The sequence below is a fragment of the Embiotoca jacksoni genome, unplaced genomic scaffold, assembly GCF_022577435.1.
Source record: "Embiotoca jacksoni isolate LCO1_2020_lvr unplaced genomic scaffold, fEmbJac1.0.p SCAF_1, whole genome shotgun sequence".
In the NCBI taxonomy this organism is placed as follows: domain Eukaryota; kingdom Metazoa; phylum Chordata; class Actinopteri; family Embiotocidae; genus Embiotoca; species Embiotoca jacksoni.
The window spans coordinates 13664519-13801978 of NW_027185229.1; the positions used below are offsets into that span (position 1 = coordinate 13664519).

Consider the following 137460-nt stretch of genomic DNA (forward strand, 5'->3'; position numbering starts at 1 on the left):
GTTGGGATTGTATTGGGCAGGTGATGAGCAGTGCCTGGTTTTCTCCACACATACCGCTTAGAATTAACGCCAAAAAGTTCAATCTTGGTCTCATCAGACCAGAGAATCTTATTTCTCATAGTCTGGGAGTCCTTCATGTGTTTTTTGACAAACTCTATGCGGGCTTTCATATGTCTTGCACTGAGGAGAGGCTTCCGTCGGGCCACTCTGCCATAAAGCCCCGACTGGTGGAGGGCTGCAGTGATAGTTGACTTTGTGGAACTTTCTCCCATCTCCCTACTGCATCTCTGGAGCTCAGCCACAGTGATCTTTGGGTTCTTCTTTACCTCTCTCACCAAGGCTCTTCTCCCACGATTGCTCAGTTTGGCTGGACGGCCAGGTCTAGGAAGAGTTCTGGTCGTCCCAAACTTCTTCCATTTAAGGATTATGGAGGCCACTGTGCTCTTAGGAACCTTGAGTGCTGCAGAAATTATTTTGTAACCTTGGCCAGATCTGTGCCTTGCCACAATTCTGTCTCTGAGCTCCTTGGACAGTTCCTTCGACCTCATGATTCTCATTTGCTCTGACATGCACTGTGAGCTGTAAGGTCTTATATAGATAGGTGTGTGCCTTTCCTATTCAAGTCCAATCAGTTTAATTAAACACAGTTGGACTCCAATGAAGGAGTAGAACCATCTCAAGGAGGATCAGAAGAAATGGACAGCATGTGAGTTAAATATGAGTGTCACAGCAAAGGGTCTGAATACGTATGACCATGTGATATTTCAGTTTTTCTTTTTTAGTAAATTTGCACAAATTTCTACATTTCTGTTTTTTTTCTGTCAAGATGGGGTGCTGAGTGTACATTAATGAGAAATAAAATGAACTTTTTTGATTTTAGCAAATGGCTGCAATGAAACAAAGAGTGAAAAATTTAAAGGGGTCTGAATACTTTCCGTACCCACTGTATGTTCAAATCCAATTTTCAGCATTATCACAATAAACAAGTCAGATGGTTGGTCCCTCTGACTACAATCTGGACAGTGCAGGTATAGCAAGACCAAAAAAGAATAGTCTTTAAAATGTGGTATGAAACTTAGAACATAAACAGAATGAGAAACATTACATACAAGCAAACAATTATCCTGCTCTTGAATTCAGACACAGTGACTTCTCTCTGTCAATGTAAGGATCCAAGGCTGGATAAAAAAAAAAAAGGGCAAAAGGGGTCTCTAAAAGCCTCCAGGTTCACTGTGTGTATGGCAAGCAATAGCTTGCATACATTGCTTCTGTGGGGGGAAAACAAATACATTAGTCAGAGAGGCAGGCAAAGTTTTTCACCTGCCATATAACAAAGGTTTTCAGTAAAATATACTTTTATATGTACACTGACCCTGGCCATTAGGGTCTTAATATGTTTCCCTAGATAAATCAGAGCAGCTCTGTGTCACATGGCCTTACTGGCTGAAATTTGGAGAAAAAAAAGTTTGCAAAGAAATCATGGTAAAGTCTACGACTACATGACTAATGCACACATGGTAGTTACTGATTGGTTGCTGCCCTCTATCAGCATTGGAGGGGAATGACTTCTTTCACATGTTTTTCTTGCTTATTCTGAAGCAAATTTGGGATTATCAACTGATTGATTGGTCATTTAAGTCTATTTGTATAATTTTGCCTCATAGTCAAATTATTCAACATGTATGCAATATGAGTTCTCTGCCTCTCTAACTTTAACGTTTATACATTTTTCGTTATAAATTAATATTCTGGACTGCCACATGGCAAGGAGGAAATCCAGGGGACTGTTGGGGTCAAACAGGTGTTTTACAAGGCTCTGTAAATAATACTAACACCTGTTGCATTAATATGAGACAGTAGACACTTTGTTTCATTATTATTACCAAAATACATGTGTGTGAATATCTGTTGAACCACAGCAACCACACTGCAGTGCAGTTGAAATTGTTGGGGCGCTTACTTCCCAGCCTCGGTGAGCTTTTGAATTAAAATGGTCATTTTTACATCTGTTGTTAGGTGATATTTAAACAGTTTTCCTCCAGCACATGGAAAACTACTAACTCGCTGATTGGTTGCTTTGGACTACAAGTCTGGAGATGAAACCAGAATCCACTTTGAACCCAAAGCAAATCAGGAAGCAAAAGCCTCAAATCCAAAGAGTCACACTAGTCAAGATAATTCAAAGCCTTTGATAGCCAATTCTCTGCACTAGCATATGTTCCTTTTGTTCCTTCCATTGGTATTTCTGAAAAATAACATGTTCTTGGGGTTTACTTTACATATATTTTTAGAGGCCATCCACTACAGAAGTCTCTATTATTAATTGAAACATTTGCAATTTGATCAGAGTTATACAAAAATCACATTGTGAACAAAAACCCCACCAGAGATCCAATAAAAATGTAGGCTACCATTGCAACTTGGTTTTGCCAATATTCATAATATTACCAACACTTCTTTCCAAAGGCATTTGTTAAAAATGTGTAGCCTAGTTGTAATCTCAGCTGTCTAAAAACAGCTTCACTCACTCATTGACTCCCCTCTTGTTCATAAATTATAAATAATGACAATGTTACCACATGAGATATTGAGAGAGGCTCTGTTCCAATTCTGTATTTTCTAGTTTTTCCACTTATTAGAATAGTAACAAAAGGATGATGAATGTACTTTTCTTACTTCTGGAAAAGATACCAGAAGGTTCGGTTTCACTAAGTAGGCCTACATGTAAAACAAATATAGCCACTGAACGGCATATTAAAAGGGATTTTAGCAATGTAATAGGTGTTTTTCCATTATCTTTGGACAAGACATTGCTATGACATCATACATTAAAAGCTATTTTTGGTAAAGAAATACATGACTATAAAGTAGCATGTAAAAATGATGTTTATTTAAAACTTTGGTGTATTTTTATACTGTTCTTTTTAAATGACGCTTCATTTGGTACTTTTTGGTTTGCTTTATGCGGTGTTACTGTCTATTGTCCATGTCTGCGATCCTTGTTAAGTTGTATAAATAAATGCTTCATAATAAAAGTGGGGAAAAAAAATGAAAGTGAAGATTCATGGCAGTTATCTCAAATTATCTGTGGTAAATCCCAGTCCAACATCACATCACGTTACTTCGTTTACAAATTTATATTCACGGACAATAAAGACACCATTTTCTTTTTTTCTGGAGGAACAAATTTATTATCTTTCCAGTGAAAGTTTTTCCTTTCGCTGCGTTAAAATCAGCAAATTCAGAAACAAGCGACAATGCATCCTTTTTGCTTTCCTCGTGCGCTTCTGTAGCTGTACGTGCCTGTGCGTCATGTCGTCACGTGTTCCCCTCTTCCTCCCTCTCACTCCAGTCAGATTCACAACCGCAGACATGGCTCCGTGAACCGACACATGGCAGCCAGAAGCCATGAACCAAAAACAACTCACCAAAAACTGATCATGTCTAAATAGTAGCCTTATTTTTTTTTGTTTCTTTTCAAATTATTCCAACTCCTGCAATATCCACAGTTACCAGCCGGTTGTCAGTCACTGTCAGGGGGAGAGGCTCACTGCAACCCACTCCGGTTTAATTTCCTCTGGTATCGCGCTTTTTTTTTTTCTTCTTTTTTTTTTTAACAAGTCACTTTTAAGTTTCCATTTTTTTTTTCCCCCCCCAAGCGGAACATGGGTATTCATGGTTTGCAGGAATACATTGAAAAGCACTGCCCCAACGCTGTGGTGCCAGTGGAGCTCCAGAGGTTGGCCCGGGGGAGTATGGTCGGAGGTGGCCGGCAAAGACCCCCTCAAAGTCCGCTGAGACTGCTGGTGGACGCCGAGAACTGCCTCCACCGGCTCTACGGAGGATTCTACACCGACTGGGTCAGCGGGGGCCAGTGGAACCACATGCTGGGCTACCTGGCCGCCCTCTCCAAGGCCTGCTTCAACGGCAACATTGAGCTCCTGGTGTGCTTCAATGGCGCCCTGGAGAAAGGCCGTCTTCACGAGTGGGTCAAGCGGCAGGTGAACGAGAGGCAGACCGCTCAGCAGATCATCAGCCACGTCCAGAACAAGGGCACCCCGCCGCCTAAAGTCTGGTTCCTTCCTCCGGTGTGCATGGCCCACTGCATCCGCCTGGCCCTCCTCAGGTTCCACGTCGGGGTGAGTGATAAATTCGGCCTTGAAGTGCCTGTTGAGCAGAGCCACTCTGTGCCGCTGCCGGCAGACATTAGCCGGCTCTGTGTTTAGCCTCCTAGCTGCCCACCATGTCATCACCGCCAACTTGACCCACGATGAAAGCTGTTTCTCCCCCCCACCACCACCTCCACCACCACCTCCACCACAGCCAAGTTAATCAGTGCCTCAGAGAGAGCCAGCGGCCTGCTTCTTAATACTTACCTCATTCTGATTTAGTAGCACCACCTCGAGAGTGTGCATACACGTGATCAACACTGTAATGGAATCTGCTCATTAAGAAAAGGCCAGCTCCTGCTTCTCCTGGTCCCAGCTCAGACAAAACTACTGACTCATTGAAGCGGAGGGTCTCAGAAAGCCAGACAGAAAAACAAAACAATCGCTTTGGGAAATAGAAACTGTACTACTGCAGTCGAATGAATGAATGAATGAATTGCCGTTCTGATTTGTTTAAGCAAAAAAAAAAACAGTCATGCAGGGAGACAGTAAAGTACAGAAGATCATTTGTTTTTTTGTTTTTTTTTAACTGAGTATCTGCAGGGCTGCTAGGATGCCTCAACGGCAATCTTGGTTATATTGCCAGAGCCATTATCAACCGCCCTAGATTTGGTTTACTGAGACAATGATTTGCGTGGTGGAGTGTGAAAAGTAAGGGAGGCTCAGATTTGCTTTATTCGTAAATCGGAAGATATTGATAGGCATGAAGCAAACAAGCTATGGATCGCTCCACGCTGAATGCAATTTATCCATCAAGATTATTATAAAATGCAGTGTTTCTGCTCTCCGGATGGAATATTGATCGAAAAGAATTTGTGCTGTGTGGATTTGAAATTTGGGAATCAGGATGAGCAGATGCCACAGTTGAGGTATAAAAAGACGGGAAGTTGCGTCTCAAATGAAGATATGACTTGTGACCTATACGTTTCAGCTCGGCAGGTGAATTTATTGTAAGACTGCGCGGGTAAGTTTTCGTATAATAACGTAAAGGTTTTTATTTTTTATTTTTTTTGCACACACATCCTGAATAGATTTTAGAATATATATCTTGTGTATTATTTATCTTATTATTCAGTATTTTGAGGGTCCAATCAGCTGAGTAGGGCTTACTCACTAACCTCAGCTCAAAGAAATGTATGCCTCGTTTGTAATCCTGTTTCTGCACCCCCTTCTCGAGTGCCTAAATACACTGCGTCTGTGTAAGAGGTTTATTTTGAAGCTTTACCATCCTAAAGACTAATTCTTGTCTGTGCTGCTCTTCAGGTTGTCCAGAGCATGGAGGACCACCACCTGGAAGTGATAGCCTTATGCAGAGAGAGCGGCCTGCACGGCCTGCTGGCTTACGACTCGGACTACGCTCTGAGCAACATCCCATACTACTTCAGTGCCCACGCCCTCAAACTAAGCCGCAACGGCAAAAGCCTCACCACCAGCCAGTACCTGATGCATGAAGTGGCACGGCAGCTTGATCTCAACCCAAACCGTTTTGTCATCTTTGCATCACTTTTAGGTTGGTGCCATAGTTACCAGACGCAACACAAACGGGAATGAAGTGACAGCTCAGGTGAGGCTGACTGACACATGCTGTGCTGCTGTGTGTTTTACAGGGAATCACATACTGCCTGATGAAGACTTGGCTGCCTTTCACTGGAGCTTACTTGGTCCAGAGCATCCATTAGCATCTTTAAAGGTAAAGATTATGATGGTGATTTTTTTTTTTAATTTATTTATTTTTTATTTAATTACTGGTCTGGTGATACAAAGCAAAAGAGTGTGCTTAAATATGTTTTGGGACAGGTCAGTATTTGCTCCTGCAGTCCTGGACTAATTTCATTTACTTTCTCAATAGAAAGTGTTTTCAGGAAAACTCTTTAGATTTTATACACAAGGGTCAGGTACTGCGCCATCTGTAAAAAAAAAAAAAAAAAAACTGCCTGAGGATCTTCTTTTTTTTTTTTGGCTCTGGAGCATTTAGGACTCTATTGAATAGATCTATAGGGAAAATTGGATCTTTATCTGTTCAAATTAGTTTGACAAAATATGATCTAACTCTCTGAAAAAGCAACTTTAAACTGCTCCAGTAGCCTTCAGTAACAGCAAGAACATGTCCAGTGGAGCTGTTAATTCACTGAGCAGGCTGCTGTTTCATATCTACAAGGGCGGGTGATAAAGTTCCCGGACTGCTGCCATTGCGTGTGCACGCAGCGCTGTGGTGTGCGTAGAGCAGGGGGAAGCTCTAACTTTTGTGAGCAAGTATTCCAAGTTCGGTCGCTTAACCAACAGCAGCACCCGAGTTACATGTGTTTGTGTCCACTGGTCAGGCGAAGCGGTAATTTCGGCGCGCACCTGAAACTCGTATGTACAGTACATAAAATAATCCTAAACCTAAAAAAAAAAGAAAGAAATATAAACCACTTGACTTAAGACATCCGAGTTAACTAGGGGTCTCCAACGGATGATGATGTCATCGACTTTCAGTGGGCAGCTCTTAAGTTTAGTGAAAAGAAAGGTCAACGGTCCTGCACATATTGGTAGCTTTCACGCGCTTGAAAGCAGATACGAGCTCATCTCTGCTTCACGATCGATGGCTAAAAATACTGCTCGTTGAACTGCATTTTAGCAGCGGCGTTTCCGTGGATGTAAACAAGAAAAGAACTTAAACCTGCGGCTCCTTGAGCATAACGGACAATACAGCTTACAGAAATAGCAGGTTGGTGGCTCAGTGAATCGTGAAGCGCGACTGCTGCGTGGCAGCAGTGGCCGGCAGTTTTAGGGCTCAGTGCGTAAACGCTTCAGCTGTTAGTTTTTAAATGACTTGTTGCGATTAAACAGAAAGCCATCTGCTTCACATGTGCCGCTGAAGCTCAGCTAGCCACATATCAACACATTACATTCCACGGCAGAGTGACACTCAACAGGACACAAACCCACGCTGCTCGTACTGTATTTCTTTACTGGTTTCTGTTGGTGTTTACTTTTTTTCTTTACTCTCACCAGCTGCTTCGAGTAGGATACAAAATCGTATATACAGTCATATTGACGTATTGAAAACTGAAATTGAATTTAAAACAAGTAAAAGTAAATTCATATTTAACATACAGTGGCATCCGAATGTCTGAGACCAGGAGTGAAGATGCTTCTTTTTTCTTTTTGGACCTAATACAAAAAGTTTTCATGGTAAATGATAATATCTGTTTTAGAACATTTAGTGAAACGTTGAAAATTTGAAAAATGTACATGAATTTCAACTTTAATGACAGAGCACTTGAGCTGTATGGACTCCCCAAGTTTGTTCAAACCTTATAACCCGTGTTGTTTCTGCTTAATCTGACGATGTTTCAAAGAGCTTCTTGCTTCTCGATGTCAAGAATAGAGCAGTAACTAAAATCATTAGCAATTGATATGTTTCCTCAATTAATCAATCAGTTAGTTGATCCTTATAATGTCAGGTGACATGAAATGGGGAAAAATGTTGACCGGTGTTTTCCAAAGCTGAAGGTGCAGCACATAACGGCTTATTTAGTCCTGATCATCAGTCTATAACCAGTATTCAAATATTTTATGTCACACAGACTCATCAGGCTCTATTCAGTAAACCAGGGGTCCCCGGCCTCTTAGACAATGTACCACTGAGTATCCAACCAAATTCCCCAGGTACAATTATTTTCATGAAACCAAATTCACTGATTTAACTATGCATTAGCCTCCGAAAGGTTAAATGGAAATACCATAATGCTGCTGTTTCAAAATTGAATAAGACATTGACATCTCCTGCTAGAAAAAGTCCGCTTGCTAAAATCAGTGACTGAGGAGTCCAAATCTAACTGTCAAGCTTAGAGCCAGGCGATATATTGGTATTTTATCATATAGTGATATGAGACTAGATATAGTCTTTTTGGATATCGTAATATCGTGATTTAATATTTTTTAATTGTTGTCTTTACCTGGTTTTTAAGGCTGCCTTACACTAAAGTCATGCCATTTTCTGAACTTACTAGACTGTTATTTCCCTTTACCCACTCAGTCCTCATAACAACATTACTGAGTTTAGCATTTTGTGAAAGCACCAATAGTCACCCATTCAATATAGTTGCAATATTGCTATCAAGATATTTGGTTGAAAATATTATATTTGATATTTTCCTTTTCACCCAGCCCTAGTCAAGCTGAGATTAGCATTATGCTATGTTATGCATGACCTGATGTCGCGCTATGTTACTAAGCACAGGCATGTTTAAATTGCATGTAATGTCTTATGTGTATCCTGACTTATCGTAGGCCTTTCAGCAAGGCTCTTGCATAGCACCGTTGGTTCACGTCCCACAGTTTGGGAAACACTGGACTAAACCACACCCACTGTTGAATGGAGAAGGTCCCGCAATTCACATTTGGAGCACTCGGGGGGGGATCAGTACAAAAGTTGAACAACTACATTCGAAATAATCTGGACTTTTAATAAAAATAAGTTTCGTGTGAATCCTCATTTTCCTGTATTTCTACAACAGCGGGTGGAGAGTGCAAAGTTAACGTGACCCATAGAGCCGCAGCAGCCGCATTTAATGCGAAATACGCCAGGCTGAAATAAACCAGAATTATCCTTTAAAGCTTTGATGTCTTTCCGCATCGTTATACCAGCACTGTCGTATTAAAGTCGAGTAAACACAGAGCTGCACTGGGGATTTACTGTTTTTGCACTGTGCGCTTCTTTCTGTGTCAAACTCGAGGCACAATACAGCACGTACCTCAACAGAACCTTCTTGTCAGGACTGGGGTTCTGCAGCATTGTGTCGAATCTGAATCAGACCGTCAATCCGCTTATTAAATCTGAATCTTATTGATTCCCTTATTCTTGCTTCCTAGTTTGTTTGGTGCGCAATGAAAACATCCATTCGGGGGAAAATGTTTTATTTTCCTCAGCGCAGTAAAAATTTCTAGCGTAGTAACCAACCTTAATCACTGGATTTGGCTCCCTGGCGAATTCTTTCTGTTCCCCATTCATTTATCACAAACTTTGATGTGTGCTCTCTGCTCAAGTTTCAGGCGCATAAAGATTCCCACTAGTAGACCACTGCTCACAAAGGCATGCGTAACTCCGGTACTGGTTTTGATTAAGCGACCAGACTTGGAATACTTACTCACAAACGTTCGAGCTTCCCCCCCCGCTCTATGCACACCACAGTGCTGCGTGCACCACCACCACTTCGTTATAACAGCTACAGCGCACCGTTCGCGGAGCAGCAAGAGCAGTCTCTGAACTTTTTGATCCACCTTTGCAGTTCTAGGTTGCGGTGCATGTGTGAAAGCACTTTTAATTACTCCGGCTAGTTTAGCAAATTTGAGCCCCGGCCGAAATGAAACTGGTTATTGAAACGTATTGCAAATTGTTGTTCAAACCGTCCTTTCAAACTCGATTGCCTTGATTTGTTGTGATTGCAGTGTGTTGTTATTCCTCAGGCAAGGTATGGAACGTTATGCTGCAAATTTTATACACGGGGTCATTTTAAAAATGCTTGAAATGATGCCTTAACAAATAGACCAAAAAAAAAACCAAAAAAGCATGAAGCGTGCACATTAAAGGCATAGCAACTGAAAACAGATGAGAAAGTAAAGGATTGCATTTGCACATCTGATCTCTCTCAGGTACGAGCCCACCAGCTTGTGCTCCCGCCCTGTGACGTTGTAATCAAGGCTGTGGCCGACTACGTCCGCACCATCCCAGACATCACCGACCTGGACACCATCGCTAAGGACATCTTCAAGCATTCGCAGGTATGAGAAGTACAGCTGGATGTGTCGAGGGGAAAAGGATAATGTGGCATCATAACACAGATGTGTTTGTCACCAGGTTTTCCACCAGAGCCACCCATTCCTGTTTTCATTTTGTATTTAGTCAACCTAAGCTGTCTACAGTATTTATATTGTATCAGGGAAAGAAACGCATCCTTGTGTTTTGTGCGCTACATTAGAAAGGATCATGAATTTGTTTTGGACTTTGGAAGCGCTGTTTTAAAATAAATCCTAACCATCTCGCCACCGTTGAAAGGAGAACAGAAAAACTCTATCATAAGGAGGCTAAAGTTTAACTTTTGTATCAACCGAAGAAAAGCTAGATGCTAAATTATGTCCATGAGACAGGGCGTGTTGCATTTTCTTTCACTCTGTAAACCAGTCACTGACATGCTCTCTGCCCTCTCACCGTGTACTCGTTTGACATTTTCCTTTCAGTCTTGCACTATTGACAAAGTCATCCGCTTCAAGAAGGCAGTGGAATACTACTCAGCGGCCAGCAAACCCCCTTACTTCCCTCCAACGTTAGGTGGGTTTCCGTCGGATCTTACCGCGTGCCACTGGAGTTCGATCCGCAGCACTGTGTCCTGTGGAGGCAGCCTGGAAGGTCTCAAACTACATCTGCACTAAGCAAATCTGGTTTTAACCTCTGCTAACGTGGTGTTTTTACATGCTAAAAGGCATATGATGAGTCAAATAGGCAGTTAACGCCATTGCTGGCCATTTTCTACTTCAGAACTGCTGTGACAATCTGACATCTCAAAAACAGAGATTTAGACCGCCAGGGTTTTATACATTACATACCAAAGGAACCATGCAATCAACTATGCCCGAGAGCTGGAGGTGGCAGAGGAGTGGGTGGAGATTCATAGATCTGTGTTTACTGAATTAAGGCAAATATGTAAAAAAAAAAAAAAAAGGAGTTACATTTAAACCACTGTAAACCAGGGGGACTATTTTAAAAAAAACTCCAGATGTGTAATTTCGATGAACCGAGATCGATCTTTAGGCTTTTAACCCACCATGACCCAAGGCGCCCTCTAAAAACACGTTTTAAAAACCTACGGTGTAGTTTGAAAACCGTCTCCTAAATCCTTAAGATTTTCCAAAACAAACTGGATAGAATGTCATTGATCACTAAAACTTTTTAATTTCTCAGCCTCAGTAGCAGATGGAAACGTGAAATGAAACCTTTTGAGAGCTTCAACCTTTGGCTTTAAATAGAAATGACTGAATTTGCTCTATACTTAAATAACATTTAAAAAGGTAGACAAAATACTTGTTGCACTTGTGGCACCGAGCATAGTAGGCATTGACTTTAGTGTACAACCGCAGTTTTGAATGTTTAATGTCTCTGTGCCACTGTCATTAAGAGCAGGACTTTATAACCCCGTATACATGACAAAACCACTAACCCTGTTTATGATTATACGGGCTTCCCCTACTCAAGATTGTTCTAGTTGACTAGTAGTTGCACATTTATGATTATTTAATTATTTTTATAATAATGTGGAATTAGAAAAAATGTTATGTTACAGGGTTTACAAAGAATAAAATGGATAACATTTTTAGTAGTGCGCTACAATACGGAGAAATATAAAACCGTAGTAATAAGCTTTAAAGTACAACTTTTTTCAGCGCACACACAAAGCGAAGTGCCTGTTAACAACAAATGCTAACAGTGGTGATGTTTCTAAGTGCAGGGAGACTGGCCAGACACTGTCTTTGTCTAAGATACTAACAGATTATAGACAGCCAGGGGTGTGTGTGGTGTGTGTGTGTGTGTGTGTGTGTGTGTGTGTGTGTGTGTGTGTGGGGTGGGGCGGGGTGGGGGTGGGGGGCTTCACAGGGCTGCAGCATCATCGAGCTCTGTAACTGTGTTGTTACTGTTTTTTTTTCCCAAACCCTAAACTCTGGGCACTATGTGACAAAAGGTCGACATCTCCCACAAATGCCTTTCTCTTTTGTTGTAAACTTGCTCAATTTAAATCTGAGATGTGGCACTTTAAAGTAGCGTCCATGATTGCGATTCAAGAATGTGATGAGTATCCAAATACTTACGGTGCGGACTGTATCGTGAATGTATTTTTTTTTTTTATGTTTGTCTCACAGTTAGACCAAAACACCTGGGAGTGCCTGCTGCAGTGCCATCTCCAAAAATGCTTAACATTCCACAGGTGCCGCTGCCTGTAAAATCTGAGGTAAGCCTGGGAAATACAGGGAATACCACGGCGACCTACTGCAAAGGCTTCAGCTTGCTTGAGAACGACATGCTCGTGTTTGCCTTCAGATCCAGCACTCGTACCCAGAGCCACTGGCGGAGCACGGTCTGTCCCTGGACCCGGTGGAGAAAGGCCTCCAGAAGCAGGACAGCTTCGGCAACATTCCTCACAAGGGGAAGCACACACCGCTGTACGAGAGGTCCTCTCCCATCAACCCAGGCCAGGCTGTCAGCCCGAACCACACAGAGGCTGCTTTCTTCAACACCTCTTCCACTCCCTCCTCCTCGGAGAATGAAGAGAGCTCAGGCACGACTGCCAAGTGAGTTCAGCGCAACACTCTCTCGCTGAGTGTGTGTACATGGATGAGAGTATCCTGGTAAAGACACTCAGCCTGCTTTTGATTATATTTGAGATAAGGCATTTAAATGAAGCTCAACGAATGTGGGTATTCATATCCCCGTATACATGACAAAACCACTAACCCTGTTTCTGATTATACGGGCTTCCCCTACTCAAGATTGTTCTAGTTGACTAGTAGTTGGCACGTTTATGATTATTTAATTATTTTTATACATATATATATTTTGTGGAATTAGAATTTTTTTTTTATGTTACAGGGTTTACAAAGAATAAAATGGGTAACATTCTTAGTAGGACAATACTACAATACGGAGAAATATAAAACCGTAGTAATAAGCTTTAAAGTACAACTTTTTTCAGCGCACACACAAAGCGAAGTGCCTGTTAACAACAAATGCTAACAGTGGTGATGTTTCTAAGTGCAGGGAGACTGGCCAGACACTGTCTTTGTCTAAGATACTAACAGATTATAGACAGCTATGTGTGTGTGTGTGTGTGTGTGTGTGTGTGTGTGTGTGTGTGTGTGTTTGTGGGTATTGTGATCTAGTTTAAATGTGGATATGGGTTTAGGACTACCTATTTGAAATTAAGCCAATTTATTCAAGTCACTTCTCCACAATTAAGTAATTTCCACTTTAAAGTAGGGATTTACTCTCTTGGTCCTTCCCCTTCATTTTTTTCGTTTGCTACAATCAAGAACTTACAAAAAAATGTAATCAAGAATTATGTACTAATTATCAGGATATTTTACTTAATACTGTGACAGTCTTAGCTCAAGTAATTTGATCTAAAAACCTGCTTATTTCCAGACAGGAACCAGCTTATTTTAAAGAAATCCTCTCGCGTAAAATGAACCAGCCGCCTGGACACATAATTTCACTGGTATTAAGTCATTATCTCCTCAAATTCAGTGTTTTTTTTCTTGTGTTTTGGCCAGGCTTTTTGCAGCGTAAGCACACTCCCTACTGTCGTCACAATGTTTATCACTCCGCTCCCGCTCCCGCACCCGGCCTTTTCTATTTTCTCTCGGTGGAGTCGTAGCTCATCTTTTCAAGAAACCTGACCAGTGCTGCTTTGCGGGGAACGTAACGGCATCTTATTTCCCTTTTTCTGCTCTAGTCATGTTAGCGACGATAAGGAGGAATGGCCGAAAAATGGACACTCTGACAACACACCAGAGGTAGACTTGGAGGACCAATCAAAAGTGAGTTCAGCGTGTGGACTACGACGCATCGATGACATGAGGAATCTCACTGCTATCCTGGTAGCCAAAGTGAAAACTATCCCCCCTTCTGTCCTCAGGCGGACCTCTGTGAGACCTCTGCCGCGAGTTCGGGATCACAGGCTGGAGGTCTCCACAGCCTGGATGCACAGATCCCCTCTCTGCTTTCCATGCCCACCAGGAACCACATGGACATCACCATCCCACCTCTCCCTGCCGTGGCCCCTGAAGTCCTGCGGGTGGCCGAGCACAGACACAAGAAGGGCCTTATGTATCCCTATATCTACCATGTTCTCACCAAGGTCAAATACACTCATTGTGCTTATATTTGTGTGGAGGTTGCTTGTAGCTTTGTTTTTTTTTTTTGAGGGGCGGGGGAATAAACATTCACATGAGATACCATATGTGAAGGAGGAATGTAAAGTATCTGTGCAGCAGTCATTGCGCAGCATCGAGGTAACAGTGTGTCTTTGCAGGGAGAGATTAAGCTGTCCGTCACCATTGAAGATGAAGCTAACAAAGACCTGCCTTCAGCAGTGCAGCTGTTTCGACCTATCCGTCAGTATGTTTACGGGGTGCTCTTCAGCCTGGCGGAGGCCAGGAAGAAGGCGGAGAGACTCGCCATGAGGAAGAACTGTCTCCCTGAATGTGAGTCAAAAACATCCATCCTCATCATTATTTTTGCAATAATATTTCACATACAGTGCCTGTAGACACATTTCCTGCCCTGCTTGAAAGACCGGTGGGCGGCGGGGTGCAAAACATTGATATCGTGATGTATTATATGATCAGAAGTCCGGATAGCCTGTTTACTTTGAAAAATGACAAGGTTCTCGAGGCTGTTCTTCTGTCTGACTTCCTGGCTGGCTGATCTGCTCTGTGCAGCTTCCTGCGGCTTCGGTCCAGCTTCCGTTAAAAATAGACTAGAACCGTATTTATAGTAGAGTGGAGAGACGCTTCTGGGACAGTGCTGACACGCGCCGTGGTGCGTCTGGTGGAATTGCAAGCATAGTCTCGAATACCAGCGGTCAGGTGGTTGTGTCGGAGCCAGGACGCGGCACAGCTGGTTCTGGTGGAATCCGACCTTAACAGGGCATCTGGGCTACTTTTAGGACCAGAAGAAGTATTTGCTCAACGATTTAAACCGAGGAAATGACTTCTATTAGGGGTACGTGCCATCTCAACAGAAGCCGCTCTGTAACAACAACCAATAACTTCTGCGGTGGAAATCAAACTTGGCTCATACAGCGCCTCGGATAAATTGTGCATATGGTGCATAAATCAGTGCCCCTCTAAGGATGATTCCAGTTTATTTCAACAAGGCGTATTAAATATAGATATGACTGTTGAGGCTCTGCGGGTAATGCGCACGTCGCACTTACCACCAGGCTCTACGCTTCCATTTATTTGTGGCACTCATGCCACTAAGTGAAAAGAATTTAGAGGCATTACCATTACAAAAAAGTATGCGTGACGCAGAGCAATATAAAAGACAACAAAAATGAATGAAGTTCAATAAATGCATGCTGAAATAAATATTGAAATACATAGATAAAAGAAAAATATATACCTTTTGGTAAGGGAAAAACTACATTATTGTATTCATTTCTTGACTTTATTTCTGTATACATTACATTTTATTTAGGTTATTTTTGTAATTCATCATTTATGTTTTTCTCTATTTCTACATGTATTTATTTCTGGATTCCCGTCTTTATATTAATAACCTAGATGCGCCCGACCTCATTGAAAGCCATTGCTCGTAGGTAACAGAAAGTTAGCACAGCTAGCTTGTGTCGAGTAGATTTAACAGGAATCGTTTGCTTCTGTCTGGTTAATCTAGCGAGCCAATCCTGCTTTATAGACTGAGGTTAGGACCGCCCACCTAATTAGACCCCACAATAAACAAGCAAATAGTCAAAAGAAAAGTTGATGCTTTGAGTGACATCCTAATTCATGTTCACAACCTGAACCTGAAACCTTGTTGACTTTGGCACCTCTTATTCTTCAACAGCTCCAAAATACCGAGGGGCCTAATTCATAACTGGAAGTTAATCTACTTAATTTATTGACCTGAAAATATGTTGATGTTCCCTCTGATCAGACAGACATGTTACAGACTGATGCATCTTTCACCTCATGAACAATCTGTGGCTGACCGCAGACAGTAGTGTGGTGCCGTATTGTGTTTCCCCACCGGCTCGCAGAGACACACAAACCAGACATCAGCGAAATTTCTTTTTGTTCTGTCGTTAGTTCTAATCATGAAATTCAAGTTAGTTGAGCAGCAATGAAAATCCGCACCAGCTAAAAATGGGAAGCTGCTTCGTGACTTGCTTTTTACGCTGATCTTCGCTGAGGTGAGTATTTACAATTCAAAAAAAAAAACTTTGCTCTTGTGCGCACCCGAATAATAACTTGTCACTTTTACACACTATAAACTTCGCCCTTGTATACTTGCATCGCACATGCCTGCCGTCACTTCTGTTTAGGAGATTCAGGGACTAAAAATAGTCACAGAAAGTAGCAAACCTGGAACATCCTGCTCCATATCTGACTCCTTACCAAGACACGCTCTGTTGTAAAAATCAGTGGTGATGAACAAACAAACAATCATGACACGGTTTTCTGAATAAGCTCAGACAGATCTTTGGCTTTCCTGTACAGTAACTTCTGCTCTCTTGTACTAATATCTGCTATAAGCTAATATCCTGCAATATATCAGCGCGACCAGTTAGTCGTCAAGATATTCATCCGAATAATGCGCGTCAGCTCCTACTTGGAGATAGCGATGGTTTTAGTCCCAAATTTAAAGTTGTATTTCAACAGACTTGTTAAATACAATTCCCTTTATTATTTTCTCTTCAAACAGACACTCACGTCATGGTTAAAGAGTGGGCCGCCTACAAAGGCAAGTCTCCCCACACTCCTGAGCTGGTGGAGGCCGTGCCCTTCAGGGAGTGGACCTGTCCCAACCTGAAGAAGCTGTGGCTGGGGAAAGCCGTGGAGGACAAGAACCGCAGGATGAGGGCGTTCCTGGCGTGCATGCGCTCCGACACTCCGGCCATGCTGAACCCCGCCAATGTCCCCACGCCCCTCCTGGTGATGTGCTGCGTGCTCCGGTGAGTAAAAAAATCGGAGACAACGCCGTCCTTGATTATTTGGATTTTCACTGTGTATGTGAGAAGTGAGACCAGTGTGACGTAAAGTGAAAGGGAGTGAGGATTTATGAAGACAGTGTTGATTAGTTCCTGATTTTTGTAACACTGTTAACCTTCTGTGTTTTGCTTTAGGTTTATGTTACATTGGCCAGGAGTAAGAATTTTGCGTCGTAACGAACTTGACGCTTTCCTAGCCCAAGCACTTTCTCCTAAACTTTATGAGCCTGACCAGCTGCAGGAACTGAAGGTGATTTTGTAGTATTTGATATATGAGAGGTGTCTGAGAAACACAAGTCAAAAATAATATCTTGGCAAAAATCTTCTGTTCACTTGTCTTACATCTGTTTAATTCTTCCGAGAGAATTGGCTTAGCTCTCCTCTTAGATTTCAGCTCGTTTTGTTTCTCCGGACACTTCTCGTATTCGACAGACCGAACAACTTGCTCAACAAAACCCTGTTTTGTACCAGCACGTTGTTACTGAAGCTTATAGCTTTGCATTAAGAGATGCATTTGTAGAGCTTTGGGTGGGTTCTTGTGTCACGTGTGGATGGTTTATCAACTCCACACCTCATGCCGAGTCGTAGAGAAGCCGGAGCTCTGTTCTCTTTCGGCCTTGTTAATGTAAACCATCCACACGAGCTGTGCGCTTTGCTCGTTGTGGTCTCTGTGCGTAGCTCTGTCAGCCTGTGTCAGAACCCAGAGAATCGAGATTGTGTCTGCTGGCTTTCTGTTTTGACTGGATTAGATTGTCCACTGCTGTGTTTTGGCAGCCAGGAGTGAATGGGCTGCTTACGCTTGCTCTGTGCTTTTGCTTTAATCGGAATGCCGAGCTGGTCTATTAAGAGGTTCTTTGTTTTCTATTCATTTCAACATTATACAAGTCTGGATATTTCTCTCCTACAGATCGACAACCTGGACCCTCGAGGAGTCCAGCTGGCTGCTCTGTTCATGAGCGGAGTGGACATGGCTCTGTTTGCCAACGATGCGTGCGGACAGCCTATTCCATGGGAGCATTGCTGTCCGTGGATGTACTTTGACGGCAAGCTGCTTCAGAGTAAACTCATCAGGGCCAACAGGGAGAAGGCCCAGCTCATCGACCTCTGTGATGGTCAGGTAGCTTCATCCGCACCAATCGCAAACCAAGAAAACTCACTCCCACTGAGAACTGGGTTATGATCTTCCAGAACAAGATCTAAAAGGATAACTTCGTTCTGTCTCCCATTATTGTGGCAATTAAGGCTCCATGGGTCCTGCTGCCTTTGCTGCACACTCCACTTCCGTTTTAGCGATTCGGAGAGACGAGCACAAAACAGAGCGGCGCACAAACGAGTGTTATGTTGGTGGCAAAAACGACAGGGCCTCTGCAGATTTTTACACGAATCATTTTAAAAGTTATCCTGAAATTATGGTGGCCAAAAACGTTGAGACGCTGTGTAAAATGTAAAATAAAACAAAATTCAATGATTTGCAAATCACATAAACCCATATTTAATAGGAAGAAAAAAAAAAAAACACACCAAAGACGTTCAAATGTTGAAAAAGAGAAATTTAATTGTTTATGAAAAATAGAGGCTCTTTTTTAAATTTGATACCAGCAACACCTCTCAAAAAAGTTGGGACAGGGCAACAAATGAATGGAAAAGTTGGGTAATGCTAAAAAAACCCAAAAAAAACCCACCTGGTGGAACATCTCACAACTAATTAGGGTTACCTGGCAACAGGTCAGTAACAATATTGGGTATAAAAAGAGCATCCCAGAGAGGCTCTCTGCAGTATAGATAGGGAGAGGTTCAACACTGTGAAAAACTGCAAAATTGCAAAGAATTTGGGGATTTCATCATCTTTTGTACATAATATCATTCAATGATTCAGAGAATCCAGATAAATCTCTGTAGGCAAGGGACAAGGGAACACTGGGTTAAAAAAAACAAAATTATCTGCATGGGTTAAGGAACACTAACAAAAAACATTGTCTGTGAACACAGTTCAACACAGTATCCACAAATGCTGGTTAAAACTCTACCATTCAAACATGAACATGATCCAGAAACACCGCCGCCTTCTCTGAGCTCGACCTCATTTAAGATGGACTGAGGCGAAGTGGAAAACTGTCCTGTGGTCTGACAAATGAAAATTTGAGATCCTTTTGGAAATCATGGATGCCGCACCCTCCGGGGCAAAGAAGAGAGGGAGCACCCAGCTCGTTGTCAGCGCTCAGTTGAAAAGCCAGCATCCGTGATGGCTCAGTGAGGCGTTAGTGCACATGGCACGCCGAGGAAGGCACCATTAATGCTGAACGATATATACAGGTTTTGGACTAACATATGCTGCCGTCCGGACAACGTCTCTTTCAGGGAAGGCCTTGCTTAGTTCAGCAAAACAATGCCAAACCACATTCTGCACATATTTTAACTGCATGGCTTCTTAGTAGAAGAGTCCAGGTGCTAAACTGAAAAAATTTGGCGCATCATGAAATAGAAAATACAACAAGGAAGACCCTGAACTGGTGAGCAGCTGAAATCCTATCTCAAGGCAAGAATGGGACAACATTTCACTTTCAAAACTGTCCTCAGTTCCCAAAAGTTTAGTATTGTTAAAAGAAGAAGGGAAGCCAAACAATGGTAGACATGCCCCTGTCCCAACTTTTTTGAGACCTGTTGTGGCATCAAATTCAAAATAAGCATATATTTGACACAAAACAATAAAATTCCTCAGTTTCAACATTTGATATGTTGTCTTTGGTCCATTTGCAATTAAATATGGGTTTACATGATTTTCAAATCGTTGCATTTTGTTTTTCTTTACATTTTGCGGAGCGCCCCAACTTTTTGGGAAACGGGGTTGTAGATAGTCTTTGACTTGTATGAGTGTGGAGCCCTGCTGTATATCTACTTCCCCGTTAGCATACTACTTCCTCCCGGTCCACATAGATATTCAGATCCATGTTAATACAAGCTGGAAATGAGCTATTTAACAGTGCATGTGGTGCAACATACTACTGGAGTTCTCTCCCGCATGTTAAGGCTCTTCCTGCTGTGCTGTTCAATCTTTCGTTAATCTGTTTTCTCAAAGCTCACGAATCAACTTTACAGCAGCAGTTAGCATTCAAACGTCAACATGCATACGTTGACAAGGTAAATAAAGGTTTGCTTCCGCAATGATTTAATCAGGCAACTCTCTTATTGTGCCGGGACATTTTCTTGTCCACCAGTGCCTCAGCCTCAGTGGAAGAATAGCAGCTGAGCTAGTGTTTTAAGCAGACCGATTTTTTTTTTTAGCTGCTAATTTGAGAGGCGGAGACCTCACCGATTTAAACGGAAAAGACCTTTTACGGTGAGACACGTAGAGGTATAGAGGAGTTTAGTCATGCAGCTCACGTATGATTTCTCCTTGTTAAGGCTGAGCTGGCTGCCAAGGTGGAAAAGATGCGCCAAAGTATCTTGGAAGGTCTCAACATGTCTCGCCCACCTCATCCTCCTCCATTCCCCCCACTGCCACCGCCACCTTCTCACGGGATGCCTTTCTACCCCCCCGCCGGTTTCTTCTACCCCCCGCCACCAATGATGCCTCCCTTGGGAAGAGGCAGGGCGATGCCCGGTAAGCGCAGCCGTGGAAAACACGATGCCACCCGGTTTTGGGTTTTGATATTCCATTTGTAACAGTTCCCCCTGTTGAAAATAGTTTCCGACACCCCATCGCAAGCCAAACAATACCTTGTGAAACACTCTCCGCTCACATGGCACGGTCTAACATCTGCTCCCACTTGTTTGTTCTTTCTGCGAGGACTTCAAGGAATCTCGACCCAGGGAGGGAAGCTGGAGATCGCCGGCACTGTGGTGGGTCAGTGGGCCGGTACGCGACGCAGCCGAGAAAGGGGAGGGTTTCCTGTCCAGGTGGTGTCCGTCGGTGGACCCAACAGAGGGTAAGATCAGTCAAATGTGACGTCTCGTGTACTTCAATTGTGTCCCGGTTGCAATCAAAATGTAGTTCGAATTTTAAGTGAATTTTGAGAAAATCTGTAAAAGAAAATGTAAATGAATGCTTCTTCTTTTTTTTTTCTTTTTTTTCTTCCTCATCCATTTGTGTTACTTTTAAGAAAGTTACAGTTCCACACAGATAATTTACTCTCTAAAGCTGCTTCCATTTTTCTTTTATTGATCCAACGTCATTTCCCCCTCAGTGGAAGTGTCAAATTCTTTTATCAATATTTTTAATTTGCTTGGTGACAGGTTTCTGACAGGCATACCGAGAACCGTTATCTTGTGGGCATGTCCGTCCGTCCCATTCTCTGAACGCAATCTCACAACAACGCCTTGAGGGAATTTCTTCAAATCTAGCACACATGTTCACTTGGACTCAAGGATGAACTGATTAGCATTTGCTTGGTCAGAGATCAAAGGTCACTAGGACCTCACAAGTCATGTTTGTGGCCATAACGCAGGGATTCATACGCTATTTGTGACAAATTTTCACGCACCTTTAACAAGATAAAATGGTGAAGTGATGACATTTCTTTATTTGAAAGGTCTAGGGACTACATTTAAAATAAAAGGAGGGAGGGAGGGAGGGAGTTCAGGGAGGCAGCATTGGGGGACAGGCAGTTAAGGGAGACTGTACGAGTGGATGACTGGTGAATGGAGTGTGACAAGCTGAATTTGTGCTTTTAGAGCCTTAATGCATACAGTGAGTATTCCATCACTTACAGATTCCAGAAATTTGGAATCTAAACTGTGTGTGAGGAGGTGCAGGTTTTAACCACCTCATTGTATTACACTTTGAGAGATCCTTGTTGGTAGTAAATCAATTCTAGTCCTTCCCTCAAAACCTTCTAGAAGTGCAGCTTTAAACACTGCTGGGAGATTTTTTTGTAAATGTCACCTTAGTATGTTTTCTGTACAAATTAAAAATGTGCATACAAAGAGGAAGATGGAAACGTGCCTAAAGTGGAATTGTTTCTGTTTTTTGTTTTTTTAGTCGTCCAAGAGGCTTGATTTCCACACCCGTCATCAGAACATTTGGTCGAGGAGGAAGGTATCACACTCGAACCTTTAAGAGTCAGGGACTGTACCTGGTAAGTCGGTAATGAATCATTATTTACACGGTTTGTACGTGCTACAATACACCCCCGTTACAGTTGAAAACTTTCCCTCCACTGGCCACTTGTGTGTCTTTGTATTGAAAAACTACAGAGGCAGAAATCAAACTTTACATTAGCTAGTTGCATTTTCCCCATTTCTTTTTGATACACTTTGAGTGCAGGTGATGGGAGACTGTCTGTATTTTTCCCCATCACAGAAATTGAAAGTTGTTTAGGAAGAGATCTTTCAATGGCCATTATGGACAAGAGAATCGATTCCAGAAAGCGAAAACGGTTGCAGTGTTTTAATGGGAACCTCACAAATGTTTTAACACAGATTTGAAAAACTTGAGCCTGTCCCTTAACTCAAGCAGTGATCTGTGAATGCACCCCTCTTGAAGATTTATATGTGATGACAGTCAGTCGGTTCAAATGTCCAAGCAACAGCACGGACTAAAGATATACACTTCACAACGTGACACTGAAGCCAGATATGTTTTTTTCAATGTTACTAAATTTGTGTCATTATTGAAAATAATGCTTTTGCAAACAATTTCCCAAGGCTCAGCTCAGGTCTTGTCATCTTTACAAGAAATTCTTTGGCGGACAGATTGACTTTCATGTCAGACTAGCATCAGCATTTTCTGTAGGTTTGTAAGTAGGTAATCCCTACGAATTTCACAAATGAATGCCATATGTAATCATAAAGACAACAGCATCAGCACTGTAATGCATTTGTCATCCAATCGCTATCTGTTATACACAAAGAAAATACAGTTTCATTAAACACACAACACTGACACCCCGATGGTAAACTGTTGGCAATTGTTTTCATGTCAGGTCAGACTGTTCAAATTTATTTTAAAAAAATGCTGTGAAAAGGATCCATGAATAGAATGCATGGATGAAATGTAAAAATCCAGGAAAATTGACATTATGAAATAAGCTGGAGAAATGTCACTTAAATGTCACATTCACATTGGAAATTAAGGATTAACAGCAAATTGAATGATTAAATGCACCACTGATGCAACCTTGGAAGATAACTTTGATATTTAGCAGACCCACCACTACCTCTTTTGGACCAGGTACCAAACATCACTCAAGTGTTGTCACTGTTTCTGTAGCAGCAATAAATACATAATACAAATACATAATAAACATGTTAAGTACAAGCACCCATATCGAAATATCAAAAAAATCCATCAATTTATGGGGCGGATTACCAGCAACGATTCCTGAATAAGACAGTTTGAGACATCGCAACTTCTGGTAATAGTCACATCAATATGACATACTTGTGGTGCATACTGCAGATGGATCATCTTCTGGGAGACATAGCTGTACTCAGTAACTGCTTTGACATTACATTTCTGAAATGTTGTCCTCAGGGTGGTGCTAGAGGAAAGGGGCCACTTGGCACACACTATGAACAGTATCACTATGTATGTATGTATTTGTAGAGGAGTCACCGTGTGCTGAGTCATTAGGAATTATCCTCTAAAAATCCTCAATGTCTATTTGAAATCACAATTTGGTTCTACTGAACCAAATTCGTTGGAAGGGGGAGACATGTCCGAGCCCCGATGCCCTCATGCACTCGGAGTCCTTCAACTGTGGCTTATTAAACTCCAATCAAGAGTGTCATGTTCCTTTTACTGAGAGGTTTGTGTCCAGCTGCTCTACCATACAGGCCTAGTTGAAGTTGCTGATAGGGCTAACTCCTGCAAGCGTCCCGGTGGTTCCAAATCTCTCTCATTGAATATTAATTGTGGCCATTGGGAACACTTAAAGCTTTAGAAATGGTTGTATACTCTTTCCCTGATCAATGCCTCGACGCAATCGTATCACAGGGCTCTACAGAGAGTTTCTTGGACTTGGCGGTGTTTGTCCTGACTTGTAAATCACAGCAACTTATACAAACAGGTGTGTGCCTCAAAGATGTTCAGTCGGTGCAGTTTGCCGTAGGTGATTCCAGACACATTTCACAAGTTATTCAAGCAAATATGATGGACTTGACCACAATTTGAAGCCACGGCACAAGCTCACAGTAGTTTTGTAAATATAGGATCTGGTTTATATTTATTCTTAAAATTTCTATAAAAAAAAAACATGTCTTCCCTTTGTTCATTAGAGGTTAGTGATTGTACATTAATTGGAAAATGTAAATTTTAACAATTGAAAATGAAAAGGAAAAACATGATGTTTGCAACAAACTAAATGCATTTCAATACTGTGGGATGTGGGAACATTTCCCAAATTTTGATTTGAAATTGAATGGATCCAGTTAAGAGAACAATGAAATCGTGGGGATATAAAAATTCAACTCCTCAAAACCAACCTCTTGCATCCCCTTTTTAGGATTGTGGGATAATCATCTCAGTTGCTACGCAGAATGGAAATGCTTCACAAAGATCAAAATACAGCTGTTGCTCTTTTGACTGTTTAATTACAGTGTAACAACAAAACACGACCATTGTTTGAGCTTTCAGCATGGGATGAGTGGGAGCTGAACAGCCTCTCGGCAACCCCTTCATTTTACTGCTCATTACCTTCTAAATGACTCCTTTTTGTTTGTTACCGGGACTCCAGCCCACATATGTATTTTCTGTGTCACACATGATTTTAAGAAGCTACAGACGCTATTGGAGTTTCATGTTGTTGTTTTTTTTTTTGGCAACAGCTTTTTTTTTGTCCTTTTGTACCAGAACAAGCCTGTTCATCCATTTGGACACGATGCTGTGAAAGAGAGAAAAAAGCCAGAGGAGGAGAAATCGTCTGCCGCACCATGCGACAGCTCGGCCACGGAGAACGGCGTGGAGGACAAAGAGCCGGAGGAACTAAGCGAAGATAAAGAGGAACGCAGGGCTCTCATCCAAGCTGAAAGTGCCTTTAGCAGTGACTCCAAGATGTGCAATACTAATCCTCACTTAAATGCACTAAATGTAGACTGCGGCTGCCATAGAGATGAAAGTCTGGAGGCTGCCATCTTAAAAAAAGAAGAGTAGGTCTATTTTTCTAGAGAGGGTGAAGGATGAAAGGTGGAACTGTCAAGGAATATCTGGTCATTTGAAAAACCTACACTCAATGTACATTTTTCCTCTCAGACAAAGAAACAAGATGAAATTCAGATCCCTCTCAGTATAAACATATGACACACTGGTAGCTTAAGCAGTTGTTCACGTCATTGTCACCAAGACTTCTACATGTTTATAAAAAAAAAAAAATGCTACTTTTCATTTTTAAATGAAAATATTAAACCTGTAAAGAGGCTTCAATTTGGAAATATTTTAGATCTTATAGTTTGATATTCTGTACTCGCCATAGCGCCGTTATTAATTTTGTGTTGTCACGTTTAACTGCTTAATGAAGAAGCTAAATCTTCTGCTTCCGTCAACCCCATTGAGTTTAGTTCACATTTAAGCAACTTTTTTTCACTAGTTCAGATGAGCTCCACGCAATTTCAGTCTTTCAGCTGCAAGTAACATTTAAAGAAAACAGCTCTGATACTCCATGTGGTTTCTTGAATCAAATGTAGATCTGTAGTTTTACCCGCTTCAACAGAAATCCTCTGCATGGTTCGCAGTTTAACAAGTGTGTACTTTTTATGCATGTTGTCCTTTTTCTTCCATCCTTCCAAACACCATGCTCATTTGCAAATTAAAGAAACGGCTAATATCAGTGAAAACCCATAGAAGGTGTTAACTGTTTGTAACATTAACTGTTCTGACCTTGATTTTTAATTATTATTTTTTTGTGTATGTGATATTGAATTCTTAATTTAAAAAAACAACAACGATGTTTTCTTGCCCCTTTGGGATAGTGTATTCAAACTATATTGTTCTCTGTTGCTGTTTTAGTCGAATATCTGAAAAATCAATAGAAAAAGCTTTGACAAAAATCACCCTTCTGTAGCTAAAAAGCAGTGTGCTCCACTTTCCAATTAAGACTTTCGCCATCAAGCCAGGTAATCAGTTTTGATATTTCCTCAGTGTTGTTTTACACTCATACTACTTCTCCACCATAATCATTTAACATTTCCATTTAATTCTCCTGAAGCTTTTCATCTTTCATTAGTGATCAGAGAAATGGTGTTTCCCCCTCCCAGCCCCCCCCCCCCCACCCACCCACCTCGCCAGAGCTAAATAGTTTACCTTCTATGTAAGTTGATCAGAGTTTCTTCTTAACTCATGGAATGTAAAAGAATGAACTGCTGTTGGGTTTGAGTGTTGATGGATTGTGGCCTGGTGTATTTGATGGCAACTTAGCTACAATGCTTAATAAAACTATATTCTTTTAGTACACGCTGTTGGTTTGTTTATTGAATCTTCAGAATACTGCAGCAGCATGGAACCATTCATGTTTCCTCTTTTATTCTGCTCACTGGTTAACTTGTTGTAACCTGTGGGAGCTTACTGTTGGAAAGGCAGTAGAGAGAGTGCAATGGGGAAATGACCGCTTTAAAAAGATTTGCTTCCTGGAAACGGTATATTTTAAGATGATCCTCTCACAAAACAACAGAAAGAGGAGAGATATAAAACATTGTTTTAAACTGGTAAAGATTTTTGGCAAAACGGTTCCAACTGCCTATCTTTTCCACAGCTTTCACCTGTATCACATGGTCTCCTCAGAGTTTGATCAGTTGTCATGGATCTATTGACAAAAGTGCTACTGAGTTTGCTTGTTAACATATCTCTTTGTGACAATGCAGCACACGTTGAGATGGTATTGTTTTATTACACAATTTTCAAAGGTTAAACAATAATATTTTATGCTTGACAGAAATCTGTATTTCACATTTTATTGATTTGAATGTTGCATTGAACCAAAGACAAATAAAATATCCCTTTAATCAGGAAAAATACATTTTTGAATAATGCTTTTCTTATCTGCTTGGAATACCAAGGAGGTCTGAGTGTGATGGGGTGAAACCATAAATTATAGTGTAACTACGTTTACACAGTTATATCAAAATGATGATACCGAGGCTAAATTCCCCGAGAAGAAACCAAATGCACTGAAGAAAAAGGGGGCCTTCAGCCAAACTAAAAAAATAAATTTAAAAAAAAAGTCACATTTTCTTGGATTATTTAAATTGTATATTTATATAGCACCAGATGTTGCTGGTCAATAATACTGGAAAGCCAGATTAACCAAAACCAGATTCTCCCAGAAGAACTCTGCACACCTAAGAAAAACTCAACACCAACCAAACTCTCTAATTCTCCAAAAAAAATAAACACAAGAAAATCCCTTTTTAGTGTATTATGCATTCATTATTTACATATTCAGTTTAAAATAACGTCACAAATATTATATATACATGTATATATACATATATATATATGTATATATACATATATATATATATATATACATGTATATATACTGCCATGCAGTCACCAGGGGGCATATATATATATATATATATATATATATAGTAAGAAGAGATTATGTAATAGCTAAAGAAACTGATATTAGAATTGAATTTGTCAACTAATTATAAGCAGTGTAATAATATAAAGCTCTCATGTGCTTCCATTCAACGGTTCCGTGATCAAATTTAAAAAAAAATAAATAAAAATAAAAAAATAAAAAAAAAATACGCTATCTGCATTGTTGATCCAGCCGCTCATTCATCCGATTTTGCTCCCTGACGTAACTTTCACATTTATTTATTTATTTTCGCGCCGACATCGAGGCTACATTTTCTCCTGGCTCCTAATATGACCGCCTCGGTGCCGTGCAGTCACCAGGGGGCATGCACATAGTAATAATAACAACAATAATGCATTTGAGGAAAGCCTGCTGCAACGAGCCTCCATCGTTTCCTACCGCTCCGTACGAACGCTAAACACGGCGGCGGCGTGATGGAGCTGTGCGCTTAGGTTCATGTGTCCGGCGGGACTGCCCCTGGCTTTTTTTTTTCTGGGGAAGATCATATTGGATCATATTGTTTGCAGGACGTTGTTCCTCCTGCAGCCCCCCCAGTCTATCCCGACGTAGTTGTGAATTGAACATGGCGACTGTACCAGTGTATTGCATCTGCAGATTACCTTACGACGTGACCCAGTTTATGATCGAGTGCGATGCTTGCAAGGACTGGTTCCACGGCAGGTAAGGGCCACATTGTTCGTCGTGCCGTGTTTTTTTTTTTGTGTGGCGGGTTTTTGCATTTTGTGAGAAACAAACAAAAATGGCGAGGTGTCGGTTTGCGTTTGACAGCTTTGTGGCTCTCGGTCGCCCGTCTACATCTGAAGAGAGGCCGCTCGGAGAAGAAGAAGGCGGAGTTAAATATAGCCGACCGGGGTTGTGACATTTTTTCGCGAAATAATACAAAACAGATTCCGCTTATTAGACATTGTGGCGTTTCGTACGGTGATTTTGTTCTTTTTTTTTTTTTTTGTGATGTAGGCTTCGTGTGTTAATTGCACTTAATGGCCATTTTTAACGTCCCCGCATAGCCCCCAAACTAAAACCCTGCCTTCCCCGTTGCGAGGAGCGGACGGCAGCGGGGCAAGCCTCGGCTGTCTCGCTGCTCATTTGTCTCCATTTCCCTCCCTTCCTCCTCCTCCTCCTCTCTTCCCCGACGCTCACGGGCACTTATTATTCGCCTAAATTGTCCGTAAAGTCAACATTTCAGCCATTTCTTCCGAGTTCCCCCGGTGGCTGATTTACGGAGCGCGGTGAAAAATCACGACCCGAGTCGGGAGCTCAGCCCCGTAAAACCAGCCTTCCTGCCAGGCTTGCAGCCATGGCTGACAATAGCGCCCCGTGTTTGGATGTCCTTAAGCTTCCGCGGCGATCAAATATATATATATATATATATATATAAAAAGATGAACATTCGTGTGGCTGTTTTTTTTTTTTTAAGTCTGTATTCACGGGGGGCGATGGCGAATTGCTGTTTTGTTTTGTCTCGCGATTAAACGGGAGTCGTATCGTCTGCCGCCGCTCATCACTTTCCCCCCCTCGGTCGTACATAAGGTGGAAACGATCTCGGCCAGATCCCTGTTATCAAGCATGTAATATTCGCCTCCTGTTGTTGGAGTTGGCCTTAACACACAAGTCGTGTTTTTTTTTCTTTTTCTTTTATGTAGGGGGGGGGGGGGGGGGTATCGCACTGTTCGGCTGCACTCTGGGTGTCTTTTTTTTGTTTGTTTGTGTGTGTGTGTGTGTGTTAACAGATCATTTGTGAAGCGCGTTTCTTTTAGTGAACAAGCCCTTCAGAGCAATGAAGAAGTATTTACGCGCCTGAACGTTAACCCTTTAATGCTCCTCCTGGTCTGCCTGGTCTGTCGGCTTGTTGCTTTACCACATCGTTGTAGCTGGTTGGTGAATTAAATGCTCAGGGGTGAGCCGTGACCTCACGCCACGATTCAGCATAAGCCTTACAGCCACTAGGTGTTTGTGTGTGCTTATATATATATATGTGTGTATGTATATTTATTTATCGATATGAATATATATGTGTGTGTGCGTTTACATGAGTACTGTTGTCATAGATAAACACGTTTTTGTTTTGTTTTTTTTTGTCCCTGAACAAGTGGATTTACCCATAGTGTACATCCAAGCTTATTTAAAAAAAAAAAAAAATCCTATTATTCAGGCTCTTTGAGCTGAACCTTCATGAAGGGATAAATACAGTTATTCAAATCAAATTACATTTCCCCAAAACTCTGATTTTAACAAATTGCCCTGGCAAGTTGAAAGTGAAATTACACGACAAAACAAACTGTGTACAGAGCTGATAAGTGACAGCGTTATGAAATAGTTTTCTATTTCACTCTTGGAGGACCTGCGGTGCGCAGAGCTCTGTCATGTGGTCACTGTATGTCATGGAGCTATTTCTCTACGTATGGTCACCATACTTATGATACACGAGGACGGTGGAAGATGCAGTGTAACCCTGGAGGTTCTCGCATACGGTGTAATCAACCTTTACATCAGCTACCCTCAGCGGAGCTGATTTGGATGCTGAGAAGAGCTGAGAAGGTCCAGTATATTGACCTTGGAGGTGGGAGGTGTTAGTGCTTTATTGTACCCTGTTATCTGAGATATATCACACATGCATGCGGCAGGAGGAAGCAATTACTGGTAACAATACTGTCGAGCTATAAAAAAATAAATACAATGATAGTTGTAATTGTATGTAATAGCACTAGTAACAGCACAGGTATGAAGAATGGTATGTATTCCACGAAGTCACACAGCAGGGCCAAACAACACTGAAAAAAACAACAACTCCAGCTTCTTCAGCTGTCCTGTTTAGTTCCAAAAGTCATTTTGGTTTCGGACATTTTTGAGTCTCAACAGGGTTCAGGACAAGACTATAGAGAAGCCGCTTGCTTGCAGTCACAGCACACAGTTGTTGATCAAGGAAATAGTTCAAAACTTAACTACTCCTAAAACCACAATTTTTTGTTGTTGTTGTTGAATTGCCAAATTCAATTGCCAAATGAACAAGGCCCAATTGTATGAGTTGTTGGATTTTTTTTTTTTTAAACGGCAATATTTTTATATCAACATTTATTGTAGAAAATGAATGTGTATATTGTGAAAGGGGCGTCCCAAGTCTACCACAGGGTACAGTCTTGATGCTCTTACCGAACCTTTTTACAGTGTTGTTTTCAGCAAGTAAGCTCTGATAAGTTAGCTGGCGAGGGTAGTTAAAAAATGAAAGTCAAATGAATGTTGGACTTTGTGTTAAAGCCCAGCCGATAAACTGACAGATATTTCTGGCTACTATTAGCTTATAACGTCAATGGGCACAACAGTGTGTCGGTTGCGAAGTTAATAAAAGATGACTACACAGAAATGCCGGTAATATATAAATATCACTGTAATATAATTTCAAAAATTGTGTTTCTCTATTAAGCTCAGTTTACTGTAGGCCAGAAAAAAAATATATATATAACGATCGTGTGCTGCTGTTGTTGTAGATGTGCAAAACATTAGCCTAAGCCAAAAATTCATATCGGAGCTACAATTATAAGTTTACCACCTAAGTACCGTCATGTCGAGCATCCAAGTTATAATTAGAACTGGAAAAAGTATATATTTTTTTCTAAAATACCATTTATGCCTTGGGACTAAATGTTACGGACGTTTCAGCAAGCGGACATGGACGTCTTACGTCAGCCAAAGTTCAAATTCGTTTCAACGTCATAAAACGCTGAATTCTGACCGATTTAGTGATAACTTGAACAAAGACGACCTTTTTGACCCCGTGCCCAACTCTGCAGTGAAACAAGCGGCCGTGGTTCAGACAAAAATCAGCCGCCCGGTAAGAGTCTACTCGCGGCTACTGTTTTAGGTGCGATATCAGCAAGGAGCAAGTGTTTGTTCAAAATCAATGCCGATCTGGTCGGTTGAGTTTATACGTCCATGAGTGGGTCGGTTCATCCGGTCACCTGATGGTACCCGCCTTTCTCAAACAGGCTGTATCCACAGGTAGAAAGCAATGACTTTTGTTGTCTTCTCTTGCTTCTTTTTTTTTTTTTTTTGCCGAGAGTTCCAGCCGCAGTGTTTAACTGTTCCGTTCATTTTAACAAGAGGTCAAAACATACTATTTGGTCTTCCTCTCGTGGGACTGTGGGCAGCCTGGGTGCTTCAGTGACTCACTGGCGTCTCTCACGACGCAGGGCGGTATCGTGAGTAGAATTCTCTGCAACACCAAACATAGTTTGACATAACACCGAAATGGTTACGTCTTCACATTCTGTTGATTCAAATCAAATCATCGATGATTTAGTCTGAACGCTTTCTGAAAGCGCTGAATAATATGCAGTTCTATATATATATATATATATATACACGCTGACAGTCTTTTCCCCGCAGGTGAGTGTTTACTTGTTGTGTGCAGCGTGTGACCAACGTGCACGCAAGGACATATCATTTAGTGGGCGAGAGTGTAATCCAAGTATGTTGGATAGCTGCAATTTACAGATGTCCCCTAAACACCTCGCACGCAGACTGTCGGTAGATGCTCGCCGGGTTCTGCGCACAGAGAAGCAACTCGTGTGGTCAAAAGAGTTAATGGAAGTGAAATTAGAGAAACACAAGACAAGGTCAAAACAGGGAATATTGCTGGACCATGTGTAAGACGCTAGAGGGCTTTTAATTTAAAACAAGGTACAGTAAGTCGCGGCATTTGTCGAACTGAATTCGATTCAATTCAAAAGGTTTTATTGGCGTGACAGTTTTGAAAACGGTTGTCGCCAAAGCGTGAAATACTGGAACAGTACACAATACAAACTCATTTTAACGTAACACTTTCATTTAAGGATACTGATTTAATAATTCATTAATATGTCAGATAACATAAGCTGATCACAAAAATGACACTGTCGATCTAATCATATACAGCATTTATTGAATTACATGAGGTTTACATTGTTCCAGTTGTGAGGAATTGCATTTTGTGTTTATTAATGAAAAACATTTATTGTGTTTGTTTTTGTTTTCATTGAATCTATAATGCAGTCACAAACTGTTTTATAAAGCTTCATAAATTGTGTTGTAAATTGGAGTCCATGATTCAGAATTTGTTTTTCTTCGGCTTATAATTGTTGACAGTTCCTGTAATTAAACTGGAAAATCTTCACATAAAGCTCCACAAATTACATCACAATTTTTGAAAGCGAGTGATGCACTCGCTCACTCGGTTAATAACAGACATTTGGGTCTCTAGGGATGGCTCTATCAATACAGCCACACATCACAGTAATACATTTCCAGATCATTTTAAAATAAAGTGAAACTTTAACTTTGAAGATAATTGTTCAATAATAGGAATTTTTAAGATTAAGAAATTGCAACATATAACCCAAAGCTTAGCACTTACTAATACAGTTTGTTAGCTTTGATTGAAACTAAAAGCCACATGGCCTAGATATCACATTTCTAATACTAAGTATTAGTCATTAAGAGTACTTATCATGAGGGACTTGTATAAACATGGCTACTTACAATTTTAATTTAACAGCTGCTTTTGGACAAGGAAGAAACATACTCTGTTGTATAAATAAATGTAGACTGAAAATCTAAACTAATGCGGAAGAGCTTTAAAGTGCAATACCACTGAGGACCATTTGGGGCTGGCTCCAAAAATGATGAATGATGAACAAGAAACCTCTGGCTCCAGTAGACTCTCTCATTCCTTGTGAAAAAAGTTCCATTATTAATTATATATTAGCCCTCAAAGACAGGTACAGTATGTTTGGGGTTATGCCTCATTTAACGGTGTGCAAAGATTCCTCGGGTACTCAGTCAGAGAACTCCACTCTCGTTAGAATATTGTCACTTCTGGCTCCAAAAACTCAAGATGGCAACGTCCAAAATGGCAGACTTGAGGCTTCAAAACGGCAGTTCACAAACTTGGCCAGCAGGTCAGTTTCGCTGGCCCCTTGTATATTTTCACTGGCCCGGCAGCCAAAATAAGGCTCTCTGTAATTTTGGTGATTTATTATAGCCGATACTTCAAACAATGCTGTTACCTTCAAAGTTTGTTGTTTATGATATAAGAACATAACTTATAATCGTAACATTTTAGTGCATATTGGATGACCTTGATAATAAACTCTTGTGTCAAGAACTGAGTGCTGAAACCTGAGAGATCTCAGGGATTCCTACAGGTTGAGAATAAACTTGTCACCACTCATTTGCTGCAGCGTGCGCTACTCAGACACGTGTGCGGCCTTAACTTACACTTACCAGCACAATTTAGTTCACGCTGCCTTACTCCCTCCCCAACAGCTGCCGGCTACCGGCAGTCAACACATCCTGAGTCCCAACCAAGCAGCAACCAATGCGTGAAGTCACCCATTGGTTTGTGAACTGCCACTTTGAAGCCTTGGGTTCGGATTTTGGCCGTCGCCATCATGCTATTTTGGAACTGGAAGTAACCATATTTGGACAAGCTAAGGAGGAGCACCGCAGGCCTGTCAATCAAACAGACATACCGCCACACGTAACACTTTTTAAATCCTAATATCTGTAATCTGGAATTATTTTCAGATGCACTGCCAGAAAACTAAGAAAAAGAAGTGACTTTAGCGTGACGCCATCATGCCCGGTGGAGACAAATTCAATGGGAGTCATTGGAGCCAGAGTCTTTTTTGGAGCCAATCCCCTGTGGCCCCCCGGTGGTACTGCAGTTAAAGGCACTCTGCATTGGCCTCATTTTTCAGACGTATAGACTGTATACATCTATTGTCCCTACCACTCCCCTCTGTGTGTAACCGAGCAGCCGTCCACAGGGGTGCTCTTTGTCTTCCCAGTTGTACATCAGGGAATCATGACGCATTTCAACGACATCATCTTAAACATACTCATGCTGCAGATTCTGATTGGCCGCTACAAGCCTGAATGGGCCAGCGATTGGCCAGCCAACCCGCACTTCGTAAACTTTTACTGACCCCGGGCAATCGGGCCATTGGTTATGTCGAACCCTGACCTGTGTTACCACGTGATTTTACCACTGGTGCATTCAAAGAAAATCTATAGCCAGTCTCTTCTTTTTTCTCTCATATTTCAATTTCTAATTTCAATGCCCAAAGAAAAAACATGATTTCCAGCCTACATTCAGTATATGACTTGATTGTGCTGTGTGTACCTGGCAGAGATAATGTAATTACGGTGTTATATTTTTGCTCAAATTCAGAATTACATTCTCGCATAAGCTAGTCGCAAAGTTTTCGTGAGCTCCAGTTGGATTTCTCTCGTGATCTTTTTTCCACCATGTGCGAATATTCAGAGTCAGTTCATCAATATAGACTGCTGGTGTGTGTAGTTCTCCAGTCAGTCCCATTAAACCGTTCAAAATAAGATGGTGCAGCAAGATGACATTTTTGAAAGCACTCCAGTCAAACGTCAAACATTGAAAAAGAATGTAGAAAATAGGATGGACATAGGCATTTCTGTCAGTTTTTGTGTGCTACTTTGAGGAATGTTACAGTTTCCTCATTGGCCCACACACATCTGGTGATATTTTTCATCTCTTTAGTGGACATTGAAATCACATGCATATGAATGTTAGTATATATTTGCTAAGTATGTTAACACATTTATTTAACCCTCCCGTTGTCCTCGGGTTAAAATGACCCGCTGTGAGGGTTTCTTTAAAGAAACCCTCACAGCCTCCTTGTCACCAATGATCCCCAAAAAAATATAAAAATAAAATAGAAGTTGGTTGAACACGGCTGCGGGTCATTTTGACCCGAGGACAACGGGAGGGTTAAGAAAACAATTCCTGCATTTCCACCCAAGTTATCGTACGGGCAAATTGAAAATGTGCATAAAGACAGGCGGATGGAAATGAAGAAATTGCTCCATGCACACATTCAAATGAACTTCGACAAACTGCATGGTCATTTAATTTGTCTACACTTTGTTTTGAATAAAATAATGGCAGCCGCGCAGTAAACATGGCAACACGCCTGTAGAAACGTAGATTTCCAATAACTCTTTATACTAAGTACATGTGAGGTGTTTAGGTAACGTCAGTAAATTAAAGCATCTATTGATAGCTTGCATGTGAGGCATTTGAGGGACATCATTAGAAACTTGACATGACGAGGTACAGATCAAACCCTGATTTTTGTGCACTGTTGTACCCCTAGTTAAATTTAGATGTGTAACAGTGCATGGTCGTTCTAGTATATTTTATTGCTGCAGTAGTCATCAGTCTTGCACCCCATGCAGGAGGGTAAAAGGTCGAAGACAGTTTTAAAAGCGCCCGAGGACGACGCTGCACTACAGCTCATGAAATGATGATAGAAGTCAGAATTGGTTGTGTCCCGGTTTAGGTTTAAAAATACACCCTTGTGCTCGTAAAATAAAACTGAGACAGCAATGAGTTCACTGAAGGTGATCTGATGCCATGATGGGCATTGAGTCTGTATTTGTGCCACAGCTCTATATACTGTAGTCAAAATTAAATGTTTCCAGTGTTGCTGAAAGGTGAAACTGGCTAACTTGGTAAAAAAATACGTCTCAACCAAGTAAATGTACTGTGACATTTAATGATAGAACAATAATCATCTCAATGTAAAAACTGGACTAAAAGTCCTGCTTCTTGAGAAATAAACTGAGGCTCACTAAATACTTAACAAAACCCTTGCTACGGCAAAAATCTGTCTAATATAAAGTCTTTAGCATTCATTTAAGGCGTTCTTCTCCAAGCCACCGAGTGAAGGATGTCATGAACTGGCATACACGCATACTCTTCTATTTGTCTTCAGTGTAAGCGAGCAGGCTGTGTAGTAAAGCTGTGGAGATCCCAGGGGGGGGGGAGAGAGAGAGAAAAAGAAAACATTGTGGGGAAACTCCCAGTTCATTGAGTTTGAGAGCAGCGGCTCCAAATGGGAGGAATTTGCTTGTGCAAGACACCGTGACAGCTGCAGTTTGAAAAAGGAGGGTAGAGCTGGGCATCACTGTCATCCCGTAGAACCAGCCAAATGCTTTAAATCAATCACGTTCTCTCATCTTTGTCAATTTCTTACATCCTATTACAACTTTACCACCTGGAAAACTAATTTTTTTGTTACATTGCAGTTATAGATAAGTACTCTCTCCTATCTTTAGGGTGTTGAGTCTTGCTTTGTATCTCTCAGATCTTTGTGTGATTACAGTAGAGTTGCAAACATATTATTTTTTTATGCTTCTCATTTCACTTCCAGAGTCTAGACTCGCAACTGTAGAACAGATTAAGGTAAAAGGCAAACAGAAGCGTGCTGCCCCAAGCAAGACTGGCTTTCGTGGCAGCCGTGCTACAAACCGCAGAGCTAAAATATAGACTGCTTATACAGTGTGTAGATGGATATTTATAGGTTACCGACTGACACAGGTACTCTGCTGTCCTCCGCTGTCCTGTCCTCTAGTCCTGTGCTGTACTGTGGTCCGGATGCCCTTCTGTTGTCTTTCATCACGGACCATTAATCACTTTAAAGAACCATTATTCTTTTGCTGTTGTTTTGTCTTTGTGTTTTAGCCCATTTATTACAATTTAAAAGCACTTCTGATGTATATAAGTATATTGCCCCCCCCCAACAGTTTTTTTTAAGAGACTAAAGGGGGGGGGGGGAATCATACTCTTATGTTAATTTAAGACTTTTATTTTCATATTCAATTAATTATTTGTTGTTTTTCAAGCATTTCTTACTATTCTATGACCATTAACTGAATTCTTAAGAACGTAATGAGGTCTGGATGCCGTTTTGTTGTCTTTTAGCATTGGCCATGAACCCCTTTAAAGGATGATTCAGTTATTTTTTTTTTGGATGTTGATTTATTAGTAGTTAAAAACACATTCAGATAACGATGTCACAATATGGATTTGTTTTGGTTATTACGGTTAAAAAGCAACACATTCCAATAATGTAGTGGTTTGAATAGATTTCAAATTTTAGCATCACCCAGACTAAGTTGTATGTCTTCCAATAGGCCATGCTTGAGTGTATATTCCCCTTTACCCAGAGACAGACACCAGTTTTTGTTCATGCCACTACAAAATAAACAGTATTTGGAGACATGTTTTGTATTTATTTAGAAAAAGCCAACAGAATTTGTTTTTTAATTACATGTTTAGGCTTTCTGTTGGTCGTTTTTCTGTGTTTCATATCACAGAAAACTTACAATCATTCGCAGTTTTGGTTTTATGTTCATCTTTCATTCAGTCTTTTGTTCAGTCTGGTTTTTGGGTTTCCATTATCCATGCTCCTACCTCTTCAGACCAGCCACTCCACCTGCCCTGCATCACCTGACCCACCTCTCCTCTCCAAACATCTGTTCCCACTCAGTAGTATTCATACCTCCAGCTCAACTCTACTACCTTGCCAGATTGTTGTTGTGCTTGTGTCTCCGCTTTCTGGCATTCTGTCACTTGTTAGTTTCTTACCTTACCTCACCTCACGTGGACTGTGCACTCTGCCTGGTTTTTGTACTCTTGAACCTTCTTGTTGTGAGTGAAAGCGTGCTTACGCGTTTACAACCTGTATTAGTGCCAAACATTTGCGTCCTCCCTTCTCATTAAATAATTTATTCTACATTTCATAGCCCTAATTTATTTATCCCTTAACATTATTCACTGGGGCTGCCTCCTGAAAGTCCTAAATTAGCTAAGATTCAAGTTGAATGGTCTGGTTTTTTTGGTTTGGGTTTTTTCCGTTTGTTTAGTTTTTTTCCAAATCTAAGCCCATTCATCCTGCACCGGGTATAACCAGCAGGCAGAGGCCGCAATGACGAAAGACTGATGTGAACAAACTGCTCTTCAATAAAGAGCAGTTTCCTCACAATTAGTTTGTTTTTTTGACTCTTGAGTTTATGATAACTGTTTCTGGTAATGTGCACGTGTCCCAAACACATTTTTGAGGTATTTTGTTTGTTGAACTCATAGACTTTATATAAAAGCGGACGCATCTTACAGGTCTGTTTTGGCAGCCGTGTCTGTTTGATTGACAGGCCTTTGGTGTACTCAGATTTCCGCTATCGATGGGCGGAAAATAGTATCTCTAGTTTCCAACCAGTTCGAGTCAGATCCACCATCCGCTCCCTCCCAGCTCATCTAAATGCGGTCACTTCTGGCTCCAAACTGGCAATATGGCAACAGCCATTATTCAAATTGCAGGCTTCATAACGGCCATTCACAAAACAATGGGTGACATCACTTCAGGTTGCCACTCGGTTTAACTCTTACGATGAAAATTGTGTCCAGCTCACAGTGATTCAACAAGTATGAGGCCCTTTAGATTTGTCAATTAATAGATTAATTGTAGGGTTGGGAAATATGGACAATATCAAATAGCACCATATTTTGGATCAAATAAAATTGTAAGGATAACTGTTTTCTGGTTCCCTTTAGACCTCCATCATAAACTATTTTATGCTGCGCCTTCAGCTTGGGGAAACAATGGTTGGCATTTTCAATCACTCTCTGGCATTTTAAAGACCAAACAGTTTATCGATAACAAAATAATCCACAGCTTAATCGGTAATGAAAGTAATAGTTATTTTAACCCCCACTATATATGAGACGTGAATGCACTCTTAATACAGACTAAGGAAATATTTTTGCCGTGGAATTAGTATCTTCACATGGTTCACACTGTTTACATTGTGAGGTCATGTGCTTTCAAAGTATAATTTGTCAAATGTGATTGAGAATGAGCAGACGCCATTCAAAATACTGTGGCAGAGCTTCACTGATCAATCGAGATAATAACTGTCAGATTAACTGATAAATGCTGCAATTCCAGTGATGACTTTGCAAAAAATAAAAGATGACATTAATGTCACTGTGACTGACCATAAAATCTTAAAGTTTCAAGTTTCTTTCAGGCACGTTGACTGTTAGACTGTAGTGAACCTTCCGAAGGCTTCCTGGAAAATGAAAAACATGTTCAAAAGAGCCACATGATTTGACATTAAAAAGTGTTCCTGTTCTCGTTTCAGCTGTGTTGGTGTGGATGAAGATGATGCTCCAGATATTGACATTTATCACTGTCCAAACTGCGAAAAGACCCACGGCAAATCCACGTGTGAGTAGCTGTACTGACTCTTAAATGTTTCTCTGTTCAAGCAAAAAGTGCTGATTCCCCTTCTTTCCAGCTGTCTTTCACCTGATATAAAATTTCCTAAAGAAATTAAAAGGTGTTGGAACATAGTAAAACAGCATTTCAAGTCTGAATAAGAGCTAAAAGTATTTGTCATTTCTTCTTCATTAATGGTAATATAATGTTTTTGTTTTGTCTGTTCTGCAGTGAAAAAGAAAAAGAACTGGAACAAACATGACACGGGGCAAAGCACCGATATCAAAGCTGTTCAGAACGGCAGTCAGGTTTTCATCAAGGAGCTTCGCAGCAGAACGTTTCCAAGGTAAAGACGACTTCAGGCCTCTGGAGTCCAGTCCACTCATCATACAATACACCCAACATGTTTTATTTACAGTGACATTCACCCTATCGATGTATCAAGTAGAAGCAAGGCAGGAAATCAGTTGAAAGCTTTCACATTTTCTGTATGTTTGCAGACCATAAAGCATTTTTAACTGTGAATTATATATATGTTCAACAATTAACAGGCATACATTGACTCATTCAGTGAAAAAGGCACACAAATAAGTTGAGATCAAATCCCTTTACGACTAAATAACTATATTATAGTTATTTTCTTAAATTGACTTGCTGTATTTGTTTGTATTGCTAGAAAAAAAAACCATTTGATACACCCTAGAAGTGTGATATTAAAATAATAAAAATGTTTTTAAAAAACAGGTTACAAAGCACTTCACAAACATTTTAAAAAACAGTAAGCAAGAGTTATTACAATATTATGATAAAATACAACAAAAGATAATGAAACAAACAATAAATCAATAAAACAGTCAAATAAATCAAAAGTAAGTATGTGTTAGTTTACGTGATCCAGGAGGTCACTGAGAAAAGTTAGTCCGAGGAATGGCCAGAAATGAGTTCCCAGAGGATCCCAGATTGCATTTAGGCTCATAGGGAGTCAGGAGATCAGCAATGTATTCTGAAACTAATCCCATTTTAGCCTGAAGCGTAATCATTCAAATTTTTAAATCTATTCTAAAATGGACTGGGAGCCAGGACTTGAAGTGATTATGATTAAAGATTTGCACATTGTTCTTTCTTTTTTCGATGTATTTTGGGTACTGACAGCTTACTGCCACTTAAATTGTCAAAATGATCAGTCAGTATAACTGCTGAGTTCATGCTGGAAAAAATAAAGAATATCATGTCCATGAGCAGTCAAAAGTTCAGAATCATCTGATTCAAGGGTTTTTCTTTATTTTTTTACTCTTTTCTACATTATAGATCAAAACTGAAGACATGAGATATATGAAATACTCCTAAAACATAGAATTATGTAGTTAGAAAAAAGTGTAAACACAGTTTCATATTTCAAGTTCCTCAAAGTTGCCACTGTTTGCCTTGCTGACAGTTTTGCACACTTTTGTCAGTGTCTTAACCAGCTTCATGAGGTCATCACCTGAAATGGCTTTCAGTTCACAGCTGAGCCTTGGTAGAAGTTACGAACTGGTGGAATTTCTCGCATTCTTAATGAGACCATCAGTTGTGTGTGGTGAGGCACTGTAACTATACAGCAAGCAGCCCTCTTCAACTACCTATAGTATTTCATATTATGGCAAGAACCGCTTAACTAAGTAAAGAGAAACGACAGTCTGTCATTATTTTAAGACATGAAAGTCAGTCAGTCCAGAAAATTTCAACACATTTTTCCTAAAACCATCTCTTTGATGAAAGTGTTTCTCATTAGGGCTGTGCCAGGAAAAGTAGAACAAGAGTTCATTAGTTACCAGCCTCAGAAATCAACAATTAATGGTATCTCAGATTCCAGCCCACATCAACACTTCCCGGACTTCTAGTAGCAGACGCATATCAACATCAGCTGTTCGCAAGAGACTGCATGAATCAGACGTTGCAATAAGCCAGAGTATCCCTCCAGACTGTGTAAGAGCCGTTTGATGAAGAGGCAGATGACATTTTGCAATAGATGACCTGGCGTCCACAATCATCACGTATAATCCCAAATGAAATAACTTTGGACTGCAGAGGGAAGGAAAAGCACCCAGCAGAGATTTAGCATGTGGGAACTCCTTTAAAACGGTTTGAGTTTCATTCAATAGTTTTGTGTTAATCCACGTTTGAATAATTCCACAAGGGGGCACTGTCCGCTAAATTTTCAAGATCTGGCTGCATCCATGTTGCTGACATTATAATCAGATCTCGTTTCAACACTTCATGAAACATTAAACATGTCGTTCTCTCCTTCTGTGTGGTTCACAGTGCTGATGACGTAGTGGTGAAGCTCAGCGGCAGTCAGCTGACCATGGACCACCTGGAGGAGAACGGCTTCAATGAGCCGATCCTGGTTCAGAAGAAAGACGGTCTGGGCATGTCCATGCCCGCCCCCACCTTCTATATCAGTGATGTGGAGAATTACGTCGGTAAGGAACTCGGTGAATGTACATCGCTATGTTTACTTCTGGTTCTACTGCTGCTGGTCTTACTTCTGCTGTTTTGTGCAACCACTTCTATAAGTGCTACTACCACAGTTACATACATCTATTACTTCTACTACTTCTCCCACTATTGCAGCTATCACTGCTATGAAGCTGAGGCATTAATACTATTACTAATGCACAAATATTCCTGCTTCTATCCTTGTTTCTAATAGTACTGCATTTAATATTACAACCATGCTGCTACTGCTTCAACTACCCCTATAACTAGTAGTACGGCTCCAACTCCTACTGTGACCACTACTGCTGTTGTTACTATTACTACTACTACTACTGTTGGTAGTTATAGGTTGTTTAATTAATGAATACTGTGTGTAATACTTGTGTTGTAGTTGGTGACCTACAATAAGTTTATGTTCGAGATAGAAAATGTGTTATAGTGTCTGCTTTTCAATAGAGGGCGCATGTGTTCTTTCCTTCGTCTGTGCTCTGCTGCTCAGTGATGAGATCACTTGTTACACATCCAACACTACTGCTACAGACATGTTTTGCTAAACAGTTTGCTGTCTACGAGAAAATGTTTAGCTTTTAGGTGGTTGGTTTTCGCTGAACTTGTTTAATCGCGTCTGTTTCCTCTGGTATTGTCCCAGGTCCTGATGTTGGCGTGGATGTCGTCGACGTCACCAAACAGACTGACAGCAAGATGAAGCTCAAGGAGTTCGTCGATTTTTATTACAGCACCAACAGAAAGAAAGTGTTAAACGTCATCAACCTGGAGTTCTCTGACGCAAGGTACCCGTTCTGTGCCTGATGGCAAAGTTGAATAAAATGCAGAAAATGAGATATGGCTCGTAATGATACCCGTCTCACGGAAAAGTCCTGGTGCTAATTTTCCCTTTCTGTTTGTCTGGGACAGGATGAACAGCATAGTGGAGAGTCCGCAGATTGTGCGGCGGTTGTCCTGGGTAGAGAACTACTGGCCGGATGACGCTCTGCTTGGGAAACCAAAAGTCACCAAATACTGTCTCATCTGTGTTAAAGACAGCTACACAGACTTCCACATTGAGTGCGGCGGCGCCTCCGTCTGGTACCACGTCCTGAAGGTCCGTCCCACTTAGAGATAGAGCTGGAGCTTGAGTCAGCCAGTCGGCATCATCTTCCTCTGATATGATGAGAAATCTTTTTCATATAGTGACTGGGTCTTTAAGAGGAAATTGGAAAACATTACACTCCTACTCTCATCACAGAATAATGACAATGCTTGGAAATCTGATTTTGTTTGCAGGGAGAAAAGATCTTCTTCCTCATCAAGCCCACCTCGGCCAACCTGTCTCTGTACGAGCGCTGGAGATCGTCATCCAACCACAGCGAAATGTTCTTTGCTGACCAGGTGGACAAGTGTTACAAATGCATCCTGAAGCAAAGCCAAACCCTGTTCATCCCATCAGGTCAGAGCTGCACTCATGTCATCAATACAGCTGAACAGCATCGAATAATCTGAATAATGATACTGTTTTTCATTTGTGAGGGAAAATCAGGTGAAATTACATCATCTCTACAGGTGCAGTGGTGTGAAAAACATGACCTGTAGGAGATCCATAGCTTTGTCAAATATAGCAAGCATTTAAACTTGCGAAACCTTATTTGAATTTCTTAAGGAGATCCCAAACAAGAAGTTGATTATTTGATCAATTGTCTGACAAAAAATGAACCCTGATCCATTAATCATAAAAGTTATTTTTCTTCCAGAAATGGAAAACATTTCTGTTTCCAATCTTTTAAATGTCCAGGTTCACTTCTTTTCAATATTTTATATAACTGTTAATTTGATATTGTTGGCTTTTTCGACTGTTAGTTGGGCAAAATGATCTATTTAATGATGTCACCTTTGGCTCTGTCACTGCACAGCAGCACGATAAGTGCATGTGTGCTCTGAGCTCATTTACAAATGCCCCTTGCTTGGGCTTTTGCCCTCTGTGTTAAAGCTTCATGTATCTATAAAGAAAAATTAAAAAAATTTAAAAAAAAATTGCTGCCAGAGATACATCACGAGCTGTTGTTTTGGAAATTTGCGTGTGTAGGTGTCATCTGTGATAAAACTAAAACAGACAGTGGGGGAAAAAAAAAAATCTGATTTTGAGTGAATATTGTGAATACTTTGACTATTGTTTGTAAATAGATAGCTTTTTTGAGATGGGAGTTTTGTTTAGTTATGTTTAATTTTAACAGCTGGCACCTCGGCATTTTCCAAAATACTGCAGACGCTGTGGATTTTTGCTTTAATGTGATCCGTGACATTTTTTCTCTTCCCCCAATTTAAATCAAATGAAGTACTGGATAAACAGTTCATTCATCTAAAAGTAATGGATAGTAGTAGTTGCTAATAGTAAAGAACAGACATTCAAAACAACTAAAAGTAATGAGGTACTGTTGAGATAGTGCTACATAACATCCAGTTTAAAATCAACTCTGTGTGACAGCGCGGTGTTGATGAAAGGCTTCATCTGACAAGACCTGGTAAAAAAAATAAAATTGATTTGGAACCACGGGTCTATGTCATTAACTCAAACACAGTAACCTAAATAGTTTTCACTTCTTTTGGACACTCCCAACTTGTGTGACATCAGAGCATCTGCTTCACATGAGGTGTGTGTATTGAAGATGTAATGAGTTGGAGTTTCCAACTCTGATTTTCTTGGAGTTATGACTTCAAGAGCCCTTCAATCATACTTTTTCAAGTAGGAGTTGACGTAAGCGCAGCATTAGGTCCAGTCCATTGGAATGGATTGAATTATAAAGCCAAACTCTACCATCTCTACACTTTTGTCCGGGCTAATGTGTTTTTGTCATGTTGCCCAACTTTACTGTACATCATGTCATCCTTTGTTATCAACCTGCAAGGACACGGTTCCACACAGTCAGTCAATAAATCAAATATCAATTGGGAAATGTTTAAAAAGACAGTATAGTAAATCATGCTGTGAAATGTAGTTGATGACAGTAGGGGGAAGAAGTAGTTTTTCCTTCATGAGAAATACTGAATTAAGGAATATTTCAATACTGATTGGATTTTTTTTTTTTTTTTTTTTTTGACTGACACGGTCTCTCACCAGGTTGGATCAATGCAATACTGACTCCGGTCGACTGCCTGGCGTTCTCTGGACACTTCGTCCACAATTTGAGTGTGGAGATGCAGATGAGGTTTGGACACCTTTAGTATTACATAAACATTGGTCCTTTGTGAAGGTAATCACTGTGTTTGGTAATTGGGGTTTTGTTTTGTTATGGTTTTATCTGCCATGGCTCTAGCAGACAGAACTTAGGGGGGTGGGGGTTTACTGTGTCCTGAAGGCCTTGGCTGATATCACTCAGTAGTTTCCACTGGGTCCTTATCCACAACTTGTTTTTAGTTCCAAATTCCCTCAAATATGTTTGTGAATTCTCCTCATTTGTTGCAACAAACCCGTTGGTAATGCCTGACAATGTTTAGCTCAAACATCTTGGTTTATTCCCCTCAGAGCGTATGAAATTGAGAAGCGGTTAAAGGTCAAAACTCTCACCCCTTTCCCCAACTTTGAGACGGCGTGCTGGTACGTGGGACGACACTTCCTGGAGCGATTCAAAGGTGAACTCTTACGTCAGTCTGGTGTATTTATAGATTTCATTTTTGCTCAAATATGTTGTGTTTTAACATAAACTTACATCCTCAGTTAACTTTCCACTTCTCCAGGGGAATACACAAATGCAGAGAAAACACAAACACTGTCAGACAGGCCTTTTTCTAGGCCACACATCCAGTGTATGGCTGCATGTCTGCTGCCCAGATGAGGAGCTGGATGCTCTAATATTATTTCAGTCATTAAATCGGTGAATCGCAGAGTTCACAGATGATTAGCTTCAAAAGGTTTGGCTCAGCTAGAATCACTTGCTCCATTACATGCCTGTGTTTAAACTCCCCTCAGCTGGCTTGGGCCAACTGTTTATGTTTCCAGAATGTTCTGTATATGTGTGTGTGTGTGTGTGTGTGTGTGTGTGTGTGTGTGTGTGTGTGTTAAAGCCAGATTGCGATTGTGTGCGGTGCCCGCCACTACTAACCCATACGGCCTTGCCATTAAAATACCATTATTCTTTTCAACTTCAAGGTCAGCTTTTTCACTGCAGGAAAGAGACTCAGTTCACTGCTGCTGCTATTTAGCCTTGATCTTATTAATGATTTCCTGTTTTGATTATATATCCACTTTAGTTGACATTGATACTCAGCTATTCTGACAATTGTTTTCTGCCATTAAACTGAAATTAAATAGACAATCAAAATCCAATCAGAATTGGCATAATTTGACATATACAGTATCAGCAGTGTAGTCGTAGAAACTGAGTATAGACTGCTAACACTTTGCCCAAAGTTAAGAGAATAATAGAATTAAGTAAATGATCACAAGACGCACTTTGGAAAAGTGTAAATCAGTGACTTTGTGTGTAAACTGTGTTTACAATAGTGATGGGCTGATATTGGGGTGTTGCTAATATACTGGCATATATGTCAACTTTTTGGCCAGCAGACAGCGATGACAAAAATGTTTTTAACTGTGCTGCTCAGTACATATTTATAAAAAAAAAAAATCATAACAACAAATAAGGGGGTGGGGGTTACTGCGCCATAACCATTTGACTACCAGAATGTATTTTTAAATTTCGGTTGAGTCAAAACTCATGTTTTACAAAGTTATATTATTGTTTTTTACAGAGTACAGATTTAGAAAAAAAAAAAAAAAAAAGCACTTTTTAGCAAATGGGCTACAATATATAAAACGTCTTATATGGAATTCTATGCATATACTGTATATATACTAATCTGTATGTATATACTAGTACATAGTATACTGTGTAGTTTTAACTTCATAACAGCTCAATCCAAAATCACCATTGGCTACACCATATTTACTGTAGGTACATTTTACATTTTAGTGATTAAGCTGATGCACAGTGATCCGGAGTAAGTGAGCAGAGCGAGGTTGTCTTTGTTACTCAAAAACGTTAACACAACACTTAGCTGTTTTTTTTCCAAGATCAGCTCCCGTGTTTGGACGAACTGTCCTGTCACTTTAATTTACCAGTCACCCAGTTGACGGAGCCCCTCGCCTTGCTGCAGGGGGCAAGGACAGTGTAGTTTGTATTCTTTTTTTTAATGCTAATTGCCCTGACTTTTCAATGTTCAATTCATTCAATGATAAAGTTTGCATTTCTTCCTTTGTAGGTTTACATAAAGCAAATAAGCAACCAGCTCCATACCTGATACACGGTGCCAAAATCATCAATGGAGCCTTCAGAGCTTGGACTAAAAAACAGGTATGCACATAACAGCCTCATATCCAGTGTCAGTTGTCTGTGTACATTATTGTAAACATTTTTTTTTTTTTTTTTATGCTTTCCTTGTAACAGGCCCTCCTGGAACATGAAGATGAGCTTCCAGAGAACATGAAACCATCACAGCTCATTAAGGATCTTGCCAAAGAGATCAGACTGTCAGAGGTATTTTAATTTTGTTTGGCATTAAAGTTCTAAAAGTTCCAGTCGGTAGTTTTACACTCTGATGTCCCCAAGTGCGATAAAGGTTTCAAAAAAAGAAAATCCTTCACACACAGTGGACAGTTTTTATTTCAGTATTTGTTGTTGTAGAAATTTTTACAAGAGTATAAAAGCAAACAGGTTTCCTGTCTCTCCTAACTCTCTCTCTTTGTGCAGGTGAAATCTAGCTACCTACCTCTTACCTAATGCCAACCGCATTAGAGTTGAATTTATTTCGTTTAGTTAACAGTTATTTTTTTTTTTTTAAACCAAAAACACAAAGTTTTAAGTGTTTGTAGTCTTTACGGTAGATGAAATTATGGGAAAGGCTCCAACTAACAACTTTCACCATCATTCAATCTGAACCTATAAAATGTCAAAAGTCATGACAACGTATCAGACTATTGTGAATGATTCCTTCAGTTATTGAATTAGTAAATTTTAGTTTTTTTTTTTTTTTTTTTTTACCTTATAAATAATTATATTATCAAAACGATCTCTTTTCTTTAAATTGATCAGTTAACTAAACATGTAAGCCGGGGTCTTTAATTGTCTCTGGGTTAAATTCACATCACAATTCTGTTTTTTACATCTAGAATGCCACAAAAGCCATTAAGAACGAGCCCAGCATGAAGGTACCAGTAGAGGAACCACCGTCCACCCACTCCGAACCTGAAGAGCCCATGTCCCCTGCACATGTCCCCTCACCCAGCAGAGAGAAAACCAGAAAGAAAGCTTCCAAACCCCCCAAACCTCCCAAGCCTCCCAAACCCCCAAAGATACCCAAGGCCCCCAAGCCTCCGAAGGTCCCGAAGGTCAAGGAGGGAGGAAAGAAGAAAGCGAAGAAGGTGAAAGAGTCATCGCCACCTCCGAAACCCTCCAGCTTCGCAGCTCTTGAGTCCCATGCCAAGGACATCTTGAGTAAAATGGACCAGCCAAAAAAGATGAAGGTGAGCGGACGGTGGCAGGTTGTTAGCATAAAATAAAAAATTATTCAGAATGGCAAAAGCAACCCTTCTTACCTTTCAAAGGCTGAAACACAATAATTACATATTTTTGGTCAAAATTGAGACCAGAGTCTGACTTTGTTATTCTTTATTTGGTCATAGGACTTGTTATACCATACAATGATCAATTTAATTTGAACACAGAAAGTCTAGAGGTCTGTAAAAAACACAGGTAAAAAACAAACTTCAGTGGCTGCACTCTGGCTAAAGTTGGCTGGCTGCTAAATTATCCTTAACAAAACTTAATTGACTCAAGTCTCCTTGTTTGTTTGGATAAAAAAATATATATACATATATTTTTTTTTATTTTATTTATTTTTTTAAACTTAAAAACTAAGATTTTAGAGCAACAAAATATATATATATATATATATATATATATCAGTAACTGCCTTCTCTTCAGCGTCTGACTCAGGTCGAATTCACATGATTTGATGTTGTTAAACCCCTTTAAATCCCAGATTTAAATGTGATGAAATAATAATTCATCAAACTTGGTCATTAGTTCAAATGTACATAAGAACTGAGGATGAAAAAAAGACCATGTTTTATGTGTTGACACTGCGTTCCTTTTATCAGAACCCAAAAATAGAAAATAGCATTTGTACCTAAATGTTAATTATGTAAGGTCTGTGACGATGATTAATGATATCAGTTCAGCTAATTCCATTTTCTCTTCTTTACTGTGTCTGTAGTTATCGCTGTCTGCCTTTGTAAAGCAACATAGTAACTTTTTTGATGAGTTTATTTGTGAATAATTTTGTCTTTTCTCAAATCCAGGCTGTCAAGAATGTCCTGAGTATGTCAGAGAAGGAAATCGCAAAGCAGAATAATGTGGAGAAGTTTGAGATCAGAGAGCAGAATAAAAACAAGACTGAAGCAAAATGGAAGTATAAGGTAAGACCATTTCAGCTGAAAAGTGTTGTCATGATTTCAAACTAATGGCTGGTGGTTTAAGGATAAAGTAAACAGTATCACAATCTGTTCAAAGTTAAAACATACTGAAGGCTTGGTGTTGAAAAAGTTGTGAAGGTTACAAGCTGAGCAGCTGAATAGAAAAAGAAAACACAGGATCATCCAACAGTGATTTGCAAACTTCACTTCAAAGCAATCAAAAATAATGATGTGGCCCACGTCGCACATTTGAGGTCTGCAGCTCATCAGAGCTGCTCCAGAAACATCAACCCTCCCAAAGTTTACCTAATGGAATTATGCCACGTCCATATCCAACGCGTTCCACCTAAGTATTTACATATGGCCTCATCATTGAAAAAAAAAGAAAGAAAGTTTGTTGTATCGTTATTGCTGAACAACAGGGAGAAGATTTTTCGGAACAAAAGTGTAACTCTGTCGAACGGAAGACATTAGCGAGCTTTAGTTTCATGGAAAATTCAATGCCAAACTGCTGTGGAATGTTTGCAGCCCCTTCATCCAACTGCTCCTTCACATCGGGCCAAACATTTACAGATGGAGAAGAGCCCCTGTTAGATGTTTACCAAGGTCACTGGATACCACATCTTCACTTGTGATCACTGTTATTCATGTAAAGACACACAGTTTCTCTGTGTCCTGTGTGCAGGGTAAAAAAAAAAAAAAAGCATGTTTGTGTCAATTAAAAAAACAACAGATGAGACGATGTCAAATTTCAGTTTCATGTTTCATGACGTGTTGTCACATGCTCGTAATATGAGACACAAAATTGTTTTGGGGTTAATGTTTGAAAATGTATATTGAATTTCAATTCATTACGGTGTGTTCAGTGGTGACTTCTATGGCAGTTGTTTAGCATTCCTCTTAGTAGATTTGGTTTAGTGTAAATTGAGTCAGAAAATGAGCATGACATGTGGGGATTAACATTGTGATGTCTTCACCCATTTATCAGTTATGTTTTTATTTTAAAAGCTGCCCCGACAATGTTTCGTTTTATTTTTGGTTATTTATTTGTTTAAAGTCAAATACAAGGATTGAATTCCAAACTAAATTTGATATGTTAAATTGATGTGGTAAATTTGAAAAGTCGTGTGCTTGGATTTTGAACTTGGTTTAGGGTATTTAAAAAAAAAAAGAAAAAAAAAGGATGTTTATGTTGATTAATTAGGGCTGATACAACAGCATATGTAGAGGGGATCCATACAGACAAAGATAGGATACAATATTTGTTTTACAGTCTATTTAAGCTGCATGTACAAAGTCAAGATGCTCAAACCAGAAGGAAATGGGCTCAGTTTTAATCATGCTCATAATTTATTGTCATGTAATATAAGCAGATTTTAAAGCTACTGTTGGTTAAATTGACACTGCTGCCAAAAGACAATCTGGAATACAGACAGAGACTGCGATTTCAACTTGTGTTAAGTACTTGTATGTAGTGACGGCATGTTCAGATAGAACTGCTCATAATGAAAGCGGAAACGTTAAAGACACGTTGTGAAATAATATTACAACCTAAAAGATTTGTACATTTTTCGGACAATACCAATATGGATTTTGAGAGTTCAAAGCAACCCATCAAGTATCTTTCATCTTTTTTGTGAACACGTTTGGTTAGAGTTATTGAACAGAGATGATTTTTTTTAAGGGTTTAATCTTTGACATCATGCTGATTTTATTTACTTATGGGCATGTTTGACATGATCTTCTTTGGACCGTTACAGAACAGTAAACCAGATTCCTTGCTCAAAATGGAGGAGGAGTGCAAATTTGACAGAACACCGCTGTCAGGCAATAAAGACAGATTCAGCTTCAGCATGTCTCACAGGAAAATGCCCAGGTATGTATGGAATGGCTGTGATTGCCTCATAAATGTTTAGGTCTTTAAAGAAAAGAGCATGCCAGCCTTCTCATGTGGTGTATTACGGTGATTATAAAGCTATGTGGCTCTCAGCTCCATATCCATTAGAACTAATTCAAGGACTTCTCACTGTAAGTGCCGAGCTGAGCACTGTATCACTCTCTTATTGTCTTGTGGTTTCCTTTTCAGCTCCAAGACACTAAAACCTCAGACCAACTCAAGTGTTTTTGGATCATTACAAAACCTGAAAGAGGACAAAACCAAGCCAGTGAGAGACGAGTATGAGTACGTGTCAGATGAAGGTGAGCTGAAGATTGACGAATTCCCCATCAGGCGGAAAAAGAACACCGTTAAGAGAGATCTTTCCTGTGAGTATTTTGGAATTATGTGTTTCATGTTTCAGTTTATTCAAACTATCAACTAGAGTTGGGTAGAAATCTTTGAACTTCAAACACTTCAACTTTAATGTGTATGGAGCAATGAGTATCAACAAGTGCCAAAAATGTTTACTTTATTTTTACTTGTTCTTGATCTCGGATATATTTACTGACACTCGGGCATATTTTAGCTGTAAATATATATATATATATATATATATATATACATAAGTACATATGTACATAAGTAATAAAATATATATATTTACATTTTATTACTTATGTATTAAACAGTTTGTCAGAATTTGGTACATAAAAGGTTAACAACTAGCCTTGTTTTTTACCTTTAAGTCCTCTGAATGGCATCTCTGGTTTGATCAGCAAACAAAATAGGTCTGCTGTTGCCTCAAAGCTGGAAACACAATTGACCAATCAAAATTGGTGTTGGTGGGATTAATAATTGAAACTTCCACTCCTTATGTACCCTAGTTTGCTTGCAAAAAAAAAAAATGGCTATCTCTTTTCCAGCTCTCTCTCTGTGCCTGTCATTTAAGGTGGGCAGTACACAGTGCTGTGGGCACAGGTCCCAGCGAATATGTCCGTGGCTAAATTTCTTTCCCAGTGCCCATCTGTGCGTTTAAGCAAGTACATGTGTATCAGTGACAGTGGATTACTGGTACCTGAGAATGTGGTTTGTGATAAAAGTCATCATATTTCTTGAATGGCCTATGTTTTGTCAGTATAGTCAACTTAACCTCCATCTGCTGGATTGTAAGATGGATGGCAGTTAGTAGGCCAAATGCCACATCATGGGTTCTTCCTTGGCCCGTGCTGCAACCTTCCACCAGGAGTCATGGAAATCGGTCCAGTAGGTTTTTGTAATCCCGCAACAAACAACACAAAAAAACATAAACTCCCCAGGAGGTAGAAAAAGACAACAAGCGTGAATGAAATTGACACAGCTGTTTAGGTTGTTCACTTTCATAACTATCAATTTATAAACTATCATAATTATGACAAATCTTTTTTTTTTTTTTAATTATTTATTATTATTTGCTCCAAACATTGACAACCACAACTTCTTTGTTTAAAAATCTGGGGCTGGAGAGAGGGATGGGGTTTGCACAAAACAAAGCAGAACCATCCCACAAATGAAAGATAAGGAATGAAAAGAAATGGCAAGTCAATCTGAATATTCGCTCGAACTTTACTAAAATAACATTCTATTAAAAAAAGAAAAAGAAACGTTTTGTCATGAGTACGAATGATCAGGTATTGCACAGTCCTGCTGTCAATGCCTAAAGCATATTTACATATTTCGAGAATTTGTGTTTGGCTGTTGCTCAATGGATGAATTTATTTCCCCTCCTCCAGTTTTGTCAGACATCAGAGAACCCATTCAGCCAGCCAAAAAGACAAAGTTCCAACCCTTATTGACCAAGGTACGTATCAGCTGACATCACCTGTAAGTAATGACCTTGCTAAAAACAAACAAAAACAACCTTTTCTGAGCACCAGTAGGAATACACTCCCAATGTTGAATGAGTTCTAACTCTTGCTTTTACATTATGTAGGTTGAATTCACTTGTAAATGTATTGGGAAAAAGCAAATCAATGTAATGGCCTTAACAATAATCAGATGTTGTGACTTTTTATCCAAGCAACTAATATTGACTGGATGCATATGCATTTGTGTTTTGCCTTTCTGTCAAAAGCTCTGTTTTAAATTGGCATTTTATATAGTTTTTAAAACAACAATTTGATGTTATATTTTTTAGAGTTATTTTTAGTCTCCTTTTTTGTTGTAATGTTATTAAATACAAATTAGTTATGATAGAGGTGATAATAAAGGATCTGCCTTTATTATCACCTCTTTTATCTATATGTGTTTAAATGCGTGTGGTGCATATTTCTAAATACATTTGTGTTAAACTGTATAAACAGAAAAAAGGGGGTTGGTCGGATCCAACTCATTTTTGTCCTAATAATCATACAATAAACAATCAAACTGCAGTGAAGCTGTCGTTAGACATAAAAAGTGAATGTACAGGGAACGAAATATCTTAAATTCGAAGAAATTCCTTTCAAATGTCACAACTTCAATCAGCGCCATATTTCCTCTTTCATGTCTTGTTCCTCCTTTTCCACCAGGGCATCGACTCCTCAGATGAAGAGACTCTGCACATCGACACAGAGGCCAAGCCTGAGGTCAAAAGTCGCAACTCTAAGGTGAAGAAAAAGGGCGGCAGCGCTGCAGGGATTCTGGACCTGCTGCAGGCCAGCAAGCAAGTGGGTGGGATTGACTACAGCACCAACAGGTAGACCGACCCGAACCTGGCGTCATTATTTTCTGTTTCTTCACTCCATTCCCTTCAACACTTCTAAACTCTTTTGGGTAACAGTGCATGCCCGGCATTCATCTCTACATGGCTGTCGCTGGACCCGCTCTTCTCTCAGTAAATTAATTTTAGATCTCTGTAATGGGGCGAGTCACTGACAAACAAACGGCCCGCTAAACGACAATCTAATTGGATGAAAAAGCTGAATTTTATAACTTTGCTCCGAACTGGAGCGACTGGAGCAACAGTTTACGCAGATTCTGTCAGCAGTTTGTGTTAAGTCAGTGTTTGTTTCATGGAGCGTTAATCTATCAAACGCCGCGTGGCTCCAGGCTCTTCCGTTTTCCTTTTGCTGTTTCGTTCTGCTCTTGATGGTCTATTTCCACCACACTGAAAGCTACAAATGAGCAATGAAAGAAAGAAAGAAAACATTGTTGAAATATGGTAATTTACCTCAAATTGTTTTGGTGCTTTGAAGAGGGAATGAAGTGTTTACAGTTTATTATAGCAGTGTTTGATAGTAACTTTGCTCATTGTTGCAGCTCAGCAGCCAACAGGCATATGAATTCACGTTTCTAGGTGCTTCTTAAAGTAACTTCAGGCCTTTGGAGAATAGTTAGATGCGACGGTTTTACTTTGCTCTTACAGATTCAGCAGTTCTCAACACTTGACACGTGTCAGTTGATGCACACATGCAAATCGACTTCGAAGCCTTTTTCAGTTATTTCTCTCTTTCTCTTCACCTCTACCAGCGTGTTGACTGCCGTGTAATGGCTGTGTTGTTGTGTATTTCTTATTGACGTACTTACAGTCAGCCACCTGCATCTCCCAGCACACAGGAGGCCATTCAGGGCATGCTGTCCATGGCCAACCTGTCGTCTTCAGAGAGCTTGCAACAGCCGTGGAGCAACAGCCAATCCAAAAACAACAGCCAGTCGAAGAGCAACTCGCACAGCTCGCAGGCCGGCAAGAAGGCCAGCGGAGGAGCCGGCGGCAACAACAGCAAGCGGCCGACCAAACGTCTCCCAAAGAAACCCAGGAAAAGCAGCAGTATCGAGAGCCTGGATTACGATGACGACCAGGATCACATGGATGCGTGTTTCAAGGACTCAGATTATGGTAAGCAAACAAAGACGAGACGCTGTCCTTTTGGTCCCGGCGCAGCGCCGTGATGTGCGTAAAGCACAGAGTAGCTGTTAACCTTCACGAGTGAATACGCCAAGCGACAAATGCTTTTAATGACAATTTGGGTGCATCTGCGGCGTTTTACACACCCGAAATATACTGCATTTTAATAATTTCCCGTGTGACTTTGGTGACAGTTTGCCTGTGATTCTGTGGGTCAGCATTGGGAAATATCCATATTAATATTGATTTAAAAGACACAGCCCTAATGTGCATTTCAACTGCTGTGGAAAGGAAATTTTAATTTCCTAGTTTCGGTTTGAAAAAGGACTTACCTGGCAAATTTGCAGATACCCTGTGTTTAATTTGAATGCCAAAAAATGTGGCAGATGATGGGAAGCTCAGTGAGGTCAGTCCACTGTCACTGGGTTATTTTTGAGTGTGCAAATGGAAAAATAATGATGTACCATGTCTGGTTCTCACTCCCACTAGCAGGTGCTGTTAAAAACATATTTCCCCCTGATGGATCAGCATGTGGGTCTTTAATTCTAAATCTGGCCTGGAACTTTTCATCAGGAGTAGATGATAGGGCCTCATGTTTAGTTTTCATCCTCCCTTTCGTGTTGTTCCAGTTTGTGATCTTTTTACCTCCCAACTCTTTTCTTTGTGAAACCCTTCCAAAACCAGCTGTTTGGACCCTCCCAGCTTGTTAATAAGCGATTAACACGAGTTCTGGATGCTTTTTGAACTTAATTAGTGAAATTAGTTCTTCTTACCACAAACATTCTTGCTTAGAAATCCACAGAGCGGGTTGAAGCTTCTCTCACAAAGTGGCCTCCTGTACTGCATTTCTAAACAGGCAATTTTTTTAATCATGGTCGTACAATTATCTGATATTGTAAGGTTTAGATTAGACTGGTTGTGATGTGAGCAGGCAGAGTGAAGGAGGCAGTTAACAGCTGTTTTACAGCTGTCCTGCATGCTGCCATTGGAAACAATATTTACAGAAATATGTACACCTGTGTCACATTCTGTGCTTTACATCCTCTCACCGCAAAGCTCGCACATCAAATATTTGTAATCTGTTTCATGTTTTGATTTTAGTTTACCCGTCGTTGGAATCTGAAGAGGATAATCCTGTGTTCAAATCCAGATCGAAAAAACGGAAAAGCAGTGACGACACTCCGTACAGCCCCACAGGTAAGCATTTGCGTTTATAAATAAAGATCCACAGGCAGTTTTATGAATTAAAAGTGTTCTAAACCGTAACATGGACCTCGTCGCAGCTCGTGTAGGACCCTCAGTCCCTCGACAGGAGCGGCCGGCGAGAGACGGGGCCCGAGTGGCCTCCATAGAAACAGGCCTGGCCGCGGCCGCAGCAAAGCTTTCTCATCAGGTATGTCAAGTTAACTGTATCTTCACACCATAGTAAGTTCTCCTGCAAATACTGCTCAAGCTGAAAATGATGTGTCGATAGGAGGAGCAACAGAAAACCAAGAAGAAGAAGAGAACCACCAAAAAGAAGGCAATAGTGATTGAAGAGCCCCAGAAAATCTCTCAGGACAGTAGCTCGCCGGAGCACAATCTGGACTCCCAGGACGGCAGCCTGACGGACCACGAGTTCAACACTGGAACAGTCAAGTCGCCGGGAGGACCGCAGCCCATGGCGCCGGGGGTCTTCCTCAGCCAGAGGCGGCCGTCCATGTCCTCTCCCAACAACAGCACCAACTCCACGAGCACCAACAGCAGCTGCGTGGCGAAGGGAGATCGTGGGGGGTCAGCAGACGCCAAAGGTGAGCCGTAATGAAAGCGCCGATAAGATGCTCGTTCTCTAATGCGGACCAACATATTCACCATCCAACTTTGTTTTTAGCCGTGGTTAATTGTTGCAACGTCAGTCCAGACTTTTTGTCTTACCAAAGTACCAAATGACAACATCTTCACCCCCAGCTGCACCGTTGCTGCGTTCAAATGGGGTCGCATTTACAGCGTACGAAAGTCGACTCCGTACGAACGCCCCACGGCTTTCCTACAAAGCCTTGAGTTCACGAGTCGTGACGTGCTTGCTGACGTTTAAGGAAATGGCAGAGGCCACGGTGGTTCGTTTTTGATTTAATGTTAAGCTAATATGTAGTCATTTTAGTCAAGTTGGTCTTCATAACTCACATAATAGCCTCCATCTGAGGAAAATGTTGATCTTGCCAACAGCCTCATCTTTTCCCTCTTTTGCCTTTGCATTTCCTGCGTTGTGCTGCCCACCTGTTCACTGGTTCCATTTAAATGCAGCATTTGTGTTGACTCAGATTAGCTTTGTCGTTTCGAGAACGTTTGCTCGCTGATGTTGTCACGGAGCTCGAAGCACCGTTGCTTCTAATTCAATCCGCACGGAACAACTGCGATCAACTATTTGTTCACCGGGAAATTTCAAACCCTGCATGAAAAGGTTTTAAGCCTCGGTAATCTGTTGGACCGGGATGACGTTGTCTGTTAGTGGATTTGAATCATTCGCCTTCTTGACGTTGAGATTCTTGCTTTCAGTTTGGTTTTTTTTAATAATGGAGCAGTACTACATAAATATTTGCTGGGTTTACGTTGAGCAATTTGTCAAGGTAATGATTGTGTTTGATGGCGTTTAGTTCGAAAATGAAAAAGCTTCACCTGAACTACTCAATAGTAATTCGCAAAATCCCGTTTGGGTTTCAGGGGCGGCAAAGTGCATTAAAGCTGCGGTGTTAACGTTTTCGTTTGAAGGCTTTCAAGTCCCCAGGTTAGGTTTAGACAAGTTAATGCGTCCGCCTGTGTGATTTACGTTATGCTCTATGTTTTTATTATTTATCTATCCATTTCATCAATCCAAGTGCCTGAGGTCTAAAGTGCATGGAGCGAGTACATCTCAGGGCGTGTTCAAAATCCACTGCGCTCGTGGAACGGCAGATAATCTGAGCCGGTAAGGCGCGCGGCTCAAAGGGGCGGTACTTAATTAATCATTTGGGCACAACATAAATAAACCAATCATCCCCCTTTAAGAGCCAGGTGTGCTTGCGACATGGCAGACTGCTATTATAATGGGAGACTTGCCGAGTCGGAAACAACGCTTCTCTGCAGAGGAAACGGATCTGCCCTTTGAAAGTGTAAACAAGGCAGGAGTCAGCGCACACTATATGGATGCCATCGAAGGGTTATAGATTTTGTCCCTGGGGCGGAAAGAAAAGCTCTCATTTAGCTGAGCGTCGTGTCTTACCTGTCTTTTCTCGTTCTTTCCACAGCTAAGCGGCTAAAGAAAGGCATGGCAACAGCTAAACAGAGACTTGGAAAGATTTTAAAGATCCATCGAAATGGAAAGCTCCTCCTGTAGCATGCAGCAGACTGTTGTAGGACTGGAAATTCATGAGCTGGGTCTAATCCCAGCATCACCCCCTGTTCACTTATTGAAGCCAACGACGGGAAAAAAAAAAAAAAAAAAAAAAAAAAAAAAAAAAACTGAGACAAGATGGGAGAAGAAGAAAATCATGCATTTTTCAATTTCTAAGAAGAACATCACTCAAATAGGTTTTTGCCTCTACTTATACTTTATAACTTTCAGATATTAAAGTGTACAGAACCTACTATAAATATTTTTTAAGAGAACATGTCTCATTTTACTACAGCTGTCAGTTTATCAGGGGTTGCTAAAACATGAAGTAGAAGAACATTGCAGTCATTCCAAGATTTGTGAAAGTATCCCTTGCATGTATTCAGTTGCATGTGCGCTTGGGTCAGGGTTTGGGGGGGGGGGATTTAATTCCTACTATATGGATGCAGCTTATCATTGCCACACTGAGTTCGAATGAAAAAAACAAAACAAATCAACTTCTCCCTTCCTTCCAAGCCAAGCTTCTCGGTGCGTCGTAGAGCACGGTTTAATCAGAGTCAACGCGAGCATTCATCTCTTTGTCTTTTCACTTCATATTTGCAGAGCACTATCAGTGAGGATATTTATTTATTCATGTCGAGTCATAGATAGGAAATGAGGAGCAACTGTAAAGCACAAAGCGAATCGTGGGCAGCGGTGTCCGGGTGTTTCTTGAGGCATGCATACCAGGATTTGATGAATTGGACAGGAAAAGCATAGGATTTCTGACACTACGGGGGACCTGTAGCTAATGATAAGCCTCATCCATGTCAGGTTTGCAGTTACATGGGGATACTTTCTCTCTTCTTTTGCTTTCACAGGCAGCACCGACAACCTAGACTCATCTCTGCGTTTTTACGGCTTCATACAGTACAGTATATAGAATGTAGCTTGTACATAGCCTTTTAAATTCCTACTTTTTGTATGCTTTCCCCTTAAGGCTTAATTCTACATTTTTACCGGTTTTGCTAATTATGAATAAATGAATAAAAATATATATATGGATATACAATATAGTCCTAATTTGTAACTTTTTTTTAATAGCAGAGATTCATTTTATTTTTTGTTTTATTTTTTGTCATTAGATTTAAAGGTGTTGCCTGGAAAACAACTGAAGAAATGATACATTTTATTGTCATATGGCCTTACATACACAAAGCTAATTGTATTGTGATTCTGTTTGAACAAGAGATGAAGCTTTGAGGACAAGTTATATAAAAGGAAAACAAAAACGTGTAAAGAGCAACTTGCAGGTCGGCAACCCCAAGTGAATGAATGCGTGGGTTAACATATATATGCACTACAATAACATTCGCAGTCATTTTTGTAAAAAAAAAAAAAAAAGTTTTATACCCGCCTCAAAAAAACACAAATTGGTTGTGATGTCACCAAGGGGAGAGCAGGACAGTAAGGGCAGGCTTAACCCCACTGAAGAGGTCAAAAATGTATATTCATACACATATGATATCCCACAGCTTTAATACCGTGAGCCCGCCGGGTGTCAAAGAGACCAGGAACAGACACGACAAGGAGAAATTATGGCCACCTGCAAGAAATGAATTAATGGTTTGAGTAGAATCAGTGCTGATGTTGTTGAATGATGTGTTCACCTCATTAAACTAGAAAGTTTGCTCTCACATATCAGAATATAACACGACTATTATTGGCTATTTCATTTTTTTTTTTTGAGTATTAATGCGTAGCATTAGAACAACTATTGCAGAAGGATCAGCCGTTATCGTTCATAAGAAATTGTAAATGTAAAATAAAACTAGCAAAAGAGACGAGCTCATGAAGTCCCAGCTGCTCAGACTCATTACCACCTGGTACTGCACAGTGGTCTACGGCAGAGACGACTCCCTTAGGTGATGTAATATGACCTATCGTGGGGAGAAAAGTGTGTTTTTAAGAGCACTGCTAAGAATGCCACTTTTTCATCCGAATGTCTGCTGTTTGGTCTCCTTAAACATTTCATATTGTGTGTTAACTTTTCAGATGATCATTTCCAACGAAGATTAAATCTAAATTTGATGAAACATTCAACCTGTAAGTTGCTCTTTAAAGTTTCTCTGACCAGCCTCTTGTTCAAGTTCTAGTATCCTGAAGGGTTTCGGAATTATTTTACTAGCACCTTGTGAAGTGTTTTTGTGTCAGTGATGTAATTTATTAATGTTTGTAGCTTTTTTTATACTTGTACAATTCTTAAGAGTTTTGGTTTTGAATATATCATCAAGTTGTGAAATTACCCTTTATTTTATTTTCTTTCTTTCTTTTTGGGATGTGTGTGTATTAGGGGGGCGTCACAAACATTTGACACAATAGAATCTACAATAGCATTTTTCGTTTTTGTCTCCATTCTGTCCCATTTCCAATGTGACATATTATAATTATTGTTATTGTTAATATTATAGTTCTAAGCAGCTGCGTCCACACCCTTTTTTGTTTTTTTTTTTTTGGTCAGAACATTTTGAACATGGTTTAAAGTGCTCTCCTCTAAAGCAGCAGTGTTTCATGTCAGCTCAGAAATGACATGTGCTCCGATCAAACTCTGTCAGCGGGACATATTTTCAGGTTTTTATTTGTGCTATATGTGTGTTGCTTTGTTGTGGTTTATTTTTGTATGTCCAACCTATTAAATGCATCCACTGTGCCAGGACAGTGAATGATACCTGTTGTAGCTGTCTTCCCTTACTGTTATTTACAGTACTAGTAAGTATTTACAATCCTTTTTGACCTGAATCTATATTTTTCTGTATTTAGACGATTCTGTTTGAGGTCATGGCTCACTTTTTTAAGACGTGGAGAAATGGCAAACTCCGAGGATCAAACATATTGTTGTTGAATGATATGATTGTCCACCTTGTTTACTTTTGCAATACAGTTACTGTGGAAAACCTACTTTGTAATGTGTTCCTCCTCTTCCACTTGCAATGTGACGGCTTCTGTGGTTAAGACTAAAATTGTGTTTGTTTGTTTTTTTCCTGCTTTACATTGTCATACTTTAAAGTCAAATCCAGCACCACACTTATCGCAAACTGATCAGAGAGCTTGCTGAACTTTCTGCTCCTGGACCCAGGAGCTTTAGTGTCCTCCCTTTTGGCCAAGTCATTAATTAAAACCAAGCCAAAGTCAACACCATTAAAACTTTCAACGTAAAAGTGGTCCCGAGCAGTCAGACTCTTTTTACTGGAGGACGACCTGAGCAGGTGTTGCTGTGGTTAAATATACTGCACACAGAATTCAAAAAATGATCTTCTCAGTAAAGAGAAAATATGTTCTCGTGTTTACTTTTACTGCCTCACAAGATTTTTATTTTAGTTCTTAAACCTGTCTTCAAACAGCCAGTATTAAGGGTTGAAAACTCATGAGCAGTCTCAGTCTGTGCCACTAGATGGAGTCAACAAATGTATGAATGAAGCACAGATGCATGCTTCTAAATCCACCTCATGCAATGTTGTGTTCATGCAGACCAGAAATGCAGGATTCAGCTGTTGGAGAGCTGCTGTGTTTTCTTGTGATCTGAAGGTTTGACCAGTCAAAACATTTTAATACATATCTTTATTTGTCTGGAGCTGTTTTTTTTGTTTTTATGTCTATTACATCCAGATGTTATCACTAAAATGGAAGGGAAAACTGTTTTTTGAAGAGAGGAAGGGACGCGACCATGAAGGAGGAAACTATAAGAAAATTAGTTACAGCACATTTAAAATGAGTATGTCCAACATAAATAAGCCAATTAACTCTGCATTTGTGTAATTAAAGAGTGATTACATAAATAGGGACGTTATGCCTTCATACATTATGCTGCTTCTTTCCCGCCATTTTAATCCCGGACTAATAACACATCTGGACACAATTGATTTCACAAAAATAAAACGTGCAGGGATCTTCATGGGAATCTGCATTTCCCCATAGCCTACCACTAATTTATTTAATTCTTTTTTATCAGATCTGTGTGCGTGTGTGCGTGTGTGTGTGCGTGCGTGTGTGTGTGTGTGTGTGTGTGCGTGCGTGCGTGTGTGTGTCTGTGCGTGCGTGTGAGATCCATGGGTGCAGCGAAGCAGTGCGGCTGTTAAAGGTCGTGACCCCGTTTCCACCCTGGTTAGCATCAAAGTGAGTTGTTATTGTTCACTAATTGTTAACACAAGAACGTGAAAGTGCTCCGACGTCTGCAAATGAAACCATCACACAGTTTGTCCTCTCAGGATCTTTTTCACGCAGATGACATGAGGGCACGCTCATGAACACTGCCTAGTTCCATACTTCTGCTAATAGGCTCTTTCCAGTGGGATCAAAAAACGCAAACACAAACGAGCTAAAAAATTTTTTTAAAAATAGTTAGTATAAAAAAGGTAAATAACATTTTGAGTGTGTTTTTTTTTTTTTTTTTAAATTGGTATTTATTGGGATAACGTGTGACACATAAAATTAAACTCCAAATTGATTTTGTGCCAGAAAATGAATTGAAATTAATTTGAGAGAATACCTGAAACAAGGTTAAAGCAGGATTTCCACTCCACCCTGATTTAAAGATTTGTTTGTGGCAATTAAATAGAAAAATATCTTTCTCTCAACACCTCCTCCCCTCCTCTCTTGTTTCTTTGCCGCAGTTGGTCCCCTCCAAAGGGCAAGTGGGATCACAATTTAAATGTCAGTGTATTAATAACAATGCCTGCAGAGTGTTACAGTCTAACTGCATTCATGGCCGTGTTGTGCTGCCTTAGTGATCACAGATGTGAATGGGCCGCCCTCGGCTGCTTTGAAAACCCCTCTGGTCCCGTACAGGAGTCCCAAGTGGTCAGGAGAAACGTGCCATGTGAGAAATGGAATGTCAGGTTATATTTTGTCTTGGTGTGGCCGTGCAGCAGTGCAAGATCTCCCCCACCCCCCATCTCGCTCGTCATCACCCTTTGCTCTCGTCTTTTTATTTGTCCCATTCTTCCAGGTCCAGGGCTGTCGTAACCCCCCAAAAAATGCACAGTGATTCCTCGGCCGAAAGATTTGGGAAAGCGTTGGAGAGCCCTGCAGCTATCTCCTCACTAGTCTTGGTTTGTCTGTTTTTGTGGCTGCCATGAAAAAAGAACGGACTCTCGGTGATTCCCTGTAGCGGTTTGAAGCTGCTCCCCTTTGCGTGGATTGATTCCTCTGTCGGCCAGCAGGAACACCTCTGCTGGTGTTTCACTGAGCTCAGACGTGCAAGAGAGACGTTAAGGCTCCTGCTGACGCCCAAACATCCACGGGCACACACATCCTCCTGTGTGTTTTGGTTTGTTTCCCAAAAATGATCAGTCTAATTACTCTTAGAAGGATTCTTAATTTTTTTTATTTTTTTTTTTTTTTTTTTTTTTTTTCTTGACAGACCAGAGGTGGAAGAAGTACTTAGACCAATTACTGAGGCAAAAATACCAGTTTCAAAATAAGTTGACTAACAAAAATATGAGCAAAATATCAGCCATATAAAATATCAAAATCAAAGGCCGTGTGATCGACACACTTGTGATGTGTTGCAGTTGTTTACCATCTAAACCATTACAAATCAAAACATTCCAATTTTAATTTAAGCTATATTGAAAACAAATAAATTCAAAAGAGTTTGACAGAAATCAGTGTTGACTACTTTTAGGTTTACACTGACAAGTTTTAATTTGCATTCTATGACTTTTCAACTTTAAAGCCCAGTTTAAAACATTTATTAGAAAAGTAATCATAAAGTTAAAAAAAAAAAAAAAAAAAGTATAATACCGTTATTTAACAGCTTTATTTGTAACAGACTTTTTTTTAACATGGTGACTTGTAATCTGCAACTTTTTACATTTCAAAAGCAACCTTCCCAACACTGCACACTGCTGCCTGAAGAATTGCATTCAGGGTTCCGATTGCAAAAGTTTTCTGCTTAAAGATCCTTCAGTCATAAAATAAGAGGAAGCTAAAGCTTAAAAATCATTGTCAAACAAAACACAGCGTTGTCTCAGCACTGAAATGAAGGCCGGACAGCTTGAGAAGTGCAAGCAAACGCTGCCCAGTTTCAAGACAAACACAGAGGCTCTGTTTTATGGTGGTGTGTTTCTTTAACCTTTGGCAGGCCTGAAATTTTGGAACTGGAAAACAACACTTCATCGCTAATTTTTGACGCCCATCAAGGAAACGACTGTCACGAGTGAAGCGAGAGCCCACCCAAATAAGACTATTATTAATGTGAGCGTGATCAAGGCCTCGGTGGAAATGTTGTTTTATTCACTGACTGCTCGCAGGGACGGCTGCAGTCACAGTAAAGCAGACGTACTTTACATGTTTGCTTTGATTTCGTTTGATTTGTTTGGATCATTTATACGTGTTCATCAAAGCACACCAAAGACTAATGTGCGCTACGATGCGAAAAGACTCTACCCATCTTTTTCATGTTCAAATAAACCATGACATCAAATAACATGTTCTGAATAACTATATACCCAAGAAATATAGAATTTCATTAAAAAAAAACAAAAAAGGAAACCTTTGAGGCAAAGATGAAGTAAAGTCCGAGCGTCACTGCAGTTACTGCTTTAGTTTTGTGATGCTGCATTTATGTGAAGTTAGCAGGGTGGGAAACCCTCATGTTACTCCCACTTGGACTTATGCATTATTCCCAGTTGGTTACCCCCCCCCCCCCCCCCCCCCCCCCCCCCCAACAGCACAAACCAGCGGGCACACACTGTCAGTCAGTCAGGAGCTGGCCTGATGCTCGGTTTGTTCTGCGGATAGAATAGCAAGCAGGAAAAAAAAAATGGACAAACCTCTGAGAATCCATGAATGTGGCGCAACTCTCAATCTTGCCGCAGAGTCCCGAGCACGAGGGTGCACGTGTCAGAAATGATGTCATCAAGTGTCTCAGTGATGCACCCAGCAGCAACCACCTACTTGCTTCTCTATGACATTTGAGACATGTCGCCCAGCGGAATTATCATCAGAAGACGAGGAAAAGGGAAGTAGAGAGGGAGACAATAACAAAGAAAAAGGCCTTTGCTGTCTGTGGCTAAATGTTCAAAATAAGCCAGTTCGCCAGTAAGGGACTAGTCACACACACAACCTAAAACACACACACACACACACACACACACACACACACACACACACACACACACACACACACACACACACACACACACACACACACAAGTAGCTATGCAATGACTCTTCCTTAACTGGCTGACAAGGGTAAGAGAACAGAGGCATGTTTTATTGGACTTTCGAGTTCAAATGATCAGCTTCATTGAGTGTGTGAATGTGTTTACTTTTGTGCCGTTTGCTTTATGAAGCGGAAAATTTTAGTTTTTTGTGGAGTGCTTTTTGGAATTTGATATTGTACTTGCATATATTGTTGCTAGCTTATGTCTAATTTCAGTGAATGTGTGTGGGGGAAGTTTGATACTTTTAAAACACTAGATGAAGAGCTGCTCCTTACCTCCCTGGGGCCCAAAGCAGGGGCCCTCCCACCTGACTAGTGAGCGATGCAAACCATCTGTGTAATGGCAAATGGCCATTCAAACTGGCTTCCCCAGGTGTCCTTTTATGCATTTTCAAATATAAATTACGATTTATACTACGCTTTATTTTTTACAACGAGATGTACATCCATGTAGCCGAGTATGCCCAAGCTAATAAACATTTTAAATTCCAAATTTAATCAATAAACAATGTCAGTGCGTGACTTTCCATCTCGCATTTTTCAGAGTTGTGATTAAATCTTAACTGCGATACTAGAATCATTGTCTTGATTGAAAATGATGGGCGCCTGTATTATATTTTGTAATCTGAATAACTATTATCTCAGATTAACATAGTAACCAGATCTAGCACTGGTTACATCAACAAATAGGGTTAGCTCACAACTAGCGACCTGGTGGTTTGAGTGAACTGGGTCGACGCTAACAAACTCCTTGAGGAACTTTTTTCAAACTTGGTGCAAACGTTCACTTTGATGCAAAGACGAACTGATAATATTTTGGTGGTCAAAGACTAAAGGTCAAGGTCACTGTGACCTCACGTCCATCCGTTATTGTAAATGCAATACCTTGGGAACATGTCGAAGAAAATTCCTGAAATGTACAACCATTGTACACTCGGGCTCAACACTGAAGTGAAGGTTTTGGTGGCCAAAGGTCATGGTGACATCACAAAACTCCAGAATTCATCCACTAATTATGTCAACATTTCACAAAAATGTATGAAAGGATAAAACCATGAAGGTGTGGCATCTATATTACATGAGTGTGGACAGCTAGGGATTTAAAGTGCAACTCGACTGGTTGGCCGAGGTATACAACCGTGAGGTGTAATTCTAGTTTTCACCAAGTGTTTAGCAATACATATTTGTGTAGCTGCAGCACATTAACATCTTTCCACAGGACCTTAAGTAAATGGTGCTTTCATTTCCTTTCCTTTTTTAATTAGCAGTCCACCAGAATCTTTTTCATTTCACATGATTTGTATCCAAACTCCAACCGCTGGCTCAACCTCAGGAAACATGTAGCTGCACATGGTAAATAAAGTGACACATGGTAAACTGAAGTGATCACTTCAGAAGTGGGCACAGTTTGTGTGTGTAGAGAGGGGTGTGGGGGGGGGGGGGGTGTGTGGGGAGGGTTGTGGGGGGGAGGGAGGGGGGGTTAATTGAGTTTTATTCTGTCATTGCATCAAGGCCTCCTGACGTAAACATCTATGGTCTGCATTTTGTGATACCTCGCTGTAAACAGAGAAGCCAAATAACAGATGCAACATATTTAGCTCCGAATTGCATAAATGCCAACATCTGCTGGCTGAGCAGTTCTTTTTAGAGGATTTTACTTTATTAGAACCAGCTCTGTAAAATAGTACTGACTTTATTATCATCCTTGACGGAAATAGTGACTTTTAGCAGCAATAGAAGTATGAATGGTGATAATGCTCATACATTATTAGAATATTATTTGTTACTATCAATACAGCAATATAAAAGTAGTGGTGATCCAATATGTTGAGTAGGGACTTTATTTTGTTTTATTACAGATATAGCACCATTCAGAAGGAAAATACAGTGCAGAAATGCCAATGCTGTGTTTTAAAATGCATACAGTATATTGGACTGGACTCCAATCTGTTGACATTAATGGTGGCTGGAAAAATCTCAATCACATGAAAAACAAGACAGCTAAGGAAAAGGAAGGCCGAAATGAATATATGCTGATGAAAAAGTCATTACTAAAAAAATATATTAAATGTTAAAAATTCATGTTCATTAAACAACCTCGCTCAAACTATAGACACTGTTTAATTTAGTGTTACAATTGCACATATATGTTTCTGAGATTTAATCATTTTCTTTTTCTTGTGTTGTTTATAGTTGTAATTATAGTAATATTTGCTGGTAGTGTTCTCTTTTTCTAAGTTTATTTTTCAACTGTAAAATATTCTGCTTATTAAATAATACAGGACTCTAATTACCAAATTTAAGTGATTCTTCTAAAAAAAATAATTGCTTTTGTTATGTGTACAAAAAAAGACTGTTAAAATACAAGTATCATTATAAAGTTGTGTGAACTTTCAAATATCAGGATCAAAGTAAAAAAAAAAAAAAATCACAGACTAGCAGTGGTATTAGTTGTGATAAAAAAGAATATCATTGAGAAAGGTTGCTATTGCTGTCAGAGAGTTTCTGACTTCATTGTAGATGATGCAGAAACAAAGTACACTCAGCTGGCACTGGGAGTCTCCCAAGGACAATTACTCTGTTTACACGCAGTAGTAAGGGAGGGAAATTGCTTTTGAAAGCACTGTTTAAGGTCATGGTTTTGTTGCTGTGGATAAGCCCAATGTTTACCAAAGTATTTTAAGGAAACTCAGAGCCGTGCCACGCATCAACTCTCTTAAACAGCTGCAAAAAGGCCTCATTTTTGGCCCACTGAAGCGAATGCTCAACCTAATCCTTCAGAGAGGCTCCCGTGACACGCCCCCGCTGCCTCAGAGTGCGTGAGGCCTCTTTAACAAGGTGCTGAAGTCACTTAAGCACAGAGCAAACAAACAAACAATCTAAATCATTCCCTGCATTTCCTGGACTCACTTCTTTAAACAACTGCACGCACAATGCGTGTACCAGCGGAGCGTCCGAAGCTGCCGTGCAGTCATCTGTGTGTAATTATTCATCATCCTATATGGGAATACCAATGACGTGCTGCACTGGTGAGGCAGCATTACCTCTCTGAAACAAGTGGGGTTTATTTTCAAACCTCTGCTTTTTCTCCACGGCCAGATTGCCCAAAGAGATTGGCTTTCTCCGGGCTGTGTAACAGATACCATCTAAATCATTAGGGCTCATTCATTGCCATGTGCCACTCTGTGGCTCAGGTTCCTGTGACCCCGAGGTCAAGCGACTGAGAGCTCCCTGACCTCCAGCACTTCCTCCGAATATTAACAGGGTAGTTATGTAGTCAAAAGTCCTGATATAGAACATTGGTTCATTTAGATAATAGCCAATCAGGCGGAGCGGCGAGGAGTGTAGTGATCTCCACAGGATGGCTGAGCCTTTATGTGGCTTACTGAGGGCATAATGACAGCAAACAGAGGAAGTGTAGGCCTCTCTGGCTAAAATTATGTGGTCACATGCCTGCTGGCTGTAATGCTTTCCTTTAACCCAGTTAAACGGGGGACAAATCCAGCCAGGGTCTATTATGAAGATGAATGTTGTGCAGTTATCTTGCAGACATTGGGCTTTAATACAAGACAGAGGGGAGTTTACAGGCCACCACTGTGTAAGAGGCATTTACCATGCAACCTCTGCACATGACGCTAAGCCAAAAAATCAGCAATAAAATATTCAAATTATTTTTAAAGTAGGATGGTGCGTACCCACTGACTTGAAACTGGAAATGATTAAATTGTGGTTTGAAACTTTCTCCCATCAAAATCTGTGTATTTTATCAGCCATTTTTTAAGCAGGAGTTTTATCTCATTTTCTCCTTTGCTTTTTTTGTCATGCATTTATGATCTCATCACTTTTTGTCTAAAATGTTTCTTTTAAATATTTTGACTTTTTTTTATCTCTTTTTTTTTTAAAAACTTTTTTTCTCATAATATCGATGCTTTTTTTTTTTTTTTTATCATAATCTCGACTTTTTAGCTCCTAAATTCGATGGTATGTGACAAACCTTTTTAGCTTATTATTTATATTTCAAGTAGGACTGGGCTGCCCTAGCCATGTGTAAGCCATGAGCAGAGATGATCTAAACCAACTATGCCAATATCACTCAAAACAACTTGCAGGTTACACAGCAGGTGTTAGATCCCTGTTACTCATAAAATAAAATTGCTTCTTTGAAATGCAATAAAGTTAAATCCGTGAAGTATCTTTTTTAATCTTATGGAGTTTCGATTGAATCACATCGGAAATTATCGAGTTGAGGCAATTTTGGCCTCATCTTGGCGTCTTGACTCCCAAAGTATCATTGACCCTGTTTGACTGCCAAGCAGCCGCTGTTCATTCACAGCCATGCTATCGGGCCTTTAATCAGGAAAACATTGCCGTGTGTTTGTGGAACTGAAATGGAGCGTGGCAGCCGCTGGAGGCTCTCTAGAGATAGACGGCAGCCACATTGTCACCCCTTTGTGCTTAATCGTCTGTGTGGAGGAGGAGCAGAGATGAGAGGGTGGAGGTTTCAGTTGTTGTCATTGATGGGCAAATGGTTAATGAGAAGTGACGGAGAGTAGACAAACAGAGAAGAGGCTCTATGTGTCTATGTCTTTGTGTGCACGCTGCAAACATTAGCCTGAAGAAGTCACATAGTCACAATATAATCTTCTCTGAACTTTTCTAGTTTCAAGAAAATCACAAATCGTGAAACTTTGTGAAATAATTTTCATTTTTATTGAAATAGTAAGATAATCTCCCCTTCGACCAGGTGTTGTCACTTTTTTTTTATTTTTTTTTTAGGAAATGTTGAACAAATAATTGACTGAGGGGTGTTTTGCTCAAATATGTCACAAAAACAAGAAACTCACTCGTACATTTTACTGTAGAGAAGTTAAACACACTAACAAATAATACATTGACTTGGCTTTTCTATTGTGTGTGATTTTTATCCACCAGGGTAAATGTAGGTAAAAAAAAAAAGTTCACTTTTCTTTTACCTCAGCTTTTTGTGTCCCCTGTGAAAAATATTTGGATCTTTAGCTGCTAAATTCAAGGATTCAAAGATTCAAAACTTGAATCCTTGTTGAGGCAAATGGTGGCACCGAAGTAAGAGCGTGTAAGAGGATAGGAACATCGTCAACATAGCCACTCACTCACTCACTCATTGTGAATTCTCCGGACAATGACCTGCTCTGTTCACACATGGGGCTCTGTTTTGTTCATTTCTGTACAGCGCAAATACAAGTCGAAGCTCTTTGCGCTGGGAGCACATGTAGGTGTGGCCAACTTTTTGGGTGAAAACAAACACAAGTGCATCTGCGGCGCAGTGCACGCAATGGTAAAGTAGGAGGAATAGATAATTAGAAGGCCGACTTCAGTTATAGTCAATCACATCAGTTCCTCTCATTCCCTTATAAACCGCTGCGGCGCACAGTATTGTCAGTTTCGTAATGGCTGAAGAAGGAGCAGCTCTGCACTGCCAGCCAGAGGATGTAACAGCTTCCACAGTCTTAGCTCTGAGCAGCTAGGATCTGGAGGGTGTCAAAAATGGCATATCAGGTGATATACCCAATACATAATTAGGTGCTGGAGGGATGTTGAATAAGGAGCATAAGTAAATTACGCACACACAAAGCTTCCGATGCAATTTTTTTTTATAAAGAGCACTGATGAAGAGCCATTTGCTTAAACAAATATTGTGGTATTAATAAATAAACTGCATCAGTAGCTTGGAATGTGCAACATTTACTTCCAATCATTAAATAAATGGCCAAAGCTGTCATGCATAAATTGCCCTCACCTTTTGTGCATGAATGACACAGTGTCACACTCCGTGGTCTTGCACGGCTGGCTAGATTACTAAACCAGATGAGTAGATGAAGGCTTTTTCAATTGTTCCCTTTTTTTTCTGTGTAATTTAATTGCCATTCATTTGTAGCTAACCCAAATGCCTTTTATATTTTATGGCTGAGATTGGCTATTGCGTCATGACATGTGCCAACGGCCTGATTCACATCCAGTTCAATAGACAAGAGTCAGCTTCATTTTTTATTATAAAACAATAGAATTTTGCATTCAAAAAAACTTGTTTTAATTATTTATGTAAATGGGATAAGATACGTATGACATCCACCAGACTGAAGCCACAAAAAAAGCGTTGCGCTAAGACCTGATTTGAGCTGATGGAAGCACAATTTATCCTTAAAACGGACACAAATATTGCACTGCACAAAGTGAATCTTAACCGACACAACCCCCGGTGCGCCATTCCACCCATCCCGACGCGGCTGGGGTTCATGTTTAGCCACGAAAAATAACTTGGCGCAAGCGAGGAAAAAAAGCCCCTTGTGCTGCATCTAAATGCAAATGCACCTGGATCTACTCTTAAACCAGCATTGCATGGGTATGAAAATAGGGCCCAAGAGTTGCATTGCACGAGCGCATCTTTTCTGACACACCCGCTGTCTCTTCCAGCAGCTTAAGTTTGTTTTCACACATGCATTTGGGGCGGCTGTGGCTCAGATGAAAGAGTGGGTTTCCTACTAATCATGGGGATGGTTCCTACTGGCCACATGCCAAAGTGTCTTTGGGCAAGACACTGAACCCCAAGTAGATGTAGAGCCACAAGATTATTCTTTGCGGCTTTGGCACAACGACTGGTCCCTTTTTACAACCCTGTTTTCCAAATTAAAATAAAAAAAGAAGATTGTGATTGCAAATCTATCTGTAAACCCATATTGAATTGAAAATAGATCAAAGACAACGTATCATGTTGTTTTTGTTCTATGAAACATACGATCATTTTGATGGCAGCAACATAATTTTAAAAAAGTTCAGACGGGCATGTTTACTGTGTTGCGTCGACCCTTCTTTTAACAACACGAGGTAAACGTTTGGGAACTGAGGAGATCAGTTCCTGGAGTTCTAAATGTGGAATGTTGTCCTATTCTTGCCGGATATAGGATTTCAGCTGCCCAACAGTTCGGGGTCTCCTTTCATGATGTGCCGGTGTTTTCAATGGTCGATAGGTCTGGACCGCAGGCAGGCCAGTTTAGCACCTGAGGGGTGTACTACAAAGCAAGCATAACATACCCCGGCTTTTCTAGTCTGAGCTGGCTCAACAAAGCGGGAACTCTCAGTCAGAGACAATCGGTACTACGAAGGTGGTTATCAGCTTTCTCTGTTAACTCGGGCTTTCTGCTTTCTGCTCTCAGCGCGTTCACATAAAGGAGGAGGTGTTTGCAGCATCTGGTCAATCACAAATATGGACAAGCGTTCTGATAGCAGAGCCACATATTTTAAAAACGAGGAGCAAACTATAATCTTAAAAAACCTATAATGAAGTTAAACTCATAATCCACACTGAAAGCAGCACAGCTGCAGCTGCTAAATGATGGAAGGATGTGCAAAAGAAAATCGCCGGCTGTGTGAATGTGCAGCCCAAGTTGAAAGACTTATAATATCACTTTACCACAAAGTGCACAGGAAGGTTGGACTAATATATGTGTATATTTCATTAAATTAATCTATTAATAGATATGTTCTCATAATGTGCATGAACATTTCAGTCTTGTCATTTCACCTGAAGCCCCGGAGGTGTCGAACGGACTGAGGAGCAAATAAGAAATAAATATAAAAACATCATTAAAACGAGAGGTAGGTTTACTACCAGATCTTATAAGTACAAGTGCAATGCTTTAGTGCATCAATCAGTTCCTGTTGTTGGATGATATCAGACAAAAACACAGTGAAATGAATCTATACCTCATAAAAATCACAGGGGAAAACCAGAGGTTTGTCGGTCTCAAAATGGATGCTGGCTGTTGAGCTGTGCGCTAATAACAAGCAGGAAGGCCCCTCTCCTCTTTAGCCCTGAGAACACAATGTCCATGATTCTGAAAAAGAGTTTCAAATTTTGATTCGTCAGACCACAGGACAGGTTTCCATCTTAAATGCGTTTGGGCCAGAGATTATCTTTATATGCGGTTTCTTCTTTGCATGGTCTTTTTTTTTATCCTGCATTTGTGGATGCAGCTATGAACTGTGTTCACAGACAATGGTTTTCGTAAGTGTTCCTGAGCCCATGCAGTGATTTTACATTGCAGATCTGTGTCTGTTTATAAAGCAGTGCCTCCGGAGATCCCAATTATCACAGACTATCCAGTGTTGGTTTTCTGCCTTGTCCTTTGCATATAGAGATTTCACCGGATTCTCTTAATGTTTTTAGGAAATTATCACGGTACGTAGATGAGGAAATCCCCAAATTATTAACAATTTTAAGTTGAGGAACATTGGGCCTCATTCACCAACCATTCTTAAGAATAAATTTCTTCTTAAAAAAACTGCATGAGTGGGGACTCGCGCAGTTTTTACGAAGATTCTGGCATTCACGAATATTTTTTTATGTGGGATTTTTTTCTTAGGTAAGAACAAAAAAACTCAAGAGCACGCTTACTCACGTCTGAGTGCTGACATGTTTGTGCCAAATAATTGGTTATTGCGTTTTCTTCAATCCTACAGTTGTGTAATAATACAGGATTTAAGTTACAATGATATTTTAAATAATTTAAAAGTTTTGATAGGTTTTTTATTATTTTAAAAAGCATTATGATATAAAAAAAAAAAAAAAACCACTAAATGAACACTTAAATTCACATCAATTACATGAATTGAGAACCACGCCATCTAATAATCGGTGATCGCTCGTGCTATTTATATGCCCAAAGTAGGCCCATGCAGGCCTTTTTGCACAGTGACATATTTACTGCTGCTGCAAGATGTTGCAGATCGTGCTCTGTGTAGGGAACGTATCTTCCAGGACCATTTTGATGTCTTTGCAGAGACTGATGAATACTATTTAGTGCGCTTTCGACTACCTAGAGCTGTCCTCATGGAGTTGTGCAACAGTTTGGAGCCAGCGCTGTGGATGCCGTCAGGCGGAAAGGGAGCCATTAAATTTTTACAGTGTAGATTGCTTTGTATTTTATTTTTGCTGTGTATTGTTTCCCTTCCAGAGAAATTCAAATTGTTTGCTTTTATATTGGTTTTAGCACGGGTTGTTTTTATTTGTATTGTGTGGTTTGAGCATGTGGTGTTTTATTTGCATGTTTTTATAATCTACAACTTTATCAGGCATGTTATTGGCCACTCTGCTCTGAAGCTGCTTGTAATTACTGATCCCCTTGCACCTGCAAAAGTTCTGCTTTGTTTGAAGGACAAATCATAAGTGCTGGCAGGGCAGAAGCATCCAACAGTGCAGGATCTCCCCTCCCCCTACGTGGACATCAGTCAGTGGAGCTCGTATGTAAAGGAGGACTACACAATAGAAGAGGACAGCAAGGGAGGACAGCAAGAGGGGACACCAAGAGGGACAGCAAGACAGGAACGCCAGACAGGAGCATCAGACTAAAGGGCCACGGACGGGAGGAGGACTTGAAGACGACAGGCGCAGTGTCCCTGGTGGTTAGACTCATGAGAGGATGGGTGGCTGAGCCACAAGAGCCAGAAGCATCAAGAAGACCCTGACTCCCCTCCCGGTGGCGTGCTTTTAGCTGGTGGAACTTTTTTTTTCATTCTTTTAGTTGTTCCCTTTTTCAATGTAACTTGGATTTATTTTTAACTTGTTTTTATGACATTACACTGGACTTTTAACTCTTTTTAACCTGATTTATTGACATGACACTGAACTTGTTGTCTTTTCTCTTGCTGTGAAGCACTTTGAGCTGCATTTCTTGTATGAAAGGTGCTATACAACTAAAGTTTATTATTATTATTTGTATTATTTTAACCTCTTTTAATTTGATGGGTTTTAGATTTTAAATACAAAAAATTACTAATTACTTAATTGTCATGTCTTAGTGATCCCTGCTGCTCTCCCCCTGATTTTATAAGAGCTTGCGATTGCGATTTTATAAGAGCTCGTGTTTTAAATGGAGACCTAGACTCCTTAAACTAGGTGGCGTTAGTCTTCTAAATGATGAAATCTTAAGCCCCATCCATCAAACCCTGTACCACCACATATCCAGGTACTCTTCACCTTGGGTGTTTTAGCCACTGGGATGTTTCAGAGGGAGCTAAGTGATAGGGTGTGTATATCCCAGGTATCCATCAGCTCTCACGAGTCCTGGATGGAATTATTCAACTGGCCACGCAATATATCACATTTCCATATACCGCAGAATCACAGGTCCCGGTCAAAAGAAACCTTCATTCCATTGCTGGTCTACCAAAAACCATCGCCGCAATAGACTGCACTCACATTCGTATGAGGGCACCCTCTCCGGATCCATTCCCATATCTCAACTGCAAGCAATACCACTCATCAAAGGTCAACTGATCTATGACTCCCAGCACCACCTTCTGAATGTGGTCTTCCGCTTTCCAGGAGGTGCCCACGACTCATACATTTTGCAAACCCCTCTATAGGTATGTGCCTCGAGCAAGGAGCTGCTGGAGAGACGCATGGCTCATTGGTACGTATCTTTTGAGTGAGTATAATTGTAATCCCAGCAACAGTGACCTCGTATTCATACAATGACTTGTTTTATTAGGAGATCAAGGATATGCCCTGGCCGCCTGGTTGACGAGACCCCCGGTCACCAATCCTGAGACGCACCAGGAGGTGTCTTTTAATCAGAGACCTGCACGCACCCGCTCCACAATCGAGCGTACCATTGGTATGCTTAAAGGACCCTGGATGTGTTTAGACACAACAGGTGGCAAGCTGCTACACAAACCGGAGAAGGTGTGTATGAAGATAATGGCTGATGAACTGGTTTATTCTTTACAATATAGAGAGCATGTAGCCAAATTCTGTAATTTTTGCGTTTAATAATCATTGGGAAACTTTTCATCGTTTTAGGTTCGTAAGATAATCATGGCCTGCTGTGTCTTGCACAACATTGCAGTGAGACGTGGTGTACCACTTCCCCTTCAGCCACCACAACAGCATGATGATGTGCATCCTGAGCCACTCGTAGGGCCAGACAACAAGCTTGCTGTTCCAATCAGAGAGCAAATAATTGCTCGCCTGTAGCCTAAATAAAAGCATTGAAATCAAGTTTGACTTTTACTGTGTGATTATTTATATTTTACAATTAATCTCAGATGGAAACATGTCACAAAAACAAAATACAGAACAAAACAAATAAACATTTTAAACAAAAACGTGTTTCAGAGTAGCCCGTTTTTATCTTTTCAAATTTTCATTATTTTCTTCAAGGGTCTCGGAGATTGTAACCAGTGTGGACGATATCTGGGTCAGTGTTTGGGCCATGCGCTCCTGATTGCCCAGGACCGCATCTGAAATTAGACGTGGGGCAGTTACGGGGGTGATTGCCTCTCATCTGTGAATAAATGTCGAAAATCAAACCATCGTAGTGACCTTTTATTTCAAAGGGTTAAATGCACGCTTTGGTAATCCAAAAGCAAATGTTTACAAGTTGAATACCAAATAAATGCTTATTAAACACATGGGCATGTTGAAGAGAACACGTCACAAGAATAGGAACCCTTCCTTTAGTTTTTACACACCGGTGTTTACATGGCAAATGTGTCAATTTACAGCCTTTAGGTCAAATCTAACGTCAAATTGTATTTTCGAAAAAACAAGCTTTATGATTATTCTCTTTTAATTTGTAACAACGGCTGACCCCTTTTTACTTTACAGTGTTATTTTATTTGTATGCCTCTGTGCTGCCGATAGTTGTTGCCAAGGACATTATGTTTTCAGATATCATGTGCGTATACAGAAAGCAATGGTCACAAGTGTTGTTCGCATGGCTTTGCATTAAAGAATAACAATAATAAAACACAAAACAGGTGGAAACAACTGGCCTACATTAGCTGTTAAGACTGGGGAGTTTTCTCCAAAGTGGAGTAGCTCAAATAATCTAAAAGACTCTTTTCATTGAGCTCCATCAAAATGGATGCTTAACAGTTAACACCAACTCTGTGTCTGGGATATTTTACTGGTTAGAGTTCATATAAAAGCTTCTAGAAACCTCCTCACATTAGACATAAAACTAACTGGGGCAGAAAACAGTGAAAAGCAGAAGATAGGTTTCTTTAGATGATGAGCTTCCTTGCTGCTGTCAGACACTCCCATACAGAGCCTGAGGAATGCCATTCCAAGCTTGAATGCATTTCAATTACAGCCACATTTTCTTCGACCTCAGTGAGTAAATAAACACCCTTAGCAGTGGATAATCATCACGGCCACTTTTGTCTTATTGCAGATATTATGGTACGTGGAATCCGCATGCAGGCGGCCCTCCGCTATAAATAGTCGGCAGCAATCAAACAAAATAAATGAACTGTCAGAGCACAAGTATTTACAAGCACGACAAAATTTTTAAGTAATTATAAGTAAATTTGTTGCATTTCTGAGTAAGTGGTAGCAGATAGGCCTCTGACAGCGGGGCAGTGGTGTGTGACGGGCTGATTTAGAACAATGAGGCTGCCCAGCTCTGTGTAAACCCTCAACCCTAGCAACAAAAAACAAAAAAAAAAGCCCGCTCCACATCCCACACAGACCGCATCTCAACGGGGAGGAAAGCTAAAACATCTGCAGGACCATTACACACACTTAGCCGCACATCAAGGAAATCTTGGCAGCTTTGCCACTCCTGTTAAAGTCCCTCCAAATGGCTATTTGTTTCTCTGTTAACTGTCTTTTCCCCTGGGTGATTTTAGATCGCTTCAATCTTGTTCCCATCGTTGTCATCTCTGAGTGCTTTAAAAGTTGTTTACGGAAACATGCAAATTCTGACCGACACGAGAAAATACAACACGTAATGGAAAATTGATAAGCACAACGTTATCCCATTTGAGATGAAAATGTCGCGTTTTTAGTGATTCGAGATGTTCACCGCATTACCATATTTGCGCACCATATGACATGATTTACAGACAATCATGTGATAATTTACATCTTGATGTCCTCATTCATGTGGCTTACTGAGGAGGGATTTGCAGAACCCGCCGCACTGATTACAGAGTGAGTTGTGCTGCTAAAACAATGCGTGCTGTAGTCGCCGTGAGCAGGGAGAAACACTTTATAATCAAGAGCTATTTATAGGCATTTTGAATCTTTCATTTAGAATAACTGCGGCATTTATTCAAAGGCAGTCTCTGTTGGAATTCTTAACAAGCCAGATAAACAAAAAGCCAGATTGAGTGGGGTAGTGAAGACATCATGCAGGCACTTGGATGGATGTGTTACACGTACAGAGTTGGCCTGTTTAATGAAACAGTGTAAAGGTGGGACTTTCCATGAGCCACACACACACACACACACACACACACACGCACACACACAGACACACACACACACACACACGAGCACGGCCTAAACTGCCTTTTTGAGCTACTCAATGGAACAATAAGCAAATGGCAGATAAGGAATGATTTGCTAAAAGCAAAACCTCAAAAATAAACAAACCATTACGGAGAGCTGGGTTAGCGCTTCTAATTCAGGTGAATTGCAGACAAATTTCCCCTTGCTGGCACACTTACAGCTGTAATAATACAGAGAGGGCTGGGAGAGTGGCTGGGCCGCAGACCGGCCTGCACAGTATCCACACATGGCCCAACTCTCGCAGCAACACCTCACATAGATTAATCTTGTATGTTTTGTATATATGCTGCCTGTGTGGTTAAAAAAAAAAAAGTTGTGTCTTGATGTGTGTATTTAGTCATCAGCCTGCTTCTGAATCTTTTGTCTCTGTTTAACTCCAGACAAGGTTTCAATAAATGTCTGTTTTTGTTGTTGTTTGTTTGTTTGTTTTGTTTTAGAGACCATCTTCCCAAAAGAGGGCATCTGTTCGCCGGGTGTATGAGCCAAAAAGATGTCTGGCCTCTGGCTTCGCTTTCATGTTGCACATGTTTCTCCCGTGGGTTAGTACTCAGCACATAGACTTTACATCATGAGGATTTCTTGTGAACAGTTTCACAGACAGGCAGTCGAAGAGAAAAATGCTTTTTGGACCTCATGGGATTTTTTTTTTTTTTTTTTTTTTTTTCATTGCAGTGATGCAAGTTGACCACTGGGAGAAATTAGCAGCAAGGCTGAGTAGTGGTGTCATACCGACACTCTGAATACACCCATTGTTACAATCCATAGTTAAGTTCTACTGTTAAGCACTAGAGGTCATGTGAAACACCCTAAATCGTTTTATGCAAATGCCTTAAAACAACATGTGTTTACATTCCAATGACTCCCTCTTGTGGCTTTGGTATTAATGACAGGAGTCAAATGTTGCTGTTATAGAGAGCGTAGGGAGGAGGTTGGCCTCGCTTCAGCAAAATATTGGACTGTAATGGCAAGGCCGCTGTTTACGTTCTCCTGCTTCAAAATGACAATACAGTTTGTTGGTGGCACATCTCCAGCAGCCCATACACTCCCATAGGTCGTATAAGAGAGTAACAAACCATCTGTATGGTTGTTTGCTGGAGGACTTGCTCTATCTTTGTTTTTACAAATGTAAAAATTTGGGAAAAAAAACCCCAAAACAAACGTAAATATTAGCTCTATATTTTCCCCATGCCTCTATGTGTGCCTGTGCGGGTGAGTTGTATGTTCCTGCTGAAGGAGGGCGGGGGAGGGAGGCCAGGTCGTGGGACAATCCCTGACAGAAAGACAAAGCGGGGTAAATTTGTCCCTGTTTTCTTTACCAGGAGTGCAGTGTTTATTTTTTGTTTCTTTGGTTTCAAAGCGTGGGCACCAAACTGCAGGGGAAACATGAATGATTCAAATTAAAGTGCTTTGATTGAACGCTGTTTTTCCAGCCTGTGGCACAAACATTTGCAGTTTAGTCCTTTTATAGGGATTTTAATGACCTGTTGGGAACACTTGGCCCTAAATGATGTGTTACAGGAAATAAACTTCAGAGAGATATGCCTCACCGTTACCCCGAGTAAGATTATGTAAAGCATATTTAATGGGTTTGATGTTTACAACAGTTAAAACATTTGAAGCTTTGAAAGCTTAAAAAAAAAAAGAAGCAATAATCAGCAGCTCTCAGTTATAATTAAGCTGGATGTGAACAGTATGCAAGGTGGGAGTTCTGCAAAGAGGCCAGAAGAGCATCCAGGAGTAGAATAAGGACATTTTCACTTTAAATCCCCATCAGTGAGGCCACACACTCTCTTATATTTACGCCGTGGCGGAGTTGTGAGTCTGAGGAAACCTCGCTCATCGGCGGGCTCGAACCGTCGAGTGTACGAGCGCGAAGGGCAGAGCAATGACACGGTCCTGAGCGCCTGATTGCAGGCATCTTGAAAAGATCTGGCTGGCTCGGGCTCACCACAGGTCTCCTTTCAGTGGGCTGTCATTACCGCCGAGGTGAGCTCTCACACGCTGACCCACACACGCACACACACACGCACGGGCACACACACACACACGCACACACGCACACATGCTCGGGGGGGGGGAGCGCGGGATGAATGAGCGCACTGAGGCCTGGGCCTGATCAAGCGAGCGGTGGCCGGGAGTTGGTGTAAGGAAATCCTCTGGTGGGACTATCGGAGCACATTAGACTGTGCAGACCCCGACTCTGAGACACACAGCTGCAGGGAGAGCACACTGAAGGCAGTATGTTTCAGCAGCCGCTAAACGCTGCCTCTTTAATCCTAATATAAATATCTTAGCCAAATTGGAAAAAGGGGCGTCATTTACCTATTTCATAAATATTCTGTGTAACGAGGATTAATTACTCATGCAGACGTTTAGTCATCCAGTATGAGGCAGAGGCAAATAAGGTGCGGAAAAGACCCACCGCTCTCATAAAGGACCTGACAGAGGAGATAAAAAATAGACTTTTCATGAGCTCCCACCTTTCTTGGAAGTTACTTTGGAGGTACACTTTTGATCTGGGCTCGATTTCCTGTCATTCGGATGATAAATACTTTATTAAATTGTTCCACAGTGTGTGTGTGTGTGTGTGTGTGTGTGTGTGTGTGTGTGTGTGTGTGTGTGTGTGTGTGTGTGTAAGAGAGAGCTGTCTGACAGGTGTCTACTCCTCTCCCTCACAGACTAACACATGCAATCAGAGACTGTTTGTAAACAGTCTGTCCTTTCTCAAAAGGGCCTCGGAGATTTGCTCAAGGAAGTGAAATTGCTGCAAAACGACCTCATTTGGCACCAGGCTTCAACTTGTATGCTTGACTGAGCGTAATTGCTGGGGAGGGTGGGGGGGGGTTGGGTGAGGGTACGGGTACGGGACAAACCCGGCTTCACGTTCAGTATCTCTGGGCATACCTTCCCCTAATAACGACCGACTGAAATCAAACCCCGCTCTGTGTTTGCTCCGAGAGGTGATTAGCCTGAGAAGTTAGGATTTCAAATAGCCCTCATCGGGCCGCTCTGTTTACATTCGCTTGAGATTTATCGTTGCATTTGTGATTCATTTTAAAAGGATTAGTCCCACGCATTCTCTGTCAGGGTAATTGTGTTTAAGTGGAGCGTGCACTAGCAACAGATTGCTGTGGAAAATTGGTTTCATTATTGGAATTATTTGCCATTTGCACAACAAGTAAGAGCATAATCTCCTTCTGCTTGTTGTCAGTGGAGAGAATGAGGATGTAACCGTTGGCCTGTTGTCAAAGTGTGATGCGTGTGCTTGGAGCTATCACCAACCACACTGGGCAGACCGGAGGCTTTTTGTGCAGAGATCTGTTGAGCTGCTTCCCCCGGGGTATGGTTTGATCTCTGAGGTAGGTGTGTGTGTGTGTGTGTGTGCGTGCGTGCGTGTGTGTGTGTGTGTGTTTGTTAGCAGACGTGACCCGGCCAGGCGCAGACCTTCATGTCGGGTGTCAAGGCAGACCAACCCGTGGCTGTCAACAGCGATGCTTTATGGGGGCATTTCCTCCGTCGCTCTGACATGTGCTGTCACCTAGGTGTGGTAGACACTTCCATCTGCCTGCTAACAGCCACTGCTGTCAACACACACACACACACGCACGCACACACGCACACACACACACATGTTTGTTTTACTCTCTTGCATGGGCACACACGCACACTGACACACGTGCACGCTCAGGAGAACACCCACCATCAGATATCCCCAACAGCCCCCCCCCCCCCTCCCCCCCCCCCCCCACCTCCGCCCCCAGCTGTCTGCCAAGAAAATGATCAGGATGGACCGGATTAGAAATATTTCAGTCGCTGACAGCTTTTCACCGGAATACTTTAACGACTTGTCTCCCAAGTCTGAGTCCCTATTTCATCACGTATCACTTTTAAGTGGTAAGTGTGTGTTGTCTTTGCTGCCATGCACATTGCATTAGGCCTTTTAGTCTTTTAAGACCAATAGGGATGTTGTTACAGTTAAGTTGCCAGCTGCTGACATCTTGCACTACTTTCTACTGCAAACATTTGCGTGTCAATTTTAATTTAGTATTTAAGCTCGTAAAATAATAATGCTGGAATGTAGCAGTAATAGTATATAAAATACTGCATATTAGCAGACAGGTTAATACCCATTATAATCATGTTGACAGCTAAATGTTGAGCACCATACACTAAGTATGCCAACACGTTGAATTAATGAATTAATGAAATATCAAATGTGGCTGGGATCTGAGGAAATATTTATGAAATAATGCACAAGACACCATATATTTTACTTTTCAATGAACGTATACTTTGAATTGCTTTGTTGTTGAAAAGTGCTATACACAAAAGAATGCAAAAAAACCCAACTTCATATATCCCCACACGTAAAGCCCACATGGAATTACTAGATATTTCTCAAACATGAGCTTGAGGTTGCATATCAGCAAAGTGATACGTCAGTCTAACTTGATGTATATACTCTATACGGTATGGTAAATGCTGCATGCTTCACCCTTCAGAAAAATGCCAGTACTCTAAATGTGTTGAGTAGCAGTAATCAACAAACACTAAGAATATCAGGCTTTACAGCTGACTGCTACGAGGGTCACCTCCGCCTGTGGAAAGATCCCAGCGGAGCCGAGAACATAGGGACGACATGATCCTTGCAAGGCTCTGCGAGGCAGTCACATGGATGGTATGAGACGGCGGCAGGGACCACCCCTCAGGAGCGGCTGTTGGTTGGATGTGATGAATTGGCTGCATGCTTGAACCCAAAGGTTGGCAAATTAACAGTTAATTAGCGGTTGATAAATGACAGATCGACACAAGCCCTCCACCGCCGTAGCCCTCCACTGCTATCTCACTGAAGCAAGTGTTTATGTGCTGGTAACAAGTGTCGGAGCAGACTGTTATGTCTGCGTTTTGTCACATGGTGCGATTGCTCTCAGATGTGCCCAACCCCCCCCCCCCCCCCCCCGCCCCCCCGCACCCCCGCATCCCCTCCGCACAACCAACCACCCACCAACTTACTCCAATCTTTCCCCGGGCCTGCCTCCATTTAGCCCCAGTTCACTCCCAGTGGCCTGGCCCTCCTTTGCCTCACTTATTACGCTGTCTTCCAGCACACATTTTCAACCAGAATTAAAATGTTTGTAAGTGTGAAAAATGTCCAGAAGAACTTACAATTCTATGAAGTTAGGAACTCCTGTCAGCAAACCATGAAAATACGTTTTCTCCTCACTCTCAATCATTCTGAGCATGATAATTGCATTTTCCCTGCTAGATCGTGTTCCCACCACGACCGAAGGAAGCAATAATTTTAGGCCTAAGGATGTAAATTGGAGGCAGGTCCTGCGCGCTTGACATTTATGTAATGAGTGCAGAGGAAGACATATTTAACCTAACAATACCGCCTGTCGCTGGCAATGGGCTGTAAATGGCCTCGTATTTAGAGAAGTCATGTCTAAAGCGGAAAAGCAGAGTTCTTTTAATGGTCCCTCTCACTTTAAACTTGTTTGTCCTTTCACAAAGAATTTACATGAGCAAGAAGGCTTTTCTTGCTTGACCTAAAAAAAAAGGACATTTAAGTTATAAAATACAAATGACTGTTTGGTCTGCAGTATAAAATCGGTTTCCTACCCTGATATTTCCTTTACTGGAGGTCGGGCATGTAATTTCCAAATAAAAGAGAGCAGAATTACTCTATACTGCATTTACATTACCATATGTTACCCTTCTATGTAAATGGCATTTGATTGAGTGGTCCTGAAGGAAAAAGACGGTTTTGTGAAATATGTCCTGAACTGGTTTTGAGTCATTCATGTTTCAACAGCAACGGGGGAGGCAGAGGAAACAGCAGCATGAACGTACATTCATTACTGCAGACTTGGCATGGGAGGAGAAATAATGTGTTTGAGCTCAGTGACTGACTGCCAGAACAAAGTACATACAGTGCTGGAGCTCTGCAGCTCCACCGCAGCTTGGAGGGGCTTTGGCTATTTGCTGAAACATCTGAGCAGGAGTTTTGTGTGACAAAATCATCATTGGGTACGAATTTATGCCTTTGATGGCGTGTTTTTAAAAAGATTAAGACAACAGATAGCGGGGAAGTTAAGCAGCCACACCTGAATCCAGCAAAATCTAATTCTTTTCCGTCAGCTTATTTTCTCCTGTCTTTTCAAAAGGCTTATCGAGGACATAGCATTCATCACCTCAGAATTAACGCCAGTGAGAAAGCGGAAAAATGAGCGGAGACCCTGCAGACCTGAAAGGCGATCATTATCATTATCCCTACAGATATCACTCAGCCTCGCTTGGCACGCAGATTTTCTCTGGTCCCCGGGTAGAAAACGCAGCCATCAAGAGGAGAGGGGCCGCCGCTGTGCTCCTTCCAGCTGCTCCAGCAGCAGGCAGCTGGATCTGCTGCTCTCTGAGAGCGCATGTTAACGCAAACTCTGCCATTGACACGCCGAGAAGAGAGCGGTCACTGCGAGGCCCCCCGAGCCAAACGCGTCTAAATGCTTTGATTCCCTCTCCCATCTGAAACGGAAACAATTTGGGTTTACAGTACATTTCGGCCCCAAAAGCCTCGTTGTTGTGCGTTTCTGGGGGCCATCTTGGCTGCTGAGTGCTTTGAGCCAGCGATGAGTCACATCGCTAATGTCGGGAGCATTACTCTCATTATTTCATGGTTAGTTTGACACGCGGCTAATATTCAGATGGCAGGAGTTGAAATGAATAGGCCGAATAATATGTGAAAATATGTGAGTGGGAGGTCTGCTAGTCTGCGTTGATGTGAGTTAGTGTGTGTGTGTGTGTGTGTGTGTGTGAGAGAGAGAGGAGGGGAGGGGAGGGGAGGGGAGGGGAGGGGCATCTGGAATCTGCCAAACAGTTCCTGACAGAACAGTGCCTCTCTTGGCCATTTCCTTCAAACAGCAATCAGGCCGAATCAAAGCAGCTGCTCTTTTCTTGAATACTCCAATTGCGCTAATCAACTCCGTTTAGCAGCTCCTTGGCTGGCGAGGGGCTGAGCCTCACTGCCTACTGAACACACACACACACACGCGCACGCACGCACACACACACACACACACACACACACACACACGAGTTGGGTGCTGTGGGCTCAGGCCACCGTCCAAAAGTCCAGTCAGAAATAATAACACTTATTTTATTAGGCCTGCTGGAGCGATGCCAGCAACATTTAAGAGTCTTACACATGTTGAATGCAGCAATGGAAATGGTGAGACTGCTAAAGATTCATACGAATCATCTGCTCATTTCTGGCTCCAAGTGGAGCAAAACTTAGGAAAATGCGATAATGCGGCAGGAGAGGGAAATGCCATATTATTGTGCTGGATCTGTTACTCTGCAGCAGCTGTTGTGTCTATTGTATATGACAATTCCACTGTAAACAACATGGCACTAATCCGCCAATTTCCATTCACTCAGATGACAACAATTCAGGTTAATCTTGTATGTTGAAAGCTACGCAGCGGTGATCCAAACAAACGTCTGGAGCAGGCTTTGCCTTGACTACCCCTGGATGCTGTGATAAAGAAAACAATGCTAATTGTTCTGACTTGCCTGCCGATTCCAGCTCTGTGTCAGCCTGCTAATTCATTTAGTGACTTCAGCCCTGCCTGCTGCTCGCTGTGATCACCGTTACATAAATCCTAACTTTTAACAACACAAAGCGGAGGAAGTAAAGGCACACAGAAAGTGTTTCAATGTGGTCTGGCTGTGTAGCCTTGGCCCTGGGAGAGACTTCCTCTGTGAAGTATTTAATGTTGGAAGCGTTCTCTCTCCAAACACAGAGCACCTGGGACAACAGCGGCCATTCCAAAGCCAGTGTTAATCAGACTGGCAATCAGCAGTACCCACAAGAATACAATTAATACGGTATGCTGGCTCTCTGTACGGTCATGCCGCCTCACTTGTGAAAACAAAAAATTATAGCGTTAAACTGCTCTAAACATTTGGGAGAAGCTGTGTGGTACATCCAGAGAAAATCGACTTGATTGCTTAAAAAGGATTTCAAAGAGTTTGCATGGAAACTGGATGAAAGAGAGGAAAAAACTCCAAGCAGCTTTAAAAGCATTCTTTGCTCCACTGCAGTCAATTATTTTCTTCTGTTTCAGGCAGACAAAACACGTCCTCTGGAATTCATTCAGTGTCACTCCACAGTGCTGGAGAGGATTTCAGGCAGAGGTATCCCTGGCTGCTCATGGCCAACAGAAATTAGACAGATGGCGCCTATGACATAAATAAAAAGCCATTTTATTTTTAGCTGCCAAGGAAAATGCTAGCAGTCTCTTAATGAATAAGTCTTGTTTATTGCCTACTAACTTCTTACCCAAGTCCATATTTTTAGGATCGTTGCAGGCAGAGTCACCTAAGAGGCCTCTGAGACCAAATTTGAGATTTTTGGTTATATAAATTAATTTACTTGAAAGTCGTACAAATGTGGCGACACAAGAAGTCACAGATCAGGTCGTGAAAAAAAGTCGACAGTATAGCTACATTGAAGAAAACATTACTACTACTACTACTAGCATAATAATAATAATGACAACAACAATAATAATAGCAATATTCATAATTTCTTGTTTCTGATTTTAATGCTTTAACTAAAATATCAACCTGTAGCAACACAGTATTAAACCCCTGAAATCATAGTAATAATTATTACCGTTAAGTTACAACGCTGGCATGCTTTTAACTTCACCTGCACTACGAAGCAGGATTTGCGGATATCGAGAACTTCAGGTTTAACTCTGGCTTTTCGAAGCTGGCTCACTTCATACTGGCATGGTGACATGGTGCAGACCTAACCAGCTCCGGAGCAGTTTATGTTTGAGATAAAAGATCAAAATGTATAATGGCACCGCCTACTGACCCATTAGTTCTCCAGTCGTAGAAGCTTGGTGGAGCTTGATACACTGACAACGACAAAAGTCCTCTGAGGAGGGCAGTGTTCAAGAGACCTACAAACCTCTTTGGCTTTCCCTGACAATTTTGATGAGCGGGTTGGCCACCAATCATAAGGTTGGAGGTCCGAACCCCGGTACCTTATGTGAATGCGCTCATTGCTGGAACGGGAAACCTTGGATTTGCTAATCAAGTTGATAATCAGCTTTGTGTGACCGCTATCACAATCTGGTTTGTCCGATTTAGTTAAGGCAGATGAGAAAAAAAAATATTCTAGGTATGTTGAACCTGCTTCGTAGTACATGCCCTAGGCCTATTTACAGTCAACATGGGGAAATGACAGTAGTATTCATTACGTCTAATATTCATTCTCCTTCAGCGCTATTTTGGTGTCCACCTACTCTTGAAAAAGATCACTCATTAGCTGCTACATACGTTATATGATGGTCACTGCTGATTAGTTAAAGGCTGCTCAGATATAGTTTCAAAATCATCCCGTGGCCCATGAGAATGCAATGACTGAAAACAGTCCTCAGTGGCGCACGGCCAGACCAATATATTCATGCAGTGAATTTGGGTCAGGCTGGTAGTGTACAGTGAATTTATTACAGATTTTTCTCCTCCAAAAATTAAATAGTGCACTCAAAGATGTGAAACACTCTGTCGCTGATAGGAACTGCCAGGTCATAACTCACAGTGCATTTGTCACAACAAGCACATTACACATATTAATTCGACTTGTTATTCATTTTAAAAACAAAAATGGATTAGTGCAGCTTTAAAGAGAACGTTTGATGTATTGTAGTAGCAATTCCCATCATTATCATTTCAATAAGAGCCTGTCATGACATGCCCATTGTTTACAAAAACATCATTACTGTTTGAAACCAATTTGTTTGACTGTTACATTATGAAGAGAAATGAAGTGTAACATGACCTCATAACCAGCTAAACTGCAGGCAAGAGCACTTCTCAACACTCGAGTATCCAAAAGGCTGTAGACTAATAGCCTAGCTTGAAAAAAAAAAAAAAAAAAAGCACACACTGGCAGCGTTTGAGAGTGGTCAGCCATGTCATTAACTTAATGCTCGTCCACAGTTTGGTCTAAACACAGAGCCTTTTATGGAATTATCCTAATTAGTGTGACCATTAGCCTTAATGGGGAGTAATGGGCAGTTAGATGTTATTTGGTAAAACAACACGCCAGAGGCTGGAGGTGTTTTATTACAGCTCTATATTAAGCTCATTTCTGGAAGGTAAAGAATGTTTCCAGATCGCAGGCAAAACTGGCCGGGCGCTAATTCAGTTTCCACATCTAGCGGGGCGGAGACCACCCACCAGGAAAATAACATGCAGCTAGATGCTCACTGTATGTTAATAACCGGCCTGCAGTGACAGCTTTAACTTAGATGGACTTCTTGTGAGACATCGTCCAGCTTGGATCTGTCAGCCTTTTTAGGAAAACTCCAACATGCTTTAAAAATCGTTTCAGGTTATTCGCAGCTACAAGATTACACACAGAAGTTAAAAGATGAAAAAGCTCAGCATTTAGATTTCATTTTCAACTGTGGTTGTAGGATTTGATGCTTTAAGGAAATTACAAAAGAGGCCCTGTTTGAGCAACAGGGCAACATCAGGGAAAGTCTGGACTACATTGTTTTCACATTACACCATTCAGCGATGCAGGAGTTAGACCAGAGGTGACCATCAAATTCATATTTCACCAAGACACAGGAGGTTCTTTTAAAGTTTAAAGCTTAGTGACAAAATGTTTTACAGCGTAGTTCAGCAGCAGTTTGGATAATTAAGCCTGGGAACACAATAACCTCTGGCACTGCTCACATGGTGGGGACTACAGTCTGCTTTTTTTTTTTTTTATTGAAATGTTGATTCTCTGGAACAGTTGTAATTGCTATGTTTGTACTGCCCTCCCTGTGGGAAGCACTACGAAGTCGGAGTATGAAAAGCTATCTGCAAGGGTTCTAAAATCACAAATAGACAACTTAGGCAAGAAAAATGACATTATAGGACAACTTAACCCTGGTGTTTGAAGCATTAAAATGATTTCCAGAGCACCATTTCCAGGGGAATTCCTTCACACCTTCTGTAAACACAGCCAATAATGAGTTAATTGCCTAACAGGGTGAATGATATCCAGCTATTTAGTTTCGGCAAACTCTTTAAGTGTGAAATGTGGATACAGCATCACCACATTCAGTGTCTCTGAGATTTACGGCACATTTACAAACTAGTTTAATTTCAGCGTCTCTGTTTGAATTTCGCCGTGGGCCATTTGCTTCGCACAAGCACCATCATTCTTGAACTGAAGTCGTATTATCTGTCTTTATGAATCACGTCCAGTGAATAGGACTTTTTCGCAAAAGACATATCCTACCCTTGGATAAACCTGTCACATCAGGGATTAATGAGGAATGTATCACAATTCAATCACAAATCTGTGACTCGGATGCTGTGCTGTGTTTGTTATTGAGGTCAGTAGGTGAAAAACTTCTTACTTACTTTTGATACACAAATACACGTGGTGACATATACATTTTAATGGCTAATTTTAAAGACTGAAGAAACAAATTCCAATTCTGAATCCCCTCGTAAAGAAAAAAAAAGATTTGGTGAAAAAAATAAGAGACTGGGGTTAAGTCACACAGTGCATGCTGGGACGTCTGCCCATGTGCTAGTTTTGTGTAAAAATTCATTTATTTGAATTAGCTTCTTAAACCCTTAGCAGTATAACCATGAAACAAATCATTTGAAGTCTAAATGAGTTAGAAAAAAAACACATCTTCATGAGCTCTACAGTGGTCAAAATAAAAATGGAAAATAAAATAAAATATTTGTATTTACATTAACAAGAGCATAGTCATTTCCAGAAAAAAATTCTGTATGACGTTTTATGTTGTAACAATTCTGCCAGGAACTATAGCTTCATTCATAGTAATAGACAAAGTCCTAAAAACGTACAGTGGGTACGGAAAGTATTCAGACCCCTTTAAATTTGTCACTCTTTGTTTCATTGCAGCCATTTGCTAAAATCAAAAAAGTTCATTTTATTTCTCATTAATGTACACTCAGCACCCCATGTTGACAGAAAAAAACAGAAATGTAGAAATTTGTGCAAATTTATTAAAAAAGAAAAACTGAAATATCACATGGTCATAAGTATTCAGACCCTTTGCTGTGACACTCATACTTAACTCACATACTGTCCATTTCTTCTGATCCTCCTTGAGATGGTTCTACTCCTTCATTGGAGTCCAGCTGCGTTTAATTAAACTGATTGGACTTGATTAGGAAAGGCACACACCTGTCTATATAAGACCTTACAGCTCACAGTGCATGTCAGAGCAAATGAGAATCATGAGGTCGAAGGAACTGTCCAAGGAGCTCAGAGACAGAATTGTGGCAAGGCACAGATCTGGCCAAGGTTACAAAATAATTTCTGCAGCACTCAAGGTTCCTAAGAGCACAGTGGCCTCCATAATCCTTAAATGGAAGAAGTTTGGGACGACCAGAACTCTTCCTAGACCTGGCCGTCCAGCCAAACTGAGCAATCGTGGGAGAAGAGCCTTGGTGAGAGAGGTAAAGAAGAACCCAAAGATCACTGTGGCTGAGCTCCAGAGATGCAGTAGGGAGATGGGAGAAAGTTCCACAAAGTCAACTATCACTGCAGCCCTCCACCAGTCGGGGCTTTATGGCAGAGTGGCCCGACGGAAGCCTCTCCTCAGTGCAAGACATATGAAAGCCCGCATAGAGTTTGCCAAAAAACACATGAAGGACTCCCAGACTATGAGAAATAAGATTCTCTGGTCTGATGAGACCAAGATTGAACTTTTTGGCGTTAATTCTAAGCGGTATGTGTGGAGAAAACCAGGCACTGCTCATCACCTGCCCAATACAATCCCAACAGTGAAACATGGTGGTGGCAGCATCATGCTATGGGGGTGTTTTTCAGCTGCAGGGACAGGACGACTGGTTGCAATTGAAGGAAAGATGAATGCGGCCAAGTACAGAGATATCCTGGAAGAAAACTTCTTCCAGAGTGCTCTGGACCTCAGACTGGGCCAAAGGTTCACCTTCCAACAAGACAATGACCCTAAGCACACAGCTAAAATAACAAAGGAGTGGCTTCGGAACAACTCTGTGACCATTCTTGACTGGCCCAGCCAGAGCCCTGACCTAAACCCAATTGAACATCTCTGGAGAGACCTGAAAATGGCTGTCCACCAACGTTCACCATCCAACCTGACGGAACTGGAGAGGATCTGCAAGGAAGAATGGCAGAGGATCCCCAAATCCAGGTGTGAAAAGCTTGTTGCATCATTCCCAAGAAGACTCATGGCTGTACTAGCTCAAAAGGGTGCTTCTACTCAATACTGAGCAAAGGGTCTGAATACTTATGACCATGTGATATTTCAGTTTTTCTTTTTTAATAAATTTGCACAAATTTCTACATTTGTTTTTTTCTGTCAAGATGGGGTGCTGAGTGTACATTAATGAGAAATAAAATGAACTTTTTTGATTTTAGCAAATGGCTGCAATGAAACAAAGAGTGAAAAATTTAAAGGGGTCTGAATACTTTCTGTACCCACTGTATTTCTGTGTGGTGCACCTGTCTTTTGTGTAGGTTATATTAAAGAACAGTACAATACAGAATAGTTTTAGAAACGGCAAAAACAAAAACCCCGAATCCAGGCTGCGGATATCCTGACTTGGGGCCAGCCCGAAGCTCTGTTCTCTTCAAGTCACTTAGTGAGACAGTGATCGACCATGTACAGAACCCGGGCCCTGAAACTAAAACATCTCAGTGTTATTAAGCCATTGGTGATGTTATTATTTACACCTGTGAAATATCTTCCATTTGAAACGGTCGGTAACTGCTTCGTGCGGGATCAAAAGTTGCAGTCATACCAGTAGGTAATGATTTAATCTAACATCTGATTTTAAGCAGGGTTAACGGAATGAACTTTTCAAAGCTGGGACTTACTCTGAGCAAAAGTATAAAACTGCACTAGTGATATCACTTTGAAGGTATGTTTAGTCTTTAAAAATGTCTCCTCAAGCCCGAGGAACTTGACATGCCCCCTCCACCCTCTCTCCTCTTCCCCATTTAGTGATTGGAGTTATTCGACTTTCTTTTTCAAACAAGCAGCTGCCCATCTGAAATGTGCCAGCTTATCAATATCAATCTTTCTTCCTTTTTTAAACTTTTGACTGAAAGTCAACTGGAGAATCATGTGGATGCGCCGAGTCAGGCATGAGGCCGTGTGATTGTCAGGCTGGTTAATTTACCATGACTGGAGGTTCTCTAGCCACTGCAGTGTTTGCTCTCCACGCTCTGATTCATGAGCTTCAGTTCAGAGCCTGCAGGGCTTCTCTGGCTTGTTACTGCATGAAAATCTTCTTCAACACTATGAAGAAAATTGCTTTTTAAAACCGACATGGTTACATATGTAAAATACGTATGTAATTATACATACAAACATTGCGACGTCACTTTATCTCAACACATCACAACCTGTTTGCGTGCAGTACAACAGATGTCCAAGGGGTGCACTTTGAATTAAAAAAAAAACGAATGCAGCTGAGAACACATTCCAGTTTAGTATTGTTACTTTAATGATGTAACAGAAATAAAAGCTAATTAGTTGCCTCTTTGTAGGTGCGGCATTTGTCCGTGTAAGACCATGTCTTCAGTTGTTGATCATTCACCCTTCTTCAGACTGTCAGTTCCACTTGAGTCAGTTTAGCCTTCGGCTCCATTATCAGCCTTGTTACGCTTGTCTTTCAAACAAGAATCAACATTGGGATAAAAGTCGTTGTCGAGGCAATCCATGATATTTTCATTTCAAGATAACAAGATAATTAATTTATGATTGGCAGATGACAGCAAGGAAAGTCAAGCAAGCAAATTAGCCAACTGAAACTGAACCTTGTTGACTACCACCGTGCTTTTCAAGCAGGTCAGCTTTATCATAAAGGTGCATTCCATAAGTGATTAAATGTTCTGCACTGATAAAGCGCCCTTTCACCTCAGTGATCTCAAAGGAGAAACCAGGGATTTAAACCATCAACCGTACGATTGGTGTGCAAAACTATTCGTGGAGTGAAATTCAAGCATGAAAAACAATTTAAAAAATATGCTGTGCTCAGGAAAAAAAAAAAAAACGCTTCGGTGGACACAGTAGGCAGTAGCAGCGGTGGCAGAGTGTCGGACTGTTTCAGTGCGATTTGATTGCTTAAAATTAACCCGAGGTCTACGCCCAGTAGGATGGAACGTATGTAAACGATTCTCTATGGAAGGTAGCCACACCCATATCATTACGAAGTGAAATTGGGTAGAGTTCGAACCAGGCTACATGTGTCTACTGTAGAGGGGAAGATTTTCTTTAGTGTAGCAGCACAGAGACTGGCGGGTTACCTGGAGAGGAATAAGCTGATTGACACTTCTGTACAAAAACCTGTAATCCCTTTGCAGGTTGCATAGAACATGCCAGTGTAATATGGCATGTTTATGACGTGCTGTTTTTAGATCTAAAGAACATGTTTAGCTCAGTTCAACAGAGCCTTGTCTGGAGTGTGTTTGACTTCTTTAGGGTGTCCGGAGAGATATTTAACCTAGTAAAGGAGTACTTTTGAGATATCTGAACGTGTCTCACCATAGTTGATGTTATCACAGCATGGCAGAGGTTGGAAATAGGGATTGGGGCAGGTTGTACTATTTCCCAGTTAGCATTTAGCTCCGTTAACCATGGAGGTAGTGATCAGAGTATCTTGGTGGGTTGTAGGGGGGAGAGGCGGCAGGATGGGCTGCGTCTTCCCCTTTAAAGCATATATGGATGACATGGCATTAGTTATGCAGCCTGTGCAAGGCAATTTTTGGGGAAATTAAAGGAGCATTTAAAGTGGGATACATTAAGAATTAAGCCTAGTGAGTCGCAGCATCTCGTTGGTTAAAAGAAAGTTAAAGGAAATATGCCTATTCTGTTGGTGAGGAAGAAAGTCCCTCCTTAGGTCTGAGCACAGGGGGCCCAATGTGGACTAAGGATGGCCCCCCCAGAAAGAAGGAAGCTACTGATTGATCAGGTGTGTTGTGAGGAGGAGTCAGAGAAATATATGTTAGGGAAATTGCTGAGGGTAAGCAGTTCACCAGTAGGTGAACTGGGAGAGTGTAGAGAAGAGAAGACTTAGTTGGAGGGACCTCTGGTCCATGGAGTCGAGTCGTATAGGCTTTCTGCTGGGAGCAACGTACGACGTGCTTCCATCGCCATAGAATGTCAAGCAGTGGGTAGGTGAGGATGGAACTTGTCCTTTATGCTCAGCGGGAGAACGCATTCTGTCGGGTTGTAAGATTAGTTTCACACAGGGTAGGTACACATGGAGGCATAAGCAGGTACCGAGGTGCTTGGCTGCTGCCATCGAGAAGAGGAGAGTGGAAGTAAGAGCAGGGAAGAGTGGAAACAGTAAGGCAGCTATTCGTTTTGTTAGAGAGGGAGAAGAAAGCAGGGGAGGAAAGGGCCCGGATAGGCAAACTGTCAGTGTGTTAAATAAAGGTAGAGACGGGGAAATGCGGGTAGGTCTGGGTAGAGAGCTTGTGAGAAAGTAGCATTTTCCGAATTATTGTCTGTTTACTTAAGGGTTCGATATGGATGCACAAGCGACACATAGTACTTTACTGATCTTTAGATTACCAGAAAGCTATTGCCCTTAATTCTGCAGATAACTTTTCTTTGTTGTATATACCTTAGTATATTTCTTAAAACATTACTAAATCCCAAAGAGCATTTGACTACACAAATTCCTTATGGTCTAAATCAGTTGCTTTTTAGCCAGAGCTGGTATAATCCTTCTAAACAGTGTTTCTGTGAGTGTTCGTTGCTTGTTTTACTGAGAGCTGTGTCTGCATCAAGGACCTCCAGTTTCCACATGGTGTGGACGTGGTTTTTGGAGTTTACATCCACATCACATGGACCCTGCGTGGAAGCCTCATATTTCAAAGTACAGCTGGCATTAGGACATTTGTTTTCATTTTTGAGGGCAAGCATAGGAAAATGAATGGTCTGACAGTGATAAGTTGTTAGTGTAAGTGAGTTCTCAGTGTTTTACAAGCACTGAAACCATTTGAGACACAACATTACAAAACATGTCATAAATCTACGTGCAGTGGAGACTGGAAACTACAGTGTATTGATTTGCATATGGTGTATATCTAGATAACAGACACGGGCTGCAAAGAAATTAACTTAGAACATGAGTGTATTTGACTATTTAGCTATTTTTTACAAAACCGCATACAGAGTCAAAGGCACAACAAAGCTGAGTTAACAGAAACATGTTTGTAATCAGTAGGAGTATCCTTCATTGAGCCTGAGGACAAGGTTACATAAAGGTGCATTTTTCGATGCAAATGGAAGAAAACTCGATTTGGCTAACTTAATTTACGAATGCCAAGATTAATACAACCTTTAAACTCAACAACATACAGTAGCCTACATGTAAACAGAGTAATTAGGCTCAGTACGTATACTTATACCTTAGTTTTACTTGAAATATTTGCAATTTTATAAACAACAGTGGTTAAATAGTTTTCCTTCAGGGGGTGTAGAGATTTTAAATGTCTAATTTCATCTTATAATTTTTTCCATCCAGACTTATGTCAAAAATCAATGTCTTCTAAGATGTATTCATATCTAAGTGGGACTACACCGATCCCCCTGTGCTTGTAGGCAGTTTGGTTCCTTCCAGCTGCAGAGCTTGAAGAGCAAATCAGCAGCAGGGTGCAAACTGAGGTGGTAACTGCAATGTGAGGTATGAATAACCAGTGTGACTAATGCTTTTGTTAATTACTAGAAACATAAAAAAGTTGTTGTTTAAAGTGATTTTATTGTCAGTGGTTAACCAACAAGTATACCTAATAGTGTTGGCTTGTTGTCCTTTGCTGTTATTAGCAGATAAGTTGTTGTTTTTTTATTAAAAAATAATAATAGTAATGCTATCAACAGAGAAGTATACTGTTCACAGTTTTTGACACTTCTTGAATACCTCTCCTGCATATCCCAACTGCAAAGGTGTGGTTGTTTAGAGTACTGCAAATTAATTGGATTGACAGACGAGAGCCGGTGCAAATATAAACAAGACAAGACAATCAGAAAACAGGTTTAAAACTGTGAAATAAACGTACATAAATTAGATTGTAAACCCCTCCAAAAACTGACTGCTTAATGCCCAAAAATCTTGGACTGTGCTTTTATCTCTGACATTTGTAATATTTGCATAGAATATGCTGATGAGATGTGTTGATAACAGTTACTGTAATGACATGGCTACAACTATTCCTATTGGCTGAAGAGCTATGCTTAACTGTGATTGGTCCAGTGACAAAGTTAGGTTGTACACGCAAATGCAGTGTGTGTGAAGTTCAATTCATGTACATATTGTACAAAACAAGACAACAGTCTGATGTTTTGTTGATGAATCGAAGTGTTGTCTTTTTCTTTACAATTAATATATTAACTGTGAGTCTAAATATTTAAAGCGTGTAGTTAATAAAATGTGAATAAATGCCCATCACAGAGTCCATCATCCAAAACAGATTCAATTAATAATAAAGTAAAGCATACAAAAGGAGCAAACCTACTCAATGGAAAGGAACCAGAGAATGTTTGACAGTTCTGATAAATTGATCTGTTGAATCAGAATTGTTGTATAATTTTGTTAACGAACTAATTACCAACTGTTTCAGAGCTATTACAGCACTATTAAATTTGTAAGATTTAGCTCCAGTAATTCTTAACACTTCAGTAATGATAATTTTGTAACTTTTATTTCCAATAACTTTAGTACTCCATTTTAGTAATGACGCTTCATTGTTAAACACTCAAAGCCTTATAATTTAGTGTGTTTACATTTCTACTTTTACTTCAGTAAAAAGTCAAAAACTTTTTCCACTACATTAAAAAAGTATATTTTATAAGTTCCTCACTGTGTTTATGAAGCAGTTTTTTAATCACATCAATCAAAACAGTGTATTTAACTGCTTCTCAAGTAAAAGAAAATATACTGGTTGGCACCTGTGTGAGAGGCGCCCCAGGAAAAGGAGATCCGTACAGAATGAAATACAAACAACACACAAAAACAACAACAAAACATAATAACGGAAAATAATAATTAGTTGGCAACAGATTCAGCATTGAAATATGTAATTAATGTTGGGAATGGCAGCTACAGTATGTATTTTTATTCATAGAACAGCTAGAGGATGTACTTTATAATACAAATATCAAAGATATTACAAACGAGATGAACATGACAAAGAAGAGAAAATAATTGTACATTTTTGGCAATTTAAAGAAAGCTGGCCTACGGAAATATTGTGTAGATTTAAAGATGTAATAAAAACATAAAACTACAACTAAAAATACAAACTAAAACAAAAACTATTTGCTCACATATTTTTTTTTTTAGAGAAATGTCATGACAAGCTATTGTAGCATCAGACCCTGAGATCAGACAGGAAAGGTCTGAATGTTTTGTGCATCATTCAACTTCAATGTGTCACATGAGAGCCCTCAGTTTGCTGTTCAAGGCCATGCAGAGTGTTGCAGCATGTTTGTTAAATCTGCTGGGTCTTTTTTTTTTTTTTTTTCTCGATCCATCGAGCGGCTGAGGTAATGCTTGACGTCCACGTGCCACAATGATCCCATCTGGGTTTGGTAAGGGTCCCTGTAGTTCCCCTGGAGACTTTCTGATCTTCCCTGATTACATGTGGCAGCCTCTGACCCGCACCAAAGACCCTCTGCTGACATGGAAGATTGACGATTATCGATGCAGAAACCTTTGTTAATTCGGCGTACAAGGTTGCTTGCTCTCCGCTGCTGGATAACTGTTTTTACCTCATCTGTGAGCTGATCAAATCAAGTTTATTTTGGGATACAAATAAATGAGGATCGTGTACTTTATTCTCCAGAGATGCGGGGTTAGCTTGTACCTCTCTGATGTTGCATGTAATTTCAGATGTAGTCCGGCGTCTGCGGAAACTGGAGCTCCCTATTTGATTGAGTGAATCACCTGCTGTGGAAATTATAAACACTGTGCAGGAATTTACATTAGGCACTCAGTGGAAAAGTGCACTGTGCTGATGGCTTTGTCTAACCATGGAGTAATAAAATCTCTTTTGTATACAACGCGTTTCATTAAGGTATCTGCACTTCTTCACTTGGACTCTTTAAAAGCCATTCCATCCATCTTCAAAATAAGCCAAGTGTGATGATTTCAAAACATTTGAACTTGTTCTTAACTATACTCAAATGAAGATGTTCTGCCCTTAAAACTATATACTGCGCAGGAAATCTCACAGACACAACGAAAGGACTTCAATTTAACAACGAATTATTGAAGACAAAAGGTAACGGCACTACGGAGCAGAAAGTGTGTGTGTGTGTGTGTGTGTGTGTGTGTGTGTGTGTGTGTGTGTGTGTGTGTGTGTATGTGTAAGGTGGGTGGTAGTGGTAAAGTTACCTACTTTGTTGTCATGGAAGTCTGACAAAAATGTCTTCCTGATACCATAGTTACTGATGACTCTGCATGTTAAAACACTTCAAAACAGCAGAATCGTCAGTTCCTTTAAAATCAGTAGCCCACAAAAACTCTCCGAATAATACTTAAAGACTGGAGCTTTTGTACATAAATAGTCTGAAACTGAAGTCAATAAGCGGCTCCATGTCCACTACTTGCTCTATGTCCACTACTTGCTTTTGACCACGTATACCAGCCAAAGAGCCTTTTGCCCTCCGACCACTGTGTCTTAATTCCTAGCGGCTCATTTTACCGGGGGGAATTCCTCTTCGTTTATTTTGGTGGTTGTGTTAGCCAAAAGCAACTCTGCTGTCAAACAGATCCTGAGAGAAAAAGTTTCGCAAGGTTTATGGGGATTTTTGTTTTTTCAAGGTATCGGGGTTAAATGTGGGTTACTACTAAAACAAAACAAAAATCATTTTCGAAAGGCTTGTGCACATCTATTATGCAGGGTTGTAGCCAAGAGGTAAATATCCCTCCGGGACAGACTTACCATGTACAAAATTCATGTTTTATTATTCTTCATTGAGCTGCTAAATGACTGTTTTTGAAATGGATGGATGGATTAAATTTCAATCATTTTTCAACCAAATATGTAATGTGAGCCAAGTCTAGCTTTTCCAGTAGGAGGTTTGTCTTTACGTTTCTTGTTATTATATCATTGTAAAGTAATATTGGCTTTTGGCAGAAATTGTGATGGTCATTTTTCACATGTTAACGACTAAATGATGAATTTAGACAAGATTAACCAATGATTAACGTGATGTTAATTGCTGCCCTGCTTCCCAGTTGTGTCATGTTCTGTCATTTGTCCACTATGGATTTCACTGGATGTGCCTTACCGACAGCAGAAAGAATCACAATATGTTAGTTATGGTCAAGTTACATTAATTCTTGATTCATTTCATCCATCCGTCCATTATCTATACCCACGTCAGCCTGAACAAGGTATCCCAGCTCACTTTGGACAGGTCTCCAGTCCATCACAAGGCCAACACGTAGAGACAGATGGAATCAAACCCAGAACCTTTTCGCCATGAGGCGGCAATGCTAATCACTGGACCACTGTGCCGCCCCTTGACCTGTCCAGGGTGTACCCCGCCTTTGCCAAAAGTCAGCTGGGACAGGCTGCAGCTCCCCCGTGACCCTGTTCAGGATAAGGCGGATATGTCACTCATATATGTGATCACATGCACCCTCAATCACCTGTTCTTCCAGCTTTACCTCGACAAAATATTTATCAGTCAAGCTTTTCAACTACATTTAAATTAAAAAGTCATTTGTTGATACTGGGCTATTAATGCTGGTCCAGCTTGAGGATCTCACTCCACCATTAAGGCTCAGTCTAGACATAAGCTACAGTTGCTCTGTGTAGTTCCTCAGCAGCTACTCGGTCCCCAAGTAGTGCAGACATTTAAATCTACAACTGCTGTCACTTTGAGTGCACTTGAGGCCTCATTTATTGCAGGGCACTTGTAAACTTTCTCATTTTCAAAAGAAGAAGAAAAAAAAAAGTGTCAGTCTTTTGAGGAAGTTAAGTGTAGTTTTCCATTTATCAATGGCTGGAGAGCAGCCAGGCAGATGTGCGTAGGAGCGAGCCTTGCCAGACCAGACTTTCTCAGAATACATTAGCGTGCCTCAATAAGAGAGCGCTCTCATCCTTAAGAATTTCAATGATGCGATTAATTGCTAATCTATTTAGCATTCTAACCAATTCTGTTTTGGGATGGTTCATCTGACAAATCCGGATTCTGAGCATCTTAGACCTCCGGAAACAAGTGGAGCATGCCGGAGAAAGCTAAGCTCAGTGACAACATAAACAGGCATAAAGATGTGGTAAATATCATAAAGTAAACATCGATATTAACTTTTGCTTTTTTTAAGGGTTGTGATATCCAGCATCACCTATTGTACATTGTAGATACTGGAGAATTAATACCATTGGTTAAGTTTGATTTCAGGACCTGTGGTTAGCTGTAATGAAATGCTGGCAGATAGGTGATAGGGACAGGGTGAGGCAAGGGAAGCATGTATACCTCCTTTCATTGAGAGAACACATGGATTTGGGTCTGCTAAATGTCAATATGAGTAAGTCATGTATCACTTTGTTTCCATGATTTCTGCACAATTAAATCATTAAGTGTCATTAAGGGACTTGTGTAATAGTCCCTTAAGTTGCAGGCGGGAGGCTGGAGAGAAATCCAGCTCAGTGCCTGTTGCAGGCTTTACTGCACTAGACCAAACTTTATTCTGCAGGTTATTACAACATAATATTTCTATATGAAGCAGCATTAAAGCTGCTCACTCACTTCCATTGCGGTCTCTGAGAGAAAATCTGACCTCGGTACAATCACTGGGGAAGTATAAAGTTTTACTGTAAATGTTGTGATGGCGCGGGGGGAAAAAAAAAAAAGGAGGAAAAAGGGGTTTAATGTTCTGCATCCACGTTGGCAAACTACTTGAGCGGTGCCGAGCCAGGTCAACGTTCTGGAAAATGAAAGAGTCATTATGAGTGGAAACACTTGTATTTAGATCATTACTTCACACAGTAATTATTACATACAGAGTGTAATGAGTCATTGCAGGGAGATTAGCTTGTTAATCTCCAGGAAACAAAGAGCCTTGAGGACACCGAGCGTGCAGAAAAACATCCACAATTATCAAATAATGTTTCTTGCTTGCTATTGTAAATACACAGTAACTGATACCTGTTTTCTTTGCAGAAAACAAAGCGTTGAGGAGGCGAAGGCCTTTGCTCTGACTGCCAAAGCCCTGGAGAACATTCACTGGTGAGGAAATGTAAGCTCTGTCCCGTCCTATTGCATTTTAATGTTAAAGACACTAACTGGAACCATTACAGGCCGTGCAACACACAGGAGTGTTGTGCCTCATACTTCTCTAATGAATAGATGCATAATAACTCCAACAGGCAGTTTTCAGTTACATCCGATTGGAAACAAATGGCTTTTATTCCTTGGAATACCAACACAGCATTATACATGTCCATGCAAATACCATGTATACTTGCTGCTTGGGTAACAAATTGCCATATCATGTGTTACAATTACCTCCTCACTTTGGCCAGGCAATACATCTTCCCAATGAAATGGGTTGAAAGCTATGAATTATGGCCATATTTCAGTCTAAAAGAAACAAACCACTAATTGCAACGTGGCCTCTCGGTAATTTCAACCAAGAGCCCAGAAAGGCACTCCAGCATTGGGGAAATCATTTACTGCTGCTCCTGCTTTATTTTGGTTTCAAATAACAGACACTACTAATTTGGTGTGGGCTTGACCCCTGCCACCCCCACCCCCACTCCTCCCTCATGCCCCGTGGGGAAAACTCCAATCAGCCCACATCTCCACTCCACTCCACTTTTTTTTTTTTTTTTTTTTCTTCCCTCCCTCTCTTTTGCAAGCCCTCTCCACTACCAGCAAACTGGAGACTGCCTTTCTGAAATGTTTCTGCTAATTCCCATTTCCTTTATAATCACAAGCTTTCATGTGAGTGGCTGGCTAGGCCCGGCTGGGGAGGGGAGTGGTAATTACTCTGGGGTCCCGGGCATTAACCCGACCAGGTGTCACTGGATGGCCTGTTTACCTCAGTGATTAATGAATGGACTGCTAGTCTCTCACTGCCCCCCACCCACTGCTCTTTTTATTCAACATGGAGCGTGCCACTGAATCAATTTGCTAAGCAGTGACAGGTCTGAGCCACATCAGGCCTCTAAGGCCAGCCGGTCCACCCGGCTCCTCTGTTCTTGCCGGGCCAGCTCATCTGTTGATGGTGCTAAGCTAAGGACCAGGTTTAATGAATGGCAACGCAGACAGCGTGTGCCCTGAGATAACATTTGTGTACAGCAGCAATGATAAATAACCTGTTGATTCTCTCTCATAATACGTGAACAGTGAATGCTATGTTCCCCCGCACGGAAAGACAAAAAGAGAAGACAAACTTATATGTTTAGCGCTTTATAAACTACAATAAAAAAAAATATATATATTTGATAATCCTGTTTTGTAGTGGCAGAGGTAAACGGATAATAACCTGGCTTGCATTAAAAGATTAACTTTTCATCATTTCCTTTTTTTCCCCCGTGATTGGACAATAGACCAGGCCAGACCTCACCTGGTGACTTTGTTCAAACAGTAAATATGTTTCACCATCTCACAGGCAGCAGCAAAGCCTGTTATCCGCGCTGTGATGAAAAGGGTGTGAAAGCAGAACTGTGTCGTCCCCTCATGTCTGTCAAAGAGGATATGAAGGGAGAGCAGTGCGCAGGCTTTGTGTACACAGGTGATTACCTAATCAGCATGTCCTCTTTAAGAGGGGCCAGCGAGGGTTCACGTCACTCAGCCGCCACAACTGAACCTCCCAAAGCCAAATACAGCCTCATTGCTACGATACTGACACAATAACAGATGGGGGGGGAGGGGGGGGTGGACATGAGCATTTCTTCAGTAAATGTGCATCTTTCTTTTCAGCAGTGGAAGCAAGAAATTAGGCTACGTTCACTGTTCTTACTTTGATCGAGTAACCCTTTGTGCAACAGATTCTCAGGGTCCTCGACTCATCAATTTTTTTTTACATCATATAGAACACGAAAAAGTGGATTTTTGCATTGTAACCATAAAATTGTTTTCTCATTTAATTGTGTCATTGCGATTGCTGTTGGGAGAAAATTAAAAGTAGTAATATAACATGTTTAGAAAAATACTCTGCCAGAAGTAAAAGCTGTTGTTCATGATTTGCCAAACATGAGAGTTATCAGAAGAATGTGTTATATTACTAGGTTACTATTATTACATGCATGCACAGCATTTCAATAGTGTAGCTAGTTGAAGTGGAGCTAATTTCAGCAAGTCGACGTGATTTACGTCTTCAGCTGCCTTTAACAAACCGCTTTAACATTCGTGAGTTTTGTTGTAGTAGTTACTGTGGATTGATTGAACTTTCAAGTTTTCTTTTTTATAGCGTCAGTTACAACTTACCCTGGCTGAGTCCGGTCAGACAGTTTTATGCAGTGTGCCATTAGTTCAGATGTATTCTATGCAGACCAAGTATTTCTAATTCTACTGCCATTTTATTTGTGCAAGTATTTTGTATTTCTGCTTATTTCATTGAGAAAGGAAGGCGTAAGCCAACATGAAGAGGACAATGCACTGCATTGTATTTTAGTTTTTTCTAATTTGTGATATCAAAAGTTGATAAATGTTAGCAGGAAAGAAATAAGCTTAGATATCATCCAGTATGCGTTTGTAGCCTGGGATGTCACTAGTTTCTCGCCTTGTTTGGCATTGTTAGAGTTGCTTGCAAGAGCAATGACAGTATGTATGAGTGAACCATAGCCCCCAGTGTCGTGCCTAAAAATGATATTCTGCCAAAACAAGCACATGCAGCTTGTTAAAGTTGCATCGCAGAGTTGATATACATCTAAAGCTGCCTTTATTTTGATCAAACAGTAATACAAATAGCTTTATGTCCATGGTAATAGCAAAGGTATGTCTTTGTGAAGCTTTCTTGTAACCAAATAATCACAATTATGACCAAAGAAGTATCTGCAGTACAGTTGTAATCAGGTAGGACATACTATAGCATACTATATACCAAGAAGTGATTGCAGCCCCTACCATGTGACTGTTTCAGCCTCAAAATGACTTTCATTTTCACAGAAACATACCTATGTTATTACCACGCATGGAAGTTCCAGTTGCAATGACCGTTTGATCCAGACAAAAGCAGTTGTAGACATATACTAGAAGGCCTATACAGAGAGGGCAAGCATCTGACCTGACAATCAAGCCCAGCGTTCACATGCACATACGATGCTGCTGTGCTGCTGTTATCACCCCCCATGTTGATCTGCTGAAAGTACTGCTGACCTGCTGATGTCTGAATGACCTTCCAGTGTGAAGTAATTCAACAAATTCCCGCTGGGATCAAATTAAAGGAACATAACATGTAGAAAAATTCTAAACACGTTAAGCATCACCTTAGTGACATGACTGCACCTGTCCCTCTCTTTTTAAAAAAAAAAATCTGACTGAAGACACATCGAACTAGGCAAACAAGCGATTTATGAGCAACTTTACTACGAACTACATTAATGACAGAACAGATAATTATTTATTTTATTAAACATTTATTTACACATTTTGATAGTGACAAAGGAGGTGCTACATCTAATCAAATAGATCCCGATCCCAAACTTGGAACACCTGGATCCTGTTCTGGCAGGATCCCCACAAATTAAACATGACGTGAGAGGAAATTTACCACTTGTTATATTAAAAGCTTTGTTTCTAATATTGACATTTAGAGTTTAGAAAGCATCCAGTATTACTCAATCACATGTAGCCTGGGGTGTAGCTAGCTAGGTTTCTAGCCTTGTCAGCTTGTCAGTATGTTTATCGCCTTGTTATTTGTTCTTTGAGAGCTACTGCACCAGCAAAAACAATGATCATATGGAAATAGTAAAAGCCTTTTCTGTTGAGTTGTGTCTATGATAAAATAATAACATACATCACGCAATATTTTAGGAAATTCAGAAAAGTCAAAAACTCCTGCAGTTTTATATTCCTTCTTTTGAACCTCAAGGCTCCAATACAACATTAAATTGTAATTCAACTTTTTTTAAACATTTTTATTTCAATTACATTTTTTGTTTCAGTGTATTTAACATTGTTTTGTTTTTTGTTTTGTTTTTTTTGTTTTGTTTTTAAAGTAAATACAGTTTCCTGGTAATTTGTTTTACAGCTCCTGACTGAGAAATACTTTCTATTCATCCAAGTTGTCACTTCTCACTTCAAACCTTATGCGGTACATTCGGGTGAGTCAAGGAGACATGATAATAAAATGATCCTTTTTGCCATGATCACTGCGTGTCACGACAGAGCACATTCCTACTTATGTGTTGAGGCTCAACTGGAGTGTCATGACATCAGCTAACAGTGAACATTAAGACAGGCCATTAACAAAGCTGATGAGTTACGAACTACCGCTGCTATCATTCCCAAGCTCTTAATGGATTGCATTTTGATTGTGTCAGCCAACACCCGAGTAACCTTTTACATGACGGTTGATGCTTTGCCGTACACTTCCAGCAGCTGTTTTTTCTACACTGTCAAAACAACATGGTTGAGTCATGAGGTGGTTGTTATAGACCGGAGAGAGGGGCGTGGGGTGTAAATTGTTGTGACTACCACAGGTGGGGACATGGAGAATGGAGAAAGAGAAGCGTAACAAGTCAAGCTGTCACTGAGGAATGCTAAAGCATAAAGGGAAGTATCTGCGTTCATAGCGCAGGTGTACTGGACGCTCAGATGGATTAATACAGTGTTAATGAAACAAAAACATGTCAAAATTACCCAGCGCTCAACGGAGTGTTTTAACACCTGCGGTTTTCTCTGCTGTTTGCACTTCAATTTATACTGCGTTTCACATGCTTAGGGGCAGACCAGGGGAATTAGGCTATCATAACATCATGGTGACCTATTACGTTTTGTTCCTGATGAGTGAAAAGAACAGAATTACAATTACAACGGGATCACAGTGGTGATTATTATGGAAGACAAAACATATTGTTTTAGGCACTGAGTATGCTTCATATATGTGTGTGGTCTCACGTTATTTTAGTTTTATAAACTGTAACCTGATAATTATTCCAATACTAAATTCCATTGTGATTAACAAAGTGACAGAAAATTATTAACAAATATAAATAAAAGCATGAACATTACCCCGATTAATGAACAATTTGCTTTTTTTCACAGTGTGATGCCATTCAGTTTAAAGATGCATTTTCATAATTACCGAAAGCCTGTGAAGGAACGAAGTACCCAGTTCCCGTCTTAAATATATTTTATTAAAATTATATTAAACCGATAGTATTGCATCCTTTGATGAGTATATAAATACTTTATATTTAGTTGGATAGTCAAATCTGTGTATCTCTGTTTTACAGTCTATCTATATCTATCTATAGTCTGTCTTACAGTATAAAATGATCATACCTGTATGTGAAGTCTTTATTGGCAAAATAATAGTATAGCTTTTATATAAGCATTGTGGATTAGAGGTATACAATTTCATTTAATTAGAACACTCAAGTAAAATACCAGTACAGTTTTTGTGCTGTAATTAATCACATTTGTTTGAATACCGTGCTTTATTCGCGTGCACTAGCTGTGATGTTAATCTGTGTGGTGTTCAGTCTAAAGACGTGGAAAATGTCTCAACATATGACTTTGACAGATGGTGACAGATGTCTCATTGAAAGGTATGAATTTGTGATGAATTACGCCACGATCCATTTAGTGAAACCTGACGACGCAGAGCCAAACCTGACTGGATTTATTCATTCTCTCGAAATGTTGCTTCGGCATCTTGAATGAAGATTAACAACTTTCAACAGTGTAGCAAGAGTGGCTCTGTGTCTGTGGTGGAAACATTAGAGGGATAATGAAAAGGTTTTCCTGAAAAAAAAAAAAAAAAAAAAAAGTCTGTCATGTTCTTACTAATGTCTCGTAGCTTCCTTTCCATAACCTTTCTTTGATTTTCCGGAATAAGATGCAATCCGTCACACTGGTGGCACAAAAATGTGAAGTTCAACTGTTTCAGCAAGACGTTACTCGTCAACACAAACCAGAACTGCTCCGTCTGCAGTAACTGAGAAGCAGTGGCGCATTACATATAAATCAGCGGTTATTAATTGCAGCTCAACAGCGAAAGGGGTATGTTTGCAGAACTAACAGAACATGTGACAACACATTGATATCCAGCTGTCACTTTATACCCAAACTAAAGTTTAAATATGGAGAAAAAAAAATAAATTTTAATTAATAATCACCAAACCAAATTCCAAGTTCAAATTAAGTACAACAATCTGTGTCTTGCACTCCGACAACGTTGCCCATAAGGGTATATGCTGTTCCCTTAAGTAAAGGAGATAACTACCTAGCCATGCTGAACAGATAATTATAGTTCACTACATCTATGAATAAATCTTTAACATTGAAGTGTCAAACTGTACTGACTTTACTCAATCATTGAATTGTGATTGAATAGCTATCAGCAGTGGAGTACTGTCAGCTCAGCAGTTTTAGTTAAAAGCTAAAAGAAGGCAAAAGCACACAATCGTTGTTGACTCATTAATTTTATAAGCAATGCTTGTACAAACCAAGTTGTGTCTTTACATTTACAAAACTGTTTGGATCCTGCAACCTACTGAATGTAGTAGTGGACACCAGTCAGAAAATGCATAGGCATTAAATTGTATATTCAGACTTAAATGCATCATAGCGGCCTTGTGAGGCGTGTCTCTGCTGGCTCAATATTTCACCAGTTTCACTTGAATCCTTTTGTACTTTTGTACTGCTTTTGGGCGTTTTCAAAAGAAATGTTAAAACCAAGCAACATTTCACAGGTGAAAGGTAACTGATGATATTTTACTATTTAGAGCATGTTGAATTTGACACATTACAATAACTAATCCTTCTCTGAAACTAACATGAGTGAGCACAGCCGTCAATTATTAATTCTGTTAAGTAAATCTTCAATGTTTTCTAAATCGTCTAAATATTACTGTTACTATCTATAACAAGATGAAATACTTTGATGTGAAAATGCACATTTTAATTTCACCAAGTACACTGTGTCATTACATACCTGCCACTTGTAACAAACCAAACAACTTGAAAATCAGATGACATTGGGTACAGAGTGGGGATACTGGACTCAAAGATGATTCAAAAACAGTGGTTGCTTTCTCTTTACTGAAAATTGTGAACAGACATTCAGCTGGGGCACATAAGATGAACATTAGTGTGCGATACAAGATTACAATATAAAAGAAATAATAAAAAAAAGCAATAAATTAATAATATTAGTTCATTGTTATATGTAATTTGATGAGACATCTGCAAGTTTGTTATACATGTATTAAATAAGAGCTTAACATAATGAGTAGACAATACCATGAGCCACCACTGGGACAAATCCAAAATTTAGGGGATATGATACATGGACTATGCATATATGTAGGAAAGGTATCATTTAATGCAACAGTATGAATATTGATGACTTCATGGACTGATACCCGCTGGTACACTGGAACAGCCCAGAATGAAAATCTACCAATCAACAAACCTCTTTTAGGATTGGGTTACAGTGATAATGTGAGAGTAGATTAAAAGAGTGAAAATGTGTGGATTTAAATTTGTTCAAACTTCTTTGAATTTTTTTCTTTGAAAAGTGGATGGCCTTAAAACCTAAGAGGGAAGTCACTGTATACTTGAAGACAAGAGGTATAGAGATGAGAAATGACAATACTATAAACAAACATGCAACAAGAGGAATCTTGAGCTGCCATCCATCAGAGGCTTCCTTTGTAGATGCAGGTAGTCTGGCAGGAAGGTCATCGGTCAGCGTCTGGTTTACACCTCTCTCCCCTCTGTTAAAGGCCGGAGTGGGCTGAGTGGTAAGGTCATGGTATTGATCAGGGCCTTTGGATGGAAGCCCTTGACCTGCACCTCCATTTAAAAGCTATAAAGGAAGCCCTGCTCCAATCTAATGTTTTCTACTAAGGTGCCAGAGGAGCTAGTGGACACCTGCACTTTGTCAGCGTGTTTAGATTGGGAGCTTAGGCTGATACAGCCAGCTGGCCCTCTTTATCATTAGAGCAAACCATGCTCACAATAACAGAGAAGAAGGCAACACAGAAACACGTTAGATTTCACCTTATTTCTGGCATTTGGTGACAAGAGTACAGCTCACAATCCAACTAAGACATTAGCCGGCTAAATTGATGCAAAGCACTTTCGGAGCTCATATACCAAGTCTAGTGTCTGGTGCGAAGATGCTTGTCTGCTGTAAATATTAGGTTTGAGGAATTTTTCAGCTTGTCAAACAAACCCCCAAAATTGCTTTTAACATCCTTAATCTTTGGATGATTGTTCAAAACCGACCTTGACTCACTCTGCTTTACATCTGTTCAACCAGCTCCCCTCACAGTTGTCGAAAACCATACGGCTGTCGACAACAACAAAGAGAAATTTCAGTAAGCGTTTGTTTGGCTTGATTTGTGGTCTTTTTTGATGGAAGTATCAAGTATATTCTCCACTGTGAAAATTACAGAAGGTATTGGTTTACCAGTGTGCATGAACTTGTTTATAAAAGTTGTATGCATGTAGTTTTTTCCAGAAATGCCGCTTTGCAAAATAAAAATATCAAGTAACCGAAATCTGAGTGAGTTGTTTTCTGAAGATGACAGCAACTTTGTTCGTTCTTTGTATTTACTAAAATAAGTGTTGGGTAGTACCTTCGTAGATTTACTTTACTTTACAAAGGTTCAAAAACTGAAAACACATTTCTGTATCACAGCTTTGTTTTTTTACTCTTTTCTCCCGCAGTAATCATCTGACGACTGAATACTTCAAACTAGCTCCACCTGGAGCAACTATCGGTAACAGGCTCTTTACACATTGATGCTTCAGCATTAAAATGATGTCATATGTAATAGTGTATCAGTTAGACGGACCAAACCAGTACTTTTACTTTAATACTTTATCTACCGATTGCTGCTGATACTGTACTTTTACTTAAGATAGATTTGCCATGCAGGACATCCACTTGGAAGGGGGTATTTTTTTTTTTTTTTACAAAACTGCATTGGAGCTTTTGCATAAGGATCTGAATACTTCCTCCACCACTGCCTAAAATATTTGACCTGGTAACATATTCATTTCATTGCGGGACCTCCACATAGTCTCATGAGTGATCCTAATGATGAACCGAACTATAGAGCTTTAAATGTTTCATCTTATGAATAAATCATGGTGAAGGGGAGCAGGGCATTTTTAGGCAAAGTCACCACCATTTTGGCCTCAACATGTATTAAAAAATAGCCCCTATTAGAAATAATTTTAGTGATGAAAGAGAAACTGCTGTCTTTAGGCTAGAGAAACCATGTTTTTAACGGACAGGATTTTGAATGCTTTGGTTTCCTAATTGCAAGTCATTCAGTGTCCCCATTTTTGCTGACTGTGTTAGATTACATTTTCTATGTATTTTTGTTCTCTGAGGTTTCCATTCACTTTTTGTGGTAAGAAAATTCAGCAGCACACTCAGTAGCAGACATGTTTATAAGGTATAATGTGCACGGTTACCCAATAAAATGTCTCAAAACAACTAGACCCATGTTAAGCATTTTGTTGAGTTGTGTATAGTTACATTATTCCAGATGTTTCCATCAATGTTTAAACTGAGAGAAATTTATCATTTTAATCAAGGTAACTGTCCGTTTCATTCGGTAATATCAACTTTACCCCGTCTACTTGATATAACTTCATAAAATAGGTCATAAAACAGGTCAGCTAGCACTGGCTACTGGGACTGGCTAACTGCAGCAGTTAATGACTGGGTTGCCATGGTCCAGAGCCTCGCCTCCAACATGGCAAAGGAACTACATTCATGACATGTACCATTATCGATGCAGAGGAATAACTTAACACAAGACACACTGTGCTAAACTAATTATTGATTTGCACCTGCAAAGGTGGTAGTTTAGTCTATAATCCCACGCTTCTCCACCACGTCTTCAAACTCTGTCTTTTAATTTTAATTTTATTTCTTTTATTGAGAGACCCCTAGCCATAGGATTTACATGTCTTTCCGACATTCCTGCCCTGTCAGTCTCACTCATTCTGCCACTGGTTGCACCTGAAGATAAAAACTTTTTTTTTAAAAAAGAGTCACAAATTCATTTTATTTACACCTTATTTATGAGATCTTTTCTTGTAATTACGAAATCTGGATCCTGTAATTATAAAAACTAGTCCCGTAATTACAAGTTTCAGTGTCATCATTATCAGGACTTTATCAGAAGTGTTTTGTCCTTTTAATTATATTTCTTTAAGTCAATGAACCATCTATATTTTCAACGAAGAACAAATTCGCAGATGAGGATTTCATACACTTGTTCAGCTGCTCTCTTTTACCCAGTGTGTACATGTGTGTGTGTGTGTGGTGGGTTACATTGCTGAATCTAAATTACTGGATTGTCTCCTGTCAAAGTTCTCCCTCACTTTTTCCATTAACATTAACACCTACCTAACTGGGTTTATGATAGGACAACTTCGCTCAATAATTCAGCTGCCTGTAACCACAGAACTTTCATGGCTTTGTGTTGTCAGCTTGTCTGCAGTTGTCACGAGGGGCATGAGCTTTTACTTGTAGCCAGCATACGCTTCCATTTAAAAGCAAATTAGAGTCTGCGTAGTGAATTTTTGTGCTGGGGACACGGGAGAGAAGCGGAACAGAGAAAACGGAAAGATAGGGAACGAGAGCTGCTGTGTGGCCGAGCAGCCTTGCGCAAGGTTAGCAGAAAGGCACCCATCTGGCAGTGTGAATTTTGACTGGCACATAGTTAAACAGTGATGCAGTTTGACAAATTTCAAACAGAGCTTATGAAAAGGTAACATAAACACAATAGTCAGTCCGGGCTCAGCGTCCACCTGTGTGTGTCACCCTAGAGTGTGAGCTAAAGGCCAGTGCTAATGACCAGAGCTGCTCCGTGTTCTTGGATTAAGGTCTTTGTAAAGTAAATCACTGTCAGATAAAGGCACTGTGTTTATAACGTACCATTAATATTTTGATTGGTATGTTTAAGAGAGCTTGCTCCTTAATGCACAGTCTTGGGTTTTAATGGGATGCCCTTGCGTATCTTCCTCAGTCCCACACTGTGTTAACAGGTAATGAATCTTTTGCCAAATTAAGCACCATACCCTGAGACAGAGACTTCTTTTTTCCTTCGCAGAACTGTGTCTGCGAGGCTCGGTAAATATTCTTGGTAGCTGCAGTGTTATTTGGTCAGTCTCCGGTGGAGGTGGGAGGGCGGTGGGTAGAGGGGAAGGGATCAGAGACATTATTGGTTATCAACCCTCGATTTTACAAATGAAGTAATAATCTTTTTCATTTTGGTGTCCTTAGCCTTGGAACAAGAAGCATTTATTTTTTTCATTTCCAGTGTCCACTGTAGTTTAAAGATCTCGAAATGTGGTTTGTCATTTCATCTTTAGTCATTCATTTCTAGTGCACAAACATTAAGCTTCTTCAGGAGTCACACTAAAAGTGCTGAATTAAAAGGCAGTCAGCTTTACCATGTGTGCTAAACCGCACCATTCCACCCTTTCTAAAGCTCAGACTAAGCTCAGTCATCCAATGCAGACATTCTTCTTTTTGTTTCGACTAAATATATTTAATAAACCATTAAAAGCAAATGATTATCAAGACTGAAACCCAAAGCAACCCCAGTGTTACTGTAGCCACAAATCAAATCCAAAATACCCAACGATCACATGCCCTAGCTCTCCAAACAGATCAAGAAATGTTTAAATCATATGCATTAAAGGATAATTCCAATTCATTACAACACTGTCTAATCCCTAATTACACAGGGAAACTGTGTGTATGAACAGCCAGAGCAAGTAGACTGTTAGCTGTGACATTTAAGATGTGTCTTAATGTTATTAACAATAAAACTTTGTTGACCAATACTCCTTACAGAAGACCTAAATTATGACCAAAGTGATGCTAAACTAAGCCAAAGATGTTGCATGTAGCATTCGCATGGAGCACTGTATGATTGTTAAGGTCCCAGCATTTAAAAGGGACATCGCTTGTGGCAAAATCAGTTACTTGCAGTGGAATTGCAGCAAATACGGCATCCGCTTATGGGTGCTAAGTAATTACATGCAAATGTTTCGCATACTGGGCAAATTTTCAGAGGCAACTATATTCCGTCCTCCTCTGCTGCTATTAACTGCTGATAGTTATGTAGGAGTTATGAGACAAGAGTCCAGATTATAAATGCATCAGTGTCTCCTGTACCATTAGCAGCAAATCTAACAAGCTATAAATTAGAAAGCTAGTTAGTGAAGGCAGCATTTGCAACCATGATTCTGACTGTCTAGTGTTACAAGTTATACTGGTATATCAGTATATTAACTTCACTGTTCCACTTTCTGGTGTCACAGGGTGACTAACATAGACATAAACCCACTGAAAAACAAACCATAACTGCTATAAATGATGTTACATACTGCTGCAAAAACAGTGAGGCGTTTTGTTTTCTGGACATTTTGTCTATCAAACAATAAGAAATCGGAAAGTCATTTTTCTGCCATTGCCAGTGGTTGAATGGTTCAGCTTCACTTGCGATCGGTAAAACGATGCCCTTTTTCTGTGTTGTGCCATAAATCTGTGACCATTTGTGCTGCCAAGTAATTCAGCATTGACTTTGCAGATATAGACAAATAGTAGCGCCTGCTCTTCTCAATGCTGTTCTTGGTTGTTTTTGTAATGGTAGTCATCACAAAAAGTCAGAAATAAATGCAGTATGGCATTAACATTGATTGTTGTTGGTCTATGCATGGCAAATGACTGCATTCTGGTTTTACACAACCAATGGTCAGATGACCGTTTTGTGATCTTACAGAGTTATAGTTAAGATTTGGTTAGGTTTATTAGAAAAAAAAACAATTTGGTTAGGTCTAGGGAAAAAAAATGTTTGATTTCATTGACCCATCCATGCACCCCAACCTCCTCATTTATTATACCTGTTAGATCACACTACAGTATATTGTCTGTAATGTGTGACTGTCCCAACAGACTAGAGTCATAACAACTACGGCCATCTTTTAGGGCATATGCGGAGACTGATGCTTTAGGTGGGAGGATAGTTTCCCTAAATTAAATGCCCAAGTGAATAGATCACAAAGCCTGAATTCTGCATAGGAGGTTAGGTCTCTTAGTTTAGTCCAAGTCGTGTCCAACATGTTTTCCATACACATCTTTTACATCCCTGTTAAGGAATCTCTTCCTCATCTCTTGCCACTAGTCACGGCTATACAACGGTGATTATAACTGTCACCTCTTGTTAAAATCTCCAAGGCCATCATAGAATTACTTACAATTCCTGTGCCAGGAGTTTCTGATTGTTTTTACTGAAATCCACAAAAGGCCTGCGAGGAAACTTCTCCAGTGATTCCAGAGCCATGTGAGGCACATCTGGGAGATTGCTATGCTTGTGTCTCTAGTTGACAAGAACCCAAGGCCCTCTGCTATTTTAATCCACATTGAATATTGTAACAGCCTGCAATCAAACCAAATGCGAAAGGATTGGACATGCAGCAGAAAGTTGGAAAATTAAAAACAATTGCCGGATATTGGGGAATATGATTGTTTTGTGCATGTCTTGTTCAAATAATTGTAGAGATGTGGATTCCATTTAATGTTCAGAAACCAGTTGTTGTCACATCTTGTAATGCTGTACCCTACCCTTGATCATGGCCATACCAGATGTTTTCTTCTTAAAATGTTTATCTTGAATATTATTTCAATTGAGTCATAATCACCCATAATTGCAATGTGATGCAGCTGAAGTCAAGATGTCACAATATTCCACATGATGAAAACATGTATTGCACTTGTCTGTGATATATGTATATGGTATTATTTGTCCATAGACACATATTATTCCAATCAAGTATTATTCATCACGGTTTTCCCCTGTATGAAAGGAAAACATGTTTCAGGTGAGTTTTTACTATTAAAGTATTTTCGACCACTATTATCTGACTCTTCAGACACTGTCGTCCAATTATGATGTGATCGGAGTTGACAAAAGTGTTAATGTGCTTATCTGTGTTGCCTTCAATTATTACCATGTGCTCAAAGCAATAAGCTGAAGGACCAGCAGCCCTTGGTGTTTTATGGCTTTGTTTTCACCATGGGTTTTGCCTGTCAGGCTACTTGCAGGCTGCTTGAAGTGGTGCTTCAAAGTAGCTTCTTCTCTGCAGATCCACCTGTTTGTACTGAGGGCAACAGCCTCAACTACAACTACTTAAGACGATAACATACCCTCAGATACTAATTTCTGAGCTAAATTCAGAACTTTGTGTGCAACCACAAGAGTTATATTGAATGATAAAAATCAGGAGTCAAAAATGCAGTAGCTCTAAATGCTCTAATGTTTTTTTAACAGTGTTTCTATGCTGTTTAAAGTAAGTTTCCGCTTCTTGGGTTTCATCTGTTTTCATAATCTGTATAACTTAAGACAGGAAGTGCTTTTACAAAGCCACTGCTGGGCTGCTTTTTCACCATTTAACCGGAGCAGAAATCAGCTACATCTAAATGAAAAGCTAAATATTAATGTAGTACACGTCCATAATTAATTAAAGAAGGCTTTAATGAGAAATAATGCTGTTTAAGATGCTTGTAGTGTAAGTTCTGTCCAAACAGCACTTGAGAAGTGACGTGAGGAGGGCATGGCAAACTCTAAGGCATGAGGAAGAAGAGCTCAGAAAAATGTGAGGGGGAAAATATTCAGCAATTCGAACCACTAAGCGTTTAACTATGTTTTCATGAGGGCAAGTATTTCAGTAAACGGGGTAAAAGATTTGGTCGTGTTCTGAAGCATAAACTAAAGAGGAAGTTTCAAGACAACAAATGAACAACTGGATAAATGCATTGCCGTGCACCATGGGTACTGTAAGTCTTGAAGTTCTTACCGAAGTTAAATCACTGTCTTGTCATGTCTTACTTTTGAAAAGCCAGAGAAAGTGGGATTGACTTTCGAGCTGGATTTTAAAAGGTAAGGGGTTTTGTGATGTAATTTCTACATAATGAGGGTTTCACTGACCTCCTGCCACATCTTGGCCATGTTTTTTGTATTTACTCGTCTAGCAAAAGGCAATGACTATGTTAAACAGATGGAAAAAATATCTCTGTCCAGCTCCTGCTGGAATTTGATTTCTCCCAACAGCTGTCTTTCTTTATACAAGCATGAAGTCAGGGAAATCGCCCATCTCAAATCAATCACGCTGGCTGACGTTTCCTGCAAACTGTGCTCATAGATCTGAGCAGATGAAGAGGCAGTGGGCTGAGAGGGGCGCATCATCATGGTGAAGGAGCTGACGGGCTGATGTGCGCTTGTTTATGTCCTCTAATGCCTTCTCCCATTAGCTGTGTGGCTGAGAGCTGTGAACTGAGCCACAGGAAATCACCTGACACCTGCAGGAGGAAACTTCACTCTAACACAACTCCATTATCTCCAAGATTTACTCTGCGTGCATGTGTTGTAGTGCTGGGCCAGACTGCTAACATCACAAGTACAATATAAATGTTTTTTCCCTCCAACTTGAAGTCATTGGTATCTGTAGGAGTGTGATAAAGCAGATATTTGTCACTACTGTTTGGTTAGGTTTAGGTACACAAACAAATTGGTTAGATTCAGAAAACAATCAGGGTTTGGGTGAAAGAAAAGGATGTTGCCTGTCATGACAATATTAAACATGTTAACTTTTTTTGGATTGATCATGGCTAAATAAACATTGACAATCGGTTTGAAATGAAACATTCCAATTTATATTTTCTTAATCCAATGTTTACGGTGGCCCTAAGGGTCAAATGCAAAAACATTTCAAAGAGCACACAAACATTTCATAAAACGCAAAAAAAAAAAACATTTCACAAAACGCAATGACATTTCACAAAAAACTAAAACATTTCACAAAACACAAAAACATTTCACTGAACACAGTCGCTCATACTGTGGCTGATGATATGCTACTTCAGATGCAGCAGTAAACCAATCCCTTCAGCAGTATGCCACTGCTATGTACCAATCACTGGTTGTGTCTCACTCCTTTTCCGCCGGCACATGCAATGTGCCCGAAGCTACAGTCTCTACAGTCTCTAGTCTACTAGAAACGGTATTACGATGCCAGGATTTTGCATTTTTTATTTTTAATAAAAATGTTTTTGCATTTAGGGAAATGTCATGGTGTTCTGTGAAATGTTTTTGTGTTTTCTGAAAAGTTTTTGTATTTTGGAAATGTTTGTGTGTTGTGTGAAATGTGAACCCATACCTCCAACTCTCAGGCTCTGTAGCTACGTGAACTTACTTTCCCCTTTCCTAATAATATTTACTACGTCCTCTAGAGAGTGCTGTCACTACGAATGTAAGTAAAGGTCGTAATAAGATGCTTGCATAAATGACCTTTGGGGTCATTCTCTATGGCTGTGAAAGGCAGCAATTACATCCGATCAAAACGTTTTACTAAAATAAATGTCTGCATTGCAACTTGCTAGTCCTCCATTAGGTTAGAGACACTGCTGATAAAAAAAAAAAAGTTCCTCACTCTGACATCTTTGTCAAAACATACATGCAACAACAACATGTCTGTGACAGTGTAAACAACAAAGTAAAATTCACCTAATAAAGTGGTCTCTAAGTGTCAGTTAAATTAAGGCTTTACTTCCTCGAGTAAAAAAAAAAAAAGGTAAACATCCCCTTAATGTTTAGAATTTTTTGCATTTTTCAAATGATGCTTGTGATATTTATTTCTTCTAAGAAAAATTGAACAAACTGGCTGAACTGCTTATCATCTCAGTGTCTCAACATCAGATCCGGGGTCTTTTTCTGATGCCACCTCTGCTTTTTGCCTGGACTTTTTGTTCCTGAAGGAGATCAAGTCCACCACCAAGCAGTAGCTTATTTAAATCATATATTTATTGTTTATACAGGGGTCTATATGTGGTCAATGTCTGTGTTCTAATCAAGAGGTGTGAAGCTATTATGTCTGTTTAGAAAACGTCCATCTCACTCATCTCACTGAAATTACACGTGCATTGTTGTCCCAGTTTCCCACCAGCCCTCAAACATGTTTGTGGTTCTGTGTGGAGCTGGAGAGCATAAAAAGAGTTTCAAATCTTAAATTGAACCTGATCCGTGCACATCAGGCAGTCCGTGCACACACATTAAACAGTCTGTGAATCATCACAAAAGAATGTCGCACGTATATTTTGACATTATAGGCAGGGAGCTTTTTGTATTCACGCACACATTTGTGACCATTTTCAGATGCCATATATGTTTTTGAGATGACAGGCAGTAATACCATGAAAGTAAAAACTCATATTCTTACCTAAATAAATGTTTGCTTTACTTCTTGACAGACAGCTGTCACATTCACTGCTCTTAAACACACTGGTAAAATCACCACCATCTTTGCAATTGTTTTAAAATGAATATTTCTTCAAACCAGAGAAACGGAAACTAGATTGTTGCCCTAGCATAAAGAATATAATTTAAATGTCTTGCTGTTTGATTTGTTATTGCCTGATTTTCTCTTTAATGCTGTCAGGAGCACCAACTACACTACAAAATTACATTTACTTCCATTGTATTGAGGTGACAGTAAGAACTTCAGACATCAGGAAATCCTATTTTATCTTTCAGGATAAATAACTTTCCCTCTTTAAAATTCAACTTTGATACACTGAAAAGCTAGACATCAGAGACGTTAAATACTTTATAGTAACTCCAACCAGACAATCGCCTATTTTTTTTCAAGCTGGCATGTATTTATTTGTAAACGTTTTTTACTTTTATTTAAACTGTTATCTATTTGTTTGTGGATTGAACATTGTGCACCATCAAGTACTCACAAATCGTCATACACTTTTGCAAATGTTTTTATTTAAAGATCATGACTCCCACATTTCTCACCAATATTGACACTAATTTCTCTCTATGTATAAGTGAAAACACACAGTCCTACTGTGCAAAATTATTTGCCACCTATGATGTACAAGATTCTTATCTGTCATGCAACACCACCAAGAAGGCAACTAGCTAGCGCTATTATAATAATATTAACAGTCCTATTCTTTAGTATTACTTCTCACCCAAACCTTGTGCATCTGATTAAGTAGTTTTTTTTGGAGGGAAAAGAACATAAATGATATCCCGAGAAAAATCATTTCCCCTCAGAGGGATGTGGCAGGTCGACTGTTCCAACTGGTCATTCTGAATTATAAAACGTGACTCTGAAGTCTGAGTACACAGAAAATAGTATTTATTTAGACTGCAGGCCTGGGTGAGTGCCCACTCACGAGCACAAGTTGTCATAGAAAAAGAAACAGTGAGGACTTTATTTCCCCGTCACTTCAAACTGTAAATGCTGCTCTGCGGTTTGCTTCATGTCACCATCAGAGTTCTGACAGTTCAGCCTTATAATGAATGGAAGTCCCACTGAGCTATTTTGTAAAGCTGAGAGTCTGTAAGCGTGTCGTGTTTCAATGTGACTGCAGCTGATTGCCATGATAATTGATGAGAGAATGACTTAGGAAATGAATCGTCATCGTTTTTTTGTGTTTACAGTGCATGTTTACACCAAGACTGTTAAACCGGTCAGGTAACTTAAAGAAGCACTCGTCAATGATATCCTGCCGTGACTTATGAGGAATTTAATTGGTCGGCAGCTTATCTACCATCTGTCATATTATTCAGGTTTTTGTACGCGTTGAAGGCCCACTGCACCTAAATTATAGAGCAATATACGTTCTTACTAAACCCTGGCCACGCAGGTTTAGCTTTCATTTGTCCAAAATATTTGTTATTGTAACTAGCTTTATGATACAGTCCTATTCGCAGCTGGATGCACTGTTTCTAAAAAAAGATTATACTTTTTAACTTTGTGCCAGTCAGCCCAGGCATGGCTGGAGTAACATTTCGGGAGGCCCCATGGCAAAAATTAGCTGCTGGGCTCCTATTAACCTATTAAGTTATGTAAGACATGCGTGGACAAAAAAAAAAAACGTAACATAACTTGAAGCTGCTAATTGGTCATAGCAGAACAAGCTGTAATTACAACACGGACCTATTATCATCTTGTAAAGTAGGAAACACATGGCTAATTTACACATCCCACAGACATGCGTCTTGTTTCTGGCCACCTGTAGTGTAACTCCAATCCTGATCCTCGTCTTAGCTCTGTTTTGAGCTCATGCTAAATGCGCCACTATTTCCATATAGTCTCTTTCAATAACTAAATTACTTCCAATTAAAATCAGATCAAAATAGGTTATCAGTAGTATTATACTATAATACAGCACACAGTGTTATAGACAGAAACCCAAGAATTCCCCCTTGAGTAAGCACTTGGCAGCGGTGTGGAGAAAAAAAACCTCCCTTTTATTGAGAAGAAACCTCCAACAGAAGCAGGTGGACGACCATCCGACTCCACCAGTTGGAATGAGATGAGAGCTTTGACTGTCGTTTGCTGCTGGGCAAGTAGTGTACAATTAATTCTTTTCAGTTTTCGGGAAAACCAAAACAATCAGCTGAAAGACCTTGTAAGTCCAAACACAGAAGATTTAAAAAAAAAAAAACACTTAAAGACAATTTTTTGGGGGGGGCATTTAGTGCGGTGTAGAAAGATAAAATGTGGGAAAAGAGAGCAGAGGCATTACATGCAGGAAACCTCTAGAGACTCACTCCCAACAGCCTTTGCTCCCAAGACTTTTGCACACTGACCACTCATCTTTGGGGTTACCCCAGCAACAAAGTTTTTATGCTTGGCAGAGATGCAAAAAAATTTATCAGTAAAAGTGAAACGCAACCAACAGCAATGGCAACAGGCTTAATAAATAAATGATGATATACATAAAGCGTATGACTTCAGTTTTCATAAGAGACAAAAGCGATGTGGCTGTACTGTAACCTTCTTTGAAGTTCTTTTATTATTTTTTTTTGTTGTTGTTAAAGGTTTCATCCCATGACGTCATTTCATCGCACCCTCTTCTTCAGCTCCAGAAAGAATTAACTCTTAAGATTTATATAATGGTAGTTGATGGAAATAATCCAGTGTTAATATAGAATTTGATTGGCAGCATTAAACAAAATGTACCCTCTTGAACTCAGGAGCTCATATCAGATAATATTGCGGGACCCACGTTATCCCCTGTGTCCCTAAAAGAACCAACTGCTATTTTTAGACAGTTGCTAAGGATGCCATATTTAATGAAGGTTATCAGTTCAGCACAAAAACAGTAAAACTGTTATTGAAGAATTTGCCCACTTTTGCAGGATGAAGAAATTCAATTTAATTCCACTGTGTTGGGGTGGAGGCAGAAATCTTTGAGAAAAATACCCCAAATATTGGCAATAATAAACCAAAACTATCTGTATGGCTAGATTCCACTGAGAAATGCTTTTTTCCTAATATAATTATTTAATATGTAATTTGAATGAACTGACCTTTTTATTATTATTATTATTATTATCATTTTGACACCAGGACATTGTAATGCCTTTATTTCACATTATACCAGATGAAAAGAACGTGTTATAAAAATGGAAGACCTTTAAAACTCGTGCACTTTGACTGCACTCATGTTGGCTGCTTCAGAAATGTTTCCCTAGTGTTGTCTACCATCCGAACCCCTTCTTGTATTTCCATTCGAAGCATTTTGAACAACATAGTTCTTCCCAAAGAAGTTAGAATTATCTTTAAAAATCCAATGTATAACAGGCATGTTGTCAGGAAGTGTCCAATGAAAACAAAGAGAAGAATGGCAGAGCTGATGTGGAGCTGGGCCTGCACAGAGTTGGGTTTCAGGCTAATTGGGATCATACGCCGCATGTGCAGTTTTGGCACATACGTTAGATTAATCAGGGGCTCTTTAATCGTGGAGAAATTCTCTTGTGCACGGTTGGGGCGGTCGTTCGCCTCCTCCCCACCTCTGAGACCCCCAAGCCTGCGCTCTGTCTAAGCACGGACCTTTTGACTCCATAAACACCCGCTCTCATAAAATTGGGGTCAACCTCTCATTGCTAGCACCAGAGCGCTATCATGCCACCACAAAGGGTCCCCTTAATGATTAAATTGTATGGATGTTACGAATCTGCAGATTCCTGGCGGCTGACTCTTCCTCCTGATTGTAATTTATGTCGGAAGTCATTGCTGTCCAACACTCGGCCCAGTTCAAAGCCCAGGAGAGGGAATGTGCACGTGGATGAAGTCTGCATCGTGCAGCCTGCTGCAGTTTTAATCTGCATAGTGAAGCTGAGGCGACCGCACACATGCACCTTGTAACATGGACCAGTTGACAAATGCATTTCTAAAACGCGGTCAAGTTTTTCTGTCTTTTTGCTGGAACCTTTTTCTCAACCTCAGCTCTGCTGTTTAGGTTAACCTGTCATTAATCTGCATATGATTAGGCCTTGACATACATTTGACATGCTGGGCAAGGACTGATTAGCCATTTGCTTGGATGATGGTGGTGGTGCAGGGGTGGGGGAGAGGGTAGTGGTGGACTTGCAGATGTCCATGTCAGCTGTGGATCTTTAGGTGAAACTGAGAACTGTTATACTAGACCAGTAAGAGGAAAGGTGGAAAAGGAAAAATAAAATATTTCAGATGATTAGCAGGAATTTTAAGAATCAGGATCCCATCATTTCTCAAGAACCAGACGTAAAAAGGAATAAAGTTTAGTCTGCTGCAACTGCGTGAAACTAATACAAATATTAGGTTTTAGGTTTCCCATTTTTTACTTTTATGTTTTTTTTTCATTCATGCAAAAATTCTAAATATGTTGTTTTCTTTTCATCGTAAGAATTCCATAATTAATGTACAAAATATTATTTTTATATTAGAATGATTACTGGAAAATATGCGCAACTTCATTAATGAAAACAGGTCTTTGAAACAAATAAGATATGGTACCTTAATATTAAATGGAGGATACAAAAAATGCCTCATTATAAGTATTATGAAGAAAAACCCAGAATAAAAGACAACAAATTGAGTGAGTAACTTCACAGCCGTTCAAAAAGAACAACCTTGGGCACTACACGTAAACAATTGAAATCAAATAGGTTTCTGTGTCCACATCAGCAGGCCAGGGTGACATGTTTACCTCTGCCTTGTGAGTCAGTGACACTGATGTTATTAAACCTGTACTAAAAATTCTCACCTGCAATTTAACCCAATTTGATGAACAGAAATGAAGCACAACAATGCTGAATGCTCTGCACTCGCGTTAATCACGGCAGCATAAAGGGGCTTCTTCACTGGATGTGCTGCAAACTGCACATTTTGAAAAATGGCAGTGGTTTGCGTATACAAGGGCCTTCGGGGTGGAATGGGTTAAGTATAGTGTGTTGGTATGGACTAAAACTCTGGGGATTTTGAAACAACCCGCCATTGTTTGTTTTGACCTTAAACGGTGAGATTCAGACCTTTAATTTTCATATTTAAAACATGTTCCCTTTGAAGCAAACGATCCCGGCACTCAGACTTTGTTCTTTTGTTTACAACACTTTATCCATGCCGGCGTGAGCACTGGTGTTCGCCACATTATGACCCAGCTGCTTATTGAGCCCACACGCTTCCAAGCCTCAAGGACAACACCTTAAAAATGCAAGGTCATTGGGTATAGCTTTGGGGAAAGCAAATTTAACACCAGAGTTATCCCAGAAACACACATGTTGAACTGCTAAGTGTGAAAGAGTGAAATCATTTAGCTCAGTTGTTTGAATTGCCGGGGTTTTTTTGTGTTTTCTGATGTAAAGCATATTTTCCAGACTGATTTGGGCTCCGACTGTCACTCGCGTGATCCATTGAGATGCTTCATGATGAGTGCAAACTTTATGCCATTAATTTTACGCTACGTTTTTCAAATTATGTCAGCCATCAATGTCTTTTAATTTGGCATGACTGGTCCCAATAAATGTTATTATATTGGTAAAAAAAAAAAACACAATAATAATGTGCTTTATTAGTATATTCTCATGTTGGAAACTGAAATCGCAGACGTTGTTCTCGTCTAAAGATTAGATGTTATATCTGCAACAATAAATATCTATATTGTGAATCGCCCCTGTTAACAGTAAACAATTAAATAAAATTAATGTCTGGTGACAAGCCTTTTGTAACCTTTAACATATGTAACGACAAGTACATGGGATTTTTTTCAAAATGTTGTATCTATCGCAGCAGTACTTTACATCACTTTATTAGTAATTGTTTTTTGACTTACATCTTTAACTGGAGGACTGAAGAGCAATCATGTGTTAGAATATATTAACAGAAAAGTACGATCCACTCAAACGGAGTGTTCCGTTTTCAGCACAATAAACACGGTTTAACTCAACATAAAATATTGTTGCAGTTTTGTCAGCTATCTGCAGATGCAACTGCATTGTTCATTTATACAATCAACTGGACATTTAATGGCTTAATGAAAAACATGACTATAAGTTTATAAAATTGAACTTGAGTTGGAGCTGTTGTCCTGCCTGAATTATTTATTTTTTCTGTAATTGCAGGCCTGTTTTACACATGTAATATATGTTGTATTTTGTTTGGGTTGCAGAAAAGGCTACAGTGAAAATATTCATACTTAAAGTCTTGTCTTTTATCAAACCAGCAGGCTCTTAGGCTGCAATGATAAGGCAGATCAACAAGAGTCTCAGACTGAGTTATTTCTGGTCGATATATTCAATATTAGCTTAAAGATTGTATCTGTCAAAAAATGTTTATTAAATAATAAATTCTTGAAATATTGCATATTTTAGACATTTTGCAGAGGTTTAGGACACAAAAGGAAAAACTGCATGTTCATTGCCATGTAAAAACTTACAACTTCCAACAAGCAGTCTAAGATTTGGCCCAGTTGTGGACAAAACTGGTGGACTAAAAAAATCTGAAGAGATTTATAAATCACATTTCAGAAGGCTACAAGGTTTCTGTAAAAGAAAAAAATCAATTGCGGTATTTCTTTAAAATGGGATTAAATGTCATACAGGCTACTCATGACAATTAATAAGTACCAGGAGAATTCATGTTATACCTTGAATGGTTCCAGTTTCTTCTTCCATTTTAGCAATTTATCACTGTTCTGTGATGTTTACATTTATTGCATTAAATTGAGATATGTAAAAAAAAAAAAAAAAAAAAAAAAGTTAGCTGTATTGTCCCTGTAATACTCCCTCTGGGACCCAGCAGTCATGATTTTATCCTACTTAATAATATTGTTTAAAAAAAACCAGGCCTGTGCTACACACTAATGGGTTTGTAGTGCCCTTATTTAATGGTCTTCCCTGCTTGTACACGGATTTATTTAGTCTAGACAATCCGTTTTGAAGAAGGATAAAGCCTGAAGTAGGCTATTTTGTGAGATGCTTTGAGAATATTCCAGGAAAAAAAGTGATACAGAAACATTACCATACAGCGCTCTGACAGATAATCCGAAGCACCCTTTCATTTGATGTCATCAGTCACACTCATTATAAACTGGATTTTTTTTTTTTTAACAAACTATTCAAAAGCAGATACTGTTACAAATTATTTTTCCAGACTTTTGAACACTCATCAGTGGCATAAGCAAGATGTTTCCAACATTTATCCATTACTTCTTGCTATTTCAACTGTATATCTGTCACTTTAAACTGTCTAACTGCATTCTAGCCAACTATTTCAACTGTTTATATCTTGCTTGTAGCTCTTTTTTACAATATATTTTCATGTTTTAGATAACTATTTCAACTGTTTATATCTTGCTTGTAGCTCTTTTTTTACAATATATTTTCATGTTTTAGATAACTATTTCAACTGTTTATGTGTTATCGTTTTACTTTTAGCTATAGCTTAGTTTTATTTGTGCAGGCTATCCATTGGAAGAATCCACCAAGCCATTACTATTAATCTGTTGCTTTTAGCTTCCTCCCCATGACTTGTAACATGTTTTTAATAAGTTACGGTAGGCTATTTCACAATCCTTCCATGTTCCCGTTTCATTGTAAAATCACCTTTCCCATTTTGGATCGTTGTTAATTAAAAACCTTGAGCCACAACTAAAAAAAAAGTGACACAAAATTTGGGATCGAATTTGCGTACTTCAGTGGGCTGCAGCGGTTTTATGCACGGTTCTGCAACTTCAGCGCTTTGTAGTCCAAAGACTCACACAGATTGGACCGTCTGCACATGAGAAAGTGTGAAAGAATTACAAGAGGACGCCTCGTTTGAAGCAATGCGTTGGCGTAGGTGTTTGTGTTGATTTCATAAGCTGTTGCTTGAGGCTGTTGCAGTATAATTTGACAATCTGATGCCTTTCTGCAAAAAATGCGCAAGAAAAAAAAACACCTTGCACGTTTTATCTGAAACAGGTGGCTCGAAAATGCAAGAAACGTCCAATGGATATATTCTTAAAATTTGAGGCAGTGGAGGCAGATGCTCCTCATTTTAAGGAATTATTAAAGTGTCTTAACAGCTTTAGATGAGCACATGGATTATACTTTATTTAATACGAGTTAACAGTAGATATTAATAAATAGCCCAAACGGGACCGATTTCTGTCCATAATTTTATTAAGCTGCAACAAAAGGCTTTGCCTTCCAGTTTTACGTTCAGTTTTCTATTGAACCTGAACGCCTCAGTCACTTATTCTCTCTGCTGTCCACTAAACATTCTTCCCGTCTGAAAAGTACAGCTGAATGTTAATTAACAAAAAATAAAAACATAACATTGTATATGAGAAATGGAATGTAAAACAATCGTAAAGGCCTAAACCATCTGCTGGACCATCCCACTGGCCGGCACTCGCTTCAAAACCTGCATCAAAATAGCAGCGCATCTGTTTCAACAGGCTACAATCAGCTATCTCCCCAGTGTTTTAAAAATGTCACACGTCGAGAAATGTTAATAAAACATATAAAAGAATACACGTTCAATACAGAAATAATAAATAAGAAGCCCTGTTCGTATGAATGAGCACTGAAATAGTTCAATTTGAGCAAATCTACACAGCCTGCTGAAACACTATCCTCAGTTTGCATCATTTACTTGCATTTGGCCAAATCAACCTAAAATATCCCCACACCGCAGGGAAACATGTTGTTTTCCTCACCCAAGTCACAAAATCTGAACTATCTTTACAATAATTCGAGAATAATTTTGTGCTCTGTTTATATTTAGCCCCTCGAGCCAATTAATGATTCCCTTTTCCTTCATGCATGAACACAATGAACAGAAGCACCAATGGAATAATAGCTGCTAAATCAAATAACTTAGCATGATATAATACTAAACTTGTTAGATGGTGTGCCTGAATTTCTTTAAGAGCACCATTTTACAGGCCTGAATACATGGGACTCTCATGTCTCTCTATGTGGGGTGTGACCCGATATGTCTGGGATCAATGAAACACTCTCTTAACGCCATATCAGGCTCATGTGAACGTGACAGTGTGTGACTGATATCCGGACTAGCACACACTGTATTAAAGCTTATCATTAAGAATGTGTCCTTTATAATAAATAGAGAACAGCATTAGTGAAAATATATTTAATAATTAAACATAGCATAGTTACAAAAAAAAAAATAAAAAAAAAATGAATGAATGCAAAACAGAAGATCCTTAATATGAAGGGTAGACCTACTGCAAAGGTTTGAGTTCCCTCCTCAACTGCAGCAAATTCATCATGAGGGGAATGCATGGGTTGCGATAACAACACGTGGCTGTTAGAGGATGTCGCCGTGTGAAGTTTGGTGTCCGCGGGGAACCGTGGGGTCGCGCGCGACTGCACGAGACAGTCCGGCAAGCGTCTTTCTACGCGCAACACCGAGCGTCCCAGAGGGTCTGCGCGCCGAGTCCCAGAATGCGTGCGGGCTGCGGAGAGGTCACTCCTCTTGAGTGCTCTCCAAGTTGGAGCCCGAGCCTTCGGACTGATGGTCGGCCTCTGCCGCAGATCTTTCCTGCTCGGAGAGCTGCTCGCTGCTTGGGATGGAGTTCTTTTTTGGGCGGCCTTTTGGTTTGGTCGGGGACTCCAGGCCTCCTCCCTGCAACACCTGTAGGTCCAGTGCGAGCGAGTAAGTCGGGTTAGGGTTCAAATACAGCCTATGATAATTCAACACGTGGCGATGACAATAGCCACCAAAATGCAAACATTGTCTATATTGTTTTGTTTTTTTCATAATCAATACAATATAGGCCAAAAATACTTCTTTTAAGCATATATTTCATATAATTTCCCAAAAAGGTCACTTCTGTGGGGATGCAGAAAGAAGGCGCGAATTAATTCCACTGAACAACATTTCCAATCAGTTTCTCTTAAAATAATTGAGGTAGAAGTAACTCCTGTTGATTGTACGTCTATGTACGTCGTTTATTGCGTCGCATTAACCCTCCATATACAACTGGCTATAGCATTATCATCATCATCATCATCATTCTCAGACTTACAATTTTCTTCCATTTCATCCTTCTGTTCTGGTACCATGTTTTCACTTGCAGCTGACTGAGACCCAAAGACTCCGCCAGATCTATTCTGTAAAAAACAAATGCATCATTAAAATTAAACATTTCCACATTCAAATTCAAGACCACATCAGTTTTGCCAACAAAAACCCAATTTAGACTTTTATTTCTCTATCGGAAATGATTCTAGTACTTTAAAGAAGGGATTTATTGCTACTTGTTACAATTTTTACTCTGCTAAAACCCACTAATCAAATGTAATGTTGCGCCACCTGAAATCCCCGAGGTCGCTTTATTTTTTCTATTAACATCTATTAACTCGTAGCTTTTAGCAGACATTTAAAGACTGCACATAGCGAGTATTTTATGAGCTGATTCCAGTCATTTTAGGGTTACGGGGTTAGTGTTACAGACCAACAAAAGTGCCTAATAGTATGCCTGTAATACCAGTACAAGCAAGGTTTGGAACAATTTAGACTGGTATTTGGAAATAGCTGCAGGTTACACTGGACAAGTACAATTGAACCGAATAAATCTAAATAGAGTTTTGCGAGGGTGCAGGTGGTGACCGAATCCTGCTTGCCTTCCTTTGAACACGCTACAAACCCACCTATCAGGTGTAGAAAGGTACTTCTGCTTCTCGAAGCGTTTCTCCAGGCCCATGAGCTGCAGCTCGGTGAACACGGTGCGGCTCCGACGGCCCTTTTTGGTTTTGCTGCCGAGGTCGGCTCCGTGCTCCAGCTTCCCGCGGAGGTGCAGGTCCAGCGGCAGGTGGTGAGACGCCGTCCCGATTTGCAGGCCCGGTGCCGCGGACAGAAGCGGGGAGCCGAGCGAGCCCAGCGAGCAGGACAGCGGGGGCATGGGGAATTTAAGGAGGCTCGTCTGGTCCGCTTTAAGCACTGTTGAGGTGCCGAAAAAGAAACAAAGGCACAAAGAGAGTGGGTTTCATCTCGAAAAGTTTGCTGTGGTCTCTGTTTTTAGCTTTTAGAAACGACCCACAGGCTGCCGGGTCTAAGGGGTCAATAACTACGCTCCCATCAAATAAAAAGTCATTCTGGACTGTTTTTTTTCACCGCATGTTTGCACATCTCGGAATATCTATCTAATAATACAGACATGTCTGGGCAGATTTCAGATCGTTGTTCCGAGGGGGGAAATGTATGATAGTCATAAATTCAGTTCTTACCATAGCCTATATATAGAAACTCTTTGGGCCTGAAAAGACATCTGCATTTATCGTGCTATTATTATTATTTAGATATGTTAGTTCTATTTGTATCTATATTTATCATCCAATTTTCAAAATCACATCAGAGATACATAGTTGCGTCAAACAGAGGTCACAGTTTGGACTAAAGTCACCTGCTTTGAGTCTCCATAAACAAATCAGAGCCTGTGCTGTACATTTCCAGGAGTTACAGATTATAGATGTTAAAAGTAATTCAAACTCTTTAGGAGAGTCTAATGATGACTGATCTTTTTTTTTCTTTTTCTTTTTTTCTTCTTTTTTCTTTTTTTTTTTTATCTCGCTCTGAATTAACGAGCTTGGTTACTTCTTCGCTGTATGCCTACAGCATATATATATATATATATATATATATATATATATATAGCAGAATATTTTATTGTTGTTATTTCCAACATTGGAGTAGAATCAGAATGCAGCAGCAATGACTGCCGAGGGAACTGGTTATCCAGAAACCCACCAGATAATCCACATTTTACAGACGGATTAAGAAATATTTAGATACCGTATTTATTTAACCTTATTTTAAATCGTTGAAAGTATTTTTCTTAATCCGATCAAATCATACGTTTCTGTTAGTTTACAATACAGATCATGTTACAGTTATTTTCTTGAACTGAGACGTGCTCGAAAATTGTGCCTGAAATTTTGGAAATATATTGCAAATTATTAGCAGTTACTAAAAAGCAACCCCGCAAATGACAAACGTGTTAATCTTGAAGTAACCACATTTTTCAATTATCCTCTGCCATATTTGCATGAAATGTGTCAAACCTATTTTAAACTATTATCAACAATAGGCTAATAGTGACCCGCTGTATCTATTGTCTTCATTTCCTATATTTTCCAGCATGAAACAAGTCTCATTCTGTTGATCATTAATTTTTTTCTCGGGCGCTTCTCTTACCCAGTTGGTTATGGAAAGGCCGGGCAGACAGAAGAGCATGTACTCCGAATTTCAGCAGTTCCCCGCCCGGAGCAGACGCTTTGTGCTCCGGGTGATCAGTCAGGATCTCTTCTATCATGAAACTCCTGTAGCGATGAGTTCTGTGGTCAGTATGAACTTCGGGAGGATAGTAATGCGCCCCCATGTCCAAAGGATGCTGCATAATCTGGCTGTGCGGTCACCTTAATTGACACCAAGAGCGTACACCGATTATCACTCCCTCAGTTGCCCAAACCAGAACTCATATTCCCTCTGTGGCACCGCTATTACAGTCCGGAGATCAATGTGGGTCAAAGTTATCCTCAGGTTCTAGATATAGAAAAGCATCAAGTACAGGTTGCCGGCTTTCTCAGCGCATCTGTGCGTCTTTAGATGAGGTTTTACGCGCTACTTTTGTCCCGATGTCGGTCCGTTTGGAGAAATCTGAAGCCGAGAGCAAACTTTGGACCAAAAACTCCCGAACCCAGCCGTGTTCATACCCTTTCCCTGTAAGTGAGCCGTGTAGGTGGAGGTATTTGTCAAGCGGGGAGCTCGTCACCTTGGCACTGAGTAGAGGAATAAACTTTGCGTTTTATGAACCTCGTAATAGCTCCACCTCTTCTCGGGGTTTGTCTGCTTGCTGCCTTCGCTGAACCAAAATTACATGCAAAGCCGCACTTGTCCTGCATGGATTTATGCAAAAGGGAAGAAAATAAGGAGCTCAAAGGACCGACATTAGGTTGCAAATGACTTTCCAATTCATAAGTCATTACGCTGATGATGGTCAGGATTTGGAGCCGTTGGTGCAACACAGGGGGACGCAACGTTCAGAAGATTGAAAAACCTGATGCTTTCCATTGCTACCATGTGTTTTTTTATAGGCTATGTATATTTTTGAGTGATGACTTATTTGATCAGACCAATATTAAGACATTGCATGCTTTAAATATGAGGTTGATGCTTTATATGGGCTTATACCCTCAGGCAGGATTCAACAGGTGGTTTTTACCAAGATATTTTTCATTTTAGCTCTACTGTTTTGTTTAATCAAGACGTGTAACAATATAATACCATGTAATTAATAACAAAATGTTGCAGATACGATGTAAAAGTCAAATCTCGGTGTGCCGCTGCAGGATTTTGGGAGCAGTGAAGCAGTTGAGGCGGCTCAGAGGGTAATTTATCATCATATTGGTCAACAAACCAACTCCAGAGCTCATTGTTGGATTTTTTTCCCCCTTTGCACTTATTTGTTTCAAAACTTGTGAATGACCATACTTTGGCCTTATATGAACCCTGGAGCTGTAAACCTCCAGGAATGAATCTATGGATGTGTTGAAGTTGTCGATCAATGTAGACTTTTTATATGTTTTATAAAATATAAATCTTTTGGCCTTTTTTAAATTTAACCCTACACTGGACAGTATGAGCAGCTGACATGAAAAAAGGAAAAAAATTCAGAGGTCAACACCACAATCTGTTTGAAACTTATGTAACTCAGAAATTGTGCAGCCGTGTATGGTGTACATAAGTAGCACTATTTTTTTAGGTTTCATAAGCAAATTAAATTAAATAAACATTTAATGTTGTAAGACAGGAATGACAAAATATATACAGTATGTGCAAATGAGAGGAATAGTCTACTTCAATGTAACATTTTCTGTAAAGTGATTCTTTGAATTACAGAACTTCCAACAAAATGCCTGTAGGTTTTATGCTTTATGTAATAAATGAAAGAGCAAATTTAATCGTAGGATGACTCCTGTGACAGTTCGCAACCATTGCTCCCTCAATATATTACATTTAAAAACGCTATTTCCATCCAAAGGGGCGTAGCGTGCCCTGTCCATAACAAATTCTGCTCCCCCCAAAAACAAGGGATGGTTAGGGGGGAACAGTTATGGCTTTTCTTATCAAATACAAATCTGCAAAACCTTTAGGCACGTATTTCTTTAGATCCCTCACCACAGGCATCTGATTGATTCCAAATTCATTCTGCAGCAGGTCAATGAGCCCAAACATACATCTGGTTTGTTAAATGGTAGATGGTCACTCCCCACAGAAGTTCTGGGATTACATGAAGAGACAAGCAAAACGCTTGAATAACCAACCTGCCAAGTACCTTGAAAAACTGTGGAAGTGTATGAGGACAACTGGTCCTGTTTTAAATGTAATATTAATTTAATTATATATATTTGTTCCTCTTTACATCACTTTGTATGGATTTAACTGATGAAAAGCAGGACTTTTCAAAGAATAAATTACCTGGCACTGTTAGATAATATCTTCCTCTGGTGGTCACTTCTGAGATTGCAAAGAGAGCTTCCATTCAAGATGATGCTCATTGGCATCATCTCATATGCAGAAAAAATTATGGAAATGTACAGATGATAAGAGCAGTAACATGTACGATTTCAGAGAATAGATTGTATGAAAACATAAAGAAACATTATATTATCTGAAATGGGATCAGGTCATTGTGGCCGCTCTTTCAGTACTTGTCCCTTTACCATAGACGTGAAGTAACTCCCACAGCTCCTTCATACTATGACTGGTTCCAATCACTGCTACTGCCACACAGACGCACATTTTACTGGAATCTCAGTAAATATTGCATATTGCTCTGATCTTTGCACACAAAAACTATGTTTATTTCTATGTATTTGCTCAATATTATGTATTTATCTTTTTGTTTTACACTTTTCTCATCTTAATTGACCTCATTTATCTTTCCTCCACTTGATGATTTTTGTTCTGTCTGTGACTCATTGTTAGTTTAACCTCCTTGGGGGCCAGTGAATTTCTGCCCCAAATTTACGGTTAAGCCCCTATTTGTCCTCCATTACATAGGCTATGGAAGTGTTATTATTGTCCCTGGTACCTAGAAACCAAGCTGCTGACAGGAAATGAATTAGCAAGTCATTATTATATTCAAAAATACATTTGCTCCAGCCTCTCACATGATAATGTTCATTTTATATAATTTTTTTTTTGTCTTCAATGCACTTTGTATGCAGTTTGATAATACAAACATATACATTGTTTACTTAAACAGAGTTAAAATATGAATTCCAACTTCTGGACATGATCATGTTTTGAGCATTTTCTGTGTCAAAAACTCTTTTTGTATTGTTGACAGCTGATCAGACAAAACAAAAACAAAAACTAATATCGGCCCGAGGGAGCATGGTCATTTGGTTAATGCAGAAAAATAATTATCACCTATATTGATAATGAAAAGCATTGTTGATCACAGATGATGAGGTAACTTATCCTTGGCCAGAGGTTTTCTGAGTGGAGAGTGGATGCAGAAAAAAATGTAAGTAATTTGATGAAGCAAATTATTTCCATTCTTTTCTGTCTCATGAAGAGACCAGGGCCAACCGATGGAGGTTGAGGACCTGTCAGTTTGTTTGCATTTCATGGTGCAAATTTTAAACAAATTGGTAACTATCAAAATATGCAGAGAGACAGAGAGTTGGATTAAATTGGGGCTTTTGGAGGCCCCTCCCTCCTTTGCCTGGCACCCGCCTTTGTTTGACAACTATTGATAAATTTGTGCTCCTTTAAGCTGACTCTTCTATAGTCATCATGCTTTAAGATACTAAACTAATTGTAGAATTAATAATATAAACAAAGGCCACATATAATACAGACAATGTATTTTATCAAAAATAATGCAACAAAATTATTTTGAATGTGGTCAGCATTTAAGAAATATCAGTGTGTCTTTCTTGGATAAATTTTAGCCTATGAATATAGAGTATAAAGCAGGCCACAACATAATGCATGTTGTCCACCTTGCATATTCATTCTTCAGAGGCTTCCATCGTTCCCCCACTGTCCCCCTTGTAAGATTGAGCTGTTTGGACAAGCGACCACATAGTTGTGGACTGTCTTGATTTCTTACGTAGAGGGTCCATATAGTAGGCTATAAGCAGTAACCTGAAACATCCTTCAGAAATCTGAGGAGACAAACACTTCTTTAAAGTTAATTTAATTTTGCTTTACTTGTGTCACCCTCACTGTTACAGGCTATTCCTTCAGCCTTTAGGAAATCGTTTTGATGGACTGAGCTTTGTGACTACGGAATGAGAAATATTAACAAAAGGAAGACTCTGATTTCAGGCCTAGTTGGTTTCCTGTGTCCAGCCGACCTGCTTTGTCGTTCATTCACTGAGCCGAGGCCTGTTGGAAAATTTATAATATGATGACACAAACCTATAAGTTCATACTTCCTCATCTAATCAGCCGCTGCCTTACTACAGGTGAGTAAACGTGTACTGATCAACGTGTCACATCAGTTTGCAAAATTGCCAAAGTCAATAATCTAACTTCACAACACAAACATTTTATTTGTGTCTTTGTTTGAGAATTTAGCGAAAATCAAACAGCCTAAAGTAAAAGAGATATGAGCTGCGGCTTCTCTGTTGATAGGTACGCACTTTTAAAAGGTCTGTTTGTAAAGTAATTTCATATCATTGTCATTGCAACAAAAGCTTCCATTAGAGCTACTATTGCCTGAAATGGCTATGGTTTCAAAAGCATGTAAACCAACAACAGACAAGAATAACATTCTTAGATTTTTCTGGTAAAAATCATGTAAAGCAATTTGGGTAACTTTGTTTTCAATTCAATTCAGTTTTATTTATACAGCGCCAAATCACAACAGGTTATTTCATGGCACTTAACACATGAAAGTCCTTATAGTAGAACGTATTACTTAGAACCCATTATACAGAGAAACCCAACAATTCAACAATTCCCACATAAGCTACGAGGGGAAAACTCCTCTTTTGAAATGTGTTGTATAAATAAAGCTTATTATTATGATTTACTCCAGTCCATTGGCCTACTGATGCATAGTCTGATGGCCAACTCACAGTGGCCTCCCGGTATGAAGCAGCACCTGATGTTGGAAAGTAGTTAGTCAGTGGAATATTATCAACATATCATCTAAGAGTAGCAGCATACTGTAGGAAGAGGCATAAACCACTGAATCAGAATCAGAATCAGCATTATTGGCCAGGTATGTTAACACATACAAGGAATTTGACTCCGGTTGTAAATTGAGCTCTCAGTGTGCAAAAAAACAAAAACAAGACAGACATAAACAGACATATAAAACATAAATAGACGTATATACAGCCAAGAAAGAAAGAACGAAATATATACACCTAAAACAACTACAAAACGTAGTGCAAATGATGCTGATGGAGTTGGGTGTAGTGAAAAAAGGTCCAGTCATATTAAGTGTTTAACAGAGCGACGGCCTGCGGATAAAAGCTGTCCTTGTTCCTGGTGGTTTTGGCGCACAGTGCTCTGTAGCGCCTACCGGAGGGGAGGAGCTGGAACAGCGGGTGTCCAGGGTTGGATGGATCTGCAGAGATACTACCGGCCCGTTTCCTGACTCTCGATGTGTTTAAGTCCTTGAACCAAGAGATGCATACAATGGACTGCTTTTCAATCTTGGCATCACTGTTAAACTTTTAACCATATCTCACTGTCTTTTTTTTTTTTGGCTCATTAACTTCCATGCAAGAGCTGTATTTAGCAAAAACAACAACAACAACAACAAAAAATGT

The 137460-nt window shown here is 40.1% G+C and overlaps 3 protein-coding genes across 7 annotated transcripts; 2 read left to right on the top strand and 1 right to left on the bottom strand.

The window, feature by feature from the left end:
* Positions 1-3265: 3265 nt before the first annotated feature.
* Positions 3266-26301, top strand: LOC138214803 (constitutive coactivator of PPAR-gamma-like protein 1 homolog). Of its 4 annotated transcripts, none has more exons than XM_069176655.1 (17): positions 3266-4139; positions 5433-5679; positions 5777-5859; positions 9810-9938; positions 10395-10563; positions 12069-12157; positions 12247-12497; positions 13658-13742; positions 13841-14062; positions 14237-14408; positions 16633-16882; positions 17054-17168; positions 17826-18035; positions 20321-20519; positions 20706-20844; positions 21897-21993; positions 24708-26301. In XM_069176655.1, exons 1-17 carry the CDS (start codon positions 3666-3668, stop codon positions 25005-25007), a joined length of 3231 nt encoding a protein of 1076 aa, XP_069032756.1. In that variant the 5' UTR covers positions 3266-3665; the 3' UTR covers positions 25008-26301. The 4 variants fall into 4 exon arrangements, with proteins under 4 accessions (XP_069032756.1, XP_069032829.1, XP_069032907.1 ...); XM_069176728.1 differs by having other exon boundaries at positions 20715-20844; XM_069176806.1 differs by having other exon boundaries at positions 10395-10485.
* A 1403-nt stretch (positions 26302-27704) lies between these two features.
* On the top strand, positions 27705-61577 carry phf2 (PHD finger protein 2). Of its 2 annotated transcripts, none has more exons than XM_069176468.1 (22): positions 27705-28116; positions 39451-39536; positions 39759-39873; positions 41829-41989; positions 42655-42796; positions 42921-43107; positions 43290-43452; positions 45118-45205; positions 45523-45629; positions 47259-47350; positions 47444-47533; positions 48166-48519; positions 49357-49473; positions 51231-51346; positions 51557-51735; positions 53119-53186; positions 53896-54062; positions 54895-55202; positions 56313-56408; positions 56495-56604; positions 56686-57001; positions 58475-61577. In XM_069176468.1, the coding sequence occupies exons 1-22, from the start codon at positions 28019-28021 to the stop codon at positions 58561-58563; spliced, it is 3249 nt and encodes a 1082-aa protein (XP_069032569.1). In that variant the 5' UTR covers positions 27705-28018; the 3' UTR covers positions 58564-61577. The 2 variants fall into 2 exon arrangements, with proteins under 2 accessions (XP_069032569.1, XP_069032642.1); XM_069176541.1 differs by having other exon boundaries at positions 54916-55202.
* Positions 61578-129127: 67550 nt separating this feature from the next.
* Positions 129128-132059, bottom strand: barx1 (BARX homeobox 1). The gene is made up of 5 exons (XM_069151762.1): positions 131858-132059; positions 131763-131765; positions 130315-130603; positions 129690-129774; positions 129128-129295 (listed from the first exon to the last, which is right to left on the bottom strand). The coding sequence occupies exons 1-5, from the start codon at positions 132057-132059 to the stop codon at positions 129128-129130; spliced, it is 747 nt and encodes a 248-aa protein (XP_069007863.1).
* Positions 132060-137460: the final 5401 nt, after the last annotated feature.

Excerpts from the sequence above, each read along its gene's own strand:
- barx1 (XM_069151762.1), bottom strand. The coding sequence starts at position 132,059 with ATGCAGCATCCTTTGGACATGGGGGCGCATTACTATCCTCCCGAAGTT. Across the intron at positions 129,775-130,314 it reads TACCTTTCTACACCTGATAG|AATAGATCTGGCGGAGTCTT; the intron begins GTGGGTTTGTAG and ends TGTTTTTTACAG. Across the intron at positions 129,296-129,689 it reads GGATGAAATGGAAGAAAATT|GTGTTGCAGGGAGGAGGCCT; the intron begins GTAAGTCTGAGA and ends CTGGACCTACAG.
- LOC138214803 (XM_069176655.1), top strand. The coding sequence starts at position 3,666 with ATGGGTATTCATGGTTTGCAGGAATACATTGAAAAGCACTGCCCCAAC. Across the intron at positions 4,140-5,432 it reads TCCTCAGGTTCCACGTCGGG|GTTGTCCAGAGCATGGAGGA; the intron begins GTGAGTGATAAA and ends GCTGCTCTTCAG. Across the intron at positions 5,680-5,776 it reads CATCTTTGCATCACTTTTAG|GGAATCACATACTGCCTGAT; the intron begins GTTGGTGCCATA and ends TGTGTTTTACAG.
- phf2 (XM_069176468.1), top strand. The coding sequence starts at position 28,019 with ATGGCGACTGTACCAGTGTATTGCATCTGCAGATTACCTTACGACGTG. Across the intron at positions 39,537-39,758 it reads GACCCACGGCAAATCCACGT|TGAAAAAGAAAAAGAACTGG; the intron begins GTGAGTAGCTGT and ends TCTGTTCTGCAG. Across the intron at positions 56,409-56,494 it reads CACTCCGTACAGCCCCACAG|CTCGTGTAGGACCCTCAGTC; the intron begins GTAAGCATTTGC and ends ACCTCGTCGCAG.